The 137,756-nt window shown below is 37.8% G+C and overlaps 5 protein-coding genes across 8 annotated transcripts; 1 reads left to right on the forward strand and 4 right to left on the reverse strand.

Annotated features, from left to right (window-relative positions):
• Positions 1-1,647: 1,647 nt before the first annotated feature.
• Positions 1,648-2,653, reverse strand: LOC133525973 (D site-binding protein-like). Its single transcript, XM_061862426.1, has one exon. The coding sequence runs from the start codon at positions 2,525-2,527 to the stop codon at positions 1,874-1,876; it is 654 nt and encodes a 217-aa protein (XP_061718410.1). The 5' UTR covers positions 2,528-2,653; the 3' UTR covers positions 1,648-1,873.
• A 9,692-nt stretch (positions 2,654-12,345) lies between these two features.
• LOC133525460 (D site-binding protein-like) lies at positions 12,346-13,948 on the forward strand. The gene has a single exon (XM_061861711.1). The coding sequence runs from the start codon at positions 12,975-12,977 to the stop codon at positions 13,548-13,550; it is 576 nt and encodes a 191-aa protein (XP_061717695.1). The 5' UTR covers positions 12,346-12,974; the 3' UTR covers positions 13,551-13,948.
• Positions 13,949-19,353: 5,405 nt separating this feature from the next.
• LOC133525461 (small ribosomal subunit protein uS12m) lies at positions 19,354-33,715 on the reverse strand. Its single transcript, XM_061861712.1, has 5 exons — positions 33,577-33,715; positions 33,423-33,492; positions 21,783-21,952; positions 20,561-20,724; positions 19,354-19,495 (listed from the first exon to the last, which is right to left on the reverse strand). The coding sequence occupies exons 2-5, from the start codon at positions 33,490-33,492 to the stop codon at positions 19,414-19,416; spliced, it is 486 nt and encodes a 161-aa protein (XP_061717696.1). The 5' UTR covers positions 33,577-33,715; the 3' UTR covers positions 19,354-19,413.
• A 15,537-nt stretch (positions 33,716-49,252) lies between these two features.
• Positions 49,253-73,490, reverse strand: LOC133525462 (uncharacterized). 2 transcript variants are annotated; one of them, XM_061861713.1, is made up of 3 exons: positions 72,835-73,490; positions 55,219-55,327; positions 49,253-50,877 (listed from the first exon to the last, which is right to left on the reverse strand). In XM_061861713.1, the coding sequence occupies exons 2-3, from the start codon at positions 55,225-55,227 to the stop codon at positions 50,308-50,310; spliced, it is 579 nt and encodes a 192-aa protein (XP_061717697.1). In that variant the 5' UTR covers positions 55,228-55,327; positions 72,835-73,490; the 3' UTR covers positions 49,253-50,307. The 2 variants fall into 2 exon arrangements, with proteins under 2 accessions (XP_061717697.1, XP_061717698.1); XM_061861714.1 differs by lacking the exon at positions 55,219-55,327 and having other exon boundaries at positions 72,835-73,488.
• Positions 73,491-93,119: 19,629 nt separating this feature from the next.
• LOC133525475 (uncharacterized) lies at positions 93,120-111,228 on the reverse strand. 3 transcript variants are annotated; one of them, XM_061861728.1, is made up of 14 exons: positions 111,163-111,228; positions 110,557-110,616; positions 109,060-109,073; positions 107,956-108,081; positions 103,348-103,428; positions 101,758-101,883; positions 100,495-100,575; positions 99,563-99,688; positions 98,486-98,566; positions 97,542-97,667; positions 96,466-96,546; positions 95,518-95,643; positions 94,132-94,212; positions 93,120-93,230 (listed from the first exon to the last, which is right to left on the reverse strand). In XM_061861728.1, the coding sequence occupies exons 2-13, from the start codon at positions 110,608-110,610 to the stop codon at positions 94,134-94,136; spliced, it is 1,101 nt and encodes a 366-aa protein (XP_061717712.1). In that variant the 5' UTR covers positions 110,611-110,616; positions 111,163-111,228; the 3' UTR covers positions 93,120-93,230; positions 94,132-94,133. The 3 variants fall into 3 exon arrangements, with proteins under 3 accessions (XP_061717712.1, XP_061717713.1, XP_061717714.1); XM_061861729.1 differs by lacking the exons at positions 101,758-101,883; positions 103,348-103,428; XM_061861730.1 differs by lacking the exons at positions 99,563-99,688; positions 100,495-100,575.
• Positions 111,229-137,756: the final 26,528 nt, after the last annotated feature.

The raw sequence follows: 137,756 nt of genomic DNA on the forward strand, positions 1-137,756 counted from the left end.
AACGTGTTAAGAAATTTTGTGATTAACTGGAAGTAGGTACACATAATATCCCTATAAATGTCAAAAGCCTCACGGTAAACCATGGTATTTGTATTTTATATACCTAAATGTTTTAGTTTAATTTATATGAATATTTAATTTCTTATGTGTCTTTGTTTACGTAGTACATAAGAAATAACCTAAAATAAACATTATTTGTTCACAAACATGTTTCTTTTATACGTATATATTTTATATTCATGCTTAAATATTATTACCAGATTTATTTACTAAATTATAAAAGGAAGTAAATATAGGTGATAGATAAAGAAACGTCGATTTTTTTTATTAAATGATAATAATAATAAGGTTAACTGGAAGAGATCCCATACAGGGATAAGTTCGCCTTTGTTGTATTTAATTTACTCTGTAACTGTGTTTTTCGTGTTTTTATTTTATGTACAATAAAGTATATACATACATACATACATATAATCGTACATGATAATCCTGAATTTTAATTTCGAATTTCCTTTATAATTTGGAATTTGAAAATTATGTAGATTTAGGTAACTAGGTACAACCTATCGACGCATGAAATACATGTATTTGAAATTATCGATTTTTATAAATTATTCAACAACATTCACTATTATTATTTTCTCAAATATTAATCAAAATTTCAAATAAGTGTTTAATAGCTTGAGCATTTACTATTCCCAAATATTTAAACTTATTACTTACATATCGGTAAAACCATGCAATTTGCAAAATCTGATTTGCAACGCTCCACCTTGAAGAAAGTTCTTCGAAAAGGATTAAAATTTGCAACCGTCATTGTCCATTTTAAAGGACAATGGGCAAAATAACGGGCCTTGCCTTGCAGAAGCATGCGACAAAAGGATCGCAATGTTCCCTATAAACCCCAAAAGGTAGTCGATATTCTAAAAAAGGATTAAGATATGATTTATTGGGCCTAGTTTAAAATTGAAAGTGCTGTATTTTTACTGCAGCAATTTAGATAGATTGGTAAGGATTAGAGCCGTTGCAGCTGTAAAACTTACATATTTACTAAAAATACCACAATACCATTACACATTTCTGTCTTCGGGTATGCTGTTTTATATTAGAAGAAGTTAAAAACTTAGTAATGCAAAAACACATATGCATAAACTTATATATATAGATATCACTAACGAAAAAGGTACTAAATCTTGCAATATAGTAATGCAACATCATGATATCCATATGTAATGTACCTAATATAATAGGTACCTTTAAATTTATCTAATTTAAAAAGTTAATGTGAAAGTATTCATACTTTAAAATTTTGAATTTAGTCTGTACTATCGTTTTAAATTTAAATGAATCGACTTTTATTAAGCTTGGTTTACACTCCGCTCTCATATCTATAGCTAGCTAAACCAAACGCTATACGTCTTTATCGCACTAATATGGAAGAGTCATAGAAAGACAATAGCGTTGCCATCTTGGCTAGGCCCCCAGAACGGAGTGCAAACTAAGTTAAACAAACTTTTAAAAAACTAAGTCAAATAGTATAATAATTTATTGTGAATATCTTATTTCATGTAAGATAATTAATTAGGAATAATGTGTTTGGATTTTATTTTGGGTATTTTATAAGTGTATGCAATAAATATAAAGTAATTCAGTCAGATTGTTTTATTAGCAGACTAGACAAAACTCTCAAATCTTAATCTTAAATATCTTCCTTATATAATCTTAGACAAATATCAGTCCTTGCTTATCACAACATAGGAACATAGTTAAATTATACAATACTAAATTGCACAAAATAAATTATTAATCTAACTATATCTACAGCTATATACAAAATTGCACGAATCTCCAAAATGTCCTTTTTCTTCCTATTTTATCCACGGAAGGAATTGCACCTCACGCACAGCCCTGACGCAAGCATGGCCCTAAGTTTCGCGGCTTCTTTTTCGAGATAAGTCACTTTAAGGGCAAGCCTCACTTCACGCAGCTTCCTGCGGTCTCTGCTCTGTTTCGCAGCGAAGTTGTTCCTCTCCCGCTGCTGTCTGTACGAGTCATCTACTGTTTCTTTCGTGGAGCGGACGGAGCGGCGCATACGTGGATTGTTTCCGAGTAAAGTTCCTCCGTTTTTCTCAGCCATAGCTCTTAAAGCATCACGTTCAAAAGCCTGATAGTTCGGGTCATCGGTGAGGAACTCCATGTCGACGTGATTGGAGAGCCTGGTGAGGCTCTGGCGATTGTGGTCGGCTTCAGGTGAGTCAGGAGGCGAGAGCGTTGCCATCCTATTCCCAGACAGCATAGCTTCTTCATGTCCTGAGCTGCTGCTTGGAGACATCTGCGGCACTGGGTATCCATGGTACATTGGGCTACCGGGAGACACTTGCGGCATAGGGTACGCATGGTACATAGGGTAGAAAGGCACAGGGCTGGTCGTGGCCGGCATGTAGGCCGGCGCCACCGGTTCTGTCTTCATGGCGGCTTTGCTTAAATCCAAGGCTTCGTCAGCGTACGGGGTCCACAGTAACGCCATTTCAAAATCTAAGTCTATCGACAATAGTAAAAGCAGTCGAAGATCGCAAAGGAACAGTCGGTCGTAAGAGTACGTGTGTCTCGATTGAAAGTCGGATCACAAGTGAAGATTGCGATGCCCAGGCGTCCCTTAAGAGCGAGGGTGCAAGGGAGGGGAGGGTGGGGTGGTACCGCTGGCCACGGTAAACAGGGGGATTAACGCAAGGGGTAAACAATAGTGGATTAACGGGGTTGTAAAATTATTGATAGGAATTGATAAAATTATGCCGATATTTTTAAATGCCACGTTTTATTTTATCTGGTAAAAAAAGAGAATAATAGGAAAGTCGACATAAGTTACATATTAAAATTAAATGCATTAAATATTGTTTCGATAGGTATTTAAATAAAATAACTAACAATCGGATTAGGTAATGCAGAAGAATAAACAAATACTATATACTAACACTCACATTTTTGAATATATACCTGCCTACTATTTCTTAGGCACCGATATCAATACCTACTACCTAATTACAAAAATAAGTTAAAATATTAGTTAACTATTTACTTTAAAAGGTAGTCATGTTTATTTTTTTATAAAAATGAAAATTTACATCCCAAAAATAGGAAACTTATAAACTAAGCAATTATATCATTATAAAACGAAGTCTAGAATTGTACAAATATGCAAATAAATGACTAATTGTTATTCTATTCAACTATTTAGGTATTATTATGTTTGTTGTCGTCGCATGTGTCATATGTGTCATACATTTGATACATTACACACACAAAACACCCACAGTTTCTTCAGCCCGTAGGTAAAAAGGCGGCCTTGTGATTGGTGGACGCGTTGCGTCAGACGCCGCCCCTGCGCATGATTGTGCAAGCGCATCGCTTTTGTGTTTATATGTCCGTTTTTTCATGTTTGAAAATATATATTTTGAATATGGTGGGAAATACGTTCCCTCTGTTCTAAGGATTAATTGCCAATAGGTAAAAATATTGTTTAGGTAGGTGTATTAAGTTCTAGATAATATGCAAAGAGTTAATACTTACCTATTAAAAAATTCACAACAAATGTGTTTGAGTCCTGTATTTAGAATGTATTATTAGGGTCATAAACCTAACTGCTCAATTGCAAATTTTATAAAATGTTATAATGTGGATAAGGTAAAGAAATAGATTATGCTAAGTAAAAAAAATTTAATTGTATTTTTTTTATATTTTAAGACTGGTACAACAATGCAAGCTGCGCGTTTTTTTATTATTATGTACTCATGTCACTTTATTAAATATAAGTAAATAAGTTTACACAAAAAATAAAACAAAGTAAAAGGTATGTGCTTTATTTCCTAATTCATTACCTACCAAGGACGATATTATTGCGGAATTGCGACTTTTGACAGTTTTAACCCTTCAATTGACAACGTCCAAAATATTGGCTGATGGTCCCGGGTTCAAATCCTGGTAAGGGCATTTGTTTGTGTGATGAGCATGGATATTTGTTTCTGAGTAATGGGTGTTTTCTATGTATTTAAGTATTTATAAATATTTATATATTATATATATCGTTGTTTAAGTACCCTCAACACAGGCCTTATTGAGCTTACTGTGGGACTTAGTCAATTTGTGTAATAATGTCCTATAATATTTATTTATTGGACATACTTAACTTTTAACTCTCTTTTCATCAAATTCTTAAAGTAAAAAATATAAAAAGCCGAAAATAAGTAACAATACTTAAGAATAAGTAAAAAAAAAACAATAATTCAAGCAGATGCCTAAATCTACAGTTTTATTAAAAAAAACGCATAAAATTGTTAGGTAAGCACGTACAGTCAGCGTCAAATACTTTGTAGCAACCAAAGTAGCCAAATAGTTCGGTACACCATATATTTAGTATGGTGTACCGAACTATTTGGCCACTCTGACTGCTACAAAGTATTTGATGCTGACTGTACCTACTTATATATGCATTTGGAATTTTCCTCCTTAATCCTAAAAATGACATAGGATACTACGATATAATATCGACAGGATAAAAACACTGATATAATTACATTTAGCAAAATTGTCAATATTGCAAATGTGTTTTGCTCAATCCCATTAGTTAACTAATTTGTTTGTTTACGGCGGCTTGTTAACAATATAATCATAACTGTCATGACTCACTAATATTCATACATCTAATGGATTTGATATACTTCATGAAAACAGCTATTGGCTATTAAAGGTTTTCAATATTTTTTATAGTTTCGTATCAACCTTAATACTTACTAAGATAAATGTTTTTGTAACTGGAATAGATGCGTGTGTACAGTCAGCATCAATAATAGCGGATGAAACAGCGCGCCAAAATTATCTGACATCCCAGAAAACTTTTCTAAATAAAGATAAATTTCTAAAATATACGTTCAATAATATATCTTTTATAGTCTTAGTTGTTCTATATTGAATACATCACTTTTTGTTAAACGATTACAGAATGGTAGATACTTATGAAGCGTTGTTTGGTCCGCTACGTTTGATGCTGACTGTATTACAGTGTTTGTCAATTTATATACAGGTGAACTTCTATATACTTATGCAAAACAGTGTAAAACGTTTGACTTAATTATTGTTCATTTCTCAGTATTTAACCTTTTGACCGCCAACCTCCTCCTCCTCCACTACTGCACTCCTCCAACACTACTGCTCGCCACTGATCCCGGTCCTGTGCAGTTTCTCGCCAGTCTTCAACCTGGAGCTCGCGTAGATCCGTAATCTTGGCCCGGATCTTGGCCTTCGACACCAAAGACCGACCGCCATGCTGTTGCTGTCGACGACGCCGAGTTCGCTAAAAAAACTTTAAAAAGCATTGTATTACGATTACAATTTCTAGCAACGAAAACTAGTATCAGACTAGGTAGTATCTGAATAATATGTTTGGTAAATTTAAGAGCCAAGTTTTAAAAAATAAGAGCGTATATTCGAGCGCCTTTTTCGCGGCGGGTTCGTGTACCTAACTCTTAAAATAATTAGTCAAACTGTAGGATATAACTTAACCATAATTCGATAGCCAGAAACACAATGTCTCAATTTACCAAAAAAAACTTCTTAAGAACAGGTGTTAAATTAATCCGATCCCCGACACAATATTTTGATTCCACACATTAACAAAACCTCTCATATTCTTATCTGTCCATCTCGCAAAAACCTCGGCACGCGAATGCATGTAACGTAAACACCTAAATGACAGTTGCCAAAGGATTGTTATCTTTGGGCGCGTGGACATGTGGGCTTCAGATGCAGCTGCCGGCTTCATGTAAATATCTACTTCGTTCCGTGAAGTTGAAAAAATATGTTTCTAAAATGTTACTACGATTGCCTTAATTTGTCCTGCCGATCTATTTTAGTAATTAGTATAAAATCATGATTGGGTAGTAAATTGACTTAGGATTAAAAACTCACCATAGTGTGCCTTAATTGGTGTATCAAATGTGTAACATAATTGGGTACTTGACATAATATGTTGAATATTATAACAAAATTTAGCTAAAGGGATAGATAATGAGCCATACATTATAAGAAAGTGGAATTTAAAGAGACATATTGAGATAATAAAAAAAATACAAGGCTCCAAAGTCTCAAAAAAATATTTTTGACTTTCAAAAAGAAAATGGTACCTTCCTTATATTTTATTGAAAAATAAATTGTATGACAACTGTATACAGTACGTAACCATAAACGCAATAGGTCAGAGTCAAAATGGCATTCTTTTTGACCTTACATTATATACATTTAGGACAGACTAATGTAATGTGACGCTGACGTCACAGTACTATATCATTTTGTTAGAGGCATTCCAATCGTCGAGTGCGAGCGTCTATTTATTTTTATTTATTTATTCAACGCTCCTTTCTGACCTTTGTGTTGCTTAAATGCCATGAGTCATATATAGACATTTGATCCTCAGGAAAATCAAAATCGATTGGCATTATTTACAAAAAACTGTCAAGTAGCCAATTGTGGCACGGCCCAAAACGGTTTTGTTTTATAATAAACACTATACTTAGTTTTCTCCAATATTGATTAGATTGACGTAAAATGGCGGCCCTTGCACCATGTGCACAAGATCGTACATAAATGTGTATATGGGAGGGATGCAACCCCAACTCTGTTGCGTCCCTTTGCGTTGCTTTCTGTTCATGGTTTGTGTAACATTACTAACTAAGATCAAGCGCTTTTACTTCATTTGTTGTACTATTTGTATTTTGTAGTTCACCATATTTAATACAGCTTCCTTATAACGAAAAAAAAATACATTAAAAACGACACAACTTCACTTGCTATATTATTATATAGCGTATAAAATTGATTTTGTATTAACAATACAAGTAAATAATTTACTGTTTAATAACGAAGCTAACGTTATTAAAATGGCAATTTGTATGAATATATTTAAAGCGATATCTTATTTTTACACACAAGTATGTAATTATACTTGTAAAAACACGAATGAGGCGGTACATTTACTACCGGATTAGTTAATTTTGCAGTTTACCGAAGTTTTTAAACAAAGCATAGCCAGCTGAGGGAGATTAGCAGTAATCTTTAATAAGATTAAAAATTTACCACAAAAGTACACAAAAATCAAGTTGCTAGAATAACTAGGCTTGTATTGAACCCACAACACAAACCGAAAGCCCGTAGCACGGCATCTTACGATATATTTTGGTATATTCCATCACTCTCACAATGTAGGTGCTAGACAGACAGCGATATATATTTTGATATCGTTGACATGTGTGGTGCTTAGCTATACTATAAGGTATCTGTAGGTATTTTACGGTATATTAATATAATTATATTACCGCTGCGTTTGTGATGGGCATTACTGAGCTTACTGTGGGTGTGTGTTAGGTTGATCGGTGTAAAAAATGTCCTATAATATTTATATTTATTTACTAGTGGCAAAATAACATCCGACAGACTAAAATAGGTACCTAAGTAGGTGCATCAGATAAGGTTAACCCTTTTCTTGGCTATGTATTTTATAATATACCTATATAGATTACGGGTTTTTCATAAAGATCAAAGTTTTAATCATTTAAGTTTGTAGTTTTTTTAGCTTGTTGGTTCCAACGAGTCAATTACATTTCTAACCTGTGAAGAATATAGTTAATGTTATAAATTGTAACAGAAACATTAGCTCTGGCAGACTTTGTTTGTTCAAAACTTTAGGTACCTACTTCTAACGCAACTTTCAGTATCACTATTGATAATGATAGTTATCAAGCATTTTTTGAATCATTTTAACGCCAAAAACTCTCGGTAATGTCCTGAAGTTGTGTTTATTGCGCCTCGTAGTCAAAATGTTAAGCGCTCGATTTGTAGTTCTCTGTTACTTTTCAGAATGGCTCCGTCCCCCCGTTGCGCCAAATAATTGAGTTGCCTTTATGTAATTTACCCCTAGCCTCGCTGGACGTGCGCAAATATGCGGGGGAATAAATGCCCCTCTATTAGCGAGGGGGTAAAGCAATTCCTTCCAAATATTTAGTACGGACTAAATACAAGTTGAATAATCTTTTTCGTCGCCGAAAAGCAACTTTGTGTGGACAACAAAATACTAAGGCTCCCACACAAACCCGCCGCCTCAGAAAACCGCTCCAACAATCGAAGTTATGCATTAATTTTAAAACGATATCCTTATTTTAAATGAAACTTGACATGATCATTTACGTAATATGTATTTAATAGTAATAGTCTTCGTTACTAATAATTGTCATACAAAGTAAATAGAGCGAGTTGAAGTTTTTTATGTAAAGTTTGTATTCGCTCTAATTTCTAGTTTCTACTTTCTAGCAATGACATAGATACACATACATACATATAATAATATATCATTTCAGAATGTCATTAATAGGATCACTTTAATTGTATGGCAGCGGCTACGTTCGTGTGACACTTAACGTGTTTTCATTCGTCCATCCGGGAGAAAGCACAAAACATGGTAGGCTAGGCGTGTTATGTAGCGTTAACTCTTTTTTGGCAACCTATTTTCCTTATATAAATGCTATTATTCCTTAAACGATAAATTCGAATAAATTAAATTTAATACTAATAATGTGAAGATATTATATTTTAATTATATGATATTAGATTAAGTATTATTTAAGTAACAACAATGTTGCTACTTGCTATGCCCTAACGGATGCATGTTTGTAACCTAAGATACAAATAAGATCTACTGTAACTACATGTATGCGATAAATGATATGAATAGGTATGAATATTTTACAAGATAGACGTTTGTTACCCTATTTGTCCGTTAACATATCTTTTCCAAAAAAAATGAAAATAAGTTGAAACAAGCGGTTTCCCCATCGCCCCTGCTGCTGCATGTGCCTGCAAATGCTGTTTTTCTGGATAGAAAAACGGCTAAATCTAAAACAAAGCCGACATTGTCATATTAAATTATTCATCATTAACTTTTTTAATTATATATATAGTAAATATTTTTAGAATTTGCGTTGCCCAATTTTACAACAATTACAGTTAGTTAAGTATAAATTGTGATATATTTGTATACTGTGCCTTTTTTTTTATAGCCAATTCAATTGAGCCGTTTTTGCGATTTTCGAGGCGCTGTATTTTTCTTCAAAATAAAATAATCCAAAAAAGGAAAACATAGCGGCACAGATATTGATGATATTGATCTTATTTGAAAAAATCACTGCTCTAGGTTAAAAATCCAGGGAGGAATCAGTCGAGAGCGTTTGTATGGAAAAATCGCAACTAGGAATTCCTCTTAAACTATTCCCATTAACTATTTAAAAAAAAATGTTTTACTGCGCACTAGTAAAAAAGTTTAAAACTCCCATCGGTCGGCACGCGCGACTACCTGCGTTGCCGCTGCTGCGCCCTAAATCTCCTAAAATGATTACCAACCGCTACCTATTGTTTATTGCGTAGCCATAAAACAGTATATCTGCAATCTGCACCCGTACAATCAGTCTCCTTATCAGTGGCTGCCACTACCCAGCCACCTTATAGTAAGGTACCACCTAGGTAAGTAGGTACATTCCTTTTCATGGTGCCGACGAAAATTTGGGTCCTAGATTTAATCCAGTGCAATAAAACTGATTACAGATCAAGTGTGGTGTTTTTAAAATTTACAAAATGTGTTTAGGTTCTCGAGTATAATGTTTTTCGTATACTTACGTACTGACTTATATTTATAGGTATGTAGATAGGTAATTACTTAAGTACGAAAACGCTATGAAATATATAGAAAGCTAAAGTTGAATTAATAAGATTAAGTACCTACCTATACCTACACAATTAATTTTATGTGATCTTAGTTGAATTCGATTTGAAAATGATTTACAAACATTTTTTTCTGTGATTTTCTCTTGCTAAACGAGAGAAGAAAATTATAATTCAAATACCTATTTATAAGTCCTTTGCATTTATAGGACTGCTCATGGACAGAAGAGTTAAAGTTAGATGGTTTTAATTTATGACTTGTAAGTTACGTACTTAATGAAAATTTGTTTTAAAATCTTCAACCTATTTTTAAATTCCTTACGGACCTTATATTTACTATTTTTTTGGACTGTCTGTCTAAAATAAATAAATAAAACATTGTATTAATTAAAGTAAATAGAAAACAAAGGTAAGGTTCTTAATTTCCAGAAACAACTAAGATAGAAGGTTGCCAGAGCTCAACGAGGGTGCGGAGTGTTAGGGTCGGCAACGCGCATGTAACTCCTCTGATGTTGCAGGCGTACATAGGCTACGGAGAATGCTTACCATCAGACAGGCCGTATGCTTGTTTGCCACCGACGTAGTATAAAAAGAAATCCTGACCTAACCTCTATTCCTAAATTAATTAATATGCCTACATCTTACAGTTCCTGGTATAAGAACATGCCGATCAACATCTATGGTTTCCGTTTGTGCCATTTTTTCAACGGAAAGACGTTTACAAATAATTTGCCTAATCACCGCGTTACCGCTTTTTTGCGACCGGAACGATTTTCCGCACTTGACCATAAGCGCATTTTCAACGCATCTTACTCCATACATCATTTACTTTGATGTCCATTATAACCTACCGTAATATTCAATGTCGTTTATAATAACCCGAGCGACAAAGGGTTGAGACCACCGTGACGTCATTGACAAACAAGATGGAGACCGGAAGCACAATTGAACTGTCATCTGTGACAGTTGCTTATGAACGCTTGGATGACTTTCGTGAGTGGACAGTGGATATGATGGCATAATTTGTATCATTTGAGTGTCCATCTGCAAGATGACAATGTTTAATTGAAGTCTTTTATGCTGATAAAGTTTTGAATTACTTATTATCGGCAACTCCAAACGAAGTATAGGTGGTATGTAACGTTGTATACAATGTATAGAAAATACTGATCATTGTTTAACAATTTCAATTTATCTAGGCATTAAAATCCTAAGTTATTGAGTATATAGGTAATATTTATTACGAAATCATTTAAAATTCATCCTTACAAAAATAGTACCAATTTCATATTTATATTTGTGTAAAAAATACATAACTAACTACATAACTAGGACGACCAGTCTGGCCTAGTGGGTATAGTGACCCTGCCTATGAAGCCGATGGTCCTGGATTCGAATCCCCAGGGCCGGATTTAGGGGAGGGCAACCGGGGCTACTGCCCCGGGCCTCCACAAAAGAGGGGCCCCCCACAATAGAGAATTCGGTAAATTTACCATTTTATTTGGAAAAAATTTGGGGGCAGGGGGCCTCCACACCTTTATTGCCCGAGGCCTCCAGACCTCTAAATCCGGCATTGCGAATCCCGGTAAGGGCATTTATTTGTGTGTTGAGCACAGATATTTGTTCCTGAGACATGGATGTTTTCTATGCATTTAAGTATTTGTATATTATATATATCGTTGTCGAGTACCCACAACACAAGCCTTCTTGAGCTTACCGTGGGACTTAGTCAATTTGTGTAAGAATGTCCCTATAATAATATATATATATCATATACGAAGTGGCCAAAAAATATGTGCATTCCCGTTGCCAGGGAGGTTTTGGGATTATATTGAGCAACTTTTACTATGGGACCAACCCCGAAATCGCGAAATTATATATTTATGATTAGAAAAGTTATTCATAAGCAATTAAATACTTTATCTTCTGATAATTGTAGTCCAAGGACTTTGAACTAGAAATCGAAAGTTAGATAAGTTATTTTGGCAATAAATTAATGAGCAGGAACAATCAATCGACCAAGTACCTAAATAGAGTAAACATATTAGGATGTTGACAACCGTAATTCTTAATCCCGTAAATAGCACAACAACTGACCGTTAAAATGAAAAAGTGACTCACAGTCATTTGCGTAGAATAGAATATGACCAAAACAAAATCATTAGGTTATTTTTTTAATCAATTCTACTTATAACGGGTGTGGTCTGTAACACGAGCAAATAATTCAAACATATATTGTACTCCTCAAGCGATAAAACTTTTTTTTTAATTTTTTTAAGTTATTGAATTTTACTTTTCAAACAAAATATTGCCTGCATTGTACGCTAACATCATCGTGGTTGACGTCACGCTTTGAACATAACAAAATTAGCAATGTACATTGCATCTTAGAATTAGCTTTAAAGTGTAGTAATAATGAAAACACAAGGTTTTTTAAAAGTCGCTGACCAAATGTTGGTCAGTTTGAGTAGTTTAGCGTACAGCTTAATTTATTGCTCCTGTTACAAGCCACACCCGGTATAGGTACGTAAATTTACAGATACTATGTAAAATAAATAATACATCCTACCTACTTGATATATTGTGTACTAAGTTAAATATAATTAGGTTTATTAAAATAATTGACTACTTAGGGACTTATTCGCGCAAAATTAAATAAAACTTCCTAAGTTTCGGCAAGCATTTTTATTAATTATTCGTTATTAATAACTTATAAATATGTAGTTTAAGATATTTAAATACCTAAAATAATATTTATAATCCTACCGATTTAGTGCAACATTATTGATTAAAAATTTTGCCTGGTATTTTACTTCCTAATCGCAAAACTCCTAACAAAAACATCTAACAAATCCCTGCCCGCATAAATCTTAATCCGCTCTAAAAACCCAACTCCAATAACGAAACTAAAAATTAATCCTCGCAAAATTTATGGCGGCTGCGTGGTCATTACGATGGGCAATGTTTTTGGTTTGCATCAAACGGTCCCGTTAGGCAGGTAGCCAACCCTTCCCTACCATTACCAAGCCACGCCCTCTTCGCGACAGACGCCATCAAGCAACCCTTCATTCGTAGCTGTCACTTCGCGATAGCCACATCATATCTACTTGTCACGCTTCATTTGTCTCAACTCTCAAATCTAAGTTGGAAATCGATTCAATCTATATTTGTTTCGAATTAGAGTTCCCCGATTGATATTTATTTAATCAGCGGAAATGTCGATGTCTTTATGGACACCGTACGCAGACGAGGCGGCTCTGGACCTAACGAAAGCGGTACCGGTGAAGGCGGAGCGCGCCTCGCCGGTACCCGAGTACCGTTACCCGAGCCCTGTACCGCAGTACCCTTACTACGCTGCGCCACAGCTATCACCAGCATCTGGAAGCACCTGCTCATACGATGAAGCGTATTTGAATCGAGGAACGCTATCGCCGCCGGATTCACCAACGTCGGAGAGACTTAAGGATTCGCTGTCAGATGACCCGGAGTTCCAAGCATTCGAGCGGGACGCGTTACGAGCGATGGCGGAGAAAAACGGAGGCTCCCTATTGGGTAATAATCCTAGAATGCGTCGCGCTGTGCGCTCGACCAATCAGAATGCCGCTGACGACTCATATAGGTCTCAGCGTCAGAGAAATAACTTCGCAGCGAAGCAGAGCAGAGACCGAAGGAAGTTGCGAGAGATCCACCTAGCCTTGAAGGCTACGTACTTGGGTAACGAGGTGGCGAGGCTCAAGGCGCAGCTGGCTGGCCGGTGTTGTGGAAGATGCCAGCATCCCTGCGAATGCTGATTCTGTGACTTGAGTAAGTACCGATTTACTGCCCCGTTTCATTAAAAAAATCATGTGTCAAAAAGCGTGAATAGGATTCATTTTTAAATGTACGCGTTGTCAAATAGCGAAAAGCGGCGGTGAAAGGGTTAAAAATACTAAATAATATATGTTTATTATGAAATTTTGATGTAAAAAGTGCAATTGTGATTTTTTATTTATTTAAGTTTGTAAATACCTAAATATGCCGATTTTGTATGAATGATTAATGAAATGAGTAGGCGCGACATGCTCCTACCTATTAACTTTCTACTACTCGAATAAAATTTTAGTTCGTAAGCCTGTGAATGTATTACACCTAAGTAATACTTAATTATTCTTAGATTTAGTTATTTAACAATAAAATGTATGTCACGAGAGGTTTTTGTTTTCATTTTATACTACCTAGAATTGTACAAAACGACAATAAAAAATAATTGTAAGACGTTAAACTTTAAATAAAACTTAAAACAAAACTAGTAAGTCGATACTATAATAAATATACAATCTTTATTTGTATTTATTTATTTGGCTCACAAAACAAGTTACAGACAATAGCGGAAATTAAAGTATTAACATACAGTTCAGATCTAGACTATAACTCTAAACATGTGTGCACAGAAGGATAAGGACATATATAATTACAATTTATCGCTAGAGAGGTGAGATGTCATTTTCGTTTAATGTCTTTTTTAAGCTCTACTTCCAAGATTTTTTTCATATTTTTTGGACCTATGGTTCAAAAGTTAGAGGGGGGGACTCAGTTTTTTTTTTCTTTCGGAGCGTTTATCTCCGAATATATTCACTTTATCAAAAAATGTTTGTTGAAGACCCCTATTAGTTTTGAGAGACCTTTCCAACGTTATCCCACACAGTAGGGTTGAAACAAAAAAAAAAACTTTCTTTCTATATTCGGGGACAATTTTATATCTATGATTATTAAAAAGTACCTACCTACCATTATACCAATTTTTTCAACATTTGTTGGTAGATAGATAATGATACTAAACAAGATCGTGGAAGACAAAATTTTTATCCTAGAAATTTGATCTGGTAAAAAAGTATTATTAAAGTAGTATGTTTTACAGAATGCATTATATACCTACCTACTCATCGGAGTTTTTACCACATTGTTATTTTCCTGTAGCTAATGCAAGTAATGCATAATGCATGTGAGAGGGGAAGGTACCTAAGTATCTAGAGGAGGCATTTAAACCCGAATGCGAGGGTTCCCTCGCTCTGCTTTACCCTCTTGTTTAAAAACAGGTATTTTACATTCCTAATAGGTACCCAAGTCAATTAACTTACGAACCAAACAATTTACAAAAAAATAGGTATAAAACGCAGTCTGAAATAGATATATATAGCGCTGTTGGTTTTCCATATACTAAAATAAATAAGGAGGTATTTTTTTAAATTGTACTACATAAGTTAAAAAAGTGGTGGTGGCCGAGTGGATATGACGTTCGACTTTCAATCCGGAGGTCGCGGGTTCAAATCCTGGCTCGTACCAATGAGTTTTTCGGAACTTATGTACTAAATATCATTTGATATTTACCACTAGCTTTTCGATTAAGGAAAACATCGTGAGGAAACCTGCATACATCTGCGAAGAAATTCAAAGGTGTATGTGAAGTCCCCAATCCGCATTGGGCTAGCGTGGGGACTTATAGCCCGAGTCCTCTCGCACATGAGTGGAGGCCTGTGCCCAGCAGTGGGACGTATATAGGCTGAATTATTATCTATTATATTGTATATATACTACATAAGTTACATAACTATACTCGTAGGTAGGTAGGTAACAAAACTTCGCAAAGCCAGCAAAATATCATCTCGCTCGAATCTAATGAGCTGCCTGACTGGGGAAGTATCTCACAGAAGATCACAGACATAATAATAAATAAATATAAATAAATATTATAGGACATTATTACACAAATTGACTAAGTCCCACAGTAAGCTCAATAAGGCTTGTGTTGAGGGTACTTAGACAACGATATATATAATATATAAATATTTATAAATACTTAAATACATAGAAAACACCCATAACTCAGGAACAAATATCCATGCTCATCACACGAATAAATGCCCTTACCAGGATTTGAACCCGGGACCATCGGCTTTGTAGGCGGGGTCACTACCCACTAGGCCAAACTGGTCGTTAAATAGAATAGAACTGCTAGATACCTATGCAGATATTATTGTGTTCCTGATGGTAAGGTTACCAGTGCTCCCAAGGAGAAATCCATGTAAGCCAGTAGGGTCGGCAACGCGCATGTAACTATAAGTTCTAAAATTGTAGGCGCCCATAGGCTGCGGTGGCTGCATAACATCAGACGGTCTGCTTGTTTGCTACCGTCGTGTAATAAACACCACACTAACTTCATACAACCCGCCTCAATTAAGTAAACCTATTATTTCTAGCTGAAAGATCTAAGAACAATGAATTAGAAATCATGTTTCTTTCGTTATGTTGGCTGCATCCTAAATTATGGTTAAGACCTTAAGAGGAAAGGGGACGGCCGTTTCTCGATACAAACGAAACGTAGTCCCCATTTTCATTAGTCATAGCTATACCTACGTTTGACGAATTTGATTATTTTAAAAATTAGGAGCGAAAAACAGATTTCATACAAATATTTAAATGCTCCTAGCTCTAATAATAATTAAAAATTCGAAAACAATCAGTCGTAGGGGAATAGCTGTGGTCGCTATACAACAAATTGTGTCAAAATATTTTGAAAAATGTTAATATCCAGAGAGGAAAATGAGGACTACGTTTGTATGGAAAGTGAAGTCACTACGATACAATTTATTTTAGTACCTACTGCCTGATAAGTACTACTAAAATACATACATTAAGTACATAATAAATACATACCTTAAAATAATGTTCAGGTATCTACCTGAAAAGATAAAAAACTTAAAAAAGATAAAATTCATTTATTGACAGAACTGTGTACTCATGTAGATGTTGTGGGTAAAATAAAGTCCAACAGCTTGCCCATTTCGGACGTACAATAATAAACTTAAAACTAGTCAAATATACTAAAAGTAACAAAACATTAACATAAATACTATTTCAAAATAATTTTAACCATTTATACACATAAAATACACATTAGTTTTTAATTAGTTTTATGTTTAGATATATTTTAGTATACCTATATGTATCCTGTATTATATTGGTATTAAAACCAACGTTCCGTTATGTGAGAAGTGAGTTACTTATTATAAATATATAAATATAACATAAAATATTCATTTAGATTGTAGAAGCTTTTTATTAAAAGCCATTTCTTGAGCTTATTTTTAAATGCGATGCCATTTTCCGACTTAATATATTCAGGTAGATGATTAAAAATCTTTATTCCGGAAACATAAGAGCTCTTGGTAAGTATAAAACTAGAAGATCTAACTGTACATACATCATATTTATATTGTGTTCGTATATTATTTTTTAGGTCAATTTTTTTGGTAAAAATATCAGTTAGTTCCTTAACAAATACGCAAATTTCTAATATATAAATACACGTCAGAGTTAATATTTTATAGTCTTTAAAAACGTCTCTTAGGGATTCCATATCTCTCAGCTTAAATATAAAGAAGTTTAGAATCGTCCCTCGTTAGATTACCTACACAAAGAGGCCTGCGCAAGCGTCTCCCATTCCACCAATCATAGCGCGCCGGCCTTTGTATCTGACCTTTCGAGAAATATGTTTTTTTTTTTACGTACAATACGGTAAGTACTTGTGGTACAATAAAGGTCAGGTATACCTAAGGCCGCTAAGCGTTATTGTATAGGTCCCTTATTGCGCAAGGGGCGGGTATTGCGTACACGACGTTGGCGCTCGACCAATGAGCGTCGGCGCGCCCCATAACCTTCGCAAAAAAAGGTCGTACATGACATGAGGTTGTAGGCAAGTAAATAAGATATTGTATTACGATGCTTTGGAGTTTTTTTAGGTTTTTTGAAGTTGCATCGAGTTGGCAGGGACAATGCATATTTGAACCGGTTTTTAGGGTCCCGTACGAATTGAAAGGAACCATTATAGGATCACTTTGTTGTCCTTCCGTGTCACGACCCTTTAGCGTGGAGGTATCGAGTTGAAATTAAAACCATATACTCAGGTCTATGGTCTCTTCCCTTGAATCTGTAAAAAAATCAAAATTCTAAGTTAACGTAAAAAAATACGGCCGTTTATGTCGCAAAAACCCTATATTTCGACACTCTCAAGGGAATCAAAATTTTTAGGATACTTCCCGTTGACCTAGAACTATGAAATTTATCTATTTCTTTCTCTAAATTTCTCTTTCTTTGTCTTATACTACAAATACAGGGAAAAATCTCAAATCTATAAATCTGTAAGAAATAAAAGAAATAAAGATAAAATAAAAATAAATTAAATTTGTATGGAATCCTCGGTGGGCGAGTCCGACTCGCACTTGTTGCAAAACCTAATTTGGGATAAAATTGTAGGTAGACACTAGACCCTACTCATAGTGTTGTGTTCCTGCCGGTGAGTAAGGTTGCCAGAGCTCAACGAGGGTGGGAGGGGGTTAGGGTCGGCAACGCGCATGTAACTCCTCTGGAGTTGCAGGCGTACATAGGCTACGGATACTGCTTACCATCAGGCAGGCCGTATGCTTGATTGCCACCGACGTAGTATAAATAAAAAGTTAGGTAGGAAGGTAATTTTCCGTTGAATTCCGAAAATACCATACGTTCTCGTAACTTAGAGGAAATTTTTGAAGTGAAAACTTCTTTAGCGGCGCTGTGCACTTTTTGCGATGGAAAAAAAAATGTTGAACTCGCGACAGGTCACGTGACCGACAGATTCGTCAGATTGAAAATTCGTAAGACAGACACGTGACCTGAATGAATATTGAATAGAAATGAATATTGTATTATACCACATAAAGGATAGTACTTTTATACCGATAATTAAAGCAATTCATGCAAAATTATTCCCTAACCATGCCAAAATATCAAAAATGCACAACGTTAATATTCAAGTTTTCACTTCTGCCGGCACTCCCTAATTTCAATCCTTTTTTTTTTTAGGAGTTACGGTGAATTTGCGCTTATATTTAGGGTTGCCATTGCAATACGTCCCGTAGTTACGGGACTGCCACTGTATTGAAGGACCGCGTCCCGTATAATAGAATGGAATAATTTTTATTCGTAGACACAAACAAAACACATTAAATTACATGATATAACAAAAACAAAGGAAGTATAAAGTGCCACGAAATGGCCTCATCTCAGCATGTTTTGGACCCGGGTATGTCCTTAAACTACGTCCGTCCGTGTGTGGTAGGGCACAGCACAGCAGATGTCATTCCAGATCTAGAGCAGAGCCCAACTGGGGAAGTACCTCCACCTTACAGAAAACCGCAGCCAAATAACACTTGACCCTACTCATAGTGTTGTGTTCCTGCCGGTGAGTAAGGTTGTCAGAGCTCAACGAGGGGGGTGGGGTTAGGGCCGGCAAAAAAAAAAAAAAACTGCTTGCTGGTGGCTTCCAGCGCTGATCTTCCGATGAGACCATCAAGTGCGAAAAATCACGAAAGGTAACAGACATGAAGGAAAATGACATAAAATAATATAGAGTGAACAAATTGAAAAATAGATAAAAGATAACGACTTAATTAAGTAATCATAATAATCGATACCGCTGTAGAATACCTAGAGATACAGGGTGAATTCGTTGAGGTTTGGGTTTCACGACGTGTGGGAGGCCGTGGACGCCGCGGACGCATGTAAATGAAAAGAAAGAAGTTGACTTATAAAATATTTATTGAACTACGATCCTAGTGTCAGCTGTACAGGGTGAATTAGTTAAGGTTTGGGTTTGACGACGTGTGGCAGGTCGTACACGCCGCGTACGCACTTCAATTTCACGCCGGGGCAGTCCTTTAATCTGGAGACAATTATTTTAGGTGTTTAATCATGGTATGTCATTAAAATTCTTTATTTGACGATGATAAGCGCATCGTCATATGCCTACTTTAAAAAAGAAATTCTCTGTATAAAGATTAGAATAAATTTAAAAGTGGAAGAATTACTGCCTTGGGTTAGACTTGAACTCACGGCCTCTGGATTGATACTCCAGCGCTCTGCCAACTGAACGACCAAGACCTCATCCATAGCCAGCAAATTTTCCCACCATATGGGTTTAGGGGACCCTAGCGACATCTACCGTAAGAACGTAACACTTCTTAGACGGGTACCTGAGTTCCGAGTCATATTGGAAATGCACCAGTTACGATGTGCTACCCATACTAAATTAATTTTGAACAAGCAGAAACGTCTGCGAACGATGCTATTAAACTTAGAATAAATTTAAAAGTAAGAAAATTACTGCCTTAGGTGAGACTTGAACTCACGGCCTCTGGATCGATACTCCAGCGCTCTGCCATCTGAGCCACCAAGACCTCATCCATAGCCAGCGAATCTTATTAAATAGCATCGTACGCAGACGTTTTTGCTTATTAAAAATTAAACTCTGTATCTTTAATAGTATCTAGGGAAATATAAAACATTTCCTAAAATGGCAGTAAGTTGGAGACAGAGATGTGAATGTTCCCGTTTTGCTGGCATGACTGTCGTGAATTAGTAGAATTATTTCACGGAGTGATGGTGGCCTAGCGGTAAGAGCGTGCGACTTGCAATCCGGAGGTCGCGGATTCAAACCCAGGCTCGTACCAACGAGTTTTTCGGAACTTGTGTACGAAGTATAATTTGATATTTACCATTCGCTTTTCGGCGAAGGAAAACATCGTGAGGAAACCGGACTAATCCCAATAAGGCCTAGTTTACCCTCTAGGTTCAAAAAGGTCAGATGCCAATTCTTGGGATTACTTGCGAAGCGGACCTCAGGCTCCCACGAGCCGTGGCAAAATGCCGGGACAACGCGAGGAAGCAGAAGATTTCACGGAGTGGCGCACGGTAATTAACGAACTGCCTAAAATGAATGGTAACTCACCTCCCCACCCTGACCAATACAATGTTGTGTTCTTGTAGGTTGTGTCCGATGCCAGGCACGTAGGCCACCATTTCTTTGCCGTTGGACAGACGGACCAACACGCACTTGCGGTTAGCTGAGTTGGGCTTCTTTGGCTTCTTAATGAGGGTCTTCAGGACGACACCCTGAAATCAATACAAATTACGTTAGCCCTTTATGTCATAAACACAAACATCACTCAAAGGCCGAGCTCCCGGGCGCAAGCGAGCTAAAATATTACTCGAAAGTGTGAAGGCTACTTTGACAGCGTCCGTCATAACATAACAACTACTCTGTATTCAATTTTATTTGTCCCAGCTGCACCCAGTTATCTCAGGTCTAAATTTGAATTTATAACAGCCCGTCCTGGTTATGTTCTTCGTGCTCCTCGAACTCTGAAGCTGGCTGTCCTCCCTCATCGGACTGGCTTTTTGTCCAACTCATTTTACTCATTCACTTGCCAAGCAATACGTCTGTGGAATGCTCTCCCTCTTCCTATCAGACATGCTCAGAGTAAGCTTACATTCAAAAGCAAGTTGCGTAAGCACTTATTTGAAAATATTCGTGACTAAATGTCTGCGTGATATCTCACACTAATAGGTACATAATTATTATATATATGTGTGTTTATTTATATATATTGAATATGTATATATGTAGGTATATTTAAAATATATATTTGTGTAAGACTGTAAGTATAGTATCATAGTAGTCTCGACTTGTGTCTATTTCCATATCAACTCTTTACAATCCTGCACCAAACTAACTATTTCTGTTTAGCCCAATGGTTGACTGGTAGAGAATGCCTCAAGGCGAAAGTCCGCCATTTGTACTCTTTTTGTAAAATTGTGCAATAAAGTTGAAACAAACAAACAAACAAATACCTATAGTTGTCCTTGGCGCGGTGGATACGACCAGTAACGACGCCTTTAGGTGTTTTTGGCGTTCAAACAGTTAATGTTAGGCCTCAAATACTAGGTGTTTAGTACGGGTAGCATCAAACAGGTAGTAACAGCCCAACTACATACATACACACATACATATGTATAATCATGTCTATAGAGACCACGGATTTCCACTTGCTATGATCTTGGCATACCTCTTTCGCTTCCTTCAGTTTCATAACATTCCTCATTGGATCTCCACCATCCTTCATCTTTCTTACTGTCGCAATTCCTCCCCTCAGCCATACTTATTTCAATACCTTGGCAAAAGGGTTTCCATTGAGCGGGTTCCTTGACTTCCTGAGTTTGATGTGCGGGCCTGTGCGGTGCATTTGTGCTAGCGACGCCATGGTTCTGGCTAATAGGGACTGCCCAGATGTTGGAAATAGACATGGTAGCGCCAGCGACTTCAGAGCCGGCGGGATGGGTGCTGAAATAAAAATAAGTTTCTATCATAAGTTTAATATATAAAAATACACATACTTTACACGGTGTTTTTTAACTCCGTTAGTTTCATGGCATGGCTTACTTGGAACCTGAATGGCATAGATAATTTATTTTTACTTTTTTCGTAAAAAATAACAAAATGCCGCATATAGCGCGGTTGTAACATGTCATCATGTCATATCGTCAGCGATTGATGAAATGATATTGATATGGCAAAGTTTTAAATTGTTTAGTTAAGTTAAATAGCATGCCCATATTACAACAACGCTACGCAAGTATCTCTGAAGTTACTTGCGTAGCGTCTCTACAAGTATCTCTGAAGATACTTGCGTAGCGTCTCTACAAGAATTTCTTAAGATACTTGAGTACAAATGCATAAACTCATACTAAACACTAATCAATATGTAAACAAGCCCTAAGGCAAGTGTACACATTCATATAAGACCCATATGAACTTAGACAAAAATAAATTTCAGATCAACTCCGAAATGGAGTTGATTAGAACATCGGTGTTTTTGAGAAAGTAATTTAATTTAAGCTCAGGAATGTCTCCTTAAGATAAAAGGAGTTGAACTATACTTTTAACCAATAGTAGCCACGAAACACTACCTACCCATCAAAATATCACGATAGTACAGTCAGCATCAGGGATCGGAACCGGTTTTTTGCAAAAACATCGAAATAACCATATATTTCGGTTTATTTTATACTCTAAATGTAGGACTCAGTTGTGTTTTCAGATAACGACTTCGTATTATTAGATTGCCTAATTAGAAATGAAGTAATTAACAAAGAACGAAAAAATACCGTTTTCATTCCCATACAAAAAATACCGGTTTCCGATCCCTGGTCAGCATCGAAAGGTAGCAGCGAATGAAACATCTCGCCAAAAGTATCTGACACTTTGGAATACTTTTCCGAATAAGTCGAGATACATCTCTGTACGCCGAAATAGAAATTATATATTGTTTATAAATTTGGAAGACAACTTACATAACGACAATAATGAATATGTAAGTTAAATAAGTTTAATAAAAGTATTATGTTACAAGAGAAAGCATATCATGTGTGTATAAATGAAAATATATTTAACACACTAGTGCGAAAATTAGCATATTACGTTACTGTGTCGAACATTTAAAGGGCCATATGTACTGTAAAACGTTGTACGATACATGTGCGATAGGTAATTCGCCATTCGTTTCGAATTTCCTATTTTTCGCACTTGTATCGTAATGTACTACAGCGTGTGAGGGCGTTAACTCTAATACAGTAATTCATTTGAAACAGGGAAGTCCAGACTCAAAACTAGAGCTAACATTCGTCAAAACACGGAGTACACTTACGAGCAATGAAAACAGGTAACTTTAAAAGAAATTCCCGTACAACGTAGCCCATTTTCATAGCTTTTGAATGTAGTTTTCCGATCGTTCATCACTCGCCGTCAGCTCGGCTTGGAGTTTCGCTCGATCGTGATAAATTGTGCAAATGACTTCAAACTTCAGAGATTGTCTTAAGTTTTGCAATTTTAGAACTCGGCGAACAGATTATGTTAGATTTTTAGAAGTTCCATCTATTATAGATAGATAGAATACTCTTTATTGACATACATCAGTAAAAAATACAGCTCAAAGAAAAACAATTGATTATTAATGATAGAGGCAGACAACAGGCGGTCTTATCGCTAAAGAGCGATCTCTTCCAGGCAACCTTAGGGATTAATATTATAATTATTAGTTAAGTACAAAGATCTACTTGTCTATTTTACCTAAAGATATCAAAGTAACCATAGATATCGTGGAACTATAAAACTGCTAATTGAATTGAATTGAAATATTTATTTCGAACTTGACGTCCATAGGGTTAGGTAACAATGACTTATGTATCTAGAGTTAGTATTACAGTTAATTAGACAAAACAAACAATTGGACAAAACAAACAAAACAAAACATTACATAATATTTATAAGTTTCGCGGCAGCACAGCAACAGGTGAGTGTAGCTGCACGTACCGCTTGACTAGGGGCGAGTCCCAACGCTGCGCCAGCGTCCTTAGGATGCTGTTCGTGCTGCTTCGGCTGCGAGTGAGGAGTGTGCTAAGCTGTTATTACAAATATTTCAACATATTCGATGAAATATTATTTATTAACAGCTTAGCAGAATTACTAGGATAGGTAAGTAGCCTAGCATAGCCATACAAACACATACATATACTCAAATTATAATTAAGGAACATAGTTTTAAGAATACTAAATAAATTGTATTAATTGTACTTAGTTATGGAACAGCGGTGCCTTCCAGCACAGGTTATTTTGTGTTAGTCACAAAATAACCGGCGGTATTACGTCGGGCAAATATGTCCGGTATGGAGGCCTTTTTAATGAAAAGTCAACTAAGATGGAGTGGCCACGTCTGTCGCATGGATGACTGTAGACTCCCTAAGTCTGTTTTCTATTCGGAACTGAAGGATGGGAAGCGTAGCCACGGGGGACAGTTTCTGCGATATAAAGACGTTCTGAAGCGTCAGGAGGCTAGGTGTCCTTAAGTTTTCTAAGCCGTTTAAAACCTAATAGTAGTCTTTTTACCTTATTAACCGAAGCGATTACTGATGAGCTCAAAATATCACTTGTTACTAAAGCGAATCAAACATGGTGTTTTTCAGTCAAGTGAAACCATAGGTACTGTAGAGTACCACTTTTCATAAAACGAACACAACATGCATAGGCTTGACAACGGCCATAAACGACAAATCTATCACTACCGTTATCCACCGATAAGCTCCGCAGGTGCCAACACCACATTTCCAAGGATAATCCTCAAATAAAGACACAGTGTGATGCTTTAGTATCTACAAAACAACTGTTATAGCAAAATATACCTTATAAATATAGTAACAAAGTATAGCATTTAACAGTAATAAAAAAGGGCTAAATGAATACAGTTATGATGGTAGGCGTTGCCGGCAGCGCCCTCAGATTGTGTCAATTGTAACGATTTGATGCGCGAGCGCATGTCAATGTGGCATGTTTGATTGACATTGCGCTGTGTGGTCCGCAATAGGTATACATATTATTGATACGGAAGGGATGAAGCGATTCGGCAGATGTGTAACCGTTACTTTACTTTTATAGCTTTGTGATGTGATTTTCGTTCCTATTTTATCATTTAAATATTATAAATGTATTCAAATAAATGAATACTAGAGGCTCTGCAACCTGAAAAGATCGCGAATCCAAAAAAAAAAAAAAAAAAATTATTGAACCTCCTCACAATATTTCACGAGAATCTGTTGAAAAATGCGACCTGTAGAGGAAAATGACCGGACATACGAAAGCGTTTTTGCCAATTTGGTCAATAATGGGACAATCTTACACAAATCGACAGTAAGGTCAAAAAGCCTTGTGTGTATTAGACGTCAATATTATAATATGTAGGAGTTCAATTACTATTCTAAATATAGCCAAACCTGCTGACCCTAGCATCATGGGAGAGAGTAAGCTCACAGACTCCGTTGGTGGAACCTTGAGGGAATAGATGAAGATCGGAACGCGAATAAAGCGTACCTGAGTCGCCTAGCAGGAGGATGTCCTATCGCACGCCCCCGGTATCGCTGGAGCGACATGGTGGAGGCGGATCTGCGCGAACTTAGAGTCAACAATTGGCGAGAGGTCGCACAGGACCGAGAAAAATGGCGCTGTCTTGTGTCGGAGACGTGTAATATAACCAAAAATGATCGACCTTCAAAAACACCTGATAAAGAGACAACTTTCAATCCGCAATTTCTAAGAATCATACCAACTTATATTTATAAGCAATCTCTTTTTGACATCTCATAATTATGTTATCTAACATCTTTGTGTCCGAACATTTGGGAAGGATTGCAGTACAATAGACACAGTCAACTGAGCTTATGCGAGCCTTCTGGCAAAGACATAAGGACGACCGATGGTCAGTTAAGATGTTTATCTCAGTACAATTGATACAATACGGTGACCACGTTGTCCAAGCCCATTCACACCTCAGCTTTGTGTGGGATGACTTGCGGATTTCATTGGATGTCCATATTTCTGGCTATTCGTGGGCTATTGTATTGACCATATGCCGGTCTGGCTGTGCAACGAGACGCTATTTAGATTTAGGTAGGACTTATACGTTACTTGCAAATGTTGCGAATGCAACTTATTATTATATAAAAATATTCCCAATGCAGTAGCTAAACGAGGCGTCGGGCTCGGCTAGTATTCGGAGGCTTTTCAAAAAGCACCAATAGGAGCGCTCCACATATTCTGTATCGCAGCCAGCGCATTAGAAGCATCTAAATTTAAATCACTTTTGAACTGATCAAATATTGCAAATTCACTCTTTCATCGTCCTCCATACTATCAACGCCCAGTTTCTACATTTAACCGTTTTGGCAAGAACCCTTGTAAACCTGGAAGATTATACCTAACACTTCATTATAAATCGAAGTTTTATTTGTGTCGTCGAGTGACCTGCACGGCGGCTACAGCAACAGCAACTTTATAAATATCCGCTGATATACATACGCGTATTCGTTTCTCCAACTGGATTCTGAAAATGTTAAACTTCTAACAATAATTGTTAAAGAAAACTATTTCTGTAACGGTTCTTTTAAAATGAGAATAATAAAGAATAAAATTCTCTAAAAATAAGAGCATATTTTAAACAACTTTTTCATAAATAGTTACATAATAAGACAACTAACAGCACGTTATTGACTGACAATATCAGTTTTTTTTACAAAATGTGATTAGATTATTTGACCATTGCACGGCAACTTATCACATACTACTACTAGGTACAACGGGAATATATCACACTAGTGCCAATTTGGTTTTTATACTGACAGAAAATTCAAGATTTTTAAATTCAATTGCTCTGTTTTTTCTTATTTTTTGCTTAACTTTCATCCACGCCTTTCACTAAATCGCCATATTTTTATTTCAAGTTTGGCAATTAGAATCATACCTAACAATATCTAGAGGATTGTCTTTGACATTGATTATTAGTCCTATAAAAGGGATATATAATATACATTACGATACAAGTGTGAAAAATAGGAAATTCGAAACGAGTGGCGATAAATTAAAACACGACCGAAGGGAGTGTTTTAAATCGACACGAGTTGCGAATTACCTATTCGCACATGTCTCGTACAACGTTTTACAGTACATATGGCCCTTTAAATGTTTGACATGTAACGTAATATGCTAATTTTCCCACTAGTACGGCAAAGTAGCACCATATGTACTGTAAATAAATTCATATACGCGACACAAACTCAAACAAACACTTTGACATAAGGACCGTTACCACCCCCAAACACAATGCCCATACATTTGGCATTAAACACATCGCATTGTGGCGTGGGACCTCCCCGGGCAGCTTTCTTCCCACGGGAAGAAAGTGCTTTCCTGGCTTCCGGACGCCTGACCGCTTCAGTGGGCTAAGAAGGCTATTAATAAGGGTTTTTACGAGGATGTAGGTAGGTTGTGCGAATACCTTATTTGTTTAGTAGGAGTCGGCGGACTCAGTGATCGGGGATCACTAGGTTAGTTAAACTGAATCGTCTATCTCCATTAAAACGTTTTCTCAATTTATTGTGTGAGACGATTGGGACGTTTCATAGTTCCCTGCTGAATGATGTTGATGATTCCGCTATGCGACTGACCCTTAATAATATTTCCTTGCCAACATTTGACTTTTGCTTGAACAGCGCTAGTAGGCTGGTTCACTTTTGAATATACATATATCTTGCCATCATCCTTAAGAGGCTGTCAATACCTAAAGCGCGCACACTGTCTATTTGTATCGGAGTAAATGACATACGAGTAGCACTGTCGCATGTTACTGGGCCTGGGCAAGGGAATAATAAGAAAAATATTTAAATAAAAAAAAGTGGGTTATTAGTGTAATATTTAACTCGACCAAGGTTTAGATATAAATGTTTTGAAATTGTGATTTTAATTGCAGACCCTTAAGTCAAAACAATAAAGACAAAACCGTTTAATTGTGATTTTAAGACCAATCTTTGCAATTATTTTCTATCGAGCCGATTTCGTTCAATCGTGTACGACCACGGTCTTTGAAATATAATTAATATGAACATATATTTTTCTTACTTGATTAAAACAAATAGACTTTCTTAAAAAAACTGTTTAAGTAACATCAATTTCAAGGACATTGGGCTCGATTAGTTCAAAATAATTTCGAGTTTATAGGTGTATGGTACAGTCAACATCAAAAGTAGCGGATCAAACAAGGTTTCAAAAGTATCTACCATTCTGTAACAGTTTAACAAAATGTGATGGTTCTATATGTAGAACAATTAAGACGGTAAAAGATATACTTTTGATTGTAAATTTTAGAGATTTATCTATATTTGGAAAAGTTATCCAGAATATCAGATACTTTTGGCGCGGTGTTTCATCCGTTACTATTGATGCTGACTGTACCACACAAAATGTAACTTAACAATACTGTTGCTTTACAATTATTTGTAATATATGAACAGCAAAACCCTTCTGTCCAGTTCAATATTTTAATTTCATGTCCACGCGTCTGCAGCATTATAACTTTTACTGAAAAGATGGATTAAATTTTTCTATTTAACTTTCCTTTGGTCAATTCCATAACACTTCACGCCTTCGCGCGAGCCAATTACAAAACTAGCAAATATAATCCTTGCTTCCTAGAAAACAACATTGAATGAAGCAAACGCTACTACGTAATATGCTGTAAGATTTGCACATTCCTGTTGTCCTGTCCATTGTGGACTACAATTGCGAACGCGTTAGAATCATCAGCAAATCAGTTTACTGATAAAGTTACACAATCAATAGTCGAAATCCGCTTCAAATTTAAGCAAAAATCGTCTTTATTCCGTGAAGATATGATTTAATTCACAAGCACCAGCGAGCGGAGACTTAACTGTCGTGAGCGCATGTCATAAATGAATCCGTTAGTTGTAAAAGCGGTCTTAAATGTTGTGTTTAAAGTTGAAATTCAAAATGAAGGGTGTAAAATATGATTGACGATTCTCGGAACGCCTGGTGGCTCAACTCTTGCCCATTGTGGTTTTTGCCGGAGTCACGCTGTCAAAGACGGGACGGTGGACAATGCCCACTATTAGCGGATTATAATCCGCAAAAAGAGCAGGTACTTTCTGGACGGACGGAACGGTGCAGTATGTAAGCGACAGCGAGTTTTCGATTGCGTCGTGCGCGATGTTTGATTTTTGGAAAAATATTTCGGTGACTCAAGAAAAATGCTATTTTAGAAATATCATAAGAATGTGTTACTAATCTAATCTAAACATAACTTCCTAGTCTACTTACTGTCATAGACAAATTTTGTACAAAAAATAAAAGCATTTCGTGCAAAAATGCACGCCCCACTATTCTTGTTGCGCCTTGTATGATCTTGTCTTGTAAGCATCCGTAGGTACCTATCTACATATTTGCGTATGCCCAAAGGGTCAAACGGGACCTTATTACTGAGACTCCGCTGTATGTCCGTCCGTCCGTTTGTCACTAGGCTGTATCTCATGAACTGTGATAGTTAGCCAGTTGAAATTTTTACAGATGATGTATTTCTGTTGCCGCTATAACAGCAAATACTAAAAACAGAATAAAATAAATATTTCTTTCCAATCTCGAGGTTCTCATCATCCACTCACCGAAGTTAAGCAACGTCGGGCGGGGTCAGTACTTGGATGGGTGACCGTTGTTATAGATAATCGCACGGAACCCTTCCCGTGCGCGCCCGATTCGCACTTGGCCGATTTTTTATAACCGCTCGCGCTCATCTCTCATCACTCGCACCACAAAATATGGTTAATATTTGCTTGCGTGAGCAGATGCAAGTGTCCTGCCGATTATCCCACAACAAACTAAGAAAAACTAACTAACAATACGACAAAATTCATACATTTCTGGACGACAGACCGTACCCAGTTAACCCAACGTGACCCTTATTGAATTGACATAAAGCCTACCAATAGTTAGTCAAATATGTTGCTGTTAGTACGTGACTCGAGGTCCCTAAGGAGTCTGTTGTGTTGTCCCAGCGCCGGACAAACAGGACTTCTGTACCTTCTTGTAGTAACATGTGCTTCGGATTTCGGGGAACATATTTGCCTATTTATTTTTCATTTCGGGATGGTTTCTTGGTAATTTGAATTGTTAGCATAGATGTGTTCTTCGCAAGGAAGTCTCCACTTTATGTTATGACTTTGTTCTACCACGTTTAGGTATTAATACGTTACCTATTCCGATAACTAGTTATAGTCGACGATAATCGTCGTAGTACTTATATCCACAGTAACTTTATGATCTTACTGTGATACTAACTCAGGTCGATTTGTTATCCCGTAATATTAGGCCATCTCATAGTGTTAGTGCAATAACTACTTAATGCATTTAACCAAAAACACAGAATAAACTGATGCTGAAAACTGGAATACATCACAAAACTACATTGTTTTATTTTGTTTTAGATTTTTTTATTTCGACGGATTTAGATAAAACTTGGTGGATATTTAGTTTCTTTTTCTGTAGGTACAATATAAGACCAATTTCATCGTATTTCCTAAAAAATATTCCTTTGAGTTACGAGAACGTATGGTATTTTCGTAACACAACGTAAAATTACATACACTGTTTCTGGGACAAGTTTTGATTTCGTATTTATTATTCCAAGTATGAAGAGCTCTTTATTTCAGGCAAATTTTATCTAAAAAATTTGACAATAATATATAAATCGGCTCTAACATATTGTTCAAACGCAACCCACTTGAATGAGCTTGGTTTAGTTTTACTTCTAGTTATTTTAACAATAAAAATATTAACAATGTTCATAGTGAAAATAACGGTGTACTTGGAAATTATGATAAAAATTATCTTAAGCCGAAACCTATGCAATATAAGGAAAAAACGGTAAAGTCTCAGACGGAGGTCCCGCGGCGTCTTTTGTTTCCAAATTTCCAAAACCGTTATTCCTAAAACTACATTAATGAAACCTCCCAAATATTGACAATACGGATTACGGATTGTTTCAATGCAATAAAAATGCAATATCTGCCTTAAAGTGTATAATTTAAGGTTGAAAATTAAATGTATTGTGGAGATGATGGTATGGAGAATTAATCCTGTCCATGCGGAAGGGTTCCAATGACAGGCGTGTGACAACCCTTATTGACCATAACAATTGTCAATTTAAAAACAACCTTAAACATAAAAACATAAAATTCATTTTCTTTTGTACTAATAACAGTGGATAACGGCAAAGTGAAGTGTACCTTGATGGTTGGTATTAAGGTTTGTTTTAGATTGGTGCGGGAGGCAGCTGCTTGTTAAGTGCAGATGTGGCTCGTGTGTTGGGCAGTTAGAGCAATTGCAGTTGTTGCATTTTGGTGACAAGTATTTTTATTAATAATGGATTTTAGTGATGTATATTACATAGGAAATAATGTCCTTAAATACATAAGTTCAGGTTGCGCCCATCACAGATAACATCACCGAAAGCCGACTTAGACGGTATGGCCACATGATGAGACGTTCCGAAGACCACGTGGTCAGGAAGGCGTTGACAATACCATGCACTAGAAAAGGCAGTGGAAGACCCAAAACCACGTGGTTGGCTACTATAACCCTCGACTTGGAGCGAGCCCAGCTTACAGATGCGCCAACCCAGGACAGACCGTCCTGGCGCTTTAGAACGAGGAGAGCCGACCCCAAATAATGGACGGTGGCAAGGAAGAAGAAGAAAACATAAATTCAGGCAGGGAAATTGCAAATATGGGACAAACTACTCTAAATATACAAGAAGTGGAGTCTAGAGCTAGAGAAACTTCTATTCATGACATACTTTCGCCAGTCATAAAAGAGACATCATAGATGCATTTGCCCTGGCTCACCTTTGCTACAATTAACAAAGAGCAGGTCAATATAATTAAAAACATATTCATTATTTATTTAAACTATTAAAATTTGTAAGACTCTATTTTGTCAATACACTTGTGTACATTTTGTCCAAATTATTTCTGAAACTATATTACGGCAAATTTGATATTTATTTATTTAAACTTTATTGCACAAAAGAAAAACTTAATGTTGGTAAGGCGAACTTAATGTTATGAGGCATTCTCTACTAGTCAACCTTAGGGGTAAGCCGAAAAGACAGTAGATATTGCATTTAAAATCAAATTATAAAGTTATTATGAGACTTATACACACAGATATTTTAACGTCATAATGTCACAGATGTTTGACATTTAAAATAACATTAGCACTGTCTGGGCTATCAAAATCGCTGCAAACTTATCTTGGTCTGACTCTAAGTAGGAAAGCTGGCCTGGGCTTCTACAGGAGTCAATTTGGGAAGTGCTTAGATTAGGAGGAAGTGTAATACCAGAACTAGTTAAAATGGGGGTGTAAAGGACATAAAACAAAAAGTAGCCGAAAAAACCTCGCGTGATTTGTGCACAAGCCCTTACTTGTCCTATCATGTAAACAAACACTTTTCCAAGACATTATCACACTTTTTTCTGGAATTGCACAATAATCATTACTAAAAATATTGTTGTATACTTAAAGAAACACAAAGTATTGAAATCTACCAAATGACCACTGAAAAATATAATTTCTAATAAGATTTTCATCAATAATTGCAGTAACGTAAAGATCATCTGACATTTCGAAGTCTAGATTGCCTATCGAATCATATTGTTGAAACACCACGTTTGTTTCCATGATAATACACGTAAAGATGAAACCACTGTAGTTTCTGTATGATTTGAAAAACTACAATTAAGCGAACACCCCCGTTTAAACAATACTCATTATACCATGTTTACGCTAATAGAAGTTTAGCAGTTGGTTGTGCTAACCTTGGCTGGGATTCATTAAAGCAAGTATGCAACCCTAGGAAACCCTTCTTGCCAAATCGTGTAGTAAATGTGTGGAACTCTCTACCAGAAACTGTTGTTAGTGCACCGTCAGTGAACTCTTTCAAAAATAGACTAGATACACATTTTAGAACATTAAAAAGTGCTAAATAAACACAAGTGCTGCGATATACACGCATCAGCTCCAAGAGCTGCTAGTGTATCAAATAAAATAATAATAATATACATCCCATTAGGATTGGCAGTTATGACACTTACAGACAGTTGAATTCCTTTTGAATCTTTATAGCTGTAGTACTTTATTAAACACTACTACACAACTAGACACTATTTTAAACTTATATATAATAAATAATATGAAATAATAGCACTTATGACAGTTACTCATATAAACTGTGTTGTACAGGGTGCCTGCTCACATACCAGGTTTATGTAGCAATTTTAATTTGTTTCTGTATAAAATTTGTTTTGACAATACAGTATTCTACTCCGATATGTTAAATTTAAGAAGTGTAATTGATAAATACCTGTAATTGCTGCATATTGAGTCCTAATTCCAGCGGAGACAAGGGATAACCCTCTTCGTATAATATTCATCTAAAACAAGCAATATTCAGAATGAAATTACTAGCACACACTCTCGATAACTAACCTTAGCCTGAAATATATATTTATACTTACTTTATGATACAGAAAATAATCTTAAAAATCTAATTTGTACAAAATGATGTTATTATTCAAATTATAACCTCAATAAAATACTGACATTTGACAGTGTGTGACAGTTGTTTTTTAGAGTTGCCAGGACATTAAAAATAATCTCCAGCATTTTATTTGTCATCGTACTGCTATTCGATGGTAGATGGCGCTAAAATCAAAATTTGATTTTAGTTATTCTATCGTCTACTAGATGGTGCAGTTAACTAAATATTCAAGACGAGAAATTTTCAACAAATATACATGTTCTCAATAAATAAATTAAATGTTAATGTTTTTTTAGTATCTACACGAATATTCGTTGTTAAATCCGATAAAGTCAAGCTTGTTTCTTTCAGTTAAGATTTCGAGCAAAAGCTTATATTATACAATTGGATTAAATAAAACTTCCGTCATAATCTCTCTCTCAAGTTTTATGAGATCGCTTTTCGAATACTACTCTTTAACATTTATATTGAAATTTTTACATAATGCCGAAAAAGGTCCTACAGTTGAAGAATTTTTCTTATCAGTGTTATATTAATGTTCAAACAAAATGCTAATAAAGTATGAGTAGATATTTAATAAGTTTTAACCGCCTTAAAAAAAAGAGATTCTCAGTTTGACCCGTATGTTTGTATGTATGTTTGTCCTCGAGTACCTCGCGTTTGGCAGAACCATTTTTGATGCGGTTTTCAGAAAAGTGTGTGTTACATTCTCGTGAAGGTTTTTGCATCCTTACATGGATGGTTTTTCGTGCTTTTCAGTGGGTTGTTTTTTTGAAGGCGGTTCCCTTTTTTTTTTAATATGAAAATCAGTATTTTTTTTTTTAATATCTTTTCAATTTTTTTTTTCGTTTCGTATTCGTTACGTGCAAATTTGCTAAGTGCATGGTGGGGATAAGTAAAATTGGCACTAATGAAGATTAGCGTCGTGTGGCGTCGTACAAGTTATATGGAAATTTAATTTACGATTACTCCTGAGATGTTAATTTAAATTGTATAATGTAAAAGACCATTGTAATCTATGAAATGCATAATATAACTAACATATTTCATTGGATAATTATTAAGTAATTTTATTGTATCTGAGGAAATAGCATTGCAAATACCACATATTTGATTTTTTTGTAGAAGATAAGAAATGGGTGTAGTAAGTTATCCTTGATAGATAGACATAGACAGCCGCGGACTTTTTTGTAGACCAATAAAAGAGAGACAATTCCACCATAGAAACATTGTGTTGTTATATCTTAAACGAGTTGGGCAGCGTTTTCTATTAAAGCTTAAACTCGCTTAATAGCGTTAAACTCACAAGCGGTATGAACCTTTATCTAAGGAGAGACTTTGCCTCCTTGTGTGTGTTCTATCTCTTGTACAATGGGCTGTGTGTGCTCTGAAAAATTGTTTGACATGATGCCAACGGCCACTTTTTATCACCGCACTGCTCGCCGTCGGCAAGGTGTTCATCCTCACACCCTAGAACCTAAATGGTCGCGTACTGCGCGGTTTAAGAGGAATTTCCTCTCGCGGACGCTCCGGCCGTGGAATGAGCTCCCTGCCGAGGTTTTCCCGAGGGTCTACAGTATGGGGTTCTTTAAAAAAGGAGTGTACAGGTTTTTAAAGGGCGGTTGCATGTAACACCTTTAGAGTTGCAGGCGTCCATGACTGCGGTAACTGCTTAATATCAGGCGGGCCGTATGCTTGTTTGCCACCGTCGTGGTATAAAAAAAAGGTTATAGGTGAAAACCGCATGAAAATTCGTTCAGTAAACTACTAATACTAGTTTAGATGTTTGCTTACTTCTCGCTTAATAGTTGTAGGTAATAAAATACTCCTATAGTTGCAACCGCTGTGTGGCGTTGTTGTTGTGAACGGTCCCAATTGCTACTTCCTAGTGGAATGTGTAATAGAATATACTGGTAACAAAACTTTACCTAGAAAGCACATAACTAATTCGACCTCACGTTTTCACTTTACCTGTTAAATCAAAATTCGAAAGGGACTTCCCGAAAGTTATTTAGCCGAGTAGTTTTCCCCGCCTGTCGTTGGCGGCTGTTTCCTGAACCCGAATTTTCGGAAACATTTTAACTTTGTCTGGGCAAGAGACAGGTAATTGATAAAGACTGATAGATAGTATAGAAAGTCGAAGTTATTCCATCTCATAGTTGTGTACAAAGAATAGTACTCGTAAACTATTTGCTCTGTGAGCTATAGACCTCGCGATAAGATTCATACCCTAAAAAAAATTAAAAACAAAAAATAATTAATTCGTTGACTCATTATCACTCACAGTACGCCCTCACAATGGTCTTAGGTGCCACAAACCCTAAAGGCACTTAAGTCATTTATGCCGATTTCCACCATTTTGAAAATTTTCGATAAACCAAAACAACAGAAAAATTCTATGTAATTACTGAACCTGCACACAAAATTTCACTAGAATCGGAGGAGGTGTACATCCGGACATACGAAACCAGTCTGCCCGAGTCATAAACGAAGACCTTCGCTGGCGCTAACGGTCAATAATTCTGACATGGCGGCCTTTTCAAGATGATTATCGTTGATAGAAAATAACCGGGTCCACATAGAGCGAGCATACGCGCGAGGCAATTTCCTCAGGCACAAAACGGCCAGTGTAGTTGTGCCTAATGACATTTAAATCTTAATTAAATGAAACAGATTTAGTTTCGTTCGATTTTAAAACAACACAAATTCAACTCTATTTTCTAATGGCTATTGATTTAAATTCGATTGTCAATTTTCCTTGTATGGTTGGCCGCTAAGGTAGTATAAGATAAAGATAAAGATAGTTTATTTTCCAAGTAGGCATATTACAATGCGCTTATGAACGTCAAATAAAGCTACGCCGGCTCTAACCCTACACCTCTGACCCGAGAAGATTCAGTCGGAAAGAATTACGACAGATGACTAAAATGAACTTACTTTTATTAAATTTTATTAAAAAACTAATTTACTATTTCAGTCATAAAGTCATATTTACTTTTTCCATCAATTCCCGTTCCAGAGAATTAATATAAGAAGTAATTTTATTCACGTAGCCGAAGATTTACAGGTTAATTTGCGAGGAAACATAATTTTCAATTTACTGAAACACTGTCTTAATAATTTCAGGTGTTTTGTAAATTATAAAACTCTAATCAGGATTGACGTGGGAATTTGGATCTCAGTCGTTGAGATATCTTACTTTGTTATTGGTTATTTATGTTATTATTTATTTAAATTGACGGCAATTTCGCAATCTATTAAATTACTTTAATAGTACATTACGATACAAGTGCGAAAGATAGGAAATTCGAAACGAGTGGCGATAAATTCAAAACACGACCGAAGGGAGGGTAAAGAAGCACCATGTGTACTGTAAATGTCTTTTACAGTACATATGGTGCTATTTTACCGCACTAGTGCGAAAATTAGCATATTACGTTACTGTGTCGAACATTTAAACTGCCATATGTACTCTAAAACGTTGTACGATACATGTGCGAATAGGTAATTCGCAACTCGTGTCGATTTAAAACACTCCCTTTGGTCGTGTTTTAATTTATCGCCACTCGTTTCGAATTTCCTATTTTTCGCACTTGTATCGTAATGTACTATTACAGTACATATGGTGCTACTTTACCGCACTAGTGCGAAAATTAGCATATTACGTTACTATGTCGAACATTTAAAAGGCCATATGTACTGTAAAACGTTGTACGATACATGTGCGAATAGGCAATTCCCAACTCGTGTCGATTTAAAACACTCCCTTCGGTGTGTTTTAATTTATCGCCACTCGTTTCGAATTTACTATTTTTCGCACTTGTATCGTAATGTACTATTATTTTTTTAACATCATTTGAAATAATTGAATCGGAATTTGTATAATAGTACATTCATTACATCGACACGAGTTGCGAATTACTTATTTGCACATGTATCGTACGTTTTATATGGCATATGGCCCTTAAAATTTTCGGCATCGTTACGTAAGGTGCTATGCGGGAAAGTAGCGCCAAATATGTGTAAAGTATTTTATAGATTTGTTTTTCAGTTGTCTCCAGTGTGGGACATTGTATTCAAAAGTTAGTGAAAATTCGAAGGCACAAGGCGCGTTTGTTACCAATGCGTTGAACAGACCTAGTCAAAATGTACTCAATGGACCACTCCATGAATGTACAATTAGGGCTACAGCACGGAAAGAATGGCGACGGATTGCGCACTTCTAAATATTTTCCCGTCTTCATGATTTTTTTAGTAAATATGTTATTTTTTTACAATACAAAATTTACAATACAAAAAAGAAATTAAAGTGACACCTATAAACCTAGAATATATTATGCTGAAGCGATCGACATCAAAATCAAAGTGATTAATTAGGATTTAGTTAGTGGAAACCATGTTCTCCCGAAATGGAAATTTCATAGAAAAAGTACCGTTATTTCTTTAGAATCGCGAAGCTATTCTTCCTTCTTAACAGTCCCCGGCAAGTTCGGCCAAATTTCACCTTTTTTTTATTTTTTTTATGGAGGATAGGCAGGCGATTGACCATGATCACACTTGATGGTAAGTGATGATGCGGTCTACGGTGGAGCACGCTTACCTATGAGATACCTATTTACTCTAGCCTTGAAGAGACTGACCTTCCCATATAAACTGAGTTTCATTCTCATTTTATTTGTTGGATTGTAATGAAACTTTGCACATATAATGCCATGAGGTATATCTAGTCCTGTAAATAGTTAATGTAGCTCCAGTTTATACAATAAACGAAATAGAGCAAAAAAACAGTTTGTATGCAAAACTTTTTTTTTTATACTACTTCGGTGGCAAACAAGCATACGGCCCGCCTGCCGGTGAGTCTCCATCGCAGATGTGGTACATGCGCGTTGCCAACCTTAACACCCCGCACCCCTGTTGAGCTGTGGCAACCTTACTCACTGGTAGGAACAACATTCTGACTAGTGTTATTTGGCTGCAGTTTTCTGTAAGGTGGAGGTACTTCCCCAGTTGGGCTCTGCTTTAGATCTGGAATGACATCCGCTGTGTGCCCTACCACGCAAAGCGAGATGACATTCACAGTGCCCATACCTCTCTTTTGGACGTAGTTTAAGGACGTACCCGGGTCCCCTTCCCTTCCCTTCATTTTTTAACTATGGTCTCTAAAGCTACATAAACTAATAACGGGCATATATATATACCTTATCCTATTGTAAGTACAAAGTTTCAGAGTAATCTAGCCAGTAGTTATAAAATGAGAGCGTAACTACGTTTGTATGGAGAACCGAGCTTGCTGGGGACCCTTAAAACGTCTGCCCACGACAATGCCGCGACAATTTAGCAACAATGTCGCCCACGTGTTATAAATAGCAAGTTATAAACACAATATAATTATAGAGACACGTCACAATATGCTCGGGGAGAGAAGTTCCTAATTGTTTGACACAATGTAACACCCCCTGTTGTGGGGTATGTTCGAAAACGCGCTGACTGACGTGTGAGAATTAGATTGGTCATCCTTGGAGAGGGTATAGGCTACGTTGACTGATTATTATCAGGTAGGCTGTTTACTTCTTGCCACTTTGCCACATAGACCCAACCAATTATTTTATTAAGCTGGAAAAGTTCAATACCTAATACAGTATGAAAACCAATGTTATTTTTGGTTTAATCTGGATTTCCTCTCATTTATGAAAATATTTTTCCTCAGTACTGCGTCATCCAAACAAAAATCATATAAAATAAAGATATTTTGTACCGTTTAATTCACGTGTTCTTACTCACTCGCGCGACATGTTTCGAAGAGACGTGATGACTATTTGTGTTAGTTTTTGTTAAAAATAACCAAGAAGCAAGGGACACAGGGAAGCAGGCTAGTAGATCAAACACGCGTGCGGGAAAGTAGCACCATATGGAAAATATATTTTACAGTACATATGGGGCTACTTTATAGCACTAGTGCGAGAAGTAGCATATTACGTTACTGTGTCGAACATTTAAAGGGCCATATGTACTGTAAAACGTTGTACGATACATGTGCGAATAGGTAATTCGCAACTCGTGTCGATTTAAAACACTCCCTTCGGTCGTGTTTTAATTTATCGCCACTCGTTTCGAATTTCCTATTTTTCGCACTTGTATCGTAATGTACTATTCAACAGTTTTAAACGACAGTTGGAAATTTTGCTCTATAGATTTACGGTAAAGAGGTAGACAATCGTACGGGCCGTCTTGCGGTTTTTTAAATTTTACGGTTTACACTCACGTGTTTTTGTCTTTCGTGCGACATGTTTCGTAGAGCCTGGGTCTCCTTTCTCAAGCACTAGCAGCGTACTCATGACGGCCGTGCTTCACGTACTGCTGCACGCGCGCTGAGAGAACCGATTGGGGGAGGGGCAAATTGTCTGTGTCGGACCGTTTTAATTTTTACGTTTTTATTGCCGATTTTGTATGCTAGGCGTTTGTGTATATAGTCCAATAAATATGTCTTGAGTTAAAAACAACATAATTTTTTAAAGGAGAATAAAAATTATTTAGTTTTATCTTTACACATTTTTAAAGCGAATGGTTGTGATTTGAGATAAGATATTAATTATTCGTCGCACGAAAAAAACATCTTAGCAATAGATATAGCACGCTCTTAAAAAACGGTTTTATCTTGAGTAACTCTTCCTCAAACCAAAAATATTACCCAATTCCAAAAAAGAAGCACCAAAATTTTCCTTTGAAACTTTTAAGTTTTTAGGCAAGAGCGATTAATTCTTGGTTTGATGTTTTCAATATACAGTCAAGAGCTAAAGCTATTTTAAAAACCGGCCAAGAGCATGTCGGGCCACGCTCAGTGTAGGGTTCCGTAGTTACTCTTCCGTCACAATAAGCTAAACTGGAGCTTAAAATATAGTAAATTGTTAACCAAGGGATAAAACGGTACCTTTCACCCGAGTTAAACAAATAGGCAAATTTGCATAATCAGTACCTAATTAAAGTAAGTCTTTTTACTATGAAGGGAAAACTTTTTGCGATATCTCAAAAACAGCTCAACTGATCATGTCCGCTATAGTTTTCATTTAATGTCTTTCTTAAGCTCTACTTCCACGATTTTTTTCATATTTTTTGGACCTATGGTTCAAAAGTTAGAGGGGGGGGGGACACATTTTTTTTTTCTTTCGGAGCGATTATCTCCGAATATATTCACTTTATCAAAAAATGTTTCTTGAAAACCCCTATTAGTTTTGAAAGACCTTTCCAACGATATCCCACACTCTAGGGTTGAAGCGAAAAAAAAAATTCACCCCCACTTTACGTGTAGGGGAGGTACCCTAAAAAAAATTAAATTTTTAGATTTTATTGTACGACTTTGTCGGCTTTATTGATTTATATATCCATGCCAAATTTCAGCTTTCTAGCACTAACGACCACGGAGCAAAGCCGCGGACAGACAGACAGACAGACAGACAGACAGACAGACAGACAGACAGACAGACAGACGGACATGGCGAAACTATAAGGGTTCCGTTTTATGCCATTTGGCTACGGAACCCTAAAAAGAAGCACCAAAACTTTGGTTTGAGACTTTTAAGTTTTTATACAAGAGCCATTAATTCTTGGTTTGATGTTTTCAACCTACAGTCAAGAGCCAAAGCTATTTCAAAGAAGAAGCACCAAAATTTTCCTTTGAGACTTTAAACTTTTTAGACAAGAACGATAAATTCTTGGTTTGATGTTTTCAACCTGCAGTCAAGAGCCAAAGCCATTTAAAAAAAAAAGCACCAAAATGTTGCTTTGAGACTTAAGTTTTTACGCAAGAGCGATTAATTCTTGGTTTGATGTTGTCAATATACAGTCAAGAGCCAAAGCTATTTTAAAGAAAAAACACCAAAACTTTGGTTTGAGACTTTTACATAAAATAGTATCAATAAATTTGATGAAGAGGACAAAAGCTCTGGTGGCCTAGCGGTAAGAGCGTATGACTTACAATCCGGAGGTCGCGGGTTCAAACCCCGGCTCGTACCAATGAGTTTTTCGGAATTTATGTACGAACATTTGATATTCACCAGTCGCTTTTCGGTGAAGGAAAACATCGTGAGGTAACCGGGCTAATAAGGCCACTTGTATGGAAAAATGACCTCAAATGTTTCCTCTTAATGGGATTGAATTAGAATAAGATTAAAATGAGCAGAATATAGGCCCAGGTCAAGGTTTCTTTGTTAACATGTTTCAGACGGCTAAGATACCTTATTGCATAGATTACATTCTAGACTCCGTATTGAGGTTAAAATAAATACAATAAAAAAGCCTCTATTCTACCATAAATATAATATATATTACACCAACATTATATTAATATCTAATTAATTTGTTGTACATGCCAAAAGAGAGAGAAAATAAATTTGATTGAGATTATTTCTATTAATTAACATTGATATTAAAATAAATATTATATTAGCTTAGTTAAATATGCATTTTATTAATGTGAAATTAAATGCTTTAAATGACCGTATTGAGGTTAGACATATCTAAATGTAGCTCGCTGAATGGTGAAAAAAGACAGCTAGCATGTAACTCACAGTAATTAGATTCTTGAATTCAATTACAGCATGATTTCCTGAAACTTTTATTTTACTTTAACAAATAAGTCTCGGATTTTTTCAAATTTCTCAATTTTGGGAAAACCCTCCCACAGCTCCCACTGTCATCATCCTTTATGATCCATCTAGTGGGCAAATGGTCTTCGGTTTGTTGTTTAGGAAGTCTTCCCATAGATAGAGATGTCTCCGGGTAGTTTTACGTGGTTATCGTTGATACCATAAAATACGTGAACATTCACAAATTGGTTGTTACGTGAGTAAAGTACGATGTTAGAATAAGCTCGAATTATTTTTGTATGAGTTTTTTTAATGTTCAGCACTTTCCTGGTTGCTTTCTTATATATCCTTGCGGTTCCTTAAGGATAAACTAAATTGGATGTTTCAAAAAAGTGCCAGTAGAGACTTATATTATTTTTGGGAAAATAAGTTTCCTTTCGACTGGTAGGTACAAAAATACTAAATAAGTAGGTACTAACTTTATTACGAAAAAACAAAGTTTTTAATTAAGTATTTTACTGTAATCGTATAAAACATAATTAAACTATAAAACTTAAAACCTAAATCTAAAAATAAATAATACTAAACTTAAAATAAAATACTAAAAAATATCCCCCTGCGGCATGGTGCCGTAGATACTGGCAGCATTTCCTCGCTGTATTGCAAGACTAATTCTTTGAGCGAGGAAGCTGCCAGCTCTGTGGTCGCCGGTGACCTCTGCTAACCTTTTTGAAAGGTCCTTAATGAGCTTAAGGGCACTTGGACCCCACGGGCCAAGGGTCTCGATGCCAAAAGGTATGAAATTGTATTCGGCGGCGCCGAGACCTCTATATTTGGTTATTTTAATTTTTCGGCCGCTTGTGCCGTCGCGCCGACTTTAGCAGATGTGCCGTGGAGATGAGACGGGGCTAGGGTGTCTACACAAGTGTACTACATTATTACGAATAACTGTTTTTTGGTAAGTATGTATGCGATTTTTAGAACAAAACGGTCAATTTGCTCGTTTTTGACCTGTGGGCAACGCCACTTCTTAAGATTAAACGCCACTATTAGCCACGAATTTATATTTCACACTTCCTAACGGCCTGGCCATTTGTTTTTGAGATAAGATTTATAAGATTTGCCAAAACACTAATTGATAACCTATTTTTTTTGGAATCTAAGGCGGGTAAACCCATTAAGTTTAGTAATTGGTCAAAAACAGCAACAAAGAATGTTATTATTCTATAAGTGGAAACTGTTATGGTTTGTGTGTATTCTATTGTATATTTGTTTAAACATATGTATTATTTTTTGCTGTTTGTTTCCCAATAATAAATAAATAAAATAAAAAACCTTCGGGAAAACTGGCGATTTTTGCAAAAGTTAACCATTTGGATACATAAATTTACTAAAACTTTCATCATACAGATTTTAAGAAGTAGAAGACAAAAAATAAAAGTTATTTTATTTTCCATTATTTTATGATGTCCACAGGAGAGTAGCATAACCTTCATCGTCTCCTACCCGTTTTCGGCCACAGCAACTGCTTTCTACTGCTGAGAGTGTCGCTGGTGCGCTCTCAGGTGATTGACGTAGCCAATCTTAGCAGCGAATGTGGGGCCACACTGGTTGCAGGTCAGCACCCCTCCGATGTAATTATATGTTATGGCCATAGGTGGTCTGGACCCAATTTGGAGGCTTATTCGAACTTTCAAAGTCCTTACTAATAGGATACCTGTATCTTGCCACTTCTCGTCAAGGATAGTGCAACACAGCGTAACGAACAAAGTGCAAATAGTTCGAAATTCAAACAACGTACAAGGAAGGACCTTACTCTAATTTCCTTGTCCGGTTGGTGCCCCAGCTTAAGTAACCAAGTAGCCATACTAGTTCTATAGAATATAGGGAACTGACTGTTTGAATTTCGAACTCTTTCGACTTTGTTCGTTAGGCGGCATTGCACTTTCCCCGACGTTATGTAAATTTAAAATTATTATCTACAGTACAATGTGTTGTAAAACGAATATTCAAAAAAAAAAAAAAAAAAAAAACAGAATTATATAACTAAGTAACCTATAAAACTTAAAATCTAAATCTAAAATAAATAAAACTAATCTTAAAAATAATAATTAAAAACTATCTCCCTGCGGCATGGTGCCATAGACGCTGGCAGCATTTCGGTGTATCGCAATACTTATTCTTTGTACAAATTATGAGTGAAGTCACACATTTTTTTAACGTTTCACTCAGGAAACTTCCAAAAAAATATTAAAATAGAACGTCGTAAAACGCCTCTAAGTATTAGCACGGTGTTTATAGTATTTATTCTACCACTTCATCATCCTAACGGGCCGCCATTAGTCTCTGATAAAATCTGTTTAACGGCGGGGGCCAATTTGTCAACATACATACTTTCCGGTAAAAAGCGGATTTCGGATATCGTTAAGGAGTCTCATTTTGCTGACATCTTTTTTGGAAGTAAATTGTGAAGTCGACTGGCAAAACGAATCACTATCAAAGCTACCTATTTATTAATTTTTTATAGCACAATGCGAGACAACACTACAACACAAATGAACGGATTTTATGCTTTAAAAGACTTTATACTAGACAACTATTGTATTGACGACCGGTTTGGCCTAGTGGGCAGTGACCCTGCCTACGAAGCTGATGGTCCCGGGTTCAAATCCTGGTAAGGGCATGTATTCGTGTGATGAGCATGGATATTTGTTTCTGAGTCATGGGTGTTTTCTATGTATTTAAGTATTTATAAATATTTATATATTGTATATGTCGTTGTCTAAGTACTCTCAACACAAGCCTTATTGAGTTTACTGTGGGACTTTGTCAATTTGTGTAATAATGTCCTATAATATTTATTATTATTTATATTATTTATTAATTATTGGGTCAACAAAAAGTGCAGACAATACTTTTAAAATGCAACTGTTCGGATAGTCTATTTAGGTATATTTTGGTCTGAAAAACAGTTGGAGGCGGTACAATTATACATTAAAGTGTATCATGGTATTAACATAAATGCACCTTAAAGATGCAATAACAATATTCATTATGGATATGTACAGAGGATTACTTGAGGCCATTGAGGCATTGAACCAAGGATGCTGGCGGCATTTTGTTGTCGTATCGCAATACTGATATGTTGTGCGAGGAAACCGCCAGCTCTTCGGTCACCAGTTACGTCAACCAGACGCTTCGCGATTTCTGCAAAAAACTTGTGCGCGCTGGGGCCTCTTGGACCTAAAGTTTCAACGTCTTTAAGATTAATTGTTAATTACATATTTATGAAAATCAGCATCGATAATAGAAATTAGCTACACTTTATTAACAAAGCAAAATGAAACAACATTAGCTAAGCTTTAGAAAAACTAAAATCCTGAAACGTTAAACCTGTGTAGCGTTCAGTACCCCTAGTGTAAATTTGATCGACATCATAACGTGACGAACGCGTTTGCGTTAAGTCTCATTTTGTATAGGATTTTGAGTTTCCAAAACGTCCCGCTTGGCGCGCTCTTTCTAAATCCAATACAAAATGAGACTAAACGCAAACGCGTACGTCACGTTTCGAAATAGAATTTATTTACACTAGGGGTACTGATTATTTTGTGTAAAGGTATTGTTATTATGCGAACATAAAGGCTAGTGCATACTACTGAAACAGCAGCAGTTTTTAACCCCTTGAACGCCAATTATCTTATTAAAGGTGTCATGAGTATTTGAAAGCTGGTGGCCTAGCGATAAGAGCGTACGACTTACAATCCGGTCGCGGGTTCAGACCCCGGCTCGTACCAATGAGTTTTTCGGAACTTATGTACAAAATATCATTTGATATTTTTACCAGTCGCTTTTCGGTGAAGGAAAACATCGTGAGGACTAATCCCAATAAGGCATAGTTTCCCCTCTGGGCTGGGCGGTGAGTGAGGTTGCCAGGGCTCGGCGAGAATGCGGAGTGTTAGGGTCGGCAACGCGCATGAACCTCCACTGGAGTTGCAGGCGTACATAGGCTACGGAGACTGCTTACCATCAGGCGGGCCGTATGCTTGTTTGCCACCGACATAGTATTCAAAAAAGGTTAGATGGCAGTATAACTATAGTGCCTACGGCAATTCTTAGGATTAGTTGCGAAGCGGACACTAGGCTCACATGAGCCGTGGCAAATGCTGGGACAACGCGAGGAAGAAGAAGATGAGTGTATGAAAGCTACCAGTTTCACGCTAAATGACTTAACACAAGCTATTTATTTAATTGCCAAACCTTACTTGAATGTAATTAATTACCTAGTTTACAGTCACCAATAGATATATCGAAGCGGCCAAGGTGCTTAAATATATCTGAGCACGCACTCTAGCGCCTTGTAATTGATTTGTTCAGATATTTGTGAGCACCTCGACCGCTCTAATATATCTGATGGCGACTGTACAACATTATGTGTACATATATAAGATGCGAGTTGCGAATTACCTATTCGCACATGTATCGTACAACATTTTACAGTACATATGGCCCTTTAAATGTTCGACATAGTAACGTAATATACTAATTTTCGCACTAGTGCGGTAAAGTAGCACCATATGTACTGTAATAGATATTTCGTACTCTCTAAATCATTGCTAATAAAATTGCACATTATTTGAAATCATAACATGAATGAAAATTCATATCAATGAATATGGAATATTCGAATAGCACATTTATTGGAAATGAAATGGATTTTAAATCATAGATCTCGTCTATATTTGAAACAGTCAAAAACAATTTATTGATATCTTGAATATTAAGGTATATAGAAAAACTTCAGGTGCCTACTATCTAAATTTATTTTTCATCACATTTGCTTGTAAAAGGTGTTTATTAGACGAAGGCGATGCGGTCCGTAAATTCTAAATTTCGACCTAGGATTGTAACGTACGTACGAAAATAGGCGGATGTTTTATTTTTCTCCTTTTCTCTTCACAAGTGTGATGAAAAACATTGTGTGTGCCACGGGCGGTACAGGAATTACGAACTCGTGTCAATGAAGCCCTCGCCTTCGGTTTCGGGCTTCAATTCACACTCATTCGAAATTCTTGTTTATCACTCTTAATATACAATGTACTAATGTCAAATATGTAATTTATTAAGTTGCGTTCTTTATCAATTGAACTGAACAAAAAATGCTCATAAATGTAAGTACGGTCGAGGAAATTGATTCTTTAGCAATTTGCGGGTCAAGTTATTTTTGTTGTACATACTTATGCTAAGAGCTGTCCAAATATATATATATATCTATATAAATATAGCTGTATAAATTGAACCGTAAACTGCTAAAGAATCAATTTCCTCGACTGTACAATAACACATTCAATAATGAAATTGTTGTTGTTGTTGTTTTTAGGGTTCCGTACCCAAAGGGTCAAACGGGACCCTATTACTGAGACTCCGCTGTCCGTCCGTCCGTCCGTCCGTCCGTCCGTCTGTCACCAGGCTGTATCTCATGAACCGTGATATTTAGCCAGTTGAAATTTGTACAGATTATGTATTTCTGTTGTCGCTATAACAACAAATACTAAAAACAGAATAAAATAAATATTTCTTTCCAATCTCGAGGTTCTCATTCAATCACCGAAGTTAAGCAACGTTGGGCGGGGTCAGTACTTGGATGGGTGACCGTTTTTATAGATAATGGTACGGAACCTTTCCTGTGCGAGTCCGACTCGCACTTGGCCAGTTTTTTTAATGTAATAGGCAGCAAACAAACAGACGAGCCGCCTGATGGGAAGCAGTCATCGCCGCCCATGGACATAAGCAACCGTTTACCGTTTTATCGTAAATTGCAGGTTTGAGCGCTGATTTTTAATGTCACTGGACATATATCTAAGGACGGGCCTTACGGCAACTAAAAACGGTGCCAGTTCGGTGGCGTCACTGACGAATTCGAACCAAAAGTGCAGTTTAATGCAACTAGTTGCGACCAATCGCGCGCGTGATGCGAATTCATCAACCAATCGCGTTGCGGCGTTAGACTGCACGATTGGCTCGAATTCGTGTGCGTGACACCGCTGTACTGGCACCATTCTTATTGCCCATAAGGCCCGTCCTTAGATAAATGTCAATGGTCACTTACGAGGGCTATCCGTGGTAAGGCAGTGATAAAATATTATGAGTAATCTATTTATCAATAGATAGATTACAACTATTGAAATAATAGTAGATTGTGTCACAAGGGAGCAAAATTTAATAGGGCGCGTGGGAAAATATACGCCCTGAACGAAGCGAAGGATGCTATAATAAGAATAGTGTTAACGTCCATGTGATTATCAGGCCAAGTCCAGTTTTAGTTTACAATATGGTATCATATCGGAATCATATCGAATAATTAAAACTCGAATTGGCCTAAATGTGCTTTTCAACATCACCTATGAGGAAAATATTATGTTTCTAAATATTATTTAAGCTAAAAAATAGTTTCACGTATTCGATTATAAACAGATTGTAATCGGTTATGTGCACACTATTTTCATATTTCATTATGTTAATATTTTATACGGGCAAAATGTCATAAATCAAAAATGTGCCACTTTGATCCCTCCTAGTAGAAAAGAAAAGTGCTACTTTTATCCCTCCTAGCAAAGAAGAAAAAGCCCTTTTCCGAATAGGTGATGGGAAATATTAGATTGTGTCATAAGGAAGCAAAATGACATATTTACGGCGAGGGCGTACATGGAAACCTGAACGAAGCGAAGGGTTCTACAAATGAATCCCGAGCGTAGCGAGTTGTTACCAGGTGACACATACTTTCCACAGCACCTATGAAGACATTATTATGTTCCAAAATATTATTAAAGCTAAAAATATTGAAAAAAAAGAATAAAAATTTGTTGCAGAACAGAAAATTGTCATAGAAAAGAGCCACTGTAATCCCTCCGTCAATGAAGAAAAAGCTCTTTTTCGATTTGGCGATGTGAAAAGATACTTTTGTTACGCATTTTTAAAAATAATTTTATAATATATATATATATATACAAAGTACAAAGATTATTTCACCAAGCAGTGCATTATCATATTATCAAACTTAGGGGTAGTATACAATAGGTAGACAGGCTACAGACTAAACGCTATCTATTAAAATACAATTTGTTCAAAATAATGATCAAACTATACTAAAAGATGTACATTTATTAAAAGTTGTTTTCTTTATTTATGATAAATAAAAAACGAAGAACCAAGGGGCCTAAACAAGATTTAAAAAAATTAAAATCGAAGTATAAATAATGTAGCAAAGAGAATTGATTGTAATAGAGACATAAAGTGTAAGAAAAAAACATGCTCCTTACTTTGACATCCAAAACAGATGACTGTATGTCTTGCGGTCACTGAATTGTCAAACGTCAACGTTTGACAATCGGAGTTACCGCAAAATGTATAGAGCTCTAGTACAGCGCCATCTCGTTTACTTGTCAAATTTGAAGCGCGAAATTGTCTTAGATTTTGCGCATCTTACTCAATCAATGTCACTCTTTGTAGCATCTGTCATTCTGATATATCTTTTCTATTTGTTTGACGTATGTTCATGTAGGATTATGACATGGTCTAGGCCCCCAATTACATTTAAAACACCAAATTTAAAAGCATCATTTATACAATCGTGTCGTAATAAAATATTTTGTTACAAGCAGAAATGTCTGCGAGCGATGCTATTGAGCTTAGAATAAATTTAAAAGTAGAAAAAAAAAATCCAATATAACTTGGAGCTCTGGTTGCCGTTTAAGAAGTGTAACGCTCTTACGGTAGATGTCGCTAGGGTTCCGTACTCATATAGTGGAATGATTCGCTGGCTATGGATGAGATCTTGGTGGCTCAGTCGGCAGAGCGCTGGAGTATCTATCCAGAGGACGTGAGTTCAAGTCTTACCCAAGGCAATATTTTTTTTACTTTTAAATTTATTCGTGTCATAATAATCCTTAAAACTAAGGTTTATTATAAATTATAAGTCACTAAATATTACGCTTCCAGTGCGCCCACATCCTAAACCACTAGAAAGCACAAAGAGATCGCAAAACCCGAGGCATTTACCTAAAATCGCATTAAATAGAACGGACTTTTAACAAATCCTATTTAACAACCTTATGCAGTCTAATTAGAGTTCATTTTCCATAAGCATAGAACCCGTGGCCGGCGCCGTGGCCACCGAAGTACAGACCATTTCCGAAACCACCGTAGAATGTCCTAAAATGGTTCATGTCGTCTCTATCTTCTGCCTTCTTCTCAACTCTTAAATGCCCAAACTTCTGTGCTCTCAAAGGTATTACAGACAAATCGTGCAATAGTTGCTGCTGTATTATGTTGTGTTGCTGTTGAACATTATGTTGTTGTACATAATTATGTTGGATTGGCACTAGAATTGGGACAAGCTGCGTTGGATGTGTGATGTTAGTAGAGGAATGCGACACAGTTTGCGAGTACACCGGTATCTTTCCATTACTAGTGACTATATGTTGAAGTCCAGTATGCACGGAGCTGTGATGGACGTTAGACGTGGCAGGGAGAACGTGTAGCTGAGATGGTAGTAGCAGGTGATGAGTGACAGGGAGAGGATACGCTATGTTTATCCCTTTCTTCTTTCGGAGCTCTCTCTTGATGTCGTGGAAGTCTGTTTTCTGAGGTAGATTGAAGGCGGGCTGGATAGCGAAGACTAGGATGAGATATGGCAACATCTGTAACAAAAAAACAATATTTATATTTAAACAATATAAAAAAAATATAGTTAAACGTAAGTTGTTTTAATATATAAGTACAGATATCAGTTATTTTTTTCTATCGGATTCAAACATTTGCATTAGCTATATAACTATATTTATTTCAGTTAACATAATTTGGACCCGGGTACGTCCTTAAAATACGTCCATAAGAGAGGTATGTGCATTGTGAATGTCATCTCGCTTTGTGTGGTAGGGCACAGCCAGTGGATGTCATTCCAGATCTAGAGCAGAGCCCAACTTGCAACTGGGGAAGTACCTCCACCTTACAGAAAACAGCAGCCAAATAACACTAGACCCTACTCATAGTGTTGTGTTCCTGCCGGTGAGTAAGGTTGCCAGAGCTCAACGAGGGGGGGCGGGTTTAGGGTCGGCAACGCGCATGTAACTCCTCTGGAGTTGCAGGCGTACATAGGCTACGGAGACTGCTTACCATCAGGCGGGCCGTATGCTTGTTTGCCACCGACGTAGGATAAAAAAAAGAAAAAAAATATAATTTATGAACCTCCCGGTCCCGGTCTTTTTGTTGTATTTTCCTTTTGTTGTGGTACATCATTTGTATTGCATTGTTGATATGTTTATACGACTGTTTGGTTTCTAAATAAATTAAAAAATATATACATATTTACTATATAATTGTATATGTTTATGACATACTACTCGTATTAGTTTTTGCCTGCGATTTCGGCGTTCAGCGGTTCAAGGACAAAAAGTAACATAAAGACAGACAGATATATGGATATGGATTGGCTATCCGCAGACTTTCACTGTATTATGTATATAGGTAAATTAAGTCACTATTAAGTTATTATTTTAATTATAGTTAAATTTAGTATAATACATTACTAAAATCCTACTCTAAATACATTTGCATGCTGTATGAAGACAGCTGGAAAAGGTGGAACTATATCTAACATAATATTAAGACATGTAACTAACCCTTTTTCTGCAAATAAATATATCTTATCTTATCTTATAGTTTCTTTCGCATTAAATTTAATAATATTATTTATTAGGGATAACAACACTTAAGGGAGTTAAGTTCAGACATGAATTCAAGTAAAAAATCCAGGTCCAAAAAGGTGTTCAAAAGTCGATGTGGTAGTCCATCCGTCATTGTTATCGTCATATTTTAATAGAAATTTGACATTAACGATGACATAGCTGCACTTTGTCATTGAAAATGACATGCAAAGTTATCTTGATCCGACTCAGTAGTTTATTTAGTTACCTAAACCTAACCAAATACCTAAATACTGGTTAAAAAAAAAAACTATAAAGGATAAGATAATATTGATTCTGAGAAATATTGTTAGGTTGCAGCACTGTAGATAATTGAGGTTATTTTAGACTAATAACAATATTTAAAACCGGTTAGTTATTTCTTATAATATATTTTCTTTATCATCCAAGCCATCTGTATTAATTAAGTCTCAAAGCTCAACTTTCAGAACAACACAATTAACTGTTGTCATATAAAAGCACACACGGCCGTCAATAATGAGTTTCCGAGACCCGGGTAATTAACGAGAGCCAAACGAGAGCTCGATTCCAACTTAAATGTATACCAATTTGATATAATTTTGACATCACTCGTCCTTGTAGTCGTTCGTATTAATGAGCGACTTTTCTAATTTTTTTTGACAGATGACCGGTGATCACATGATGTTTTCCATAGAAAACGGAGAACTAGAAGCTCCGGCCCGGGCCCGGCCCGGTCGAATGTGAGTCATTTAGAAGGAGAGTTGAGTTAGTTTTATAGTCGACAAAAAAAAATATAGGGACATTCTTACACAAATACCTAAATACATAGCAAACATCCATGACTTAACAAATATATGTGCTCATCACACAAATAAATGCGCTTACCGGGATTCGAACCCAGGACCATTGGTTTCACTGGCAGAGTCATTGCCCACTAGGCCAGACCGGTCGTCATACAAAAATACGTTGTCAATTTTTCTAGGAATATTTTGGTCACTAGCAATATTTTATGTAATAGACAGCAAACGAGCAGACGAGCCGCCTGATGGGAAGCAGTCATCGCCGCCCATGGACATAAGCAACTGTTTACCGTTTTTTTTTTAATGGCTATCGCCACGGAGGCATTTGCCAGCATCACGTCAATATAGTATAAATTTTCCCCATAAAACGGGATTGGGAATTTACCACGAAAGTGTTGGTCAGATTAAGGAGCAGGGAATTGTTACAATTTTAAATTGTTAATTTTGATAAAATTTGAAATTATTCGAAATACAGAGGGATTAGGAGTTAAAAGAGAGGGCATATGCGTCGGAAGAGGGATTTTTTGAAAAATGAGACCAGAGTACAAATGAGCATGATTAAGACGGGGGCAATTCAGGAAAATATGGTTCAGGGTTCCATCATCCAGGCCACACTCACATAAGGATGTGTCCCGATAATGCATCTTAGATAGGTGAACTACCGTTTACCGTTTTATCGTAAATTTCGTTTGAGTGCCGATTTTCAATGTCACTTTCATTGACATGTATCTAAGGTACGGACGGGGCCTTAGGCCCCATACGCACTATGCGGCCAGCCGCGTGCGGTTGCGGCGGACCGCTTAGTGCGTTCAGTATTTATGGTTGCGGTTTCATACATTCTTAACCGTCATGCGGCTGTCCGCACGCGGCTAGCCGCTTAGTGCGTACGTAGCCTTAGGGGCACTAAGAATGGTCCTAGTTCAGTTGTGTCACTCACGAAATGACGATGGTAATTTTGATTTATCAAAATAAATATTGGTATTAGAATGGAACGAGAGACCTTTATAAAGGCATCTGGGCAGTTAGAGGATACACAAACGTGAATGTACAATAAAATTCCACAGTAATAAAATCAACTTACTTTTGGGTCATTCTGTATTTGCATTCGGGCGAGCGAGATGCGAATAATAGCAAGTTTATAACAAAATTTAAATTTCGAAAGCCGCTTTGAGTCGCAAATCACGTTAAGTGTCATCAATCTTAATAAATTTATGGTCGAAGTGCTTTGATTATCTCACTGCGAGCTGATGAAGACCATCCTATTAGCCTACTTTTCAGATTAATTAGGTGATAATTTTACCTGGCCAGAGATTTAGGTCTAATGTAGCTTGCAAACTGAGTCACTCGAACCTATCGTCAAAAAACGGTTGTCTGTAAAGTCGGTTTACTGACGATAGTTGAACGTGACAACGTCATAAGAAAATACTGATGGAATGGTTTCATTTTTCAAAAGAAAATTTTAATTTTATTTGTTTGATAGATATTTTGTATGGATATAGAGAAGGAGGTAAATGGAAATCACAATTAAATTGATCAAGTTACATTTATTTGTACGCATAAATACAATATACAATTGCTGCCGAACGCGGAGGCCGATTGTGCTTCTTTGTCGCTCGTTGCGCGCTCTCGCTTGCACTTCAAGCCTTAAATGGAACGCCTCAGAGCGAGGTAACGCCGCATGAGTCATGTTTTTTCGTGCGTGCAGCCGGCTCCATCGAATTATAAGACGTTGTCACGTCAAAAGCATTTACGCTGGTTAGTTGTATGTAAAACTTCTCCTACTTCTAATTTCTTCATTCTACAATTTCTACAATACAATATTCAATAGTTTTGTTGGGTGAACGACATTCGGAAGATTGCGGGTCACTTCTGTATGAGATTAGTTCAGGGGGCCTACCGCGAAAACCGAAATGGGCAAATTGCGGGGATGTTTCTCTTTTACTCTCACTAAGAACTAATTAGAGTGACAGAGAAAAGTGCCCGCAATTGACGAACTTCGATTTTCGCGTTTATAAGCCAGGCTCAGCAGGGGGCGATAAAGTTCACAACATATTGAATATTGTTATTAGTAAATAATAATCTGTTTCTTTTTAATTTTCTTATTTTCCCTCAAAAGTGGCCCTTATGTTTAAAATTCATTTGTTGCGTTACATGCGTCTGCCTTTGGATCACAGACTTACATATGTGTACCAAATTCCAACTTAATTTGTCCAGTAGTTTCGGAGCAAATAGGCTGTGACAGGCGGACAGACATACTAACAGACGCACGAGTGATCGGAGTGATCCTATAAGGGTGACATTTTTCCCTTTTGAGGTACGGAACCCTTAACACATTGAATTCTTTTCTCTAAACCTAGAATAGCTGTCACTTCATGCCTCCCTGTCTCATTCGAAAGAAAACGTGAAAGGGATCAAAATTATCATGAAACTGAAAAAAACGAGTGAAAGCTGTCAAAACAAACGGCTCCAAGAAATCAAACTGTCTATTATCCCCCAAATAAGGGCCGTGACATACCTGCGTCATATTTCAGGCTGAGCCCATCTGTCAGCAGTCGGACGTAATGACATGTCAGCCGGGCGACGCCGACGTTCCACTAGCTCGGAGGACTCTTGTGTCAAGGAGGCTGATTAAAGTGGCTGATATAAATAAATAATATAGGACATTATTACACAAATTGACTAAGTCCCACAGTAAGCTCAATAAGGCTTGTATTGAGGGTACTTAGACAATGATATATATAATATATAAATATGTATAAAATACTTAAATACATAGAAAACACCCATGACTCAGGAACAAATATCCATGCTCATCACACGAATAAATGCCCTTACCAGGATTTGAACCCGGGACCATCAGCTTCGTAGGCAGGGTCACTACCCACTAGGCCAAACCGGTCGTAATATGCAATATGTTAAGTTATTCAAATTTTAATCTTTCATGGTTTTTAGGGGTTAGTATCACATGGTCAAAACGCAGGTAATCTACAGGGTCAACTCACCTTAAAATCATTTGGGCAAATTGGCAGACAGTCTAAAACGTAAGCGGCCTATAAAGCAACTCGTCTAAAATCAACCCGGTAAATAAGTGGTTTGTCCGATATGTAACTAATCACTTTAGCTACTTGCCTTAGGATCATCTAGACCAATACACAAATAGGTTAAAAAGTTATTGGTCGATAAAGCAACTCGTCTTAAATTTAATTCGTACAAGTCTAAACGACTTATACAAGAAATTATTTCTTTATTTAAACTTTATTGCACAAAAAAGTGTACAAATGGCGGACTTAGTGCCTAAAAGCATTCGCTACCAGTCAACCATAGGGCTAAACAGAGACATTGCAAAGAGGTGCACAGAAAAGAGTAAGATAGTATTAACTTAATCCATTTTAACCTATTTAGTAAGGGTTAGAACGCTACTACCTACTTACAAGTATTAGGCTTTGCAAAACTTCACATTAGTTTTGCTGCGTAACCACAGACAAAACAATATAATAGCTTAAGTATAGTTTGTAGTAGTAGTAATGAACATTTATTTTAGTTATTCCATTAAAACTAAGTTAGATTGATCAAAAAGCTTAACTAAAATAATGTTTACCCGATTTAAGGATGACTCGATTGATTTAAGACGAGTTGCTTCTTAAGCGACATGCTATTTAGACCACATACATTTTAGACGATTTGCTTTGTCGGTGACCAGCTATTTAGACCATATGCATGTAAGACGATTTGATGATACGACAGACGAAATGATTTTACGACGAGTTGCTTCATGGACCGCTTACGTTTTAGACTATCTGCTAATTTGCCCAAATGATTTTTAGGTGAGTTGACCCTGTAGACGACCTGCGTTTTTGACAATATGATACTAACCCGTTTTTAGAATTTATTATTTACTAAAATGGGACCAGTGCGAGAGTAATGGTTCTCTTGGATACATTTTAAAAGTTTTTACAGTACATATGGTGCTACTTTATAGCACTAGTGCGTAAATTAGCATATTACGTTACTGTGTCGAACATTTAAAGGGCCATATGTACTGTAAAACGTTGTACGATACATGTGCGAATAGGTAATTCGCAACTCGTGTCGATTTGAAACACTCCCTTCGGTCGTGTTTTAATTTATCGCCACTCGTTTCGAATTTCCTATTTTTCGCACTTGTATCGTAATGTACACTTCTGTAGTGCCCCGAGGAAACTTTTACATTGCACACACGAAGCAAATAAACTGGTCTAACCTAACCTCTGCAAATGGCAGAAAATACGGAATAGAATCAAAACAGTGAAAGTTGAGACACTGAGGTTTTCTTTTTAACCACTTGTGCTGGTTGAAAAAACCCAGACCGGAAGACCTCAGAATCTTGCGAGAGTAATGATTCTTGCGGTTAAAATAATGGGCCTGGATTAACATTAGGCCTGAACTTTTGAACCCTCTAGATAGGAATAGGCCGTCCCAAACGGCAATCGGGCTAAAATTATGGTCCGACGCGAAGCACGCAGCCCAAGACAGAACAAGATGGCGGCGCACTGTGGACGCCCTCTGCCCCACCCAGGGGACATAGGACTTTAAATAAAGCAAGTTAAACGGTGCCAACAGTTTTCAGACCGAATAGCTCATGGATTGAAGAAATTGGGTACTATACAGATTTGTTAGGAAAATATGTCAAAGTATGGCCATTAGGTAAGATACATAATACAGATGTGTCTGTGGATAGATCTCTGGCACAAAAGCATGTGAATAATTCCCAAAGTTTATTGAAAGTGGTATACTGTAGCAACCAATTTCTCTCACTATGTTAGGGCTGGCTCAGGCCAAGAGTAATGGTTTCCACGGATTTTCTCCTATCAAATTAACCCTGTTACCTGTGTGATGATAATTGCAACTATTGAAAAATCCCACGCCAGGTTGAAAGACCTTGATTGTGAACCGCCTGTCACCTAGTGTTGATAGGAACTCGAGACTTTTGAGTCTGAATTTGAAGAACTCGACTCGTTTTTACGAAACTCGGCGCTTAAAAATCTTCCGAGTCTTTTCAGTCCCGAGACGAGTCATTTATGGAGTTTTAGAGAGCTCAAAAGGACTCGAGACTCCTAATAAAGACTCCGTCAACAATTTCATAGGTTTAACGGAAATAAAAGTAAAAAAAAAATTGCGTTATTGTATTATTTGTGTGCTATAATTTTGCAAACAAAAAATTGAGAGTTCTCTGAAAAGGACTCATGTCCCTACAAAAGACTCGAGTCTCTGACAAGTTGAAAAGAAGTCGAGTTTAGACTTAATATGTGAGTCTGAAAAACTGAGTCGAGTTTCAAAGCAGAGGACTCAAAGGACTCGAGTGAGCGCCCTAATTAATACGTAAGTGCGAAAGTGACGCATGACGTGACATGTGATAAAAACGTGACCATGCTACCGCTGCAGACTAAGATTATTGAAGAAACCATTTTGTTAAAGTGGTCTATTAAAGCGTCCATTTTCCTCGATTCTGCATGTGACATTAACAACTCCCGGTCCGAAGGAGAGTAATGGTTTCCACGGATTCCGTGATAACAATTAAACTGGTCTATTAGAAGGATCGTTGAGCTGTATTCCATAGATGGTTATAGCAAAGCTCTAGATAATGTGAAGCTCATCATGCCAGAACTAACCTATAATTTTCCTTGGTTAAATGTAAACTGGATTATGGAAACAGCTATACTCCCGCTAGTAATAGGAATGTCTCTCGGTCCGAAGGGCCGGATCAGGGCGAGAGTAATGGTTTCCACGGATTTGCTCCGATCAAATTAACGCTGTCACCTATGTGATTATAATTGCCGGGATGTGATTATAATTAAGGTTGCTTAGTGACGTAATTTGACGATTAATTTACACGTACACGGTGAATTAACATAAGTGTTATAGCCAATGTATTCGTAATTGCATCTACTTAATAATAAAATAATCTTTCCAAAAATATGAAACCGACTTCAAAAAGGATACAATAAAATAGTGTTTTATGCGTTAGCAACAGATACGTTTGAAGTTGGTGCCAGCAGGTCATAGGGACCATCATTTGACCCGAGATGAATAGGTAATAAATCCAATATAAACAAGTTGGACGGTATTGAATGCCTTGTTTACATTATAGATGATCTTCACATTGACCGCGAACTTGATTGATCATTTCGCAAGTCGATAAATCTCGAGCGTATAGTGATTGCCCTTGATTATTTATGCGAATGCGATTAGTATAAATTATATTAAAGGCCGACGGGTGATTAGTTTTGGGACACTTTTACTATCTATATTATGTCCTTTGTGTACAAATATAAAACTAGGCAGGTACTCAAGGCAACCGGGCGAATAAAGATTCGAGATTGCCCAAAAACTATACTTAGGCTCGACGTTCTTTGGTATACTTTACACGTGACCACCACGTTCAAACCGCAATTTGTCCGAAAATTCTACTTTAGAACTTTAGAATCTAAATGCATCCTAAAAAAGTTCACCATCGACGACCAGTCCGGCCTAGTAGATAGTGACCCTGCCTATAAAGCCGATGGTCCTGGGTTCAAATCCCGGTAAGGGCATTTATTAGTGTGATGAACACATATATGAAACTGAAATTATTCGTCGTCCACTAAGACCCGTAATCAGTCGCCTGCAGCACAAAGACCTAATCCTATTCATTATTCGTGGATGCATCTCCCTCCCCTCCCCCTCATCTAACCATCCCCTTTTTCGTTTACTGAGCTAGGCGATGTGCATTTCCTTTTTAGGTTTGAAAATGGTCTTTTCTATGATTTTAGACGCATAGATATAACTAATTTCCGTAAGGTAATTTTAGAGAATTGAATAGAATAGGGAGCGTTTATTCGTGGCAAAATAAAAGAAGATAACGACACGTAATAAAACATAACTTATCATGATATACGCCACGAAATGGTCCCGACTCAGCCTGGCTTGGCTAGCGCTAGGCTTCCGTCGGGGCCTTCATCTATACATATAATAAAGCTGAAGGGGGTCGAAAGTCTGTACATGGAAGATATTCGAAAAAAATTAGGCTGGGGATACTAAGAATCGTTAACAGAACACGTTCCAACAGTTTTTAGAATTTTTGTCTGTTTGTCTGTTTCTCTGTTTGTCTGTTTATTTGACCTCGCATCACGTGAAAACGGCTGAACGGATTTTGATGCAAACTTTACTAATCTGTCGAGAAAATGCCCGGCCAAGTTATAGGCTATAAAAATTCAACCCCTAGAATGGGGGGTAGCCACTACACTCGATTGAGTTAAGTTTGCACCTGAATCTTATGGCGCTACTTAGGAAGGAGGTGCAAACTTTTGTGCTACGAGTATCGAGTACCCTGCTAAACTAACAGATATGGTGCTGAAATTAAGCCACCGAGGAAGGATTTTGCCAAATTAACTCTAAAGTTAGAAGAGGGGGGTACGGATATTAATTCAATTTCAATTGTGTTGATGTAATAATACAACGAAATTAAACGACAGTAAATTAATTGCCATACATTGCAGAGTGCCATCTTTTGGGAAACTGAGTAAAAATTTAGTAATCAAGTAAACTAATAATTTTTAAGAAAAAAAAACCGACTTCAATGAGGTAGACCGGTGAAAGAACGATTATTGTTGATTTTTGATTTCATACAATTAAATTAAAAAGACAGCGTCCTACGCCTAATTATGTAGAAAAGGAGGTAACATGTTTGTTTTTGTCACTGCACCCACCTTGACACATTTCAGATTTGCCCTATGGTTGACTGGTAAGATACCCGCAATAGGGTATTCGACTGTATTTAAGATAAATTATTTCACACCATGCATGAAATAAAGCACCAGATAATTATTAAAAAAACTACATAGGATAGAAATATAAATGAACAGTTCCACTTCATCAAATGTCCCTTCTACAAATGTAAATACTTGATTTGTTGATCAAAATACAAAAATCACTATATGTATGACTTTCATATTTGAAGAGTTCCCTCGATTCTCCTCCTTTTGAAATCTTGAAGTCGGTTAAAAATGAGTTTACTTACATAGTTAAGTAGTGGCAAAATCAACACACATATCAACACGCGTATGACTGCATAATTATTTAAAAAAAATATTTTCTCCTTCATGAATTATACCTAATCGTAATTTTATCGTATCCATATTCATACGTATCGCCTCTTTTAAGCACTTAATAATGGCTACGAAGGTGGGTACTATGAAAAAAATAATTCTCTGATGTTTGCGGTATAAATGTCAAATGATTTGGGACTCGCATTTTATACGCGTTAAAATGCCATAAGAACTAAAAACTGAAAATGCCTTCGCGAAAAAAAGCGAACCTTTCACGAAAGTCTCACAACGCATTAGCGACTATTGCAAACTATAGCGACGATCGTGATTTCAGGCGTAGCCACAACTACCAGAAACGTTATGCAGGATCGTTCCATCCATTGAAAACCTCATTCGTAGCGTGTACGAAGACCTGAGCCATTCTTGGATTTGTGAGAGATCCATACTCACGCCCATAGAGGAACGGTCGATGCTCACGCAGAAAGATGAGCAGGCGGAAATCGAAGTTGAACATGCAGTATATAATTCCATTAACACTGTCTTGGATGAAGGCAATGTGACAACATAACTAAGGAACTCTACCGGGTGGTAGAGTTCCTTAGTTCCTTAGCTCATTGAGTGCTTCAGGACTCCCAGCACACACATTAACCCCGAAAGTTGGAGTTTCAATCATGCTTCTTCGGAATTTGTCGCCTCCGAAGTTATGCAACGGAACCCAGCTAAAAGTAGTGCAGCTGCAGGTAGGTAATAGGTATTACACCTAAATTCGATAGTGTTCGGAAGTATGGATTTCTATGGGTATATTTCTTACCTTTTCATGCTTAGACTGATTGGTCTGGAGCACCGATTTGGATGATATTTTCCATGGACATGATTCGGATAGGTACAGTCAAGGACGTAAAAAAAATACAAAAGTGGAACTGTATTGTCCGATATACATCTACTACTCTATGTCGTTTAAATCACGTCAAAAATTTGAATAAGGACGAATTTGAAAAAAATAGAATTGATTTTGGAGTGTAATTTTATTAAGTGGTACCTAATTGTAAAATATTTTATCCAGACTACAGTCCTCTAGCGTATCCATCTGTCAACTTTACTTCAAGCTCCACCTCCAGGGGAGAGGCAGAAAAATTAGCGGCGAATGACCCGGTTACTGACACAGACCTAATACCACGCGGGCAGAGCCGCGGGCACAGCTAGTTTTAAATAAGTATACAATTTGATTTGCTATTTTCTATTTAGGGACTACGTTGGTCGAATGCTTTGGTTTATTCAATATTTACACTCATACATTAAACGCACGTGTAGGTTGTAAGTGGGAGAGTCTAGCCAGTGACCGTCCACGTTGGAGGCATATTGTGCAGACGCAGGTGCGTCAGTTTGAAGCCAGGCGGCTCACAGAACTCGACGCTAAGCGCGACGAGCTGAAGGCCAGACCACCTGCGGCCATACTTTACGATTATGTCGGAGGGGTGCTGACTTGCAACGAGTGTGGTCGTACATTTGCTGCAAAAATTGGCTATATCAGTCACCTGAGAGCGCACCAGCGACGCTCTCAGCGGTAGAACGCAGTCGCTGTGGTCGAAAACGGCTAGGAGATGATGATGATGATGAGGTTGTACAATGGAAAGTGCCAGAACGTATACGTATTTAGCAGCTCATTAAGATTGTTTAAGAAATTAGTTTACTTTTCATTAAAATAAAAATACCTGAATAGCTAAATTAAGATCTCATTACATATTCTGTCACACATACATATGCTTGTCATTCATCAATTCAATTTATTTATTTCGGACCATGTCCATGGTGTTAGTGTACATTCCCTTAATCCTATGTTAGTTAACTACTATACTAAACTACACTACACTAAACTATACTATAGTAGTTACTATACTAAATTATAATAAATTATACACTAAGCCTCTGCATCCCATATGTACACCCTCCCAGCGTTTCCAGAAGGCGCAAGCAAGCGACTCTAACACTAGGCGCAAGCGGCTTGATAGTTATAGTAATAAGTTTTTATTAATATTTGTTTACATATAGGAAACTTTAGGTCTGTGACTAGAAAGATTTTACTTTATACACTTATCTGTTTTGTAAGACTGTTTGTTTCTTAGTAATAAAAAAAATGTGTTGTAGTAGTAGTGTAGTAATAAAATAAATTACTACATTTACTTGGCGCTGTTCGTTGGAGTAAGAGCTGGGTGTATTGGGGGACTAAAAGGAAAAGTAAATGTCGTGTCTTACAGGGACCTAAAGAACTTGGCCGAGGACCGCGAAAACTGGCGTCTACTCCACCGACAAGAGCCATGCTCTTAAATGATGATGATGATGATGTATTGGGGATGGGGTGGAAGGAGGTTACCCAAGCTGCCCAGGACCGGAGTCAGTGGAAGAATATGATTGGAGCCCTACACTTCAGCAGAGGGTAACAGGATTAAAAGAAGAAGAACTTAAAAAGTGATTTAAAAATGTACCCTGTTTCTTATTTTCTAGCAAAAAGTTCAGTTCAGTTTATTTCATACTAATCTCTACACCGATATAAATCGGTTCAGCTGTTTAAGCGTGGTATAACAGATAAGTGGTATGGCAGCTGTATAACAGATAAACAGAGTTACTTCGAATTTATAAAATTTGTAGGGATGTTATGATCATTTCCGGTGGTATCCTACATGTACGTACATGTACGTACTTAAGAGGAAACATTAGTGGTCATTTTTCAATACGAACGTTCTCGACATTCTCCCCTCTGGATTTTGGGCCTAGATGAATATTTTTATATGAGTTTAATATTACCAGTACCTGTGTCTGTACGTTTTGCTTTTTTTGATATACTTGTTTTTATAAAAAATTGGTTACATTAAAAAGGGTTAAAATCGGCTAAATAAGTGCGCGTTAACAGACGCTTATATCATGCATGTTCTCAAAATTTCGTTACAATGGGCTAAGTTTTGGAGGAGGAAAATGTGGAGAAAGGAACCTCGATTTCTAATATTTTTACGCAGGATATTTCGCCTAAGCTGCAGTTGTCCTTATCGCACTAATTTTAAGGAGCCGCCCGTCAGAGCGACGGAGATGGGACTCCCAGTGGTCGCATAACAACGTTTGTCATAATTTTAATTGCCATAACACTTTATGCATAAAATTGTAAGTCATAAAAATCTTTATTCGGTATTATTCTTGAGCATAACTAGGTTTTTGTCATAAGTGTTATAGTCATTGATTTAATTTGCATAAAATTTTAGGTTAGGTATGCATCGTAAATATATGACAACTGCTATGTATGTCATCAAATGTTATGACTAAAAATGTATGACACTATATAATATGACTTTTCATTTGTATGGGCAATGATAATTATGACACAAGTTGTTATGCGTATCAAAGATATGACTTAAACTTGTATGCAACCCAATATGGACCCGACGGAGATATTTACCTAAAATTCTCAAATCTGAGAAGGGGATCACCTGGTATCTCTTCTGGCTCTTAAGGACATAAATTTAATAACAACACTAAAAATACATATAAAACTGTCCCACTTCCAATAATTAAATCGCTTAATCAAATCGCATTAAAATCTAAATGCCGCTTGTTTAGGATTCCGCTACAAATTGTCGCCAATTATTTCTCACCTCTAATTAATTGCGGGTTTAAATCACACAGCAATCTGCGGCTAAACCTGATAACTTATGATCTGGACACCGTGAACCTCTCTTTACCTCTCTGTCGCTCAAATGTTCAATAGTGAGACAGAAGAAAATACACGAAACGTGGATTGTTGTCCGTGGTGGCTCCCCTGCTTTGTGCCGAGGTTCCGGTAGTTTCCATATTTGCATATCGTATTGTTACATTATTCAATGTGATATGTCCTGAGTTCAAATTGCTGTAAGGGCAATTATTTGAGTACAGAGAAAACAGAAATCTACGGCCAAAACCTGGGGGCCTACCGCGAAAACGGAATTCCGCAAATTGCGGGGATCTTTCTCTTTTACTCTCACTAAAACGTAATTAGAGTGACAGAAAAATGCCAGCAATTGACGAACTTCGATTTTCGCGGTTGTAATTATGCCCTGGTATCAAGGCTATAACCCAAACATCGAAGTTCGTCTATTGCGGGCATTTTTCTCTGTCACTCTAATTACGTCTTACATTAGTGAGAGTAAATGAGAAAGATCCCCGCAATTTGCGAATTACGGTTTTTGCGGTAGGCTACTTTAGATAGGCGGGTGTTAGGATTCCAGAAATGCCCAGAATTTATTTTTTCGACTTACTAGGTTTTGTCTTTCGGTATTAGACCTACAGAGTAGGAAAATCGCCGCTTAAGGCGCTGTCCAATGTCCATTCCCGGCGACTGGGCTAACGATATGAATTATGGAGTGCGCCACACTTGTAACAATTTGCATACTGAATTACAGCAATACTGACACACGAATTAGTAAATTAAATGTTAAAACCCTTTATAGGGCGCGTTCTGGGGTCCTACCGCGAAAACAAAAATTCGCAAATTGCGGTGATATTTCTCTTTTACTCTTACTAAGACGTAATTAGAGTGACGAGTGACAGACAAAAATGCCCGCAATTGACGAACTTTGATTTTCGCGGTTTACGCTGTACGGCTACCACCAGTGTAACACTGCTGACACTGACATTCGCTAGCGTGTTCGTAACTGACTTTATATGTATCTCGCTCGTACTCGCACTCGCATATTAGTGCGAACGAGATGTATAGAAAGTAAGTTACGCAAACGTTAGCGAATATAATATCAGGCTGACACTGTACGGGAGTCGTGGTAAAGCTATTGCACCAGACAGAACTTATGAAATACCCTGACGTTGTGAGCTGAGTAGGTACATGTTTTAAATATGTACCAAGCTTTTATACTACGTATAAACATCACTGCGGATGTGGTGGACACGGATCTACGCGAGCTCCACGTTGAAGACTGGCGAGAAACTGCTCAGGACCAGGATCAGTGGCGAGCAGTAGTGTTGGAGGCCAAGACACACTTTGGGTCGCTGCGCCAGAGGAGTAAGTAAGTAAGTATAAACATCACTAATAAATACCCTCTAAATACGTAATGACAGTAATGACTTTTCTAATTTAAATTTAGAAAAGCTCATGATTTTGTTAAGACAATAACAATGTACTCGTACCTGACAACAACAAAAAAACAAAAACAAAGTACAATCCAATTTAGTCTGCGATGTCTTAAAATAGGTCGGTTCATAAATAAAACACGTTTAATTATATTCCCTTATGATAACATTATGCGAATACATAAATTATAGGGGCAGGGTAGCAACGGGTCTTAATTACGAATAAGTATACATATTTTATTCGTAGCAAATGTTTGTAAAGCACAAAATTACAAACGTATTTTTGAGCTCCTCAAACTGCGCAAATATGCAGCCATTGATTCTGGCTTGATATTAATATTAAACAAAATTAAAAAGAAAATGGAAGTAGTGCTAACAATATAAAGACGAAAAATAGCTTATTTCGGCCATAATACAGAAATAGTAAATAAATATTGGTAAATATAATTGAAATTAAAATATAAGGTAAAAGAGGTAAAGGAAGACCCAGAACAACATGGTGTAAAAAATTTAGAGATTGGACCGGTACCAAGACGTCGTCACTCTTTCTAGAACGGCAAAGATTAGAGAAAACTTTCGCATGAGGATCGCCGACATCCGTCCGTCGGCACCATAAGAAGAAGAAGATTCTGGTTGCATGTTTGAGCCGTTTGGAGACTCTCGGGCTCCGGAGACCCGGAGCACACTCATATTCAGGGAGCTGGCGAAGCGTCTCACTGATGTCCAGGTGACAAGAGGGCTGATTCCTTTCTTGCCCAGCGAATTGGCATCGCCGTACAGCGCGACAATGCCACCAACCTTCTGGGCACCGTACTATCCGGCGCCGAGCTAGCCCCCAGTTTTTACTTGAGATAGACGACCTGTCTGGCCTAGTGGGTTAGTGACCCTGCCTATGAAGCTGATGGTCCCGGGTTCAAATCCTGGTAAGGGCATTTATTCGTGTGATGAGCATGGATATTTGTTCCTGAGTCATGGGTGTTTTCTATGTATTTAAGTATGTATACATATTTATATATTATATATATCGTTGACTAAGTACCCTCAACACAAGCCTTATTGAGCTTACTGTGGGACTTAGTCAATTTGTGTAATAATGTCCCATAATATTTATTTATATAAAGATATTTTTAACTAATTTAGTATATTTCTGTTTATATATTTTTATGTCATTTTAAAAAGCTATCTTAAATCCAACATGTAAATGAATGCCGAATAAAGTTTGTTTTTGTTTCAGTTATAATTGTACGATACAAAATATACAGGGTGCTCGGTGCTCCCACTATTTCGGGTTATGGGCCATAGCTTATGGATCTGTACGATACGGACAGACTGACATACAGATATGACAAAATTATACAGTTCAGTTTTGCCATGTTCTCTACAGAAATCTAAAAATGTGCAATTCTTGTCCTTTTTTAAGTGTGAAAAAAAAATATTTTGATAATTTTTTTTCTAACTCTTGTTAACTTTGTAGAAAGGTTTCATTAATAAACAATGTTTAACTCTAAAGCGGTATGTCACACGATCTAATTAGTCTCAAACATACGCCCAGGTATCTAGGTAACCTAGGTGCCTACAAAGGACCTAAAGGTCAGCTTTTGTCTGGACATCGAATAAAGGACGGCTCTAATCATAAAGCTTAATGAATAAACAGCTTAGTTTTAACGAAATGATTAAGATGAGCGACAAAAAAAAAAGTTATTTGCAAAAATATCGCAAGAAAAATTACACCAGGCCTTTTTACTTCGTGAATGCTTATTATCAGGAGCGTTTAATTATGTACATACTTTCTCATTTCTTACAACAACGTTTACACCATGGAATATATAATGCGAAGAAAATACTATAAAGCTGGCTTTTTAAGTCGGTGAAAATATTTACAATAACAATAATACATTATATTCCTGCTAATACTATAAATTACGAAAGTAACTCTGTAAGGTGCATACTGATTTTAATATCAGTACCCCTAGTGTAAATAAATTCGATTTCCAAACGTGACGTACGCGTTTGCGTTTAGTCTCATTTTGTATTGGATTTCGAAAGAGCGCGCCAAGCGGGACGTTTTGGAACCTCAAAATCCTATACAAAATGAGACTTAACGCAAACGCGTTCGTCACGTTATGATGTCGATCAAAGTTACACTAGGGGTACAGATCTAATCCTGACCTATTTCATAGCCTGTTATTAAAATCAGTAGATACCTGTCTATCTCTTCACGCTTAAACGGATTCAGATGAAATTTGTCATAAATATATTTTGGTAGCTTTCATCAGCTTATCATCACCATTTCACGCCGACGAATTAAGCGGCAAGGGAAGGCAATTTCTCCATACAAACCAAAGATAATTGATTGTAATAGAGAGATAAAGTCTAAGAAAAAAACGTGCCTCTTAGTTTGATATCCAAAGATTGCGATGGCGCCATATGTTTTGCCGTCACTGAATTGTCAAACGTCAACTTTTGACAATCAGAGTTATCGCAAAATATAAGGAGCTGTACAGCGCCATCTCGTTTACCTGTTACGTAAGAGCACTGACCTGACACTGACATATTTCCAAGCGTGTATGTTACTTACTTTCTATGCATCTCGCTCATACTGGCATATTAGTGTGAGCGAGATGTATAGAAAGCAAGTTACATAGACATACGCGCTGCAGTAACGTTGTAGTCACCCGAGAACTGAACCCACGGACCCTGGGTTTGAATTCGCTCAACTAAACACTTGCATGTGAGTCTCATTTGCATTGCTCAATTAATCATATGTGGTTCATGTGGAGATAGTTGGTGCAAGGCCGTTCAGTACCGGCAGAGACTAGTTAATAATAGAGAGAGAATAATCTCCATACAAATTTAAACAAAAAAAAATGGTCTCATAAAATAAGATAAAAAAAATCGAGGACAATCTTCCACGGCTTGTACTATACCTACTAGGAGACAATATGTGCATACATATTATGAGTTATGGATCTTATTTTTGTATGAATTTGATTGAGTAAAATAACGATCGCGGGCGTATTTTTCTAGTATATTATTCAAATTAATTTTCATTCATTATAAATACTTTGAGTAGGCTAATAGCCTACTCAATGTCAAGATAAAAGACAAGATTAGAAACAAAGACATTCGGGAAACAACCAAAGTAATCTTTATTAATAGATAATAAATCCTTGAGATTTCAGGTTGTAAACAATACCATAAGGTTGTTATAATGCTCTTATGTTTTTATTCTCATAATTTTTCTTTTCTTTTGTTTGTTTTTTGTTTTTGCGCGCACAAATAGCTCTGTTTTACTATGTAGAAACTACTTAATTTAATAAGCATGATGTTAAAATATTTTCATTAAGGAAACTGTAAGTCTAGTTTTAAGAAAAGTTCCTGTGCTATATATAACTATAAAAGACTGTTTCTTAAATAAATAAAAAAATAATAATAATAATTGATGCATTACAATATGTCAAGAAAATGAAGTGGAGATGGGCAGGACACATTGCACGTTACGATAGCTCAAGATGGGCGAAAAGAGTGACGGAATGGAGAGGACCAGGGAGTGGTGACAGACATTCAGGACGCCCACTCAAGCGTGGGGCTGATGACATAAAGAAAACTGCCGGCATGGGGTGGCATTATCTAGCCCAAGATCGAGAGGCATGGCAAAAACTGGAGGAGGCCTATACCCACAAGGGGATCCCGAAATAAAAAAATGAATAAAAAATCTCATGCACAATAATATTTTATTAACTGTTTTTATAATTGAATACAGTTTATATGTTATTCCTTGTAAGTGTTTAGCATGCAACACAGAAAAAAGGGGTCGCAAATAAAGGCTATTTTAGTTTATTTATTTTATTTATAAATACTTTAATTCTTAGTTTAAACCCCTTATAATTTTATTTGTTTCTGAAAAAAGGCTTATTCACGAAATATTTTGCAATCATCTCTATCTGCTTAACACTTTCAGTGCCAAACGCCCCATTTTCAATACAAAACGTATAGTTCATGTCATCCACGATGACGCGCAGAAATTCAAATCTAGCCCTTAATAACATGACGATACGAGTCAAGGACAGCGTCGTCGTAAATGACACGATCTACGTGTTTCTGACAGTGGATTTTTTAATATACGAATATTATCATTAGTACATTACGATACAAGTGCGAAAAATAGGAAATTCGAAACGAGTGGCGATACATTTAAAACACGACCGAAGGGAGTGTTTTAAATCGACACGAGTTGCAAATTACCTATTCGCACATGTATCGTACAACGTTTTACAGTACATATGGCCCTTTAAATGTTCGACACAGTAAGGTAATATGCTAATTTTCGCACTAGTGCGGTAAAGTAGCACCATATGTACTGTAATAGTACATTACGATACAAGTGCGAAAAATAGGAAATTCGAAACGAGTGGCGATAAATTAAAACACGACCGAAGGGAGTGTTTTAAATCGACACGAGTTGCGAATTACCTATTCGCACATATATCGTACAATGTTTTACAGTACATATGGCCCTTTAAATGTTCGACACAGTAACGTAATATACTAATTTTCGCACTAGTGCTATAAAGTAGCACAATATGTACTGTAAAAGTATTTTAAAAGCAAATTCATGGCGTTACTGTTTTCAGCTCAAGTCATGGCTTCTTTCATTTGTTGGACAATGTAAACAAGGAAAGAAATAGTATTGTACCTTTTGGCGTTGAAACTCTAGGTCCATTGGGTCCCAGCGCGCACAAGTTTTTTGGAGAAATCGCGAAACGTCTGGTTGACGTAACTGGTGACCGAAGAGCTGGCGGCTTCCTTGCACAACGTATCAGTATTGCGATACAACGAGGAAATGCCGCCAGCATCCTTGGTACAATGCCTCAAGGGCCTATTTTAGATATAAGCTAGCTATAGTAATCATCTGTATATATCCATTATGTATATTGTTATTGTCAATAAATAGAATATTTAGAAATAGTATTATATACAATCGTGATATAATAGAGAGCTTTCAGTCAAGTAGGTTTAGGCGACGAAGGTTGCTGAGTTGCCTAAGTAAGGTACGAGATTGAAAAGCTTGATTATATCACTATTGTATACAATACTTTTTCTACGAGTCATCAAAAATTATACTTTAAATTAATAGAATCATCTAGGTAAACAAACCAAAAATACGATTTATGATACGCGAGCAGCCGCGATACCTTCATACTCGTACGCGCCCCGGCCGCCGGGGCCCGGCAGTTTGGTCAGCGACACCTTCTCGTAACTCTTGAGGCCCTGGTACTTGCTCTTTACTGAATTCAATTTTTGGGCAGTTTTTTTTCTTGATTTTGGCCACCGTAGCCTATGGAGACTAACAAGCAAGCGGTTTTCGTAGTCTATGGATGTTGCTATATTAAGGGTGTCACATGTGCGCTTATGACTTATGAAGCAATTGTTTCTACTATAAAACCTAAAATAATTAATTAATTTGAGCCATCGTTTTGTTAATTTTGTTTCGTCCTCTTGACCGTGGCGAGCTGTGATTGGTCAATTTAATTATAGTTGACTAAACCGTTTCGAAAAGAATATTATAGTTGAGTTGGGAGTCCATACATGAAAAGTACCCAATAACATTTTGGTATACGTAATCTTAAGTCAACCATTACAGTCGACGAGTAGAAAAAGTACTTTAATGTCGATTGTCACTCTTCATTATATTCTTGTCTTTGCTATCGAACAGTATTGCGTCTAGTTCACATTGTGCTGTTTTGTTGGAACGTGAATTGTGCATTATGCAATATTTGGAACTTGATCAGATTTTTGACTGCAAATTAAACAGTGTCTGTACCAAATAGAACACAAGCAAAAAAAAATCGCCATCTAAGTTAACTCTCTATCGTTAGAGATCGCTTCTTAGCGATAAGACCGCCTGTTGTTACCTAGCAACCGTATTTCATTTTCTGTATATTTTTAACTGTATGGTGTACAATAAATAATAATTATTGACCTACTTAATTCAGCAGAAAACCGGGAAGTGCCACTGTAAACGTCATATTTTCATAGAACAGTCCGGGCCCGGGCCAAGGCGTATGACACTTCGTTTTCTATGGAAAGCGTCACGTGATCACCCATCACTACATCAATGCCCATCACCCATCATAGATTGTCATTTATTGTTATTTGAGAAATAATATTTTATTTAGATGTAATGTGTTTAAAATAGTGAAATGTTAATAATTTTAGAATTGTCCTTACTTTATAAATTGGGAATCAATATAATTGGTTATCTGGTAAATTGGGAATCCGTAGATTAGAGAATCTGTAGGATTGGGAATCTGTAGTCATGGGCCTAAACCCTTACACTAAATAGTCTTTATGAATAAAAATAATGGGTCATACACATTTTATGTATGCTTAAATGGCTTAACTTGTTCGCAACTTTCCTGTAGACATTGGAAAGTCAGTGAATCAGAAGCTAATCACTGCGCTGCATCTTTACAGGGTTCATTTTTTGTAGTAGTTATGACTCAAAAAAGAAAAAAATATAAAACGAATATATCATAGTTTGGCAAGCTATTCCGTCAGTATAAAAATACAGTACCCCTAGTGTAAATAAATTCGATTTTGAAACGTGACGTACGCGTTTGCGTTTAGTCTCATTTTGTATTGGATTTAGAAAGAGCGCGCGAAGCGGGACGTTTTGGAAACTCAAAATCCTATACAAAATGAGACTTAACGCAAACGCGTTCGTCACGTTATGATGTCGATAAAATTTACACTAGGGGTACAGTAATTTTGAAAATTTAAGTATCGAAGACTTCTGTTCTCCTATAGAGAATTTGAATTTCGCTCTTTTTTCTACTGAAAAATTTGGTTTGCCAGACTATATGTACCCGGGTCTTTAACCTTTATTGTAATGTCTACAAAATCTTATCCTGAATTCTGTGTGGCCCAATATGAATATAAAATAATTTTAAGTAACTTACGGTTACTGCACTGCCGCAGTTCACAGTTCACAGTTCACCGCACAAGTCACTGTCACCGACTGTCATGGCGCCAACAGTGTGCGCGAGCGCACGTTACCTAGCATTCACAATTTCTTGTTCGGAACGAGCGAGGCGAACGCTCACGCGAACCAGGGTGCGTAGTCAACATGCCAATCGGATAATGCTCCGTAGCGTAGTATAGTGAGCTCTCTCTATCACTCTTCCATATTAGTGCGACAGTGACAGTTGCGTTTCGTTCGCTACGGAGCATGAACGATTGACATGTTGGCTGCGCGGGCTGGGAGTTTAGCCAAGCCTTATAGAAAACCGTAGCCAAATAACACTAGACCCTACTCATAGTGTTGTGTTCCTGCCGGTGAGTAAGGTTGCGAGAGCTCAACGAGGGGGGGAGGGATCTGAGTAAGAAACCACAAAAAACTGTAAAAAAAAGTTTTTATACAAAAAGTTAGACTCGCCTGTTAGCGTTAAGAATGACATCCTAGCGCTACGTTTGATGGTATACGTGGGAACCGACCTGGGGCCACTAAGCCAGCGAGTATTGAGGTCAAAGTTAATCGCTACAAGCGTAATCGCTTGTAGCGATGTCAAAGACGTCGTCCCCATAGTGTTAAAAAATAAATCTAGTGCTTTGCCCGTGTTTATATTTTGGACCTTGACTGTACAATGTGTAATAAAATTATAACCTTCAAGCTTTAATGAAAGACAGAGATTGAGGGACATTGACCCATGAGACCCTGTCGGCAAACTATAGCAGCCCGCGGCGCTATATCTGCCGACGATAGCTCAATGGAGAAGGCACCGGGCTGTCGCCACCACTCCTACTGCCAAGACCGTGACCACGGCCCTCTACGTCGCCGCGTGAAGAGGAGCGAATACGATGCGCGAGGAGATAGCTAAATAAACTACTGTTACGCACAAACTCACTTTTATTAAACGCGATACAAAGGTATAAAAATACTCCTACAATCCCTACTACGCGATTGAACCGCTTCTGGTTCTCTTCCGGTTGGTTTCTTCTTGAGGCTTCTGGTTGCTGGATCACTCGACGACTGACTACGATTTCTCTCCGTTCCTTCCTCGCTTATATACGAATTTCGTAGAAAAAGAACACCCTTACGATAAGGAGATAAGACGCGTTTCGATTCGTTCTGAATCAAGCCCTCTGATTGGTCGGTTACTTGATTCGGCTTTGTTCGGGTTAAATCGTGTTATCTCGTTATCGTTTACATAACTATAATTCTCACAAATATCTAATTATTGACTTAAATATTGCATAACACGCTAACTCGGTTTCTAGGTCAGTGAAACAAAACAATAACACCTGTCCGACTTGCTTACTTCACGAATACAAAGCCTATTGTTCGCCCGCGCTCGGAACAATAGCCCGTTTCTCGACGGTTTACGGCATGCTATTATCTAATAGCTAGGATTACGATAATATGACCTATATTAGGGTGTTAAGCAATTCACGCTCTACGATTATATGTAACATTCAGTAGTCTAATTAAAGTAATTACTGAGATAATAACCTAAATATGTGCGTCTCATAGTACAACTGAGCGTAATCGAATTCTGTACGGGAAATTGACTGACCAATCACGATCGAGATTTTCTGTCTCGCTGTTTCTTACCTTTCCTTGTCTTTATTTACATGTGATTGGCTATAATTATGAACCAATGAATAAGTTTTCTTTATTTTCTTATTCCTTCGTCCATCTCGCTCTTCGAATAAGGAATTGGGATTTAGGGTTTGCGTGACCTAAATATCGAATAATATCTGATATACCTAACGATTACATACTCTTATGTCTAATAACAATCTAATTTTCTGCTTGCCCTACCTAACGGATAAAATCTTTATTTCGAATACAGCCTTAATCGTATTTCAACTTAATTAATCTTAGCGTCATCTAAGGTTTTTCAGTCGCGTCGCTAACATTTTGTCCCCGCAGTCGAAGACTCCTGTTGCATGGGTTGCGACGCGATGACCGCCAGTCTGCAGCTCGGCCTGCGTAGCGTCCCGTGCCTCGTCCTGACGTCTGCGGAGCGGACCCGTCCATCGGGGCCTGGATAGACGACCTCGACGACTCCTTTGGGCCATACGCTGCGAGGTCCATTGGGTTCAGCGATGATGACCACGTCTCCCGGCTGGATCTGTCGTCCTCCCTCGTCGGACGATTTACGTGGTGCTAACAGTGGGAAGTACTCTTTCGTTCAGCGCCGCCAGAAGTGGTCTGCGAGCGCCTGTGCAGCCTTCCACTGCTTCTTGTCGTTTTCTTCGTAGACTCCGATCATAGGTAGGTTTGCGTTGTGCAGTAGTAGAAAGTGTGCCGGTGTAAGACTTTCCTCGGATTGCGGGTCGACGTTAACGTGTGTGAGAGGTCTTCTATTAACGATATTCTCGATCTCTGCTAATAGTGTTTCGAAGACTTCTGTTCGCGGTGCTCTTGTATGGAATGTGTACGCCATTGCCGTCTTCACGGTACGCACCATGCGTTCCCAAGCTCCGCCTGCAGAGGGATTACCAGGCGGGATGAACTTCCATTCCATCCGATGATGTAGACCGTAAGCACGTAGCTGTGGTAGCCACTGCTTATATGCTTCTCGTAGCTCCGTTGATGCTGCCTTGAAGCATGTCGCGTTGTCGCTGTACATCGTGTGTGGCCATCCTCGCCGCGCAGCGAATCGTCGTAGGGCGAGTAGCGCGCTGTCCGTCGACAAACTATGCACGCTTTCCAGATGGATGGCTCTGGTGACTAGGCATGTGTATAAACAGACCCAGCGTTTTTCTCTTCGCCGGCCTATTGTCACGTACATGGGGCCTAGATAGTCTTGCGCGGTGTAGGTAAACGGTCGTTGATAAGCCTGTAGTCGCTCGGGGGGTAGGTCTCCGAAGGGCTGCGCTCGCGGTGAAGCTCGACGTAGCTTGCAAAGTGCGCAGTCTCTCGCTACAGCTTTCACTATCGGTCGTAGATGCAAAATCCAATAATCTTGACGTAACTGATTTATCACGGCTTCATTATGTATGTGCGCTGATCGTCTGTGGGCTCTCTGAATCAGCAATCGAGTAAATGAGTCTCTGCCGTCCAGTATTATCGGATGTAGTGACGTGTAGAGTACTGGAGCGTTGCCCAATCTCGTTTTCATACGTAGCACGCCGTCGTCGCATAACTCTGGTGCTAGCGTTTATAACTTCGATTTCCTGTCGATTTCGCGTCCGATGTGCAGAGTTCGTATTTCGTCTGGAAAGCTTCTCCGTTGACTATTCTGTATCCACATATGCTCTGCTCGCTTAATGTGTTGCACTTGTAGCTGTAGTCCCTTATTCTTGGATTTCAGCTTATCGATGAAAAGTAGCACGTAGGCTGTAGAATTAATCAATCGATCGTAATTACTGAAGCGACGTATATCGGGTAATACGCTTGATGGCTCCATTTTCGATGTCGTAGTCGATAAAACGATTCCTGACTTGACTTTCAGCTTCCTTTCAGGAAGATCTTCGGTGCGGCTTACTGTGATATCTCGGCTCGGCCACTCCACCTCGGCTAGGTAGAGAAACTGCGGTCCTCTGTACCAATCATCCTGTATGTCGATCCTCCTTGTAGGCTTGCCTCGTGTAGCATGGTCTGCCGGATTAAGATCGGTCGGTACATATCTCCATGCTTGACGATTCGATTTCTCGGTGATCTCGGCTAATCGATGTGATACGAATGGCTTATAATTTCGTGCGTCGTCTTTGATCCATCCTAATAGGACTCTTGAATCCGTCCAATAAATCACTTCGTCGATGTCGTATCGTTGCTCGTTGCAGATTGTTTCTGCTAACCGTACTCCGATGACTGCCGCCGTTAGCTCCAACTTCGGTACGGATAGCACCTTCAGTGGACAAACTCTGCTTTTGCCCGCTGCTAAACTTACTCGAACCTCTTGCTCTGAGTTTTCTATGCGCCAATATGCTGCAGCGCAATATGCTTCCGTTGACGCGTCGGTGAAAATATGCAGAGTATATTTCGTAGCAGCTCTCGGTGTCTCGTACTGTCGCGGTATGCGTAGCGTAGCTACATGTTTCAGTGCATTCAGCCACTGAAAAAAGTCTTCAGCTTCTTGGTATGGTAGCGGTGCGTCCCAATCCGTTCCTTTTGACCAAACTCGCTGAAATATTATCTTCGCGCTTATCACGAATTGAGCGATAAGTCCCATCGGGTCGTAGATTGACATTATCGCGCTGAGTAACTCTCGTTTCGTCGGTGATCGCTCGTGATTCTTTACTGCGTCCGGTACGCGCAGCATCTTCGTATTGTATCCTAGAGTATCGGTGCTAGGATCCCAAGTCATTCCTAGAACGGTCTGTTGCTTCTCGCCTAGATGCGTCGGTTCTTGTGCGTGAAGCTCTGGCTCGATGCTCGCTAACAGTCGCTCGCTGTTGCTCGCGTAGCCTCGTAGGTGAAAGTTTCCCTCGGCGTGAGAGTCTCGTACCTGCGATGACACTCTCAGTAGCTCATCTTCAGTCTTGTAGGACGCCACATAATCATCCATGTAATGATTATTGTGTATATCGTAGACCGCCTCTGGATACTTGTCCTCGTTGTCGGTTGCGTTACGATTGCGCACTGAATGCGCGAGAAACGGTGACGATACGTTTCCGAAACAAACTCTGTTTAGTTTGTAGACTTGCGGCTCCATGTCTCTTCTCGTACCTCGCCACAAGAATAGCTGGCTCTGCTGGTCTTCGGCTCGAATCTGGATTTGCAGAAACATCTCCTGTATATCTGCTACTACTGCGAAGCTCCATTCGCGAAACCTCAGTAGTATACCCAGTAGGCTTTTTAGCAGGTCTGGTCCCGCTAAAATATAGTCGTTCAGACTATTTCCTTGACTTTTCGCGGCACAATCGAATACGGCTCTTCCTTTGCCTTTATTCAAATTAAAAACACTAAAGTGCGGCAAAAACCAAGTCTTATCGGTTTGCGGTGGTTCCATAATACGCTCGGCATATCCTTTTTTCAGCAACTTCTGAATCTGGGCTTCGTAGTCCTCCGCGAAGTCCTTGTCGCGACGCATTCTCGCTTCCAAGCTATGTAATCTTGAACGCGCCATAGCGTAGCTCGGTGGTAGCTTCACGTCGTCTGACGCCCATAGCTGGCCAACCTCGTAGCGATTTCCAACTTTTCTCACGGTTTTATTAAATATGTCGATGGCTCGTTGATCGCTCGGACTCACGTTCTCCTTTTGCGTTACGCCTAACGCCTCGATCGACCAATGTTTCTTCACTTGCTCGTTGAGATCTTCATCCCCCATACGGCAGTGTAGCACGGTTTGCTCGTTCGTACGAATGATGCGTGGCATTCTACCGAAAAACGCCCAACCTAGTGGTGTTTTCATAGCGCACGGCTCGTTCTCGCCGCCCTGCCTGATTTCCGTCGGTGTAATCAAGTGACTATAATCACCTCCGATTAACATCTGTGGTACGCCTGTTCCGACGTAGCATTCGTCGCCTAAGTCCGCCAGATGTTTATATTTGAGTAGTTGCTCCTTATTGAGCGACTGTGACCTGATTCCTAGGCCATCTACGGTCTTGACGGTAATCTCGTGTTCGGTACCTCCTTTCGCCGGTCTCACGGTGGCCTTAACAGTCTGTGTTATCGACGTGTGCTTGAGATTCCTTATTCCTCGAATACATAACGGCTCGTCTTGACCCACTGCACCTATCTCATCAGCAACATCTTGATCGATCATCGACAATGTCGATCCGTCGTCGATAAAAGCGAAAATATGCGCTGTTCCTTGCGGTCCTGTTACCGTTACAGGCAACACTTTCAACAACACGTTGTAGTTCGGGGTCGATGACACGTAGACTCGTGGTTCGTTGTCCTCTCGTGGCGTAACTTGCGTAGATTGCGGCTCTTGTGCCGCCGTCGGCTCGATCGATGCTGTAGTAACTCGCGCTACGGCCGCTCGTTGCGTAGCATGAGTCATCGCCATCGCGGTATTATCACGGAGCTCCTGCGTCGTCTCCGCGTGGAGCAGACGATGATGCACGTGCGGACAGCCTGCCACACCGCACCCTTTCGCCTTGCACTGTATTTTGAGGTGCTTCGCGTCCATGCACCTATAGCATATTCGGTTGAGTTTTGCCCACTCCCATCTTGCGCCTATGCTTTGTGCGGCTAGCTTGCGACATTCCGGCGTTGAATGATTGCCGCCGCAATACAGGCACGTCGACTTCGATGTACTGGCTTGACGCGTCGCATACGTCACCTTCTGTGCTGTGGCGTATCGACCTCCGGGTGTGGTAGCGGGAATCGGATAACGCGGCGCGGATGTATTCGTACGAGTGCCGGTCGCGCGCGCGTTCGGTGCTGCTGACGGTACCTGCGCACGCCTCGGGGCTGCGCGGGCATGACAAAACGCCATTTCTTGTTCACTTTCCTCCATCAGAAAGTCAGCAAGTTGCAGGATCTCGGGTTCGTCGGTATCACGATGATTGCGTGCGTAGTCGCACCACCTGCTTCGAATATGAGGCGATAACCGGTCCGTTACTTCGCGAATCAGCAACGGGTTGTCGGCGTAGTGTCTCCGATCTATATCCATAATAGTGGACACTATGTTCATAATTTTGATTGCGAAGCTGTTGAGATCGTTCGCTGTAGGTCCCAACGCTGGCAGCTTGCGCAAATCTTCGATTGCTCTGTCTAGCAATACTTCGCTCCGACCAAATTGCTTTTTCAGTATTCGTATAATCATATCTGGACGAGTTGCGGTCGATAGGACGTGTGACACACATGTCTTCGCGTCCCCGCGTAGCGCCATACGCAGTCTAGCGACGTTCTCGTAGTCGGTAAACTTGTATCTTCTCGACGTCTCGGTGTACGTGTTGTAGAAACTTCGCCACTCACTCACATCTCCGTAGAAGTGAGGTAGTTCGAAGATATCCTTCGGTGCCGGTCGAGCCGCCATTTGCATCTTCTCGAATAACTGCAACATAGACTCCGCTACGGTTCCTTCCTGAGTGAGCTGTGTACGCTCCGTGTGCGGCGTACGTGGCTCGATCGGTGGCGATAACGATCGCCGACGGTCCTCGCGGCTCGGTGAGCGACGTCGAATATGCCTCTCTTCCCGCGTGGAGCGCCTTGGAGTCTCGTAATCCGGTGGGGGCTCGTTGGCTAACCTCTTCTTGGACTTGACGGGCTCGGTTAGCGTCTTGTCCTGCGATTCGTCCATCCATGTCAGGATGCGCTGGTGTTGCGGTCCGATTTCGCTCCTATCGGATGCCGCGTCGGATTCACTGGCTTCTGCACGAATTTGCAGCTTCTGGGCTTCCAACCTCTTCTTCACTAACTCGGCTTCTAACTGCAGCTCCTTCTTCTGTATCTCCGCTAGCCGCTCGCTCGCCTCCAGCTCGGCTTGCGAGAGTCTGGCCTCGATGACGGTACTCGCTTGTGAGCACACGGACTGCGCACGGGTGTGCCTACCCGGAGTGCTCGCCTCCTTTGGAGTATCCTTCGGTCGTTGCGATGTGGTAACGTCTTTAACCACTGTCTTCGAATGACGTAACGGGATCGGTGTAGGTCTCGCAAGACGTCGCAGGCGTTGGTTCAGGTCCCTCCGCCATAGCAACATCGTATCTTGCGAGGGAGACCTCGGTGGCCTCTGGTAGACGTCGTCGATCGATAATGTAGCCGCTGCGCCTAACGGTTCCGCACTAGCAGCTCGATGGGTGACCGCTGCTGCGTCGGCCGACTCGCCAGGGGGGAGGGGAGGGCGCTCCGCGTCGGCGTCCTCAGTCCTCTCAGCGTGTTCGCGGGCAACCTCACGATGTTGGGCCGCCGCCGCGCCTTCTTCTAGGAAACGCTGCCTGTCTTCGTCGCTCTGTACCGACGTAGCCTTCTTGGTCCGAATTATCGGCATCTTGACGATGTCGCACGATGGGGTTCTTCACGCAGAGTAGAAGCTGATCTCGACGGTCTTGATGGGCTGACAGTTAATCCGGCTCGAAGGACCAGGAAAATATAGCAGCCCGCGGCGCTATATCTGCCGACGATAGCTCAATGGAGAAGGCACCGGGCTGTCGCCACCACTCCTACTGCCAAGACCGTGACCACGGCCCTCTACGTCGCCGCGTGAAGAGGAGCGAATACGATGCGCGAGGAGTTAGCTAAATAAACTACTGTTACGCACAAACTCACTTTTATTAAACGCGATACAAAGGTATAAAAATACTCCTACAATCCCTACTACGCGATTGAACCGCTTCTGGTTCTCTTCCGGTTGGTTTCTTCTTGAGGCTTCTGGTTGCTGGATCACTCGACGACTGACTACGATTTCTCTCCGTTCCTTCCTCGCTTATATACGAATTTCGTAGAAAAAGAACACCCTTACGATAAGGAGATAAGACGCGTTTCGATTCGTTCTGAATCAAGCCCTCTGATTGGTCGGTTACTTGATTCGGCTTTGTTCGGGTTAAATCGTGTTATCTCGTTATCGTTTACATAACTATAATTCTCACAAATATCTAATTATTGACTTAAATATTGCATAACACGCTAACTCGGTTTCTAGGTCAGTGAAACAAAACAATAACACCTGTCCGACTTGCTTACTTCACGAATACAAAGCCTATTGTTCGCCCGCGCTCGGAACAATAGCCCGTTTCTCGACGGTTTACGGCATGCTATTATCTAATAGCTAGGATTACGATAACATGACCTATATTAGGGTGTTAAGCAATTCACGCTCTACGATTATACGTAACATTCAGTAGTCTAATTAAAGTAATTACTGAGATAATAACCTAAATATGTGTGTATCATAGTACAACTGAGCGCAATCGAATTCTGTACGGGAAATTGACTGACCAATCACGATCGAGATTTTCTGTCTCACTGTTTCTTACCTTTCCTTGTCTTTATTTGCGTGTGATTGGCTATAATTATGAACCAATGAATAAGTTTTCTTTATTTTCTTATTCCTTCGTCCATCTCGCTCTTCGAATAAGGAATTGGGATTTAGGGTTTGCGTGACCTAAATATCGAATAATATCTGATATACCTAACGATTACATACTCTTATGTCTAATAACAATCTAATTTTCTGCTTGCCCTACCTAACGGATAAAATCTTTATTTCGAATACAGCCTTAATCGTATTTCAACTTAATTAATCTTAGCGTCATCTAAGGTTTTTCAGTCGCGTCGCTAACAGCAAACCATAATAAATAAATAATTTATTTACTGTCCACCACATACAGCGTGTATTTTTGATACGACCACATAATCAAAGGGTTTAGGCTCTAATTAACACACTTTCATAAGTTTTATAGAAAATGGACGACTTATATTTTTTCATACAAAATTAATCAGCGAGCAATGTATCAATACTTTGTTTTAACTCAAAACGTCTCATTAATGACGCGACGTCAAAACTGTCACAAGTGATCATGATGTACGAAATACATTGCCGCTTGAAAAAACTTGAAAAATTAATTATTCTCTGGTAGTGAAGACTAAACTAAGAAACCTTTCAGAATTGTTTTATAACACTAAAACCTACATTTAGTTTAAGTTTGAGGTTATATCAAAAATATACACATTGTATACAAGTCGCATTACGACTTGAGTAACCTTATGTTATAGTGTCTTCTCTATGTACACAATCGAACGCCGTTTTCGTGGCCTCACGGGGAAAGGACCGCGACCTCCACTCCTGCCAACAAATTGCAGCTAATCTGCGATTTATTGTCTACCACATATACGAGCCGTATTGCAACTATAAAAACCTGACCTTGATTTGATATTGGTGTGATATTACTCGTAGTGACGTGGTCGAAAATTATATCGAGGACAACTCAAACTTACATTGCGACACATCAAAATGATTTCTAAATTCTAAATGATGTCTGTCGCGCATTTTGCTCATTCTTGTCCGTACATGTATTGGCGCGAGTGATACGCACGGGCGGCTGACATCATTTTGATGTTACAATGTTACTTTAAATTGGCCTCTTTGTGTGATATGGTTACTTACTTTAACCTGAAAAACGGGTCAGTCTCGATATGTGACAAATAAGCTGGGAACTTGTAAGTATACACCTTTATAACGAAGCTTGCTGTGTCTTATTCCGAGGTAAATAAACCCTTTATTTGGCTAGATTATGCATAATTACGTAGGTACTCACACAACAATAACGTACACTTGTTAATTGCTGTAATGTTAAAAGATCAATGTTCATTCGAATTAATCAATTAAATATCCTAAGTGATCTTAATACAAATAAATTTTAACTACTTGTGCAAAATGATTTAGTCTCGACAGCCATAAAAGTATTTATTAGACATTTTACGCGTTCTTTAGAACTACATACATACCAACTTAGCAATTTTACATAAAAATTGTGCTTACATTATATTCTGTGCTATAAAATCAATATTAAATCAAGTTACGGATTTTCGAAGTCCGAATGCCTCCATATCTCGTTATCTATTCGACACACCTGTTCGCCTCGATTCGCGCCTACTTTACGCGATTATTCACATTTTAATGACGTTTTATTGATTGGATACCTACTTTCTATTATATGTGATAGATTAATATTTATTTGAGAATTATTTTAACTATAAATTATAATAATCCTTCAAGTTGTAGGAAGCCGATAAGTCCAGTTATAAGTGTCCACACTAATATTATAAATTCGTAAAAGTAGGTAGCTCTATCCAAGGCTCCGATTCGGTTTTATAATTAGGGGAAAATACCGGTTTATTTTGGTTTTACTCCGAACTTTCAGAAGAATGCGAACGTTATGAGAACTTTATTGTTACCGGTTTGTTCGGTGAGCGACGAGACAGCCGGCCAGCCTGGTGATGTGCCGCGTAAAGAGACACCGACATAGTAAGAAACCGGTTTTTTATTTTTATAAACCGTTTAATCTGACAATAATTTTATGGACATGTTCTAAAAACCGGTTCAAAAATAACGATTTTGCGAACGAAACCGAAATTAATAGGTTTTGCACCAAGTACATGATAACGGAAAATTAACTGGTTTGGAAATTTAACCGGTTTCCGATGTTTGGCTCTCTCTGTTACCTTTTCATGCTTAAATCGTTGTACCGACTATATGAAATTTGATATGCAGATAGTTTGAGGCCCGGGGAAGGACATATGATGGTTTTTACCAGTCATCATCATCATTATAATTCCTCGCAAACGAAGTTGCGGGTAGAAGCTATTAAGATTAAGAGCCACTGTACTAGCGTTTCCCGAGTATCAGCGTCTAGTCAATTCTATGGCTGCTGCTCGACGTAACGTTGGCGCAACTGCACAGCGACGTCATTTTCCATAGCGCCGACGCTCCAGACGTTAGTATGTGGTGGCCCTAATATTACAAATGCGATAGTACATCTCGCTTAAACCTTTGAACCGATGTTAATGAAAGGCCCATGGGCAGAAATGTCCCCGCCCACCAACAGAAACAAAATAGTCTCATTCAATAGATCTTGGCAATCTGATGATTTGTTACTATGACGAGGATCGCCCTATGTATGGGGTTTTCTTGGAAAACTGTATTTTGTTTTTATATATTTTTCTCTCATTTCATTGAAAGTTGCCAGCAGAAGGGTATAGCAATAATGTTCCTACTATACATACATATATTTAGGCCAGACATCTTCGATTTTCCATAACAGAGCGAGACTACAAAAAAAACCCGCCAAATGAAAAAAAAACCGCCAAATGCAAATGAATGTCAAACCTAACTTTTATTCTAAATAGTGCCCGAACGACATCTATTTCTAAATTTTCCTTATCAGAGTATCATGATTTTATTCTGCCAGCAAACCTCTTAAGTAATGTAATATTAGATGAATTTTGAGTTAACAATGTGATAAGTGATAATATGTCTAATATGTAAAGTAGTATTAGGTATTGTAGATATAAAAAATATACAGCTCTAAGCGAATTTTAGTTTTTCTTTTTTTAAGACACATAGTTTGTTTATTATTGCCAGTAACATAATGTTTCTATAACCTTCTGCCTGCAACTTTCAATGAAATGAGCGAAAAATATATAAAAAGAAAAAACAGTTTTCCAAGAAAACCCCATGCATAGGGCGATCCTCGTCAATCTCGTCATAGTAACAAATCATCAGATTGCCAAAACCTATTGAATGAGACATGTTTCGTTTCTGTTGGTGGGTGGGGACAGTGCCCATACAAATGCCCATGGTCCTTTCCTATGAAAATAGTTTAAGTTTTAGGAAAGGCCATGGGATAATTTTTATTCCAGAATTCATCCTTCTAGAGGGTGAAAAGGGAGGTGGAATTTACTATGCAAGTATGAAAATACCATTTATACGCAGACGTAAACGCGAGCGCTAGTAGATTTTAGTATCAAATATATCTTGTTAAAAAAGTGGAGGTCGTTTTTCAAGACATGCGTCGCTTAATGACATAATCCGTCGATCTCTTGCCACCATCAATGTGCCTACTCTTCTTGAGCCGACTGGCATTATCAGGGATGATGGCAAGAGGCCTGATGGGGTGTCCTTGGTTCCTTGGAGCTTGGGATGAATGTTAGTGTGGGATGCTACCTGCGTAGACACACTGGCACCGTCCCACCTCCAACGGACTAAGGTAAAAGCGGGCGCAGCGGCGGAAAGCGCCGAAATTTTGAAACGTAATAAATATAAGAGCCTCGGTAGGGAGTACCATTTTGCTGCTTTGAGCTGGTGGCTTCCTCGCACAACGTATCAGTATTGCGATAAAACGAGGAAATGCCGCCAGCATCCTTGGTACAATGGCTCAAGGGCCTATTTTAGATATAAGCTAGTTATAGTAATCATCTGTATATATCCATTATGTATATTGTTATTGTAAATAAACATTTCTACTTCATATAAAATTCAACATGTGTCATCCCTAAGTCGGAAGGAGGAAGACGGATGCGACTACTTAAGGTCATTTTTAAAGTTTTCCTCTATTAGACGTGTACAGTCACCTGCGATAATATGTTACTGTTCGAAGGCCGCAAATATATGTGACACTCTATTATGGCTCTCTACAAATAAGATCGTGTCAGATATTTATGCAGCCTTCGTTGTGTAACATGTAATTGCAGGTGACTCCTACCTATTTTATTTATATTTATAAAATAAGAGGAATTTAGACTCAAAATTAAATGTCTTTTGAATATCAATAATTGGCTACTTGACAGTTTTTTGTAAATAATGTCAAACGATCTTGATTTTCCTGAGGATCAAATGTTTATACAGGACTTATGGCATTTAAGCAACACAAAGGTCAGAAATGAGAGTAAAAGTCTGACGCTCGCACTCGACGATTGAAACGCCTCTGACAAAATGATAAGGTGATGTGATGTCACATCACATAAGTCTGTCCTAATTGTATGGAAGATCAAGGAAATTGCCATTTTAACCCTGAAATATTGCATTTATGTGTATAGTTGTCATACAATTTATTTTTCAATAAAATATAAGGAATCGAATGGTTTCTTTTCTATGTTTGAAAGAAAAAAAAATTTGTTGAGACTTTGGAGCCTTGTAATTTTTTATAATCTCAATATATTTTTTTAAATTCCACGTTTTTTATAATGGATGGCTCATTTTCTATCCATTTAACTTAATATTGTTATAATATTCAATATGTGTCAAGTACCCAATTGCTGGCGTTTGAAAACCCCTATCCCAATAACAAAGACAATGAAACTATTTTTTTAAATTAAAGGAAAAATTGAATAAAAATCATTGCTTCTCATAACTTGCGATCTTTTGGAATCTTTTTGAACTGAGCTATCAAAAATTATCAGAAGTGTGCGAGTCTTGAAGGAAGAAATGGTTCTTCCTTTTTGTTTACACGACTTAGAGAGTTGCACATCCACTCACATCTACCATATATTATACCAAAGAGAATTTGAAATAGAGCAATCCACCTCTATTTCAAATTCTCTTTGGTATGAAGTGTAGCTATTTTAAATTATCTTTGGTTTAAAATGTTTGGTAAAAGGTATGGCAGCTTCTTTTCGAGCGTGGACGCCTGCATTAGGCCTATGCTCGGTAAGATGGCGCCATTCTACATATCAGTGAAAGAATAAGGATCAAAGTCAAATGGCGTTCTAAAAGTTTTAATCATGTGTCGAAAGATGGCAGTAAATTTACTGTGGCTACTAAAACGTAGTGGTTAAGTTCTCTTTGGTGGCTACAAAGTTTACTTTGACAATCCACGTCTGTTAAGGCACTAATGAAACATATTTATATATATTGAAAATGAACTATATTTCCACTCATTTATTATTACACTACATTATAGATGTAAACTTAAAGGTTCGTATACCGTTAGCGCTTGTGGTTAGTTCTGTACTGACATTGAATTGACCCCTTTTGACAGACGTCATTATAATTTCTCATGTACCGTCTCGTACAACGTCTATTTCAACAACATTGAGGTCCGATGGAGTTCTTTATGAACCACAAACACATAATCAATTCCAAACGACGCTATCGACCCGAGGGGCGTCAATCCAAGATGGCGCCTTTCTATGCTCCAGTAACGTGCGCATGCTTCGGAAAATGGTGTTGTGCCGTTGAACAGCTTTCAGTAGTTAACACTACTTATATCGATCTTTAAGATAAAGATATTTTATTATTCAAGTAGACATATAACAATGCTCTTATGAACGTCAAATAAAGCTACACCGGCTCTAACCCTACACGTCTGACCGGAAAAGATTTAAATCCCCCCTCAATTGAAGGAGGGTATCCCAATAAGGACCGGCAAGAAACTCGGCGGGACACATCTTTTCAAAACATTACATCTTATAATTAACATGCATTAAATAAGAAAAATAAATACAATTTAGATTACTATAGAAATCATGCAATTACACACAGTAGCTACTTATCTTTATAGAAATTTGATAAAAATATATACATATACGAGTATGTCATCAAATCATACAAATACGTAGCTCTTTCAGAAAACATTTCACAATTCTTACAAAAGGAAAAGTAAAATTAAAATTAATAAGGAAATGAGAATATACATTAAGTATATAAATCTAAATACCTACAAAAAATATTTATTGTGCTTTCTTACCTGAGCTGTGTCACCTATACAATGATTTAACATATATGCACGTAATACAATAATTTAATTAATAATAATGGTTTGGATCATGCATATTTGTCTGTCAAGTAGTCCTCGACTCTGTAGTAAGCCTTCAGCATCAATGACTTTTATATAAGTCATTCTGAAGAGCTGGCAAGCGTAATCTTAAAGCATCGTCAGGTAACTTGTTATAAAAATTAATGCATTGCCCAACGAATGACTTTTGTACTGTTTCATTTTATGTTGCTTCTGTTGTGCAATATGAATTTTGGTCAACTGTTTGATTATCTAGTCTTCTTTTCGGCCTTGAAATAGTTCCTGGAAGATTACCCTTTGGGCGCAGCCTGACACGGATTAAGGTCACTCCTACTGCCGGCTCATAAAGTCTTAACGTCCCATATCGGCCAGAGGTTCAGTAATCTACCTCGGTAATTAGAGTCGCACAAGGTCCGTGATTACAGGATGGCTCAAAGACACGTCACCAACAAATTTTTAGGGATATATTCCTTACACGATTTTAAAAAATATCAGTAAATTTCAACTAAAATCATTTAACTGAAACGAAACGTATTATGCGGGCTGTACACACTCGTCGAGATTAGGGTGGAAAGAACCAGGAAAATTCCCGTTTTTTTCTAACAGCCATGTTATTTTAAGTTTTCTTTGAAAAAAAAAAACAATGTCATTTAGTGTGTAGTCAACTGTAAACGAAAAGAAAACCCAACAAATACCTATGTACCTATAATTTTTCAAATCTTTCACAAACCCTTGCTTCTCATACCCGATATTCCGTCCGGACGTTCCGGGCCGATTGAATTCCGACTGTTCGGATATTTACTATGTAGGGAGCCAGAAGCCACAGCACTAATATAATACCAGTACGCAGATTAAGGCGGTTATCACACTGCTTCACACTTGAGAGCGATATCCGGTGCTGAATTTTTTAAGAGGGAAGAAAAGGTGCTTTATAAATCGCAAGTCAGACCCCATATGGAGTATTGCTGTCACCTTTGGGCAGGAGCACTTGCATGCCAGCTTGGACCACCTGCATGCCAGCTTGGACCATTCGACTCAGTCCAAAGGCGCGCTGTACGAATCGTCGACGATCCCAAACTCACAAGCGGTATTGAACCTTTAAGTCTAAGGAGTGACTTTGCCTCCTTGTGTGTGTTCTACCGCTCGGCTTGTACAATGGGCTGTGCTCTGATGAATTGTTTGACATGATGCTAACGGCCGCTTTCTATCACCGCACCGCTCGCCGTCGGCAGGGTGTTCATCCTCACACCCTAGAACCTAAATGGTCGCGTACTGTGCGGTTTAAGAGGAATTTCCTCCCGCGAACGCTTAGGTTTTCCCGAGGGGCTACAGAATGGGGTTCTTCAAAAAAGGAGTGTACAGGTTTTTAAAGGGTCGGCAACGCGCATGTAATGCCTCTGGTGTTGCAGGCGTCCATAGGCTACGGTGACTGCTTACCATCAGGCGGGACGTATGCTTGTTTGCCACCGTCGTCGTATAAAAAAAAGGTTTGCGATCCTAGCGAAATAACGGTATTTTTTCTATGAAATTCCATTTCGGTAGAAGACGTTTTCCACTACTTAACTAAATCTAAATCACTTTGATTTTGATGTCGATTACTTCAGGATGATACATACATACGGTTTATAGGTTTCGCTTTAAAAAAGTGGTTTTGCAAATTTTGAAAAAACAAAAAAACAGGTGAAGTGCGAGTCGGACTCGCACAGGAAGGGTTCCGTACCATTATCTATAAAAACGGTCACCCATCCAAGTACTGACCCCGCCCGACGTTGCTTAACTTCGGTGATTGGATGAGAACCTCGAGATTGGAAAGAAATATTTATTCTGTTTTTAGTATTTGTTGTTATAGCGGCTACAGAAATACATAATCTGTAGAAATTTGAGCTGCCTAACTACGGTTCATGAGATACAGCCTGCTGACAAACGGACCGACGGACAGCGGAGTCTCAGTAATTTAATTTTTTCAATAACATACTCAAAATCATGGAGTATGGAAAATATTTACAAGTGAAAAAACGTTTTCTCTTTTTGTATGGACGATCACGTCAATATACATCCCTCTTAAGAGTAAATACCAGCTGAGCCCCTTCTTAGATTTAAGAAATTTTAGGTAAATATCTCCATCGCGCTTAAGGGGTCGACTCCTAAAATTAGTGCGATAAGGACAACTGCAGCTCAGGCGAAAAACCCTGCGTAAAAAATTCAGAAATTGAGGTTTCGTTGCCGACATTTTTCTCCTCCAAAAGTTAACATAATCATAATCATAATCATAATCATATTTATTGGTAATATCATATTACATGTCACAATACATTTTATACTTAAGTACATATGTACATATTGCAAATAATTAAGTATTCAAAATTACACACAAAAAATACAGTACAACAGTATGTGTATCCTATCCTAAATCAACACAAAATAGCTCGCTATGATTATAGAAAGCCTGCTCGACAAGCCAGATTTTTAGTTTTGTTCTGAAAACCAACGCACTAGGAGCAGCAACTATTTCGCTTGGGAGGTGATTATAAACCTTGCGACCCATAACGTGAGCGAGTTTTTTTTGATTTGGCGAGTCTGAGAGGTAAAAGGGGTAGTTTTCCGGCGCTCGCGCTTCGGGTTTTGTACCTCCGGTAAGACTCGTTACTAATGGGGTTGGATTCAACTTCACCTCGTGTGGTCACAGCCATTTGTAATATTAAAAGGGAGGGTAGTGTTAAAATACCTAGGCTCTTAAATATCGGTTTCGCTGAAACAGTTTGCGGGACGCGCGCTATAGCACGTACTGCGCGCTTCTGAAGCCGAAACACTCTCTCCCACTCTGCGGCTCCTGCCCAAAACTCAACCCCGTATTGCAGGTGCGCGTGTACCGAAGCGAAATAGCAAGCACGGACAGTTTCCACAGGCAGGACTCGTGCGAGTCGTTTTAACGCGAAACATGCTGTAGCAAGTTTATTGCACACCTTATTAATGTGACAGCTCCAGGTGAGTCCACTGTCTAGCTCAAATCCCAAGAAGGTTGAGTTAGTGACCTGTTCAATCACATCACCCTTAGCTAGCACTGATAACGATCTCATTTGGCGTCCAGAAAGATCAAAATTAATGAGATGAGTTTTTAGAGTGTTTAGTATGAGACCATTGATACTAAACCAGTTTGCTATTGTTGCGGCAGTCACATTCAACTTTTTTTCGAGCTCCTCATATGACTCTGCGTGCACAACAACTGCAACATCGTCAGCGTAGATGAAGGTCTCTCCACAGCCAACAGCATTGGGCAGGTCGTTCAACAACAAAGAGAAAAGTATATTAGATACTGAGGAACCCTGAGCGACGCCCATACTTGTGACCACTGCGTCAGATCGTACGCGACCACTGTCAGCCAAAACAAGCTGTTTCCTGTTCCGTAGCAGATCTGCCATCAACGCCAACGCGGGACCTGCTAAGCCATAGTGCTGAAGTTTGTAAGTCAGGAGGTTATGATCCGCAACGTCGAACGCCTTAGACAAGTCGCAGCAGAGGACGGCGACTTGGCTCTTGCTCTCGCGGGCCTCCAGTATCTGACGAACCACGGCTCGTGTCAATGTAGTTGTTGAACGTCCCTTCCGGTACGCGTATTGTCTATTAGACAGTGCATTGGTTGTGATGAGGAAGTCCGTCAACCTAGAACTTAGGCCGTGCTCAAATATTTTGGCGATCACCGGGATAATCGCTACGGGTCTATATGCATCGATATCGGTTCTCTTTCCCTTCCCTTTGTATAGCGGTGAAATTCGGCTTTCTTTCAGTGGTTCGGGAAAGACGCCCTCTCGAAGGCATCTGTTGTACACAAAGGCGAGTATTGGAGCTATATCGACTGCTACTGAATGGATCAGTGTCACGGAGATGTCGTAAATGTCTCGAGTTGTTTTTTTCGCTATATAGGTGGTGATAATGCGGAACACTTCGTCTGGTGTAAACGGCTTTAGCTTAACGCAGCGATCAGCGGGCGGGCCGGCGGCGCGCAGGGCGGCCAGAGCGCGCAGGGCGGTCAGAGGTAACTAATCGTAACTAAATTGACCGTAACAAATTATCTGTGTCTGACTGTTTAGATTTTTTCGCGGTTATATAACAAAGAAGATCTAACTACTGTTAGTATTCTCCTGCGGGGGATCAATGATTGATGCGAGCTGCATCGGCGACTTTTTGCGTCTGCATTTAACGGACCCGTAGCCGACACAACCCTCTCCCAATACAACTCTGTTACATAGTTTCTATCGATCATCGTCATCACACGCAGACGAACGGGCAGAAGCTTTTTGTCAATAAATGTTTCATAAATGATGAAAAAAATGCATTTAACGGTGGATCCGTAGCCGACTACAACTGGTATTTTTCATGGTTTAGATATCATTACTATTAGTATACTAATAGTATACTAATAGTAATATTACTGTGGTAATAAATGTACAGTCAGCGATAAAACCTTGTACCAAACATGAAATCTTTGCCTAAACTTTATTACTTATTTATTTGTAAGAAAGGGATACAACATAAATGAACTAATAAGGACTTAAACGCAAAACAAAAAATAATTAATTGTTCGGGGTTGGAACTCTGAACCTCATGATAGTAAAGCGAGTGTATTCCAACTGAGCCACGAATGTATATATATGACTTGGTGAAATAAGGCTACTTATTCTCGAGTAAAACCTAAATCTAAATACCCTAAGGAACCAGCGTTCTAAAATATCGGATGTTTCACAAATCACTCTGTAAACATGTCTCACAAGGAAGAAACTCTTATGATATCGATACGGCTATTTTTAAGCGCGACGTACCATGATTCCGCTATTTTGAAAACTTTCCAAAGACTGGATCGACAAAAAACTATTTAATCATAGAATGTGGTCACAAAATTTCACGCGAATCGGTTGAGAATTGCGACCTGTAGAAGAGAACATCCGGACATACGAAAGCAGATTGCCCGAGTCAAAACGTAGACCTTGGCTACGCTTCGGTCAACTAACTAAAATTGTACCATATTCTAGGAATTAGGTGATTTAATTAAATTACAGTTTAGATGACTGGTTTTAGTCAAAATGTACTGGATTGGAAGAATTCATAAATGAGAACATTGTTTGCTTTGAGATAAACATTTATATTTGCTGGATTAAATATACCACACATAGTATGTAGACATATTATGCGTTCTTCCGGCCACCATTATTCTTTTTCACGTTTTCTCCTGTAAAAATTAAATCAAATTATTGTTTAATTACCGTCTCCGAAGGAGGCTTATATATTTCCGGCAAATTTATTTGGGTGAATCAACTTTCTGTCACTTGTAGCTATGGTTACGTCACGTTCCGCGTGATAACTTTTAATACCCTGGTTTTATGATATTTTATTTTACCTAACCTGCATTTTTGTGGTAATTTAACGCAAACCACGTTGGACGTGTTATCTCTTTGTCAGTATTTTTTTTGCCGGAAGTGCTTGGCAGACGCTCTCAAAAGTGACCATCGGAACCCCTAAATATACCCATCTGATACCGCCATGAAACGAATTCCAGTCGGTAGGTATATTCCCTGATTTCAGGAATATATAAGTCAAGCCTCAAGCCAAGGCTTTTTCTGCAGTAAGACCTTGATAGACACTTATACAACAATAAGTACCCAAGGTCAATGGGGAGAAGAGCGTCTATCAAGTATATTGTATTTATATACAAGCTCTGTTGTATGTTGCGTCGCTTCTAACTCATGCGTTTGTACACACACTCCACTTACAGAAGATCGGCAGAGCAGAAGAAGTGAAGCTCTCCCTTTCTGACTGTGTCTACTCGACGTACGTACTTATACAAATACGCGAGTTCTGCCCTATGATGGGCTTCCCAACCAAGAATATTATATGCCGATCTTCCCCACGTTGACATTAAGTATAAAAAACTAAAGGTTCTTAATTCGTATAAAATACGAGTATAAAGTGGCTGATAGACGGGCGAGTAAGTTCGCGAACTTATGGCTCGACGACTTTTTTCGCTTGTAAGGTACGCGTACTTAGGCTCACACACGAGCGAAAAAGGTCGTCGAGCTGTAAGTTCGCTAACTTACTCGCACGTCTATCCGGGACTTTATATAGGCGCTTACCGTTAATGGTTGTAACTAGAGTCGGAGTCAAGTTCGGCATGATCAAGTGTGCCACTTCTAAACATAATTTTTAAACTTGACCTGTAAAAAAGTGAGTTTATACCTAGACTGGAAATATAATGCATATTAAATTATACCTGATCTAGTGAACAGAGAACTAAAGAGAAGATAGATAGATGGCGGTTAATCGAAAATACATTCTAGCAAGTTCATACTAGTATAAAAAAACCGGCCAAGAGCATGTCGGGCCATGCTCAGAGTAGGGTTCCGTAGTTACTCTTCCGTCACAATAAGCTAAACTGGAGCTTAAAGTATAGTAAATTGTTAAACAAGGGATGAAACGGTACCTTTCACCCGAGTTAAACAAATAAGCAAATTTGCATAATCAGTACCTAATTAAAGTAAGTCTTTTTACTATGAAGGGGAAACTTTTTGCGATAACTCAAAAACAGCTAAACTGATCATGTCCGCTATAGTTTTCATATAATGTATTTCTTAAGCTCTACTTCCACGATTTTTTTCATATTTTTTGGACCTATGGTTCAAAAGTTAGAGGGGGGGGACATATTCTTTTTTTCTTTCGGAGCGATTATCTCCGAATATATTCACTATATCAAAAAATGTTTGTTGAAGACCCCTATTAGTTTTGAAAGACCTTTCCAACGATACCCCACACTGTAGGGTTGAAGCAAAAAAAAAATCACCCCCAATTTACGTGTAGGGGAGGTACCCTAAAAAAATTAAATTTTTAGATTTTATTGTACGACTTTGTCGGCTTTATTGATTTATATATCCATGCCAAATTTCAGCTTTCTAGCACTAACGACCACGGAGCAAAGCCTCGGACAGACAGACGGACATGGCGAAACTATAAGGGTTCCTAATTGACTACGGAACCCTAAAAAGACGCGCCACAAGCAAATCTAATAAATGTTTCGTAAATTATACCTATTATACCTATCTTTAACGTAAAGTCTATGGAAGGTAGAGGTAAGGAAAGCAATCTCCATAGGGAGAACTGATGCAAAAGTGTCCAGTTGTCAGCTATAAATAATAGTTCCAAATCTCTCCAGAGTAGCGCTAGAGTAGCTAAGAACCTAGGCGTTATTGACGGAGTGAAGTGCGCTGTCTATGATTTGATTTTTATTTCAAGTATTGTAGGTATTGTAGCGCCACCTATTTAAGGTTTTTTGATGACACTTTTTGGTATATGGAGATTCCATTCCTTACCTCCACCTTCCATAGTAAAGTCCGTGTCATCCGCGATGACGCGCAGATGTGTCAAATCTAACCTTAACAAAAACAACACGAGTCGTCGTGAATGACACGATCTATATTTTTAGCCCATACTGTAAATATTAAAGGTGGTAAAAAAGGAGCACTGACCACCCCCCACGCGGATAATTTTCAAAGTGATCTGGTTGGTAGTCGTCACGCCGGTAATCATCGATTGGTCGCAGCGGAGAGCCTGGTGTATCGTGATGATGTCCAAGCTGGTCTGGTGATGGTGCTCTGTGGACAGGAGCCCGATTTATGGCGAAACGGGACGATGTCACGTGACTGCTTTTTCATACCTTCGCCTACACTGTTAACTGTCCATCGGTGGACCTTATTACAATAGGCATAGGTCCACCGATGGACAGGGAAGAGTGTTGCTATTTGTACAAACCCCCATTTGTCCCCATTTACGTCTCTGAATATTTAGACTACTTTCGGTGCGAAAAAGGGGGGCCGATTTAACGCATCTGATACTGAAAAAATAGTTATGGCAGCAGTTAGAAATTTACTGGTAGACACAGAAAAGCGAAATCTGTCAGTATTTTTTTTTGCCGGAAGTGCTTGGCAGACGCTATCAAAGGTGATCATCGGAACCCCCAAATATACCCATCTGATACCACCATGAAACTAATTCCAGTCGGTAGGTATGTTTCCTTATTTCAGGAATATATGATTGCCATGGCTTTTTCTTCAGTAAGACCTTGCCAGATGCTTAGACAACAGTAAGTACCCAAGGTCAATGTGGAGAAGACCGTCTGTCAAGTATACAACATTTGTATTTATATACAAGTTCTGCTGTAAGTTGCGTCGCTTCGCTTCTAACTCATGCGTTTGTACACACACTCTACTTACAGAAGGTCGGCAGAGCAGAAGAAGAGAAGCCCTTCCTTTCTGACTGTGTCTACTCGACGTACGTATACAAATACGCGAGTTCGGTCCTATGATGGGCTTCCCAACCAACAATATTATATGCCGATCTTCCCCACGTTGACATTAAGTATAAAAAACTAAAGGTTCTTAATTCGTATAAAATACGAGTATAATATAGGCGCTTACCGTTGATGGTTGTAACTGGAGTCGGAGTCAAGTTGGGCGAGGTCATGTTTGCCACTTCTAAACATAATTTTTAAACTTGACCTGTAAAAAAGTGAGTTTATACCTAGACTGGAAATATAATGCATATTAAATTATACCTGATCTAGTGAACAGAGAACTAAAGAGAAGATAGATAGATGGCAGTTAATCGAAAATACATTCTAGCGAGTTCATAATAGTATAAAAAAGACGCTCCACAAGCAAAACCATTCCACATGGATTTTGTACACTGACCGGCCTGTTGCTGTTTCTATAAACTCTTTTCAACCTATCATATTTAAAACCGGGTCCATTTCGAATTTAAATACCTATGTTTCATCATGTGTTCAAAATGCGAAAGTTTTAAATATTTTTTTCAATCAATCAATCAAATCATTTATTTGCTAGAATACAGTCAAGTGGATGTTGTCAAATACATTTCAAAGAACAGTGTATTCAGCCAGCTAACGGGCATATAAATCTTATATTCATAAATAAAATTAATCTAATTTATACTACATTATACTAAATTTAATAACTATGCGGCTTATGGTTAAATATTAATTTAAAGAGTAAAAAGCATTTTGTACTAAAAAATCCAATAAATGTTTACTAAATTATACCTATTATACCTATCTTTAACGTAAAGTCTACGGAAGGTAGAGGTAAGGAAAGCAATCTCCATAGGCAGAACTGATGCAAAAGTGTCCAGTTGTCAGCTATAAATAATAATTCCAAATCTCTCCAGAGTAGCGCTAGAGTAGCTAGAAGCTAGAACCTAGGCGTTATTGACGGAGTGACGTGCGCTGTCTATGATTAGATTTTTATTTCAAGTATTCTAGGTATTGTAGCGCCAGGTTTTTTGATGACACTTTTTGGTATATGGAGATTCCATTCATTACCTCCACCTTCCATAGTAAAGTCCGTGTCATCCGCGATGACTCGCAGATTTGTGAAATCTAACCTTAACAAAAACAATACGAGTCGTCGTGAATGACACGATCTATATTTTTAGCCCATACTGTAGATATTAAAGGTGGTAAAAAAGGAGCACTAACCACCCCCCACGCGGATAATTTTCAAAGTGCTCTGGTTGGTAGTCGTCACGCCGGTAATCATCGATTGGTCGCAGCAGAGAGCCTGGTGTATCGTGATGATGTCCAAGCTGGTCTGGTGATGGTGCTCTGTGGACAGGAGCCCGATTTATGGCGAAACGGGACGATGTCACGTGACTGCTTTTTCATACCATCGCCTACACTGTTAACTGTCCATCGGTGGACCTTATTACAATAGGCATAGGTCCACCGATGGACAGGGAAGAGTGTTGCTATTTGTAGAAACGTAGTCCCCATTTACCTCTCTGAATATTTAGACTACTTTCGGTGCGAAAAAGGGGGGCTGATTTAACGCATCTGATACTGAAAAAATAGTTATGGCAGCAGTTAGAAATTTACTGGTAGACTCAGAAAAGCGAAATCTGTTGGTATTTTTATTTTGCCGGAAGTGCTTGGCAGACGCTATCAAAGGTGACCATCGGAACCCCCAAATATACCCATCTGATACCACCATGAAACTAATTCCAGTCGGTAGGTATGTTTCCTCATTTCAGGAATATATGATTGCCAAGGCTTTTTCTGCAGTAAGACCTTGACAGATGCTTAGACAACAGTAAGTACCCAAGGTCAATGTGGAGAAGACCGTCTGTCAAGTATACAACATATGTATTTATATACAAGTTCTGCTGTAAGTTGCGTCGCTTCGCTTCTAACTCATGCGTTTGTACACACACTCTACTGACAGAAGGTCGGCAGAGCAGAAGAAGAGAAGCCCTTCCTTTCTGACTGTATCTACTCGACGTACGTATACAAGTACGCGAGTTCGGCCCTATGATGGGCTTCACAACCAAAAATGTTATATGCCAATCTTCGCCACGTTGACATTAAGTATAAAAAACTAAAGGTTCTTAATTCGTATAAAATACGAGTATAATATAGGCGCTTACCGTTGATGGTTGTAACTGGAGTCGGAGTCAAGTTGGGCGAGGTCATGTTTGCCACTTCTAAACATAATTTTTAAACTTGACCTGTAAAAAAGTGAGTTTATACCTAGACTGGAAATATAATGCATATTAAATTATACCTGATCTAGTGAACAGAGAACTAAAGAGAAGATAGATAGATGGCGGTTAATCGAAAATACATTCTAGCGAGTTCATAATAGTATAAAAAAGACGCTCCACAAGCAAAAACCATTCCACATGGATTTTGTACACTGACCGGCCTGTTGCTGTTTCTATAAACTCTTTTCAACGTATCATATTTAAAACCGGGTCCATTTCGAATTTAAATACCTATGTTTCATCATGTGTTCAAAATGCGAAAGTTTTAAATATTTTTTTCAATCAATCAATCAAATCATTTATTTGCTAGAATACAGTCAAGTGGATGTTGTCAAATACATTTCAAAGAACAGTGTATTCAGCCAGCTAACGGGCATATAAATCTTATATTCATAAATAAAATTAATCTAATTTATACTACATTATACTAAATTTAATAACTATGCGGCTTATGGTTAAATATTAATTTAAAGAGTAAAAAGCATTTTGTACTAAAAAATCCAATAAATGTTTACTAAATTATACCTATTATACCTATCTTTAACGTAAAGTCTACGGAAGGTAGAGGTAAGGAAAGCAATCTCCATAGGCAGAACTGATGCAAAAGTGTCCAGTTGTCAGCTATAAATAATAATTCCAAATCTCTCCAGAGTAGCGCTAGAGTAGCTAGAAGCTAGAACCTAGGCGTTATTGACGGAGTGACGTGCGCTGTCTATGATTAGATTTTTATTTCAAGTATTCTAGGTATTGTAGCGCCAGGTTTTTTGATGACACTTTTTGGTATATGGAGATTCCATTCATTACCTCCACCTTCCATAGTAAAGTCCGTGTCATCCGCGATGACTCGCAGATTTGTGAAATCTAACCTTAACAAAAACAATACGAGTCGTCGTGAATGACACGATCTATATTTTTAGCCCATACTGTAGATATTAAAGGTGGTAAAAAAGGAGCACTAACCACCCCCCACGCGGATAATTTTCAAAGTGCTCTGGTTGGTAGTCGTCACGCCGGTAATCATCGATTGGTCGCAGCAGAGAGCCTGGTGTATCGTGATGATGTCCAAGCTGGTCTGGTGATGGTGCTCTGTGGACAGGAGCCCGATTTATGGCGAAACGGGACGATGTCACGTGACTGCTTTTTCATACCATCGCCTACACTGTTAACTATCCATCGGTGGACCTTATTACAATAGGCATAGGTCCACCGATGGACAGGGAAGAGTGTTGCTATTTGTACAAACGTGGTCCCCATTTACGTCTCTGAATATTTAGACTACTTTCGGTGCGAAAAAGGGGGGCCGATTTAACGCATCTGATACTGAAAAAATAGTTATGGCAGCAGTTAGAAATTTACTGGTAGACACAGAAAAGCGAAATCTGTCAGTATTTTTTTTTGCCGGAAGTGCTTGGCAGACGCTATCAAAGGTGATCATCGGAACCCCCAAATATACCCATCTGATACCACCATGAAACTAATTCCAGTCGGTAGGTATGTTTCCTCATTTCAGGAATATATGATTGCCATGGCTTTTTCTTCAGTAAGACCTTGCCAGATGCTTAGACAACAGTAAGTACCCAAGGTCAATGTGGAGAAGACCGTCTTTCAAGTATGATGTATTTATATACAAGCTCTGTTGTATGTTGCGTCGCTTCTAACTCATGCGTTTGTACTCACACTCTACTGACAGAAGGTCGGCAGAGCAGAAGAAGTGAAGCTCTTCCTTTCTGACTGTGTCTACGCGACGTACGTACACAAATACGCGAGTTCTGCCCTATGATGGGCTTCCCAACCAAAAATGTTATATGCCAATCTTCCCCACGTTGACATTAAGTATGAAAAGCTAAAGGTTCTTAATTCATATAAAATACGAGTATAATATAGGCGCTTACCGTTGATGGTTGTAACTGGAGTCGGAGTCAAGTTGGGCGAGGTCATGTTTGCCACTTTTAAACATAATTTTTAAACTAGACCTGTAAAAAAGTGAGTTTATGCCTGGATTGTAAATATAATGCATATTAAAATACACCTTATCTAGTGAACACAGAACATTGAAGATAGATAGATGGCGGTTAATCTAAAATACATTATAGAGAGTTCATAACTCTACTTTATTGCGTTATTATGTTGCTGTCACGTTCGCACATTGTCAACCGGAATCATGGGCGAGACAGCAATATAATTACGCACGAGCCATAGAGTAGAGTTATGAACTCGCTATAATGTATTTTAGATTAACCGCCATCTATCTCTCCTCTCTAAAGTTCTCTGTTCTCTAAGGCAGGTCAGTGCACTAAATCCTTGTGGAATGCTTTGGCTTGTGGAGCGTCTTTTCTTTACTATTACGAACTCGATAGAATGTATTTTTCGATTAACCACCATCTCATCTATCGTCTCTAAAGTTCTCTCATGGGCGTATAATAGAGATAGCAACAGGTGGTATAAAATACACGTGGAAAGCGTCTTTTCTTTTATAATGTGGTTGTTACATGATGAAAAAATATTTGTATCTCGGTGCAGAGCCGAGAATGAGCCAATAACATTAGTTGTCGTCTCCGCTCTGCTGGATAGCACCAATGTATCCGTCCATCTCCAGTCATCTTCGCCCCAGTGGAAAGAGCTTAATTATCCTTTAGTTAGACTTCATTACTGACAATTATAGCCTTCATGACTTATAATACAGGTTGGCTTAAAATATTTAGACACGTGATTTTTTACTGCGACATAATGTTTATAATTTTAACAAACATTTGTTTATTTATCAAAGCTATTTAGCTCCTTTAAAGGAGAATATATTATATTGAAGATGATACGTTTTGTTTTAATTCAATGATTGTAGCTTTACTTTTTTTAACGACATTTTGTAATAATGTATGTGTAGTGTAGGTGTTGAAAAAAATATTCCTATGAACTCTTTTCAACGTATCATATTAAAACTGGGTCCAGTGGCGAATTTAAATACCTATGTTTATTATGTTAAAACGTGAATATTGTAAATAATATATATTTAACGTATTGTTCGTGTCATTCACGATGACGCACAGATTTGTCAAATCTAACCTTAACAAAAACAATACGAGCTGTCGTGAATGACACGATCTATATTTTTAGCCCATACTGTAGATATTAAAGGTGTTAAAAAAAGGAGCACTAACCACCCCCCACGCGGATAATTCTCAAATTGCTCTGGGTGGTAGTCGTCACGCCTGTAAGCATCGAATATTCGCAGCGGAGAGCCTAGTGTAGCGTGATGATGTCCAGGCTGGTCTGATGATGGTGGTCTGTGGACAGGAGCCCGATTTAAGGCAAAACGGGACGAAGTCACGTGACTGCTTCTCCATAGCATCGCCCACACTATGCATTAACTGTTCATCGGTGGACTTTAATTGTATTGCGAATTACAAAATATAATTCACAATGCAATTAGAAATTACATTTTGTAATTTTAATTCGTAATGCATTACAAATTACACTCACTTAGTAAAAACATTTTCATTGTTTGCATGCTATATATGTTTGTGGGTTTGTGTTTTAATTTAATATGTTAAGACCAAATTTTGCAACTCAATTTTAACGAACTTATCCTCAAAATTTTCATTTTTTTTACATACTTGTGTAAGTTTTTTTAGGACATGTTTTGGTTCTTACATTCAACCTTGGACGCTATTTGTGTCAGTCCAAAACAAAAGGGACCTTATGGCGGTGTTTTTAGGTGGGTTGATTTATATCCCTTAGACAACTCAATTTCCGCTACAAGGTCCCTTTTGTTTAGGACTGACACATATATGTACACTTTTGCAGTTGACTGTACCTCCCGGATATGATTATATTACCATTCGAAGATTTACACTTAAACTTGTTAAAATCATGTTACTAAGAAAATGTAAGACTAAAAAATTACTTATACCTAAGTACTTCCTGTAAATATTTTCCTTAACTATTCCACGTGGGTAAATTTGATCTCGTTTGTGTAAGTAATAAATAGTTTACACAGCGTAATTGCGTAATGCAATTACGAATTAAAGTAATTTCAATTAAAAATTACCAGGTAATTCAAATTAAATTTAATTAAATTACGAGCGTAATGCATTACAAGTAATTGCATTAAATGTAATTTAATCAATCAATTCAATTCATTTATTTAATCAAGTAAAATGACTAATACAATTTGTTAGTATAAAATACAATGCGTAATGCAATTACAAATGAATTGCATTTATTAGCCCAAGACTGCTTGGCAGGCGCTCTAAAAGGTGACCATCGGAACTCCTAAATATACCCATCTGATAACACCATGAAACTAATTCCAGTCGGTTACCTCACACCGTCCGATTGTACGTATGAGTCGGTTCCCTCATTTCAGGAATATATAAGTCAGGCCGAGGCTTTTTCTGCAGTAAGACCTTGACAGATGCTTAGGCAACAGTAAGTCAATGTAGAGAAAAACCGCCTGTCAGGTAGGTTGAATTCATATACAATCTCTGTTGTATGTTGCGACGCTTCAGACTCTTGTGTTTGTATGTGTACACACACTCCACTTACCGAGGATCGGCAGAGAAGAAGAAGAGAAGCTCTTCCTTCCTGACTCCTACGCGACGTACGTACACAAATACGCGAGTTCTGCCCTATGATGGGCTTCCCAACCAAAAATGTTGTATGGCGTAATCTTCTCCAAATTGACATTCAGTATGAAAAACTAAAGGTTTTTAATTCGTATATAATACGAGTATAATATAGGCGCTTACCGTTGATGGTTGTGACTAGAGTCGGAGTCAAGTTCGGCGAGGTCATGTTTGCCACTTTTAAACATGATTTTTAAACATGACCTGTAAAAAAGAGGTTATTCCTGGACTGGAAATGCATATACAAATACAAATACAAATAGTTTTATTTCCAAAAAAAATATTAGAGCAAGTTACAATTTATTCTGACCCCCACACTAGGCAAAGCCTGTCCCGTGAGGGAAATTATACGATTTACTTAAATATATTACATAAGCGGCTATTGGCTACCATGTTGAACAGAGAAAGAAAAAGTAGGATAAGGAAATTAAAATTAATAAAGCTTAGTAATAGATAATACAAGCAGATAACTTATAAGAGAAGCTTATAAAGCCTAATTCTTATTTAGTGTCAGCACAGTGTGTGTGGTGTGTGTGTGTGTGTGTGTGTGTGTGTGTGTGTGTGTGTGTGTGTGTGTTTGTGTGTGTGTGAGAGAGAGATTGTGTTGGGGGGGAGGAGGTATGTGTGTGTTATGTTAGGGTGTTATCTTAATAATGTTTTCTGTGTCTAAAAACGATAAATTCATCATATTAATTGTTAAGAGCTTTTTTACTTCTACGACCGAATATTCTTTAAAATTGTACAAATTAACTAGACAATTATAGATTCGGGGGTGCAGAAAGACTGAAAAACGATGTGCAAATGTGGTTTTGACGGCATTCGTAGGAATTTTAAATATTCGATTTTTGAGTAAACTATTGTAGTTAGATGAGTTGAGCACCATTTTGTGTACCGACAAAGCCACCCTCAGAAGATAGAGCTTCCGAACACTGAGTACTTGAGCGTCATTGTACAAGTCCTTCGTAGGGTACCTAATTGATTTCTTTAAGGTTACCTTCAGCGCCGCTCTTTGCGCTCTTTCTAATTTCAGAAGAATAGTCGTGGTTGTACCTCCCCAGGCAAGGATGCAGTAATTAATTATCGACTGTCCAAGAGCCGTATAAATAGTTTTTAATAGGGGGAAATCAGCTGATTCTCTTAGCAACTTCATAGTGTATATCAGCTTTCGGACCCTACCCGCCAGTGCCTCCACATGCGGCCTGAAGTTTAATTTCTCGTCTATCACAATTCCGAGGTACTTTATTGTGTTCGATCTTGTCATGTGGTCACACACACAAGTTTGGGCTGAATTAACAGTGCAGCCACGGTTGTGGACTGTAAGTTTCATCTGTAGTCCTGGTGAAGAAGCCGCTGTCTTATGGAAACAAAGGAATTTCGTTTTGGTTGTATTTAAAGTTAAAAGATTCTGCTTTAACCAACCTGACATTAGAGACATACCATGCTGGACAAGGCTATCGACGTTTTCCCAAGAGCAACCGTGAAAGACGATAGCGGTGTCATCGGCATAACACAGCAGTTCAGCATTTTTTAAAGGGATACGTGTAATGTCATTGATATACAATAGAAAAAGGGGTAGGACCCAAAATGCTGCCCTGTGGTACGCCAAATGAAACCGCTCTCAGGTCACTAAAGTGTTCCCCAACTTGGACACACTGCCTTCTTTCAGTCAAGTAACTAGTAAACCATTTTAGTGTATTCCCTCGAAACCCGTACGCCTCTAGTTTTCTCAAAAGGATGGGGACAGAAACCGTGTCGAAGGCTTTCGCTAAGTCTAGAAAGACTCCGACACAGGCCCGACCCTCGTCCAAATGTGAAGAGACAATGTTTGTGAGAAGAGTAACGGCATTTTCGGTCGATTTTCCCTTTCTGAAGCCAAACTGACGATCTGCTAGAAGACAATTGGATTCAAGGTATGTAACTATCCTTTTATTCACAATTCGCTCTAGAAGTTTTGAGAAACATCCCAGTAGTGATATAGGCCGATAGTTGCAGAGTTCATTTTTGGCATTTCCTTTGTGAATCGGTACTATTGCCGATATTTTCCAAGCCGTGGGAAATATACCACTTTCTATGCTTTGGTTAAAAATCACTGCAAGGGGTTCAGCAATAGCCGAAGCAATGGCTTTCAAAATTTTATTGTTAATATTGTCAAGGCCTGGAGAACTATCTGGGTCTAATTTTTGGATTAGGCTGAGAACCTCTCTTTTATCTGTAGGGGAGATGAATATTGAGTTAAATCTTGATGTTTTTACTTTAACTTTGGCTGCCAAAGACTCTTGTGTTTCATTTTCCTCTGTTAAGATTATGTTGGCAAGGTCCTGACCGACAGAAGCAAAGTATTCGTTACATACGTTCAGGGACTCTCTTTCAGTACTTTTGATCTTTGTCAGATTTTGCGCAGTAGAGTTCGTAGGGTTCCGATGTGTAATTTTATTTATGGTTTTCCACAGTTTTTTAGGCGACTTTTTGTGGGCAGTGAGTTCATTTCTCTCATGTTCCGCTTTAAGATTTCTCAGAAGATTAGTAAAAAAGTTGCGATATCTTGTGTATACAAGTTTTTTAGTTTCGTCTTTTGGAAATTGCCGCGATATCCGATGTAGTTTGTCTCTCTGTTTTGAACACCTAATTAGCCCAGGAGTCATCCAAGGTTGGATACAGAATTTAGAGCGGCTTACTTGAATCTTTTTGGAGTTTCTAGAGATCGCCTCTGAGACAATGTTTGAGAAAATCGACACGGCATCATCCACATTGGTTGCTCGCACAACAGGGGACCAGTCGGCAAATTCAAGTTCTCTGTTCAGTCCGTCGTAGTTAACCTTTATTCTTGACCTTTTTTGAGTAGTGTTCCTATTACGTTTCGTAACGATGCCGATCATAATTAAATCATGATCAGTTAGGTCGGACTCGCATACAATCGACTCAGCGGAAAGACTGCTTGATATGAAGATATGGTCTATGCAGGTTTTATTATGTGTTGGTTTGTTGACCGAGGAGAGTAACCCATGCGAAGCAAGCACTTCCAGGTATCTTGAAGCATGTTCGTAATCTGCTGATTCCAAAATGTTAATGTTCATATCACCTGACACTATCAGACAAGACTTTCGGCAGACGGTTCTAAGAAACTGGTCCAGAGATAAGCAAAAATTGTCTATATTTGAAAAAGACGGGGACCGATAGATAGCTAAAACTGTAGAAACGCTGGGAATATTTATCTCTAAACAGTTTGCGTCAGCTATATCTGGTTCTGAGACATTTGGCGACCATTTGTTATTCACATAAGCGATAACCCCTCCTGATTTGTTAATATACTTTTTTGTACTAAATGATGTGTATCCGTTTATTTGTTTTATCGTAGAGTTATCATTGATCCAACATTCGCTGAAAATAATAATATCAAAACTTATATTTAACCGAGCAAAAATCAATAAGAAATTGTCAAAGTTGCGTTGTATACTTCTTATGTTTATTTGAAGAAGTTTTATAGAATACTTAGAGATAATGGGACTACACTGTTCAGGAGTGGATATTGTATGGCATTCTACATTAAACGAGTTGTCGATTTCAGACATTAGTTCTAACGCTGCCATTCCCAATATAAAAATAAATAAAAGAGAATATTGTAGTCTAAAGTGTTAATAATGCCTGTACGAGTTGTAAGCGTCCCATCTACGGTATATGAAATGACACAATTTATAAAGTAATGTTTGCATATTACGTATTTTTCCTTATAAGTGAGTGTTTGTGTATTTAAGTGTGTGTGTAGTGAAGAGGTAATGAGGGTGTGAGCCGTGTGAGTATCATATGTCCACAGGCTATTTAAAAAGTACTGTAACGCCATGATGGTTAGACACTGCTGTCTCATTATTAGTGAAAGACGTGAGACACAAAAGATCCAGATATTAAAGTATACCTAATCTAGTGAACGGAGAACTTTACAGAAGATAGATAGATTCCGGTTAATCGAAAATACATTGTAGCGAGTTCATAATAGTAAAGAAAAGTCGCTCCACCTCCACAAGCAAAAGCGTTCCACAAGGAATTTGTACACTGACCTGCCTGTTGCTATCTCTATTGCTCGTGAGTAATTATATTTCTGTCACTTTCGCACAGTGATATTGTCAACCGGAATCATGGGCGAGACAGCAATATAATTAGGCACGTGCAATAGAGATAGCAACAGGCCGGTCAGTGTACATAAATACGTATTGTTTAAATTTCGTAATAATTGTTTTCACCATATTTTGCACGGCAATTGTTGGTAAATTGTGTGATCCTGTAAATATCTTTTAATTACTTTTATGTAACACTTTTTATGCAAAATAAAGACATCGAATTGAATCGAGTTGAATTGTATCAAAGCTAGTTAGCTCCTTTAAAGGAGAATATATTGAAGATGATACGCTTTATTTTAATTCAATGATTGTAGTTTTATTTTTATCGTCATTTTGTAATAATATGTGTTTAGGAAAAAGATTCCTAAAAACTCTTTTTAACGTAAGTATCATATTTTAAACTGCGTTCATTGCGAATTTAAATACCTATCATGTCTTCAAAACGCGAAGGTTTAAAATATTATATCTTTAACGTATAGTTCGTGTCATCCACGATGACGCGCAGAGTTGTCAAATCTAACCTTAACAATAACAAGGCACGCGTCATCGTGAATGACACGATCTATAGTTTTCGCTCATACTGTAGATATATCAAAGGTGGTAAAAAAGGAGCACTAACCACCCACAACGTCGATAATTCTCAAATTGCTCTGGTTGGTTGTCGTCACGCCGGTAATCGTCGACTGCTCGCAGCGGAGAGCCTGGTCTAGCGTGATGATGTCCAGGCTGGTCTGGTGCTGGTGGTCTGTGGGCAGGAGCCCGATTTAAGGCGAAATGGGACGAAGTCACGTAACTGCTTCTGCATAGCATCATTAGCATCGCCCAAACTGTTAACTGTCCATCGGTGGACTTTATTATCAAAGCCATAAGGTCGACAAATGGATAGTGTAGTTTTGCTATTTGTACAAACCAGAGACATGTCAAACGCTTCGCTTGACAGACAGATGAAGTGTGCGAAAGGGCAGCCATCACGTATATGAACAAGCCATGAGTGCGAAAGAGGCAGACTAAATATGAGAAAACGTAACATCTGCTGTGCTGTGCCCTACCACACAAGGCGAGATGACATTCACATTGCCCATACCTCTCTTTTGGACGTAGTTTAAGGACACCCGGGTACAAAGTACATAGAAGTTATTAGGTACTGATTTTGTTTTGAAAAGTAAGTCATCTAAAGACGTAATAATTTTTAAAAGTTATTGAACAAAAGTGTCATCATTTGAGGAATACAATTTAAGTTTCGTTTTTTTTTATGGTAGAGGAGGCAAACGAGCAGACGGATCACCTGATGGTAAGCGATTACCGCCGCCCATGGACACCTATATGGATGGATGGCGTTTAGAGTTTTAATGATTTGCTCATGTTACAGGAAACCCCCGGTATACTGTCTTTACCGCGATAGTTACTCAAGTGTTAACGGATTTTACCGGAACGTCGGGATGTATATTAAATTCCTTATACACGATACGCAGTTTTAATTCATGAGATTCAGATGGATTAAAAATAACGGAAATAGTACGTTGTAGGAGAGGCCGGAAAACCGCTCAAAGATGGACAAGTGAGTTTGAGAGCCGACACGTTAGTGGAGGCCCTAAAATAATACGAGTCTAAAGAGGAAAATGGGCACATGTGGAGAAGTGGTCGTCTTATTTCTTTTTAACATCCCATCCAATATTGGGTTACAATCCCCATTCCTGGGAGGTTACGTATGTGAATAACTTACGGGGGCATGACACACTGTAAAGAAAATGTATTAAATAATTAAATGATTATATCCCACTTTAATTTAGTTTAAATTGTTAAAGATTGTGTTATAAATATCATCTTATATCGGCTAAATCATATTTTATATACCACTGTATTATCCTAAATATTAAAGTTAGTATGTTAAGATATTTGGATTATAGTTTTTTTTTCTATTTATTTAGAAACAAACAGTCATACACATTTTTTGATCAAAACTTATAGACAAAAAATAAACCTATAGTTTCATATGTAGAAATAAAATAAAAACAAGTCCGCGGCTATAACAAAAAACAAAAATACTTCAATCTGTATTTTATAATAACAAATACAAATACTTGAAATATGTAAATCAGTGATTTGATACGTCTGTAGAAAATACGTTACATATAAGTCGTAGTACATTACATTTCAGCAAATAACAAATTCCAGTTATAATCAATATTTAAATGCATTCTTAAGTTGTGTTAGTGAACATTGTTCTTTCATATGACGCCGTATCGCCGTATCGGATTCTGATAGGGGGGCGTCCATTAATCGCGTCATACGTTTTTGGCTTGTTTTAGACCCCCCCTCCCCCATGGTGATCTTTGGTGATATTTTCAGGACCCCCCCCCCCATCCAATATGACGTGTATTTTTTTCGATAACTAAAGAACAGTTTTCTAACAAATGAACCTAAGTACACGTGTTTTGACAGTTTGGTTAATTGAAGGGCGGAAAACTATTATTTTTATTTTATTGACTATAATACAGTATAGCACAGATGAAAAAAAAAATACACGTGATACGTGTCCATACCCCCCCGTCCCCTGTGGTGATCATTGGTGATTTTTTGCTGACCCCCTCCCCCCCCCTATACAATATGGCGCGATTAATGGACGCCCCCAAGTAGAAAGTAAAAGAAAAAAATGTTGACGCAAAAGATTATTGGCCGACCTGCACCATAGAATAAAAATCGCGACAAAAAAAGTTAGCCCATGTTTGCTGATCGAAGGCTAATTAGAATAATTATAATTACTTATTAAGTTAAAATAATACAGCATGTTTATATTTAACTGACACAAATATATCAAGAGCGAAACTAACTACCATCACACTGTTTTGCAGTTTGGCAGTACTATTTTAATGTATATACCGTGTCTTATGGAAATAAATCATTGAATAATTTATTGATACAAACACTTAAAAATATAAATGACTCAGGAACAAATATCTGTGCTCATGACACAAATAAAAGACATTACCTGGATTCGAACCCAGCACACTGGTCACTACCCACTAGGCCAGACCGGTCGTCAAATCAAATGTGACATTCTCAGTTAAAACGATACTTATTGTCTGTTGTTCATAAGGCGTCATTTCCATGAAGCTTCAATTTGAAATCAACCTTATCGACAACCGACAATGTTGGTTAGTTGAAAACGTGACAAATTTCCGAAGACACATCATTAGCCGGGTTACAGAGGGCTACGTACCCGTACTGTTGCGACTGCAGCCAGCACTGCCACGACTGCGAGCGTCCCAGTCATTGTTATCTGCAAAATTTTATACACATTACGTATACGTAATGAAAGTCGTACTCTAAAAACTCATTATGTGACCGAAAGAAGAATAGTGTCGGTAGGAATTCGAGTTTTTTGAGCCTAAATTCGAAGAACTTGGCAGAAATCGACTCGTACGGGGGGGACACATTTTACCACTTTGGAAGTGTCTCTCGCGCAAACTATTCAGTTTAGAAAAAAAATATATTAGAAACCTCAATATAATTTTTAAAGACCTATCCATAGATACCCCACACGTATGAGTTCGATGAAAAAAGATTTTTTGAGTTTCAGTTCTAAGTATGGGAAACCCCCAAAATTTATTGTTTTTTTTTTCTATTTTTGTGTAAAAATCGTAATGCGGTTCATAGAATACATCTACTTACCAAGTTTGAACAGTATAGCTCTTATAGTTTCGGAAAAAAGTGGCTGTGACATAATCGGACAGACAGACGGACATGACGAATCTATAAGGGTTCCGTTTTTGCCATTTGGCTACAGAACCCTAAAAAAAGGTACTTAATAATTTAAAAAACGAACCTTGAATGGGAGACGTGGGTCACCTGCACTCGCAGACTTGGCAATCAGTTAATACTCGTATTATATACCAACTACCTACGTAGTGACGATACGTATCCAATCCGTAGGAACTCAAGTCTTTTGAGTCTGAATTGAAGGACTCGACTTGTTTTTTAAGAGACTCAGAGCTTAAAAAACTTCTGAGTCTTTTAAGTCCCGAGTCGAGTCCTTTATTGAGTCTTTTTTAAGCGCAACTCAAAAGGACTCGAGTCTCCGAATAAAGACTCAGTCAACAATTTTATAGGTTTATCTAAACAACAGTAAAGGAAATAGGCGTTATTGTATGATTAAAGTTATGTATATCCATGAATTTTACATAAAGACAACGCAATTCGAAGTTATTTATAATAAAATTACAAGTTCTTCGAAAAGGACTCAAGTCTCTACAAAAGACTCGGTTCTCTAATAAGTTGAAAATAACTCGAGTTTCGTCTTAATTATAAAGTTTGAAAAACTAAGTCGAGTAAAAGGACTCGAGTCTTAACTTAACCAACACTACTATCAATTATAATTTTTATGTAATTTGAATAAAATGTTATGTTCAAATTGGTCTCGGTTCTACGACTAGTGTAGACGGAAGCTATTAATATTAGCTTGACAATTTACGTGACAATTCATATCGAAAGGGACCTTATGGCGGTCGGCGTTTACGCCGTTATTAGCGGCGCGCCAATACTAATGCGGTAACTACACGACGTAAGCGCCAACCGCCATAAGGTCCTTTTTGATGTGGATTGTCAATACACGTTCACGGGAAATTTATTACCCAATTATGTACCTTGCTATTGTATTTGTACTGATTTTGTATTAAAAATATAGGGGACGTATTCGGATTGTAAAAACAGATTATAAATTTGCTATGGTCTGGGTTTGTTATGAATGTGATTTGTCAGTATCAAAAGTGACGAGTTTTAACGCCCGGTCTGGCCTAGTGGGTAGTGACCCTGCCTATGAAGCCGATGGTTCCGGGTTCAAATCCTGATAAGGACATTTATTCGTGTGATGAGCATGGATATTTGTTCCTGAGTCATGGGTGTTTTCTATGTATTTAAGTATTTATAAATATTTATATATAAGAAAAGTATTTGTTATAATATATTGTGTATTTATATATTATATATATCGTTGTTTAAGTACGCTTAATACAAGCCTTATTGAGCTTACTGTGGGACTTAGTCAATTTGTGTAATAATGTCCTATATATAATATTATTATATCTCCTTGGATTTCACGGGCCTATAAATCCCGGTCTTTTGATAGGCTTGCGTGGGGATATAGATCCAACACGTAGAGGCCTCTTGGAGAGCTTTAATGTCATGTAGAACGCCTGCTGGAACCCGTTCACGGGCGCAACAATAGACACCCATGAACCGGTCGCAACAGGCATTGGGACTATTGTAGTAAAGTGAACAGTATAACGGTCTATGGATTGAAGTTTGGGAGGACAATAAGACTGGGTTATTGCAAAGATATCCGGACACCTGCCATAACAATGTTTCCACTAGTTATCGAGGCAGGCGGTGACTCGCCGCCCACTAGATGGGCCCCTGAAAATGCCGTCGTGAAGACGACCAGGAGCAACACCGGTGTGAGCGGCTCAGGGGTGTAGAGAGGTGTACGCCGCTTTCTACCCAGTGGCTGATAACAGCCACTGTGCCAACTCGCGTCTTATTATATTATTATAATATCTAGGGTATGAAAACAAGGTGTCGGATTTATTACAGGACATAACAGACTAAACAAACACCTGCACAACATGAGTAATACAGACAGCCCCATGTGCAGAGCGTGCATGGAGGAGGAGGAAACAGCAAAACATATTCTTCTAGAATGCAAACAGGTAGAAGTATACATGAATAAAAACCTAGGAACGCCGAACACACTGAAAGAGGTATTGAATATCCTGCAAACACTGTTAGGTTTTGTAGAGCTGGGGTGGCTAGAGAAGCGCTACCTCGTTTTTCACGCAAAATCTGTATTAGTTCATAATGAATCTTATTCCGTGCTCAATAGAGTAGTAATTCAATAAACGCTACCTATGCGGCTTGACCATTTTTTCATAGTGGCACGCGCCTTTGCGGTTTTTAAACAATAGATAAGACGATAATCCGTAGAAGCTCACGGAGGAAAATAGAAACTATACAATGGATGTCGAGTTGCGGAAAAGGCCGAAAAACTAACTAACTAAGGTATCGAATTTAGATGCTCCTTATCTTAGGTTTGGATTATACCAGATATACAAAATTCTCGGGATATGTTGTCAATAGTGGACTTATTAAACATAGAAAGTTCCAATTAGATAGCTCGTAAACTTTAGATTTTATTGATATCTGATTAACTCCGATATCGTCACTGATTCACTCACTCACTGATGATCATCAAAACTCCTAGGGTAGTTCCTGAACTGAAGAAAACTGAAATTTGGTATGTAAGCTAGTATTAGTACACAAACAACAAAAAAAATCTAAAACTTGGAATTTTTACCCCCCTAACCCCTTAAACTAAGGGATGAAAATCTATATGAGACTACCGCAAATTTTAATACTAAAGGTCTGAAAATTTACCTAGGGAGTTCTTGTTATAAATAATAAAATACGTATTTCAGGATTTCTAGTAAATCACCCCAAGATACCCCATATATATTTCTTAATCAAATATCTATAAAGAAAAGTAGCTACTGTATAATAATTGCATGATTTCTATAGTAATCTAAACTGTATTTTTTTCTTATTTAATGCATGATAATTATAAGATGTTATGTTTTGAAAAGAGGAGTCCCGCCGAGTTTCTTGGTCCGGTCCATATTGGGATACCCTCCTCCAACTGACGGGGGATTTAAATCTTCTCGAGGCAAGGGTTAGAGCCGGTGTAGCTTTATTTGACGTTCATAATCGCATTGTAATATGCCTAATTAAACAAAAAAAAACTATCTTCATCTTATCTTTATTGCACTTCTAATGACTTAATATTAATAATTAATATTGACCTGGCTATAATTATTATGAATTGTTTACTAACTTTGTTTTTAGAGACTCTCTGAATTTTATACTCCTTATGTAAATATACGCCGATATGCTGTTCTAAGACCTTCCGGCAGAATATGCTGTTCTAAGACCTTCTATAGTAATTCTGTAGAAATAAATGATTGAGTTAAGTTATAGTTGAGATGACTGATTTTAGTCAAAAGGTACTAGATTGGAAGAATTCATAAATGAGAACATTGGTTTGCAATAAACATTTATATTTCCTGGATTAAATATACCACACATGTTATGTAGACATACGAGTATTATGCGTTCTTCAGGCCGCCATTATTCTTTTTCACGTTTTTTCCTGTAAAGATAAAATATAATAATTGTTTTTATTACCATCTCCGAAGGAGGTTTATTGTATTTCGGGCAAATTTATCAACTTTTCAGTGTCACTTGTAGCTATGGTTACGTCACGTTCCACGGGATAACTCTTAATATCCTGGTTTTATGATATTTGAATTTCCAAACTTGCATTTTTGTGGTAATTTCCAATACAGAGGGTCTACCGCGAACCACGTCCGACGTGTTACTTCTCTGTCGCACTTGCAATTTCGTACGTAAGTATGACAGTGAGGCAACACATAGAACGTGGTTCGCGGTGGGCCCTCTAGTCACCTCCTAAATAAGCATGTTAATAACATTTCGACTAACAAACTGCACCATCAGCTACAACTGTGGCAACCAGAACTATTCGAGGGATTCTTAGCAACCTCTGTCCCTCTGCCCCTAGCCGAGATGCCATGCCCATCGTTTACGCTGTAGCGAACGATACGCCAATATCTCTCTATTGCACTAATATGGAAAAGTGATAGAGAGTTTACCATTTGGTTCGCTACGGCGCAAACGATTGGCTCCTTGGTTAGGTCCCCAGGACTGCTGCTGGACCCTGCATTGTGGGGCCGCTGGGAACTGAGGGCTGAGGACTAAGCGTACTTATCATTTTACGATAAGATAGCATCAATACGCCATGCGAGCCAATGCATCCTGTCGAGTTTCATTTATGTTTGCCTAAAGGTTCGTCCACACTAATCGTTTTAATGTATTTCATTCATATAAAATATAATATAGGCACTTACAGCTAACGTCCAAGCCAATCCCTGTAATTGCATTGCACAGGAACACAACACTACGAGTAGCGTCTAGTGTTATTTGGCTGCGGTTTTCTCTAAGGTAGGTAAGGTACTTTCCAGTTGGGCTCTGCTTCGTAGGGTTTACTAAGATATAAAATACTACGTAGATACCTTCCATCTAACCGCGATCTTATCTGCGTAGAGTTATGATGATGATCAATTAAAAGCTACCATAATATCCTTCCCCGTGAAAATGTAACAGACAGACAGAAAGACAGTATTACTGTCTAGACATTTATAGTATTATGGTAGGGACGCTGCCTATGAAGCCGATGATCCTGGGTTGGAATCCCGGCAAGGGCATTTTTTTGTGTGATGAGCACAGATATTTGTTCCTGAGTCATGGATGTTTTCTATGTATTTGTATATTATATATATCATTTCTGATTACCCACAACACATGCCTTTTTGGCTTACCGTGGGACTTAGGGCCTCTGCTAGCTGGCGCGGGTGCACGGAGCGGACGAGCGGGTTAATGAAAAATAGTATGAGCAACGCTAACTGAAGCGGACGCGTGCGGCGGATTTCACCTACAAATAGCACCCGCGTGCGTGCGCACGCGGCGGGCGTCCGCGTCAGCTAGCGCAGGCCCTTAGTTAATTTGCGTAAGAATTTCCCTATAATATTTATTTATGAATACTTAGATATACTAATTGAATTAATTAAAACATTTTATTTAGTGTGTTATGCCACCACCACCGTAAGTTATTTACATACTTAATCTCGCCGGAATGGGGATTGTAACTAGGGCATGCAAATCGGTTATAACCGTTGTAAATTTATACTTTTATGTCAAAAATAACCGCAACCAATTATAACCGATTATCGGTAAGTTTTTGGTCATAATCGATTATATAACCGGTTATTGCATTTCCTATTTGTAACCCATTAAGACTCGGTTCGCACGGCGTTAACTTTTCCCGTATACCGTAATACGATTTTGTAAGTTACCATACAAATTTAGCTGTGACTACAGTATTCGATAAAATCCCGTACCTATACGGTATAGTGTGAGGCCACACTGGTGCGTTGCGTTGCGATGCTTCGCGTTTTTTCGTCGGAGGTGTCCTCGCAGCGTCGCCACGTCGTTTTATTTTTTCCTGACTTTGAAGTTATATATATTTATTTTTAAAAGTAAAGAAAACATCCTTATTATTATTTGAATGTTTTCTTAAATATATCGACTTCAGACAGTTTGTGGTAGACGGTTTTTATATACTACTCTACATGAATCACGTGGTTATATTACATGAATAACTTAGTTTTCATTTTAGCTTACATTTTTTATTCAAATTTTATAATCAACCAAGTATGTTCTCGGATTGAATGGAAGGTTGAAGATTCGCTTATATACTAACTATTTTAATTAAGACGACGTATATCTAAATGTACCAATTGTAATTTATATGTCATTTTAACAATTGGCTACGTCCAGATTCGACTCGCTTTTTGAACCGAGTCGAATTTGTACTTATCGATTTATCTTTTAAGTATTTATCAATATGTATATAAGATTAGTTAGACGTATGCTAATGTGATTTAATGGCAAATTTATTATCCAATCATCTTGCTTTAACTAAAACGACATGAAGCGTATTGTGATCGCAATAACAGGTTAATATGAATTTGATCTGGATATGATCTGTCAGTATCAAAATTGGTCACAATATTCACAGTCTATTGATATTGTATTTAAAATAATTTTTCGCCATGTAAGTTGATTTGTGTTAGGTAATACAATTTTGAAAGAAACCTGCCCGCGAAAACCCCCTGAACTAAATTCTGTTTAAACAATTGCCAAAGGTCTGGTTCTGACACGACCTTGATGATCGCTCACGTTGCCGGGGCCAAATGAAATGAAAGTCGTAGGTGTGATATAGCATAATTATTCGGAACGGATACGGGACAATGGGGTAGTAATACAATACAGTACACATCATCTTTATTGAACAACCTCTGAAAAAAAATGTACATGGAAACACATATAATACATGAAGACGATGAGATGATGTAGTAATGGCATTTAACTCACATAGGTAAAGAAAAAATGTGGTTAAACTGACATGTTTTTGACCGTTTATAGTCATATTCTACAGCGGTATTGATATATGGGACAAAAACGAGACTAATAAAAATACGGGACGCGACATTTAAATACGGCGACAGGTCCGTAAATACGTGACGTGTGGCAACCCTAAGCATAGCTCACCAAGACGATTGTCAAGGTCGTTTATAAACCAGATCAAATCCATACAATGGAATCGGCCTTCCTGTGTACCGAATGTCAGATAAACACGCCACCTGCGTCCATACTTTCTCGCGTGTATGTTATTCGTACTTCATGGATAATAAAATAGATTCGAGAATAACATAAATACTTTTTATTGCACTCAAAAATAAAGAAACTCATTACATTTTCAATACTAATAGAAATGATGAAAAATTGATACAAAGACAAGGGCCGAAGTTACAAAACGGAACCAAGTTGAGTTTTGTAAAGACAGGCCCACGAATTTTAAATTACAAAATATTTACCGTTGCACACAACACAATATTTTTTTAAAGACAGCAATCACCCAAAATTATTAATAAAATCAAAGAAAATATAAGTTTGCACATCTTTGCTTAGAGTCAGAATTGAAAAAAAAACACTGTTGTATAATATTCCTATGAACACTGCTTTTAGAATCCTACAGTGTTTTATGAAGCTGATTTCGATCTCCTAGCCAACGACAAATAAAAGTGCTGGGGTAGAAAAAGTTAATAATGTTATCATTATCATTTACATTTAGGTATTCTTTCCTTACGAAAGTACAAAAGTTGCATTGGAATAAATAAAGAAAGACTCCTTTGGAAAAATTAAGCTTCTCAAAGCATTAGTACTATATTTGCTTTGCCAAATGGCAATGAGACAATTTGTGTACATACAAAAATGTACTATATGTTTAGATTCAATTGGATTGATCTGTTTATCTCTTCTTATCTTTTCAATTTGTTTTTTCTGTGTTTACTAGGGTTGATTAATTATGTATATCTTAGTTTGGGCTTAAGAAGATTGATGATCTAATCATGGGTCTAATGTCCGTACCCCTTGGGATAGGCGGCCTAGGGCAAAGATAATTACATCTATTTAGAAAATTAATACAATTTTATTTCGCATTTTCATTATAGTATCTGTTGAACGGTAAAACCCTTAAGAGGGGGCGTAAAGCCAAGAAATATGAAAGGAACAAAAGATATGGCACGCCGCGCGTTTTACCTTTTATCTTAATTATTACTAGTGGCTCTGTGAGGAGTAGTCCTCGCGTTAAGCTTAGAAAATGTAAAAGTGAAAAATACTTAGTGATAACTGTGAAATATCACAGTGAACTCATAATGGGGTTAAGCGCCATAGACGCTATTGGCGCTTAAGTAAGTTAAAATGGAAATCTTCGCTAACGCTTCGGTCTGTGCTATCAGAGGTGCAGAGTTAGCTTACCCTGTCTCTAGCATACAATGGGCCCAAGACAGAGACGTGAAGAGTGGTTCCAATGGATGTGACCCGGAGGACCTGAGACATACGCGAGCGGCTAGTTTTGCTGGGCATTTTCCGTAAATCGACATCCATTATACCTATTTTGCGTGAAACGAGGTAGCGCTAATCTAACCAGCTCCTCCAAGAAACCAAGCAAAGTCTTCAGGTCGCTAACTGCCTCCGTCAGTGTGCACGGATTCCCTAGGTATTTGCTCCTGTATACTTCTGTTCTGTTTACAGTCTAGGAGAATATGTTTTGTTGTTTCCTCTTCTTTCATGCACGCTCTGCACATAGGGATGTCAGTTTTACCCATACCCGTGTTTGTTTAGTGTGTTATGTCCTGTCATTAATCCTACTATTTTACGTAGTTGGCTTCTTGGTGTTTCCACTGGTATTTTAGTGAGCTTGTGGTTTAATTCCGGTATAATATCTTTGGTTTGCCTACATGTTGCGACAAACCAAGACCGTTCATACCTTTGGTCGAGCGCAATGTATGAATGGCCTTGCTTTGCCGCTCGCCGCGCCGCTGCACGCTGGTCGCGTGCATTCAGACTGCGGTCTTATACACGGTTGAGCAGCATACATATCTTTAGGTATCTCCACCTATGAAATAATATTATTACCGTTATTTCCCAAAGGCCGCGATCCCTATCATTAAAAGCCTACACATGATAAATGACATGAGCACATTGTCTCACAGTTCAAGGCTGTTTTAAACCCCTCACACAATAAACGGTCACATTGCTATTGTCTTAGGGGTCTGATTACCATGACAATGACCCAAACTGGCTCTAATCACTATCCTGTTCTGACCCTCCTATTCATGAATGTTTCTATTCGTTCCTAGTACAGTGGAACCTCGATAACTCAGACCTCGATATACCGAAATCCTCGTTCAGATGAAATAAAAAACTGTTCCCTTCTTTAAAGCTTGAAACTTGAAATATTCGAGAGGCATCTGCCGCGAATGCAGAGGATGCTGATTCGGTTCCAACCCCGGGCACTGGAGGCCTTGGTCTCTTTTTCTGTCGTATTTGATATCTATTTCAGTTTATAACCTCGTTAAAACGAAGTAACCAAGGATCTCTTCGCGGTTTTGCACATAATTGAAAGCGCGACTACACGAGCCCAAGTCAGTGGCCTTGTCGCGAACGTATTGCGAACCGGCTAATATTTGCCAAAATCATGGAGTAGATGGCGCTAGTAGTCACGTTTAAGTTAAATAACCGCTTCTAGGTTATTGGGATTTTTTGGCTGAAGTTGAGAGGGTAGATCAGAACGACAGTAGGAAAAAGGAGGTTGTGTGCGAACAAATCTACGGGGAGTGATATTTGCTTTTAGATCAAGTCAAGGACGTTCTTATGGTGTTATTAGAATAATGATGTGTCTCTTGTAGATTGTGACCAACGTTATCAGTACTCAGAGTGAACAGTGATCCAGTGAGGCTAATATGAACTTAAGGTAAACTTTGTGTGAGGAATGGGGTCGCTATAAGGGGAGGTTTGGAGGCGACTATTAAGCTCAAGAAACCAGGTGGATAATCATGTGATACTCATGTTATATGTAGGTAATAAAGTCGGACACCAGCACAACTCATATCGTCATCTCACTAACGTACATTTACATATCGCTATTCGTAAAAGCATTAGCTCATTCGATAGGTTAATAAGTATGGCGAGCTTGACGACAGGCCTCGTATGACCTATTGTTGGTTAAGACTCGAGTCATTTGAGTCCTCTGCTTTCCACTAAATTTTTCAGACTCACATATTAAGTCTAAACTCAATTTTTTGTTTGCAAAATTTCGAAATGTTTTGTCTTTTAGTAATAAGTTAGTTATAACACACAAATAATACAATAACGCAAACTTTCTTTACGTTTATTTGGGTTAAACCTATGAGATTGTTGACAAAGTCTTTATTAGAAGGCTCGAGTCCTTTTGAGCTCTCTTAAAAAAGACTCAATGACTCGCCTCGGGACGTAGAAGACTCAGAAGTTTTTAAGCGCCGAGTTTCGTAAAAACGAGCGGAGTTCTTCAAATTCAGACTCAAAGCTCGAGTTCCTACCAACACTAGTATGACCTACATACCGAAACAGTGTCACGAAGCGTCACCTCGGCACGAAGTTCACCAATTAATGAGTTGTCATGTATGTAATACTCGTAAGTAAGCACTCTAATGACAAATTTTCCATTAGTCTTACCTATGTAACGCGGACCTCATTTAAGCCTATTTGAACATTGAACGTAAATAAGTCGTAAAATCATAACTTTCATAAGATGAAAACTCGTTAAACCGCACTTTTTAGTGTTTCCCTTAAGTTTCGTATTATCGAGGTTTCACTGTAGAATCAAATTTTGGATTCTGTAACGCAGCCGTGTAAATCTTTGCGAATGGGGCCCTATTTTAAATGGCTCAGATATCGTTGTTATTTCTAGTTAACTGTGTTTATATGGGCAGAATATTAATAATATTCCTTTGAAAAGGGAAAATAAGGCCGCCGTTTTGAGGAAAAGGGGTAAAGTACCCGTCGTATTGATATATCTTGTGCTTAATACAATTTACTGAATAACTTGAAAGGGTTCCTCGAAGGATTAAAGTTTGGGGTTCTTCGCAAAAGGTATTTTAAGTTTTTTAAGGGGTAACGCGCTTGTGACACCCCTGTTGCAGTATAGCATGTAAACATACGCTACTGTATAGTTATTAGCTTTGTAGCTGGCCCGCAACGGCTTATCCTTCGTCTATTGTTAACTAAAACCGCCCGTGCTACTACTAACTACCTGCAAAAAAAGGGTCGTATTATTGTAATTGGCACCTGAGCGCGGGCTAGTCTAACGCTCTAAAAACCAGTGTAGGTGCGCTCTCCGATAACACGCCTTTGTTCCGCATATCGAGGACATATTTTAGACTGGTACGGTCGCGTTCGACTCGCCGGCACTCAGTAACCGTATAGGGACACGAGAAATCACAAATTATTTTTCCATTTGTTAATTTTGAATCTTATTTCAGTTACCATAGGAGATCTAATTAAATAACCGCTTAAAGTTACCCGGCCCTTTTTTTGCAGGTAAGTGGCACGCGCGGTATTAGTTAACAATAGACAAAGGATAAGCCGTTGGGGGCCAGCTACAAAGCTAACAACAATAATTGCATAGGCATGTATTCTTGTTTCTTACTGTTAAGAGGGAAGTATATGACGTCATCGAGCATACAAAAAGAGAAAACGTTTTTCTTCTTCTTCTAAATATTTTCCATTCTCCATGATTTTTTAGTAAGTTAACGAACTAACTGCTTTGGCTCAGCGATCCAAAAAGAATCTTGGCCTCCGAAACGAGAGAACGCCACCTGTCCCGATCCAGCGCGGTTTCCTGCCATGAATTGGCATTGGCTTCTCAGTGAGAGTAAAAAAATAAGAATCTATAAAACAGTCATTCAGCCTATTCTTATGTACGGCTGTGAGGCCTGGACTCGATGAAAATTCCTACATAAACACTCCTAATGTAACACTAAAGCTTAACAAAATAAGCGAAAGGTCTATGTCAACAATAATTAAAAACATTAATGAAAATAAAAGTGCTGGATATAATAACCTAAGAGCCAAAGATATAAAATGTATTACCCAGGAAATAACCCCGGTTCTCACCCATTTGACAAATCAATGCATAGCCTACTCATCATACCCAGACAAGCTTAAAATAGGATTAATTCGACCTATAGATAAAAAAGGTAACTATTCTGATACTAACAATTACCGACTTATAACAATTCTTTCAAGCTTAGACAAAATTATAGAAAAATACTTAAGTAATCAAATAAATGGATTCTTATCGAGAAATGGTATAATTCATGAAAGACAGTTTGGATTGAAAAAATTGTTTGGAAAAAATACTTCACAGCTGTTGGCTCAATTTACAGATGAAGTGAATGGACACCTAAACAATAGAAATCATGTTATAGTGGTTATGATTGATTTCAGTAAGGCATTTGACACTTTGAACCATGACACCCTATTTAAAAAACTTGAGCAAAATGGTATACAGGGGCCATTCTTAAACTGGTTCAAAGATTACCACCATAATAGATACAACACAGTCAGTATTGCCGGGGACTTGAGCGACCTAAAAAAATCTAATTATGGCACACAGCTCAATAATTGGCCCAACAGAATACTTAATATATGTGAATGATATGTGCAATATATTCAGAACCGCCTCTGTGTACCAGTTTGCAGATGACACATGCCTAATAACGGCCAATAAAGATATCAAGGTGGCGGAGAGTCAGATGCAAACTGAATTTGATGCTCTATGTAAATGGGCACACGATGCAGGATTATCCTTAAACTATAAAAAAACCAAGATAATGTATATTCACTCACCCTATGTCAAAACCACATATACCCCTAGAATTGTAGCCCATGACCATGTATGTATGCACACAGGGCCAACATATTGTAACTGTGAAAAACTAGAAGTAGTTGATCAACATACCTACCTAGGCCTTAAAATAGACACCAAATTTAACTGGGGTCCACATGTGGAACATGTGTGCAACAAACTCAGGGCAATTTTAAGTAACCTTAGTATATTGAAACATAAAATGCCATACTCCGTACTACGCCTATTGTACATGGCACTTGCAGACTCTGTAATTAACTATGGTATTTCTAGCTATGGGAGAACATATAAAACATACTTACAAAAAATATATGATATTCAAATAAGATTACTAAAAACTATAGTTCCCTTGAAAATAAAACTTCAATATAAAAATAATTATCACAAATTGTTTAAATACTGTAGAATATCTAGTGTATATGACAAAGTAAATCTTGCTGTAATATTAGAATATAAACACTTGCTGGGGCAGCTGGACAGGTATAGAGACCATCCCACCTCCGGACCTTAACCAATGAACCATACTTTAAAATAACTAAAAGTAACAATGAATATGGGAAAAGGCTCTGGCCAACATACCTGCCTAATATCCTGAACAGCTTACCCAAACAAGTAGTAGAAACTTTAGTAAAACATCCTGATAAAATAAAGAGTACACTTAAGAAAGCACTGATTAATTGAATTAATTTTGTTACAAATAGTATTATAATAACATGTAAACACTAACTGCCAACAGGACTAATTATATACTTAGTTAAGGCTAAACTTAGTTAACACAATCTCCAAATATAGAGATTATAACTGAGTGCTGACTGTACCTCAACAAAAAAAAAACTGAAATAAACAGATTAAATTTTGAAATTATTATTTTTTGAGTCACTGAGAAGCCTGGACACAAAATTCAAAATTTGAAAACCAACATTTTTCTTTCTTCGGAACCTTCGTCCGATTTTCTGAATCAATAAACATTTTATATATCAGTTACTTCATATTAAAATGAATTGCCACAGGGACCATCAATCGATGCGAGAGCCATACGTATACGTATGTAGTGTACATTAGAAAGAGATAATTTTCGAATCGATTGCCGTAATTTAACGATCAGGCGTTGATGTTTATCAACTGTTATGTACGGAAACCATAAACTCCACGTTTTATTACCGTCTCAAATTCATTAAAAACTCTGCAGCAAATCTTAATGACATCAATGTAACGAGTAATTTCCCAAACTTCCAAACCAGAGACCTACCGCCAACAGCGAACTTCGCAAGTTGCGGGCATCTTTCCTTGTCACTCTAATTACTCCTTAATTGGAGTAAACGAGAAAGATGCCCGCAATTTGTGAACTTCGGTGTTCGCGGTAAGCCATCAGAATGTCCTCATATCTTCCATTTATACTCTTCCTGATATACGGCCCAACTTCTGCTTCAACTTACAACGTTATCAGTAAATTACGATACTCATACCTATAAATAATGAAATACGAATGTAATTCTGCGAGTGTGTCTATATTTTCCGATAAAAGTGAGAGTCCCGCGGGAATTCCGGAAACTAGTTTCCGTGTTGTAACTTGCGAGTTTTATGTTATTTTATTTTAGTTTTTGAGCATGTTATGCTAATGTTGACCTGAAGCGCCTGCAACTTTTTTTTAGCAATGACTCGAGACAGTCGGCCCTATTCGAAGAATTATTAAGACACGTTTAAGATCTTTGAAAGATCTTTAAAAGATCTATAACTAAACGACATGTCAAAATTGACGTTTAATTCGATTCCGCTGTGATCCCAGTAAAATCTATCTACGATATTTCCAACGTCAAAGTGAGATTGGTTGCCCGAATCGAGCTGCTTCTGTCAATTATACGACATGCAAACGATATCTAAATGAGAACTTATCTAAACCAAAACTTATCGTTATCGTATCTCATTCTTCGAATCGGACCGATATACTCGGCCCGATTCGAAGAATGAAATACGATAACGATAAATTCCTATTTAGATATCGTTTGCATGTTGTTTAATTGACAGAAGCAGCTCGATTCGGGCAAACAATGTCTGTGTTTGTGATTTCTGTATGTTAACAATAGGTAACAATAGTCCTGTAAGTTAATATGTTGTGTAATACTAACACTTTAACAATAAACAATTTAATAATTATTATTATTATCTCACTTTGACGTTAGAAATATCGTAGATAGATCTTATTGGCATCAAAGCGGAATCGAAATAAACGTCAATTTTGACATATCATTTAGTTATCGATCTTTTAAAGATCTTTGCAAGATCCTAAATGTGTCTTAATTATTCTTCGAATCGGGCCGTAAGTAAGTTATTAAGGCCTTAAATCCTTTAGATCTTTATTTATTTATTTAGAAACCATACAGTCATATAAACATATCATAAATGCAGTACAAAACATATTCCGAAACAAAAGGGAAATATAAATGTTGTGCAGAAAAATAACTGATACCTGTACTTTTTTTTCATATTTAAAATCTTTATTTACGATAATAATATACATAATGGATATATACAGATGATCACTATAACTAGCTTATATCTAAAATAGGCCCTTGAGGCATTGTACCAAGGATGCTGGCGGCATTTCCTCGTTGTATCGCAATACTGATAAGTTGTGCGAGGAAACCGCCAGTTCTTCGGTCACTATATTTTTAGACTAGCCAACGAAAGCAATCTACTTCGAATAGATGTTTATTATAGTAACTAGGAACTCGTCTGAAAAAGGTAGGCCTGGAATAGTTGTTTACAGAATTATATAACGTCGAAGATACATTGATTAAGTAAGATGTGTAACATCAAAGACAATGTTGTGATTCGAAATTGACGGAAAACGAGATGGCGCTGACAGCTCTATACATTTTTCGGTAACTCTGATTGTCAAAGTAAGTAAGTAAGTAAATATTCTTTATTGCACCACAAAGAAAACAAATATAAAAATAGATTTACAATGTAAAGAAAGGTAGCAACAGGCGGTCTTATCGCTGTAAGCGATCTCTTCCAGACAACGACGTAAAAAAAGTAAACGTTTGGCGCAATGCAGCGCCATCTGTTTTGCAGCGCCAGCAAATAAATATATTCTATTATATTTTACCAATGGCTAGTTCGATAGTGGAAGATCCGCGCCTTTTCATATAAACATAGTCCTCATTTTCCTCTCTGGACATTAAAATTATTCAAAATATTTGACTTAATTTGTTGTATATCAACCACAGCTATGCCTACGTTTATTTTTTTTAGTTTTAATTATTATAAAAGTTAGGAACATTTAAAAAAATTGTAGTTGTAATTGACAACATTTCAAAATTTTCAATATCCCTAAATCGAAAACCATTTCGAGAGGGGCTCCTGTAGATTACAAAAAAAATTATATATTTTTTACGAATTTTTGTATTCAAAATCTCTAAAAATAGTTAAAACGGAAATTGACGTCACCCAGCTCCTGCAGTTCTGCCACTACAAGCAAAAAAATTACTTCCGATTGGGTTGACATTGTCATTGTCATTGAAAACGGGATGAAAACCATCGTTTGACTTGAGTTTTGACGTTTGTGACACTTGTTAATTTGTGATCTTATTTTTAACGTTTGAGGTTATGTCACTCGCACTGTTGTCTATGCTCAAACGTAAATTAATTCAACGTTTTTTCCAGTGTATGAAACAAATACGTGACGTCACGATTCTTACAAATGACGTTTGTTACATACGCCCTTTTGTTTCAAGTAACAATATAAATAGATTTTATGACCAAAATATAGGACTTAAATTAGTGCGTTCTTTCGATGTAGACAATAAAAAGTAGCACTTAAAAATATGAAATGTTGTCAATTGTTGTTGCTTGGTTGTGGTTGATATACAACAAATTGTGTCAAAATATTTTCAATAATGTTAATTTCCAGAGAAGGAAATGAGGACTACGTTTGTATGGAAAGGTGATTTCGCACGGGTCCTGCACTTTCGTCTAACTGAGTCTTTCTGTTACGTGTTAGTAACGCACCTAATGAGCCCTGTTTACGACGGGTCTCTCCGACCCTTAACAGCATCTTTACAGGGTGAAATACAGCTGGGATGGGATGTTTAATTTCCCTCACCTGGCAGTAAATTAACTGGCTATTTCGTACCAGCTCTATTATTAATGGGATTCTTTAGAGTCTTAGTTAAGACGAGAAAATATGAGGTGTTTTATAGGCCCTAAACTTTTTAATACTTAGTTCAACTAAGTATTAATTTAGTTGTTTATAATTCAAAGAAGCAAAGTTTGAATTTACCGTTCAGGTTTGAGCAAAATATTCCGAAATTGGACTACGAGCGAGAAGAATCTGTAGCAATTTAAGTGTTTCAAGAAAAAGAGGCAAATAATAATAAAATAGGTGCAAGTGAAACACAAATTTCTTTAGTGAATTAAGATTTTTGCTTACATAATCAAGATCAATCAAATAAAGAAAGAAAGAAAGAAAATACATTTATTTATGACAAAACAGACACAGATGACAAAAACATGTTGACAACACAATGAATTAACATTTAGCGCAAAATGCCATAAAAGGGTCACAACTCAGCATGTAGCTGGCAAAGCTAGCGCTGTTCTTCCGTTGTGACCCAGGCGTACGCCGTTCAACGACGAGGCGGCTATGCTTTAATTAACTAAACTATTTATACACTGTAACATTGCAGCAATTGCCGTATCTAAAACAGCCATGACAGCCAAGTGACAGCCAAATGACATCTGTCTAAACTATTGTGAAAGTTATATTTCTTGAACTTTAAATTTTACTTTGATAAATGATTGCCTTATTGGAACTACACACGAAGGTAAAAAGTAAAAGACGAAAATATAAGAATTCTAGACATGAGCTAGAGTCAGACCACGCTAAGCCCGTGCAAGTTGTCAGGAGATATCGAAACGACCATTACCGAACACAGACTACTTTACTCGTATTCATCAATACCCACACTATTGTAATTATCAAGTTACCTACACAAGTGTCAAGTAAACGTCATAATTTCATAGACGTTTGACATTTAGAATAACTCGTGCACCGTCTGGGCTATTAAAATCGCTGCCAACTTATCTTGGTTTGATTCTAAGTATTGTTATGTACGTAGCTTTTTCTACGGATCAAATTTTTTTTTTATATTTATAAACAAGAGTGAAAAGTTTTTCTTGTTTCCGACTTTGAAATAAGGCAGCCTTAAAAAATTCTAAAACAAAAGAAGAGCTCGTAAATGTGAAATGGAGCGAAGTGCAGGTTTATAAATACTTAATCCGGTCCCGGAAGGGTTTCCTCAATTTTCATTATCCTGAAGTAAACAGCCACAGACTATAGATTGAACTAGATCTCGACTCAAAGAGTCGACCCTACCACGCATAAGAATGTATTTTTTTTGTACTGAGGTTTGCCAACCATACAAGAATAATTGGATGTGAAATTTGAATCAATGGTATTGGATCAAAAAATTCATTATGTTTCGTTTTAAAATTGATCGAAATGAAACAAAAGCAACTCTGCTCCATTTCAATTTGATTGAAGGTAATTAGTATTAGTATTAGGAGAGTGGGACGCTAACGGTTAAGTACTATTTTTAAAGCGACATTCCAAAATGTTGCTCGATTTTTGATTATGAGTAAAGTTCCCAGAGCTCTTAATGACGCAGCATTGTCTGTGTGTGTTTTTATGAGTGTTACAAAGACGTCCTGACAGCCATTCATTAAGAGCTGAACTGAAAAGGAGCTTGATTGATCGGTATTCAGTACTTGCTGTAGCCGAAATCTTTATTTCATTTTCCCATTTTCTTGGTTCTACGTTTTATAATAAGATATTGTCAACAATACCAATATTTTTTGCTTTAAGAAAATAATAAAGACTATTTTTGATGTAATTGTACGTATACGGGCCACTCGAATTAAGAGCTTAACCTTAGAAATAGAAAAACAGAAAGGAAAAATAACAAAGTGCTAGTATTGCGGTGTCTAGTTCAATCCATGGTCTGCGAACTTTACTCATTAATACGAAACAGCCTACAATAAGTTAGCGAAAACGTCGTTTGTAAAACACACAAGAACTGAATAACAACTGAATAAGCGATTCAGGCGTATGTAGATCTTGGAAACATGCTACTAACGTGATACATACATGATACATACATGAGCGGATGTCATTCTAGATCTAGAGCAGAGCCCAACTGGGGAAGTACCTCCACTTTACAGAAAACAGCAGCCAAATAACACTAGACCCTACTCATAGTATTGTGTTCCTGCCGGTGAGTAAGGTTGCCAGAGCTCAACGAGGGGGGGGCGGGTTTACTTCGGGTCACTACCCACTAGGCCAAACTGGTCGTCAAAGAAACAAGATAGAATTGCATAAGTGTTAAAAGTGGGAGGAATTTTGTCTCATTTGTTTTCGTATTTCACTAAAGCTATCACAGAACAGATTATGCACCGGGATTTTCCGGGGTCCTAATAAAAACCCATGATAACTTTGGGAACAAATGAAACTATTTTATAATACATTTTTGCGAGATGGACAAACCCTAATGTCATGTCTTTATCATATATTTAAAATCAGAATACGCTGCTATGTAAGCGCGAGCACGGCAATAAAATCTCACCTCATCATAAATGTAAGAAAATATTAGTTCCACTGCTTTACTAGACAAACAAATAACAACTCTAATACTATAGCTAAAAGCTCTGTTTCTATTACCTTATACTGCGTCGTCTCTTAACAACTTGAAGATTGTGTTTAAGTAAATACAATCCTATCGCAATAGGGTTGTTTCCAATTTTTGAAACGCTTGTATTACGTTCTATATTAACTAAAAGTTACCCTAAAATTCAACTTTTATACTAAAAACGGCCTTTAAATATGTTAAATTAACAAAATATATTTTGACAGATGCTTTCGCGGCCAAAACGCTCTTTGAAAATTGTGTGACGTCACAGTTTACGGTTTGACACATAACTACATACACACGTAGAAGATACGAACTGTCAACTGACATTTGTCATTTGTTGTTTATCGCCTAACTGTCAACAGTGTCAATCCGAGAGTACACGTGACGTGTACCAAAAGATATTTTAAACTCAATATTTACAAAAATATGGTAATTACAGGTACCCTAAAAGTAGTTTAACATGTTCTTATAATCCAAAAGAATTTATCGGGATACAATTCTGCGCTAAGATTTGTAGATGGAAACAACCCTATTACGTAAGGTTTTATTTTGGTGTATTAATGGTATCCTAGACATCTATAGTTGTACCGTTTTAGTACTTCGAGCACTTACAATACTCGTAATACGCGAGGAATACAAGGTAATGTTGATGCACTTTGGAAACAGTAAGCTCTTTATTCGAGTGTTGGAAGCTTGTCTTTAAGAACATTTTATATTCGTAGTTCACATTTTGTAAATAAATGTGCAGAGAAATGGCTATGAATTTCTTACTTTCTTTTAAGACTATTTGGCGTAATTTATTATGTAAGACGATTTTTGCCAGTTTTTGACCCCCTCCCCCCTTTTGTAAGAAAAAATAAGATTAGGCTGCCTCCTTCCTCCCTATATTACATAAGAATCTAAAGTAAAAAATGAATAGGTACAAGTTTTAGTGTTTATTTTTCAAAAAATTATTTATCGAACGTTTATTTCTTCCTACAAAGGTACTGGAGCCCGTCTGAGCTAACTCTATACATATTTAATAAACAGTCGCATAGTGTAGAAGTATTAGTTTAAACGTCATAATTTCATGGAAATTTGAATAATATCCCATCTTTTGATCTTACGTAAAACGATGAAAACCCCCTCCCGCCCCTTGTAAGAAAAATAAGACATGTTCGACCCCCCCTCCTCCCTAAATCGTCTTACGTAATAAATGAATGACGCCTTTGTGTACATGAACCCGATCCTATTTATATTTAACAACTTGTTAAGGTTTTGATTTTAATTTGGCGACTGTAATGCGACTGTAATGTTATGGAAATATGTTTGAAATAAAATAAAAAAATAAAAATAAAAATATGCAAAGTTTCATTACAATCCAACACGTAGTTTTATAATGAGAACGAAACTCGGTTTGTATGGGAAGGTGAAACTCGTCCAAGCTTACTGTGGACTCTTTAAACAGAAATGCAAATGCAATTCGAAACTTATTGTGTTGCTAGTTGTCAAGTTTTTAGAGTCCCGGTTTACGAGTATTATTATAATATGTGACTTAAATTCTTCAGAGAGTTAACGAGTTTAAAAACACAATGCAATTTCAAACTTTGAAAGTTTTAACTTGTTTGAGGGTAGGGCGTTGTTAAACAAAATGTGTGGAGTTTAATACAAAGTAGGGTCAAGTGGAATAATGCGACATTTGGACAATGAGCTACAAAAACATTTACATTTAGTGTACGGACCGACGCAACGGCCTCGTAGTACAGTCAGCATCAATAGTAGCGGATGAAACAACTCGCCAAAAGTTTCTGACATCTCAGATAACTTTTCCAAATACATATAGATAAATTTCTATAATTCACGTTCCAAACCAAAGTATGTCTTTTACAGTCTCATTTGTTCTATATTAAAGACATTATTTTTGTTAAGCTGTTATATAATGGTAGATACTTATGGAGCGTTATTTGATCCACTACTTTTGATGCTGACTGTACCTACAGAAATAAAAATTGGTCAAAAACTCTTTTAGTGATCAAAGATAATTTGAAATAGAGGTGGATTGTCAAAGAAAACTTTGTAGCCGCGGTAAATTTACTGCCATCTTTCGACACATGATTTAAACTTTTAGGACACCATTTGACTTTGATCCTTATTATTTTACTGATATGTGTTAAATTTGTAAACCTCTATTTCAAATTCTCTTTGGTATTATTTAGGAATATTTACTGACCAAGTTAAGGTTAAGTATGCAAACCATCATAAATTAAGCTGATTTTACAAGATTTTATTGAACTCGACATGTTCGTATGTAATCTTTTTTTTTATCTTGCAAACCATTATTCAACCACTTTCTGATATCAGCCCGCGTAGCCAACGTGCCTATCGTTCACGCTCCGTGGGGAACGAAACGCAACTATCTCAGTCGCACTAATAAAGAAGAGTGATAGAGAGATGACTACGATACGCTACGGAGCGTTAACGATTGTAACGTTGGCCTCTAGTGTAAGTTTATTCGATAGCGTGACGTGACGTACGCGTTTGCGTTAAGTCCCATTTTGTATCATGGATGGATTTAGAAACAGCGCACCAAGCGGAACGGAACGTCACGTTTCAATATCGAATAAATTTACACTAGGGGTACCGATTGAGCTGAAAATTGGCATACCTACATATGTTAGTCGGGTGATAAAGCAATATTATGGCAACATCGAGCTGATCTGATGATGGATACAGGAAGTGGCCATAGGAACTTTTTGATGAAACAACAATTGTGTTTTTATAATTATCTGGATGAGTATTAGTTGCCCGTGGTAAGAAAAGTACAGTGAGCGACAAAAGCTTGTACCAAAAATTAAATTTTTGCCAAAAACTTTTTTTTTTAAATAAGGACATTCTTACACAAACTGTTTAAGTCCCACAGTAAGCTCAATAAGGCATGTGTTGTGGGTACTTAGAATTTTTAGACTAAGTCCCACAGTAAGCTATTTAGCTTAAATACATAGAAAACACCCATGACTCAGGAACAAATAAATGCCCTTACCAGGATTGGAATTTGAACCCTGGACCATCGGCTTCATAGGCAGGGTCACTACCCACTAGACCAGACAGGTCGTCATGATCATCATCATCATCATCATCATTTTTATTCAATAACAATATTACATTGTGTTTGAAAAATCTTAAATCCTAGGCACATACATACAAAAAATATATCAAAATAAACATCATAAAAATAAATATTAAAACTAATTCAAATAAATCGCCCACTCAAATAGATAGCCCAAAAATAAAAATAAAACATGAATAGTAATTTAAAAAATTGTCAGTAAAAAATTAAAAATAAGGGAAAAAATAAAACTAAAAATGTCAACAAGTAAGAAGAAAAATTAATCAAATAATATCATTTAAAAATTAAGAGAGAAAAAAAAATAATAACATGGTAGAATAAAAAAATAAATTATAAATTAAGAGAAAAAATGTCACCTAGTAAAAAGGTATTAAGCAAAATAAATAAAATAAAAAAGTGAACAAGTAAAAAGACAAGAAAAATTAAATATTATTATGTGAACATTTCCAAAAAGGCGCAAAAATACACACAAACAGTAATCAACTATTGAAATCGAAATGTCAGCAAATAAAAAAAAATAAAAAATTTTATTCCCTAAGTCATGATAAAATAATTCTTCAATAGTATAAAAACATTCGTCATCGTCAAACCTTATTAAGCCTAATTTTCGTAATTTATCCTCATCGTTATGTTAACGGCCGGCACCCTTTATTTCTTTGAATTTGTATAATGAAGATCTTAGAAAAATATACTTAAATCATTGCCTTCTGTGATGTCCATAGAAAGGACGCGATTTTCCGAGTGTATTTGACACTTAAGCGTAGTTTGTCGCTTTCATTTTTGCTGTCCTTTGATTGTTGTTGCGAGGGAAAAACTCAAGAGACTGCTTAATAATTCTAGTACATTACTGACAAAGGATTGAAAAGTTTCACGAAAAGGGAAAGCGGAAGAAAAGTTAGGTACATAAAACAGATAAATAAGCCGCGATCAGCATATCGATACAACGTGGAAATGCCACCAGAATCCTTAGTACAATGCCTCAAGGTCTATTTTAGATTTAAGCTAGTTATTAATTTATTATTATTTATTATTATTATTGTCTGTCTTTTACAAATTCTCGGGACCATGGTATCCCGGACATTTGAAAGGCGTGCGTGGGGCCGAAGCCAACACGTAGAGGCCCCTTGTAATAAGACAATTTACTCTAAATGTAACGTGACACCAACCGACGATTATCCCTGTTCACACTATAGCAGTGCACCCAAGGACAAGCCCCGGTTAGTGTAGGATTATTGTAAAAAAAAGGGTACCAAAATAAACCGGGTTATTGGGTTGAGTTGCAAGTGGACTGGTAACCGGGACTATGGAGAATACTATGGCACCTGCCCTGATCATATGTTTTTAAAAACACGACAAAATGGGCAGGTGGTGACTTGCCAACTCACAATATGGGTCCCCGAAAACGGCCGCTCGCACGGAGCGACAAGGGGACAGCATTGCGTGAGCGGCTCAGGGTGTGGAGAGGTGTACGCCGCTTTCTACCCAGTGGCTGTAAGCAGCCACTGTGCCCACTCGCGTCTTATGCAAATTTCACTTCCACCCTGCGAGCTTATAGCTCTGACACACACTTATTATTATTATTATTATTATTTAGTTTAGTATTTGTACAGTTCCTTGACTAGGAACAAGCGTAAGCGTAGGCGTAAGCGTAAACGCTTGGCGTAGTCAAGGAAGCGTACTTGGGGCGACCAACCGGCCGTCGACCGATCGGGCGCCCCAGGTACCGCTGGTGTGATGTCGTGGAGGCGGACCTGCGTCGGCTGAATGCCAATTCATGGCAGGAAACCGCGCTGGATCGGGACAGGTGGCGTTCTCTCGTTTCGGAGGCCAAGATTCTTTTTGGATCGCTGAGCCAAAGCAGTTAGTAAGTTATTTGTACTATTACTGTAATATAGTAAACACCCCTATAATGGAACAGGCACCAGTAATGGAATGGTATAGACAAATCCTGTAAAACAAATATTTACCATCAGTTTTTAATCGCTGGCAACATTTTACCATAAACAGAAGCCTTGGAGTTGCTTAAGTTTAATTTTTCATTGATATTTGTTCGTTTGAAAATTAATGACACCATACATCCCATGACTGGAGCATAAAACCATAGTTTTAATTGGTTAATAATATTGAAACCAATTGCAGTAGCTTTCATTAAATACATAGAAAACAAAAGACGAATTGGAAATTCAACTTTTAAAGCATAAAGCGGTAGAAATTTTACAGATGTCGGTGAATATATTAAAAATACTCCAAACTTTATCTTAGGTGTCCCATGATTGGTGCCGTTAACATACCTCTGTATATTATCTATTATGTAAAGAAAAAAAACAAGCCGATATACGTAGAGTCATACTAAAGATCGGAAGGAAATTTCATAGAGAAACAAAATACTGAAAAGGAAACTACATCGACAAGAGATTCTTTCTTAGAATGGAAGTCATTCTAGTAGATACATATGTATAAGTCACCCTAGGGGCGATAAACGTAAAACGAGTAAACGAAACTGACATACGATTATTAACATAAGTAGATATAATGATCTGAGATTATTAATGACATTTTAAGCAGGTAAACCTTTACAAATAACTTACTCAGCCCAAGCAACGAACGCTCGCAAAGTTATAGGGAAAAGCTTGGAACACAATTTTTGACTTCGTATCTTTGTTTAGACTTAGTTAGGAGGTCAACTTATCAAAAGTCAAAGTTGGTTGAAGGACCCACTTTTTTTCCCATGTTTTTCGATTATATCTCGGAAACGATGCGTCTTAGCGACATGGCCACTTATACAAAATGAAAGTTGAATTTTGTAACGAGTTTTGTTTAGGCAAGTTTTTCGAGCTATGATTAAAAGCGTTGAGTGACAGTAAAATGTGAATAAAAGTACAATACAAACTTAAACTAATTAAAAACTAAAAATCAATATCTAAAGAGGGCCCCTGGGGCATAGTGCCAAAGATACTGGCAGCATTTCCTCGCTGAATCGCAACGCTTATTCGTTGAGCGAGGAAGCTACCAGCTCTTTTGTCCCCTGTAACGTCAACCAGCCGTTTGGCCAAATCATTAAAAATGCTCTGAGCTCCCGGGCCCCACGGACCGAGAGTCTCGACACCGAAAGGAGCAAAGTTATAATTGGCGTCGAGACCCCTGTATTTCCTCCTTTTGAGGGCCTCGGCAGCCTCGGCAGCCGCACCCGCTTTCTTTATAGTTTTTCGATATCTTGTATCCCTAGAAAAACTAGAAGAGCAACAATTGTACCTACTCTAAAAGAGTCGCGCTAGTTTGTACTAAAAACAGAAAAAAATCAACATTACTCCTGTATACTAAGGACACAATCCTCACATGCACCAATCAGCATGAGCGATCTTTAAGGTCATATAAAAATAGATCAAAACCTTTTTTTTTATTACTCTCTACTCGCCAAGTCGCCACAACTCTCTTCGCGTTTAGAAGAATACTCGGTCCGGGCCTTATCGCGGCGCGCACGCGGCAAATTGTTTCCATTTCTATTTACCACGTCCTCGGCTGTTGTTGCACACACATGCAAAGCATTCGTGGTAGTGATGTGAATATTTTTGTCCGAGTTTTTTCAATCGATCAATCTTTATCGACGTGCGAAAGCTGTATTATGCAGTATACATTTTAATTCGTGGCGGCTAAATCACGAGCTCCGCTCCTGAAGTAAATTTATATAACTCGTGTCATCCACGATGACGCGCAGACTTGTTACATCTAACCTTTTATGACAATACGAGTCAAGACATGCGTCTTCGTAAATGACACGATCTATGCTCTTCGTCCCTTACCATAGTCCTGTTTCTATGTCGATTCCATCAGCATCCACGCGATTCATCTTTGGAATAAATCTATTGCTCCTAATAAATACCTATAGGTATATAGTTGCTGTACAAATCTGGGGGTCACACTACTTTGGATGGCCTAAGACCTTGACTTGCACATTAAATGGAATAGCTTGGCCTGGACACAATTCAGGATTTTGCTTGGAAATAGGTTTGAAAGGAAAATATTATGTTTTCCTGCACAAGTGTGGGACATTGAGGGATTTGTGGGAATGTGGATGCATCGTATTTTTAAGGTGCACGAACTTGTGTGGTCAGTAAAGGTTTGCTATTAGTTTTGAAAGTAAAACTAAAAAATGTACGTTGAGGAGTGAGCGTAAGAGAGAGAGAGCGTGTAAACTATACCAACTTTTAGGAGACTGTCCAATGTACTCGACTTTCAAAATTGTTTGTTGTCTATTAAATGGGCCCATTTTTAGGGTTCCGTAGTCAACTAACCCTTATAGTTTCGCCATGTCCGTCTGTCTGTCTGTCTGTCCGAGGCTTTGCTCCGTGGTCGTTAGTGCTAGAAAGCTGAAAATTGGCATGGATATATAAATCAATAAAGCCGATAAAGTCGTACAATAAAATCTAAAAATTTAATTTTTTGAGGGTACCTTCCGTACACGTAAAGTGGGGGTAAATTTTTTTTTTGCTTCAACCCTACAGTGTGGGGTATCTTTAGAAAGGTCTTTCAAAACTAATAGGGGTCTTCAACAAACATTTTTTGATATAGTGAATATATTCGGAGATAATCGCTCCGAAAGAAAAAAAAATGTGTCCCCCCCCTCTAACTTTTGAACCATAGGTCCAAAAAATATGAAAAAAATCGTGGAAGTAGAGCTTAAGAAAGAC

The sequence above is a fragment of the Cydia pomonella genome, chromosome 15, assembly GCF_033807575.1.
Source record: "Cydia pomonella isolate Wapato2018A chromosome 15, ilCydPomo1, whole genome shotgun sequence".
NCBI lineage: Eukaryota > Metazoa > Arthropoda > Insecta > Lepidoptera > Tortricidae > Cydia > Cydia pomonella.

What these genes read in the sequence shown, in the direction of transcription:
- LOC133525461 (XM_061861712.1), bottom strand. Translation starts at nt 33,492, where the DNA reads ATGAATATTATACGAAGAGGGTTATCCCTTGTCTCCGCTGGAATTAGG. An exon ending in ATGGAAACCCTTTTGCCAAG is followed by an intron (nt 20,725 to 21,782) that starts GTATTGAAATAA and finishes TATTGATTTCAG; the next exon opens with GGTGTCGTCCTGAAGACCCT. An exon ending in GTATTGGTCAGGGTGGGGAG is followed by an intron (nt 19,496 to 20,560) that starts GTGAGTTACCAT and finishes AATTGTCTCCAG; the next exon opens with ATTAAAGGACTGCCCCGGCG.
- LOC133525460 (XM_061861711.1), top strand. Translation starts at nt 12,975, where the DNA reads ATGTCGATGTCTTTATGGACACCGTACGCAGACGAGGCGGCTCTGGAC.
- LOC133525973 (XM_061862426.1), bottom strand. Translation starts at nt 2,527, where the DNA reads ATGGCGTTACTGTGGACCCCGTACGCTGACGAAGCCTTGGATTTAAGC.
- LOC133525475 (XM_061861728.1), bottom strand. Translation starts at nt 110,610, where the DNA reads ATGACTGGGACGCTCGCAGTCGTGGCAGTGCTGGCTGCAGTCGCAACA. An exon ending in TCCAGTTACAACCATCAACG is followed by an intron (nt 99,689 to 100,494) that starts GTAAGCGCCTAT and finishes TCCTGTCCACAG; the next exon opens with AGCACCATCACCAGACCAGC. An exon ending in AATTATCCGCGTGGGGGGTG is followed by an intron (nt 94,213 to 95,517) that starts GTCAGTGCTCCT and finishes ACTTTTTTACAG; the next exon opens with GTCAAGTTTAAAAATTATGT.